The sequence below is a fragment of the Salarias fasciatus genome, chromosome 15 (genome assembly GCF_902148845.1).
Source record: "Salarias fasciatus chromosome 15, fSalaFa1.1, whole genome shotgun sequence".
In the NCBI taxonomy this organism is placed as follows: domain Eukaryota; kingdom Metazoa; phylum Chordata; class Actinopteri; order Blenniiformes; family Blenniidae; genus Salarias; species Salarias fasciatus.
The window spans coordinates 14,622,393-14,766,571 of record NC_043759.1 but is presented as its reverse complement, the minus strand read 5'-3'; the positions used below and the strand labels follow the sequence as shown (position 1 = coordinate 14,766,571).

Here is a 144,179-nt window from a genome sequence, read left to right as displayed (position 1 = left end):
CAACATGAGGGGGCTGCTATCTCTCTCTCTTCCTCTCTCTTTCCTCGTTCATTCAGCCATCTCTTCGTTGATTGACATGCTAGTTGTGTCGGTTATCCCGATGATACTTTTCTCTCCTTTGCCCATAATTTCATTTCATACCATAAAATGACAATAAAGCCAGCTAATTCTGTCTCTGAATTATCGTTCAGGGCCCAGTGGGTGGTTTTGCTGTATTTGATGGGATTATTTTTAATAGTGGCCCTAATCTTTTATCCGCACATTTGAAGGGAAATATTCTGAGCACTTTTAAATGCAGCACAGTCTGGAAAACCGCCTTCTAATGAACTGCTGCATGAATATACGATTAATGATGAATATTTGGAATATTTTTCTCATCCCTGAAGGTCCATGTTTACATATTTACTTGGTTATTTCAGCCCTGCATAAATAAATAAAATGATAAAATGCTGTCTCATTAAATGATTTATGCTATGAGCAGATTTAGGCTGCATGAGATATTACAACGACAAGAAGATCCAGTGACATGACGGAAGCTTGTTCAGTGTTTTCAGGTCTCGGTAAAAGCAGAATGATATAACTTGAAATGAACTTTTAAGGACTTTTCCCAGACATCAATGCTTTTATATTTTGCATTTTCATGTACAGATCCCTCACATCGATGTACACTGAGTCTGAGCACTGCTGCTTACGCCTGTTTTAGCAACACTGAATCAACACGTGCTTTTGTATAATCTGTTGAGGCTTGAACTGTTCAATGAAATGCACATTAGAGAATGTTTAAATGTGTTTGTGTGCTGCTTTCCACTCAGCGTCCTTGTTTAAACATTCGCTTCTTCACTTATTTATTTGCACTTTGCAACCCCCCTACTTTTTTTTTTTATTCGATATTTTTTGCTAAAAATCTCGGGCCTCATCTACGTTTCACTGGGCCTTGTAGTTTTTCACCTTAAGCAAACCAAGTCTTTGGCCTCAGGCAAATCTACCACCCTGACAATCTATCTAACGGCTCATTAATGCAACCAATCACATTATTCATCTCATCACACACAATCCACATCCCTCAGTCTCCCGCTACAGTATGTGCGCTTTACGTACTGTACATAATACTAGGAATTCATGCTGTGTTAAATCAATGAAAGTGACAGCTATATTTATTGACAGTATGCTGCAAAGGCTCATTTATCCTGCAGCCTCAATTGCTATGAAGCAGAGATTTAAAATGTTTTCAGCTGTATTGTAATGAAAGCAGATATTTGCACAATCTCAGGCAATCTCAGCCGCCCCAATAACTTTCATGAGATTGTCAGCATATTTCAAGGAAATATGAATGTGTCAGGAGACGAAGGAAACAACAAGTCAAACTAGCTATAGTCCATAAAAGGAAAACACTCGAAAATTTAGCTCTGTGAATTCAGGATAAGCAAATTGCTTTGACTTCCTGAAGCCTTAAAATGGAAATATATCTTGAAAGGGTGAATCTTCCTGCACCGCAGCAGCAGCCATTGTTCCATAAAATGCAAATTGTGAACATGAACGTGGCATTCTGGCTTTCTTTCTGCTACAGCCTACTTAAAACACTTTTTTATTAGTATTCATTTTCATATGAAAGAACTGCAAACTTCCCATATTGCTGTTTTAAAACTACAATTGAAGCAGCGCTGACAGCTCTGTAGCGCTCACTAATTTGCCTGCATGGCAGTTAGAGAGATAGTTCTGGTTTCACGTGACCATTTATTCAATAATTTCATAATCTACTTTCAAAATGTTTGTTCAGCTATCATCCATCTTAAAGAAGTTTGGTATAATGTTAGTGTTTTCTCAATCGATGGCTACATGTTGTATCATGTGTCACTTGAGGTAGAGGTCAAACCCTTTTGGTGTGTTGTGATCCTGGTGTGTGATTCTGGTTATTCCTGCATGTTGTATGTTATTTTAGTGACGACAGGTAATGCCTCGGGCCGCACGGCCGCTGCTCGCTGTTGGAGATTTAGAGCTGTGGTTCCACTGGGAGGTCACATGGTCCGAGTCATCTCCTACTATGAGACTGCTGAAATGATCTGCTCATGCTGAAGGAAAAATCTGAACCCATCTGGGAAACTGCCCATCTCTTTTATTTTGAAGGCTTTTCTTATGTATGTTGATGATTGTGGAAATACACACCAAACTCTGCCTTCACTGGAATATTTTAGAAAATCAGGGATCAAAGAGCAGGTCTGTGGCTTTCTACCAGACTCCAGGGATGAAAAAATATTTGGAGCCGCTGCTGAGGGGTAATTGGATGGCTTCTTCGTCTTCTTCTTTTTTTTTTTTTTTTTTTTTTTTTTGCTCTGTTGCAAATCAAAACCGTACAGCTGTATGGAGCATGACACATCTTTGAGTGTTTGGGTTCAGAGTTACAAAGATGCAAGGTTGGCCGCCCCCTCCAGACCAGCGTCCCTGTTTGTATCACGCCGGCTTGCTGTGCAGGAGCAGTCACGCTCCATTGCTCTGGTCTGAGCACTCAGCTTGCCTCGGGGTGTCTGGGTCCTGCAGCACAAAACAGTAAATCCTCCCATGTCTGATGGATATTGATTAGGTATTCACATCCTGCCTCCTGCTCAGAAGAAAACAGCCCGGGCCTCCGCTCTCTCTCACTCATCATCCCACTCTTCTTATTCATCGTTGCTCTTCTGCCAGCAGGCCCTCACATAGATATGACAGCATACAGTATATTATGCAGGATGCAGGCCCGGCTCCGCGCTTTCTTCTCAGCTTCTCTTCAGCTTACCAATCACCTCGCCTCCGCCGCTGTGCGTCTGGCGGTGTGACTCTCCTCCCTCCTCCCTCTTTCCCCTCGCTGACTCCGCGCCTCTTTCACTGTCCCTCGTCTTGTCGTTTCCTCTTTGTCACTGCCTCGTTTCATCCGTCTCCCCTCCTCTCAGCCGTTCTCCGCGGGACGCGGCGAGCGCCGTGGACGTAATGGCCGCCCGCTGCGGGAGTGTGGAAGCGTGTTCTGGCTGCGTGTCACAGCTGATGTTGTTAACGAATGCGGACGAGACCGCGCATATGAATCATCTCCTTGTTGGAAGGTCTAAACTTAGCTGACCAAGCTTTCACCTGGACTGCGCTGCAGCGCCGATCGCAAAATGCTGAGTGAGCGGTGTCGGTGAACCCAAATACGCACAAACAAACAAACAAACGGGAAACCCTCAGTGGAGTCACAGAGCAGAATGAAAAAAGACTTCAAACACACACTACAAAGGAAACACATTGACATAATTACTGCTTTTTCCAATATCAAAAAAGAAGCACAAACTTAATGGACTCTTTGCTCATTCTGCCCGGAAACTTCTTCACACAGGAACAGCGTGCAGGCATGGTGACGGCGAAGGAGGAAACCGTCGCGCCTAAACTATTTATAGCCTGAATGTGAATAAACAAGTTACAGTCAGGACTTGCATACATCATTTTTATTTGCTCAGTATATCTTCGTACTGCTGCTTACCGCGTGTATTTACAACCCATCCCCTATGTCGTATTTCAACGCGTCGTCTTCACCTTAAAATATGATTTGGATATTATTTCCAGCTGAAACCAGATTTGTCTTTTTCTGGCAGCAATGACTAAATCTCAGTAGTATTCAATGTTTGTGTGTGTGTGTGTGTGTAACACGAGTTTTTATGAGGTGATGCCAAAGTGGGCAGATTGAAGCATGTGATTATGTGCATGTTAGTGCATGCAGCGGAGATATAGTAGTAAGAGAGAGAGAGGGGAGAGATGGTTTTTTATGATTACGTGGGTGAGTCAGTGAAGCTATTTGTGTGTGTGTGTCTGCATTTGCATATGTTTGTGTGCCGCAGATAGAGAGATGTGCTTTCAGGGTTTTGTTTGGTGTTTGACACTGATGTTTCATGTGCATCTATAGAAAGACTGAATCTGTGCTTGTGTGTGTGTGTGCGTGCATGCATCTGTATGCACGCTTGTTGCAAGTAAGTGAGAGAAAAAGCAAACAGCCGAAGTTTGCGTTGTGTCTTTATGTGGCTGTGTCTTCAGAGATTTATGAGAATGTAATTTCACGTGTGTGTGTGTGTGTGTGTGTGTGTGCGTGCATGGAATGGAAACACGCAAAAATGTACATTCTTTTGTCATGTGGGTGTGTCTTCAGAGATGAATTAAGACTTATTTTGTGTGTGCATGAAAGCAAGAGGGAGTTCACAACTTTTTTTTTTCCCAAGTGGGTGAGTCCTCAGAGACATGGAGACAATGTTTTTGTGGTGGGGACTATAAAAAAAGACTGAAGATCATTCCTGAGATTAAGCCACACTTTTAAATAATTTCAAATTAAAGTTAAGGTTACAATTAAACGAGTTCTAATTGTAGCTGAACTTAGAGGAAGCAAGGAACTTTTGTAAATCAATGTCTGGGCCACAAAAAGGCATAAAAATAAACATGTGTGTGTTGCTGTGTGTGCGTACTGTATATATGTGTGGGTGCATGTGATGGAGGATCCATAAACTGCCAGTCCCCGAGCTGGAGCGCTGCCCGGGAGCCTCTGCTAACCCTCCCCTACGTGATTTAGGAAGCGATCGATTTCATAGTCCTGCTTTGTTTTTCCGCTTTCTCATAAATAGCAGATCAAACTCTCCATCGCCCCTGTTTGTTTTGTTCTCTTTCTCCTGCGGGCTATTTACTCTGACATTTCCACAGCTATCCTCGTTACATAGAGCTGGAAAATCATTTAATTTCTCTGTATCTCCGCAGACCATCAGAAACCACGGCAGAGATGACGAGGATGACAATGGATGAAGAACTCTGGATGACCTTATTATGTGGAAGTTAACAATTATTATAAATAACACCACTTTGTTAATACAGTACTGAGGGACCTAATGCCTTTTAATGAGTGCAGTTTATTTCACGTTGTTGTGAGACCCATAAAATGCCTCATTAAAGACAAAATGAAATTTCCCCATTTATTTCTCATGTTTATGTTTATGGGTGTTTTCATTAATCTCTTTATCGAAACCAAATGATAATCCATCTATATTGAGGAATCTTCATATATTGTTCTCTCTTTTAACATAAAAAGGTGGAAACTGTTTGATGCCACATCCAGGACTGGAGGATGCACACTAATGCGACATCAAATAGAAACATTTCTTTAAATTTAATCAAAGGTTCAAAAGTAGCTTGATTGTTACCTCAGGGAAATTCATTTGCATTCATCAAAGACATGGAAAACAGAGACATCCATAACATGCATATGTACATATATAGACACCATTACTCAGGGTGCAATTTGTGAAGAAATAATATTCCCAATGGGGGATGAAGGCGCTCGATTACCAGATGGTGTAATTTCTTGTCATTTTTATACAAGTAGTCATGAGACAAAATGAACGAATGGAGTCTAAAAACAAATACATACTCCACTAATTGACACATTTCTAAAACTGTATTCAGTGTAAATGTAGTCAAATCATAAACCAAGCTGTCTGTGATCAGAAGGGAGTGATGGATGTATCGGTGGAGGTAAATTGTTTCATTTGACTTTTTAATTCTATTTCATTCAAGTTAAGTTGTCAAAGATTGGTGACACAAGCACATAATTGTGAGCGACATGTATAATCTCTGTTCCTTTTTATTATTTTCAAAAATGAAGTTTGATTATGAAGTGCACTGATTGCAGTAGATCACAACTTACCGTCATGCACAATATTGGTTTTTGCTGCATTGAAAAATACATGTCAGGTGTCAGGTGTCTTCTTTGCACAGTTCAGCAAGACACACTTTAAGGTGTGCTATATAATGGAGACTATTACCCCAGAACACCAGAATCCACCCAATGGTTCTCATTGATCAAGATCAGATAGGAATATCCCCGAATTGACCAACTGCGTTGTATTCACAACTTTTTACTGGCTGGAGTGACGTGTACACAAGTGAGCAATGGTGCAGCTCAGTGAGCCCCAGTGTTTAACCTTAAATATAGAACTAAGATCTCACTGCCACAGCAACTTTCACTGCTCATGAAACTAACTTTCTGAGCTGTGGGAAAATCCCCAGGGGGATGTGGGCGAATGTGAGTGAATAGGTTTGTTTCAGACACTTTTGGAAAATTCCCACAATGGCGGGTTCACTCTTAGGGTTTCACTCTTTTTGAAATGTTTGCAGTCGTTAAATAGAAGAAATATTAAGCACCACTGTCTCACGGCGTTGGGTCGCTGCTGTTTGAAATGGACAGGGCATCAATCATTAAATCATACAAAAGTTATTTGATCTTTTGTCTGGTCCGCTGACGAAGTGGCTTCAATTAAAGTGAGATGGAGATAGACTTCATCCCTCCCTGAGGAAAGGGATGTGTCAATCTGAAGAGGGAGTATGGATCTTTACATCCGCTGGCCTCGAGCAGAAGTGTCCAAAATCGGTCAAAAATGAAAGATGACGACGATATAAATGTGGACTGATGTTAATAAACGGAACAAAGAGTCGGTCCGGGCAGAGCGCTCAAACAGTCTTTGCATTAGCTGATTGTTTCATTCACGCTTCGGAATCACTGTCTCATTCATCAGCTGTTTAAGCCTCCGGCCGGCTGCGCCTATCAAATCATATTCATGCAGGTGTGCACTGTGGGCTTTTTAATCTGACATTCATCAATATCACTCAGCGCTTGTGGGAAAGCGGTTTTCTCTGCAGCAGGGCCCTTTTATTTGAATTAATAATTTAATATTCATTTATGTGTTTAGCAAAAGAGGATTTGCCCTCAGATTGAATCAATTTTCTCTTCACATTTGCTCCTACAATGTCTTTTCTTTTTTTTTTAAACTAAAGGTAAAAGTCAATAGAAATAATGACTCATTTATACGGGAATCGACAGTGGCGATGACAAATAGTTCAATAATGATGATGGGAGAAAATATGCAATGCTGACGTTGTCGGAGAAGTAATGGCATGCATGATGGTAATAATGATGGTGATCATGAGGTTGATATCCCGTGTGCAATAATGATGACAGACGAGCCGCAGTCGGAGAAGGTAATAAGGTTTTTAATCATAACTTCCAGATAAGAGCTATTTTGAGAAGTCAAATACTTGTCTGGCTCACCCAGGTTTATTTGTCACCTTGGTATTTTGGGGATTTGACTGGAGCGTGACTTTTTGTGAAGTGAGGAAAGGCGGTATGTTTTTCCGCAGCACTATTTTTAAGCCTCACTTCCTTCAGCATTAGATTATCATATGAAACTTGGTGATGTGTGACACTTTGGAGGATGCGCTTTAAATGTTTTCATGGCCACATGACACCCAGCACAGCTTTTTTTTTCTCACCTTTGGAAGCTCTGACTGAGGGGAACAGTGTATATTTCTGGCTGTTCGTTAATCCGCACTCTTGGTTATACACTGGCTTCTCTTATGGCACCACTCATACTTACAAAGCTGAAATGAACTGCAACTACTGATTTCTGGTAACATCACTGGACAAGTTTTACATAATTATAACCATTTTTCTCCTAAATAACCTAATATGAAGTGTCCCCTACATAGCGATCGCCTAATTAAACTCCTAAAAGATGTACCAATGTTCCTTTTATTTGTCTTAGTGTCTAATGTCAAACTAAAAGTTGAAAACTGACCAAATAACAGCTATTTCCTGATTTATAGCTTGAAATGAAATTAAATATGATCATATTTCCCATGCATTTCTGTAAGCGGTTATCCTCCCTTGTTAAAACATCACATACACCATTGAGTCTATTGAGTGCAGATTTATTTCCAACGCCATCAACACGTCCCCAGTGTGTCTCCTGTTAAACTTGTTTTTAGCGCACTGTGGGAAGAATAGTCGTCAGTCAGCGGTGCCCTTGAATGCCACCAGGCATGAAGGAAAGTAAGTTGTACTAATAAGTTCTGGAAGCAAGCGAAAGCAGTGTTGCACATTTAATAGAGGTATTTTATCCAAAATATTGTGATTTTTGACTCTGTAACTATTATCCTTCCATAGTTTTGTTTTATGCTGAGAATAACGAGTTGGTTGTTGCTGATGAAGAGGAGGATGTTGGTGAGTGGATGTAAATGCGGTAATGGGGACGATGATAATGATCGTGCTAATGATTAAAGCGATGTGACAAATGAAAAAATGAAGGAGTAAAGGAACGAGCACTAATGAGGGGAAAATCAGAGGGAAAAGGAGCTAACACTAATGGAGGACATTTTGTGTCTAAATAATCCTGTGAGTAAGCAGTAACTTGTCTCCGTGTCAGGGAAACAGCACGAAAAGACTGTTCCCCCATCCTGAAACAAACAATATGGGGAGCTGAAAAGCAACCATAGCAACCATTTATCTCAGTGTAACATCACTGATGGCATAAGGGTCCCGATTAATTACAAAGCTCCAATTCATCCTTGCATTTAGCTAATTTCCCACTGAATTATCATCCAAATTTATCTTGCGAATGGCATCCCAATTTGTCTCCCTTTTTTGGGGAATTCATTGCGGTTTTGAAGCCGGGCCTATTCCTTGCGGATATGCATCTCCAAGAACACAGATGCTGTGTTGTGTTTGCCTCGCCGAGAGCCTCAAACCCCCCACAGATGTGCTCATTTCCCAAGGCAAGGGGAAATGACATGCCTCCGTGCAGAACTTGGACATATTCCCCGCTAATGATATAGAAATACATGGCTAAGCGATTCTGCTGGGGACAGATCCTGTCTCATTTGGCACATTTTTTGTTTATATGTATACCGCTCTGTGACTCCAGCCGTGCCCTCGTGTCACTTTCGAGCCGCGGTGGTAATTAGGTTGGAATCAGCCACAGAGAAAAAAGGCTCATATCGTGGAATCGATGAAATAAAGTCTCAAGGGTTTGGATAAACGTGCAAAAATGTGAGCGCGTACGATCATACGAGCACAGGAAATGAGTCCGATAGAAAGAATAACTGTGTCTAATGCACCTCGTCTGCCAGTGATTGTTGTTCCTCCAATTGTCTGCCGTAATTATTTTGTTGGAGCACCTCGGAGAGCTGTTGACCACAACCTTGCTCTGGGAACAAGCTGCCAGCAGCATAATAATAAAGCAAAGGAAGAAAATTGAGGCCACTCTCTTCAGTCTCAGGTCTTTCATTCGACATGAGTCAGGCAGCAGAATGTGTTTGTATCATTTTGTGAAACCTAAATTAAATCTAAGTAGATGAGAGCAGGCTCCCCGGTACCCAGAGGACTTTGATTCTGTGCGAGAGAAGGAAGGTGGAGAATTTAATATGGCTGAAACTGGCGTCTGTGTTGGCACTGTTGATTGTCTGCAAGAGATGGCTTTAGAGAAAGGCTAGACCAAACTGAGCCACTGGAATAAGCTCTGGGGATAAGTTGAAGGATTAAGGGGGTGGAGGAAGGAGAATGGGGCAACGGCAAAAAAAAAAAAAAACTTTTTCAAAAAAAAAAAACAGGCAGAGAAAGTGTCCACAGCACACAGAGGGAGATGAGTGAGGAATGAAGACGAAGTGAGGCGGAGAGAAAAAGGAAAACTGTCTCGAAATGTGTTGAGACAGAGGATGAATGTTTGAGGCTATAGCTTTTAAAAACTCCAATAAAGCCAGCTGGCTCCTGGCCGCATTGGAAAATGGAAAAAGGAGGCTTTGAGTGGCGAGTCCGGGGGCCAGTGGAGCGAGGCGGGGCCCGGCGAGGCCAAGCAGTGGGGCAGCCCGCCTTTGTGAGCGAGAACTCATTTACAATAGTTAAGGCAGGGTGAGCTGCACTTGGCCTCGGCCAAGAAAGGAAAAGGAGAGAGCCGCAGTGTTCAACAGGAACCCAATCTATCATATGTCTGTAATGAAACAGGAAGTATTCACAATACAGCATTATTCAACACGTTGCTGTGCCTCCAGTATGAGCACAGTTTGTGCTGTGCCTTTCTCCCCTGCTGCATGACTTATGACATATACCGTGCAAAGCTTTGCTTTGGAACAGCATGTGGTGGAGCTGTTGAAGAAATGAGCCTGCTGGGCAATGATATGACTAAAAAGATGCAGTGCTCACAGTAAACACCAATCCTATCTGGCCTGGCTGTAAAAACATGAGTGGAGATTCCTGCTGTGCGCTCCCTCGCCGCTCCTCTCCGCATTCAACGCGATCATCTTTTCTCAAACTTCGACAAAGGCAGGTTATGCGTTTGTTTGTAGCTGTTTGTGTGTTTCTTCTGCTGAAAACCAAGGTCAGATGCAGCTTTTGAAAGAGTGTTACTTCTCCTCTTTAGCATTCAAACTGTAAACGCAGGTAGACACGGTGCAATTTTGGGCCAGTACTAAAGAAAGATGGATTGCGGGGAGCAGCGGCGGAGCAGATCCCAGATGACATTCAGCGATGGCAGAACACACCCGCCACTCCATCACAGTGCAGAGAGAAACAGACAAACACAAACAATCCCATACACGTCTACATGCAATTTGGGGCCGCCATTTATCCACAAATGTAGGAGAATGTAGACTTTGATGGAGAAAGAAAGTTGGGATGATGTGTAAAATGTAAGTATAAGAAAAAGATTCAATGCTTTGCTTGCCTCAGAAACTCATGCTTAAGGAATACAATAACAAACCTTCTAAATCTCACCATTCAAAGTAGAAAATGAGTTAACATTTCTAAAAAAAAAAAAAGAAAAGAAAAAGAGAGAGAGAGCTTTTGAGGGTCATGGCAGCAAGACACTGAGTTGAGCAATTGCTGAAAAGCCACCAAATACATAAAATAGATGGACCACCAGATAAATCAGGCTTTTCAGCTGTCCAGTCCGACAAAACTGGCCAATAAAAGAGGATATAGATGATATAACAGTGGCCTCTTTTCAGATCGAAGAACATTTTATGCTTTATTTTGAAATCAAGGTTCCAGAGGCCCAAAAGATCTTATGTCACTTCATGCATTCGTCTGCTGAAAGGCCAAAAGGAGGTGCTGATTTCATTTTTCAGCAGAATTTAGCACCAGCCCACAGAGTCGAAACAGGTTAGATTTTTTTTGCTTACCTCGGTATTATCGTGCTTGAATGGCTCCCCAAGTCGAGCTGAACTCCGGAGTGCGTGAGTCACTGTGAAAAGGAAGATGAGAGCCGCTGGACCCTGAGGTGAAGGCCACCGTCAAAGCGCTGTGGGCCTCCAGAGCTCATCGGCAGCCCTGCAGGCTGCAGGAATTCATGTGTGACTCATGAATGATAAATATATAAAAAGGTTTGAACAATTCCCGCATATGTAATGCAATTCAAATATAAAAAAAATGTTCATTTGGATTTGAATGAGCGTATGAACCTTTTCATGATTTTCTGTTTCTTATGATTAATGGATATTCTGTCCCAGAGGTTGGTTTGATGCTGGAGTTCAGACACTTCAACTGACTTTTACTTACTTTCATAAGCATAAATTACAAGTTTTCATTTCTCAGCTTCAATGAACTGGACTTGCCTTTTGTATCTATAGAGTCTTTTTTTTTTTTTTTTTAGCTACAGTTAAACTAATACAGGCAAAATATGCATGAACATAGTTCAGTTATCTATTTGAGTTTTATTGTTGTCGTGTGAAGTCGGGAACCATCCAGTTAACTATCCAGCTCCCAACTGCACGGACTCGGCATTTGCAATAATATCTTTGCAATAAAACAGCTGCAATAAAAATCGTCAGAAAAACTACAGCGGATATATTTATGATGAGCTGACTGAGTTATCCAGCAGCGACAGCAGATTATAAAATGTTTCTCTGCATTAATATCTGTTTACTCAACAGTCTGGGAAATTTTGCAAGTTCTACATAAAATGTTCTTCTTAGACATTGCTACTATTAACACGTATTAACCCTTTATTGGACAAGCGTTTTAATTTGCTAACTTCCTCATAAGACAATTCTACCTACCACACTGCTGGATTTCTAAGAATTTATGAAACATATGACTAATGTGAACAGCTTGATGAGGAACACTGTTTATTTTTTTAATTTTCCTTTCTTCTTTCTTTTTTCCTGAGAGGAGGACTGTTCAAATACGAAATGTAACTGAACCAGGAAGTCTCAAGCCTCCAGTCTTCTGGGTGTGACAAGCTTACAGCGTGCTGAAACCACGTATCAGTTACCTGTCTTTAACTCACGGTGGACCGCTGAGGTTCTGTGTGCAGGCTGAAGACAGTGTGTTAAAGTCACCATGCCGAAAGCTCAGTTAATGTTTGACTGAAAAAACCTGTATTTTGACTTTAACACTGTGATACACTTTTAGGTCTGACAATGTAACTGAAGACATGAGGCTGCTTCCTCTGAAGAGTATAAAGTAGCAGACAGTGACCTTTTCACCCATATCTTAGTTGCCTTTTTGAGTAGCATTCTTGGATCTCTGCTTCTTGTGTAGAAAAATAAATAAAAGCTTTTCCCTGCATCCATACAAGATTGGCAGTAAAGAATCTAAATCTCGGATCTCCTGTGCTTCTCTCTATTTTGCAAGATGCTGGTGCTACAACAGCGAAGCTCACGATCTGGATGTAGGTAAGTCCTTTGAAAATCCCGCTGGTTCCTGTGAGATCGATCATTCAGCTTTCAATGCAGGATTTGGCAGATTGCTGACCAATTTTTTTTTTTTTCAAATGAAGCAAGGCTTAAATGTTAAAGAGTAACCAGGAGTTCGTCCTTCTCACCATTCCTAGAAATACATTCCGGACACAGTTTTGGTTAGTGGCCTCGAGGTAAACAGGTAACAGGATAACTAGTAAAGGTAGGGAGAAGAATTAAGGAAAAAAAAAATTAAAGCAGATTACATGATCCTTGATTTCTTTTCTGATTTTTCATGGGCCAGAAGAAGGCACTCCTGGTGGTTAATCAGCCGGGTTCTGCATAATTATAGACTTATCAACAGCAGCAAGTTGTGCAAAAAATACTGAAACATTTAAAAGTTGGAAAAGTTCAGACAGGGTCACATTCAGTTCACCTGGAAAGGTTAGAGTGCATTATAGGTTCCTCTTGAAATTTTACAAGGGCCCTGACTAACCCGAAGGTTTTGTGAGGAGTGTATCTGGCTGGAAATGGATCGCACCTTATATTTTGTTATAAATTTCAAAATATTTTGTTAAGGTCCATAAAGGGGGTGAAGGGTGTAAGTTATCTCTCCATAAAACCAGATGGCTGAAATTCTCATTCTCAAAACTATTTCACTCGTTGCCCAGTTAATGGTCAGGACTGTGGTTTTTCCCACAGAGCATATGGCGTGCTGCTCATTATTAGTAACCCAGAGGCAGCGCCTGCTGCTTTTTCTTTTCTTTCTTTAGCAGAAACAGATCAGACAATTCGAGCACTATTCTGTCTGCTTCCTGACTTTAACTCCGCAGGACAATACATGCATGTGCTTGTGTTTATTCCTCGCATTCATTTTATTTGAGATTGTTTATGAATAATACAAATATTATTGAGCTATTATAGAAATAATTGAACCATTTAAAGGCAAGAAGATATGTTTTCGTGTGAAGTCTTTCTAAAAGTGGAAGAAAAGCCTTGTGTCTGTTTGTTAGCAAACGAAAGTTTACATTTTGTGAAACATATGAGGGACATCAGGCGCTACAAGAGAGTAAATGGGTGTATCCAGACAACAACATTCTGCACAACAGAATTATTTACCGCTGGGAATATAAACATATTCACATAGTGGAATGTTTCAGCGATAAACATCATTTCAGTAAATGACAGGATGAAAGTAGGAGCATTTTCCTGTAAACGCGTTTGTTGTAACTCTTTGTTGTCACAGCGCTTCCTTGTGGCTCTAAGTCGAGCTCTGCTTTGTGTTCAGGATGTGGCAAACAGGCTGGACTCAGTCCTCTCTTTGGAGATTATCTTCTTTTATTTTCTGCCAATGCAACATACGTGCACAGCCCCCCCAATGAGAGAGGACGGTCACTGTTTTCAGCCAGATCAGTACAAAATATGTCTTTCTGGAACACAATGTGACATGAGCTAAGTGGCGGACTAATATCGGAATTTATAAGAAAGAAACAAAAAGCATAAAACACAACATCAGTCATCAGCAACCTGCAGTGGCATAAACAAAGCTCGGATAAATTCAGAGTCTCTAGATACAGCTCATATGAAAATTAATGGAGCACAGATTGATATCTCACCTCTCTGAACAGTGTTCCAGGAAAAGGCTCGAGTGGGACAAACCGAATGAGGGGAATAACTGCAACATGAATTATTACCGCATTCTGACTGGAGGGATAAGTGGCACGTTGTTTATTAACATTGATTTTGTGTAATTATAATAAATGAAGGAATGATACAAATGAGATGTCGCTTTGGTGATAAATCCTACACCGTCATTCAAACGTGGAATGTGCATTTGTGGAATGAGCAGCAGAGCAGAGCTCTAACCTTCTCTGGCGGTTTCTCTGTTACTCGGCTGGTGACTCTTCTTTCGCGTGGTTTGTTCGATGGACTTGAAGATTGGAAGAACATAAAGTATTGATGAAATAACTGTTTATTCCCATTTGTTCTCCAGTGTTTGCTTTCTGTCATCCAGTGTGGTTTTCTCGATCATGTCTCTACTGATACCAGAGGAGTCAAAATCACAAAACATGAATCAATAGCAACAGAAAAGAAAGTCTGTCTGACGCTGGCAGAGACGACTTGCCAAATTTTTCACGGACACCACCCAGATATTCTGTTACGCTGCTCATCCTACAAATGCATGTTGCTTACAAATGTGGCTCCAATTCAAAGGAAATACTCGTTTTTCCAACAACATAGGAGTTACTGATGAGCCGTCCTGCTACAGCAAAGAAATAATCCACCAAACTCAAACTCCTAACTTTTAGTGAGTTTGAATAATATGTCACTTTCTAGGCAATCATGCTCCAACAAATCCTTTTTAATTCCCGTATCCTTGGTAGTTCACTTTGTGTTTACAGAACTGATTCAGTTCTCCTGCAACTTGTCTCTTAGTGAAAAGGCAGTCGAGTATCATTTCTTTATGTTCCTCTATTTAAGCGACAGCAGTGACTGAAAGGATTGCAGTCGAAATGAGTTAGTTGGATGTGTGTTCCTGAAAAAAACATTGCACTTCGGAGAATCAATCCAACGTCTTTAATTCTGTTTTCACTCTGTGGAAACTCTGCTGGCACCAAAACACCAGAAACAGAACCTGTCACTGTTGAAGAAATGTCTATCTTTTGTTCTGATGTTTATTTTTATTGAAACGCTGTTCATTGGTTGAACATTTCCACAGCCTGTGTGACAGTTGTATCAATGCCATTTCTACATAATGAAAGGCATCTGTCAGAGAATGAAGGAAAACTCTTGAAGTAAGTATTTAAAATGAAGCAAATTTAGTTTTTGACTTAGCGTCCAGATGTGCATCGACTGCACATATGTGACATCTGGAAATTCAGCGTTATTGAAGCTAAAAGTATTTTCTTGGTGCAAAGTTCCAAAACACTAATCAGAAAATTTCAGAGGTAAAACTGCTTTTTCATTCTTTTCTGAAGTGAAAGTACACATACTGGTGGAAAAAAAAGGTAGGCTAAAGTAAAAGTGCTTTTTCAACTTTTGATGAGATTAAACATAACGATGTACAGTTTATGAAACATGCTCACGTAGTTCAAAAGGGTGGAAGATGAAAGCACACGCACTCATACAACTGTAACTATTGTTACACTGACGCTACAGCTCCAACAACACAGATCACGATTCGACTTGGATCCTAGTTGTCAATACAAACATGCAACAATATGTAATGTTGAAAAAATTAAAGTAATAAGGCATCCAGTCTAAAACTTTTATAATTGAAACAGAAACAAGAGCTGCATCTATATTCTGTCCACTTTCTTACTGTTATTATAACTTTAATAATTTACACATTTAAGATGCAGCAGGTGTCACATTTTGTATCCTGAAGTCTGATATCACTAAACATTGATTATTCACCTGCTGCTACTGAATGTAGATGATAGATCAACAATTTTAGTGCTTCCTTCAGCGTATCACCTCCAGCTGCTTTGATCCTTTCACTGCATCGTCCTCTTAGAGAACAGGAAAAAAAACCAGCTTGAAGAATGTCAGGAGGAGAACGCTCAGATATTTGGGTTCAAACATGCAGTGCAAATACTCGTACTTCGTTTCAAAGTAATAACACTGTGTTACTTGCTAGATTTCAGAAGGGTAAATGTGTAAACTCCCTCTTTTCAGAGTCCTGTGAAGTGTGAAGTAAGTTAGCAGGTGAAGACCGAGGAGAGTAATTTCTCTGCCACAGACGTCCAAACATTTCTTCCACGCTCTTGTCTTCTTGGCATCAGGTCTTGGTCTGCAGATAGAGAGCAGGATGGGTTTTATTGGTGAAACTGCCTTCGCCGGCAGCGCGGCGCAGACAGGAGAGAGGAGACGCTACGTCCTCAGAGATGGCGTGAGTCAGTGGATCGGGCTGGGATTAAGATCCCGTCCTGAGAGATGAGGCTCACCTCACTGGTGCCCATAAATTCCAAGTGCTCTCATTATTAAGCAAATTCATCTTCTCAGAAGCCAAGATGAGGCTCAATTTAGCCTCGAAATTGCCATCTAACTTTATCTGTGGTGGGGCCCCCCCCCCCCCCCCACCACAGATAAAGTTAGATGGCAATTTCCTTGCCAAACAGGACTGGCACAATGCAGTCCTCCATCGACATTTTTACAACTTCATCCGTCACTGATTTCGCGTATGCTTTCAGCACAGACCCTCACATTGTGCTGAGCTTTGCACCACAGATTTGTTTTGTTCTGGGATGCGCTCTGCTGGAGTTTCCTGTAACGGTAGTCTTACAACTTAGAAACTTTGTTGCGTTGATACATTGAAATGCTGCCATGCAATATACACTCAGATGTAGACTACATAAAATAGATACGCGAGTTTACTGAATGCAATTTAATTTTCATGATTTGATCATTTATTTTAATGAAATTTGTTGTGAATCGATTCAGTTTGTTTTGGCAGCCCAGTCCGAGGAAGCATGATGGGTAGGAGTAAATAACAGGATGCCTTTGCTTTTGCCAGTAGCCTCTTTTCAAAATATCCAGCTATTTGAAACCAGATTACATGATCTCTAATTTGTCGCATCATTTACTTGCCCTTAAGATTATTACAAGTACAATTATGCAGGTATTACGGCTCACAGATGGTTGGAGGGTAATTACGCTACATGTGGCCTGCATTATTTAGACTCTGTAAAAAGGAAAGGCAATTAATTAGAAACAACTCCCATCAAATGGGGGTGTAGTGTTTAGCGCTTTCATGTCACAGCGGGATTATTCCAGGTTAGGAGAGAAGAGGGAAAACACATTTGGCCCAGAGGTCATTATTTGCGTCCTGCCTAGCTGCAGAATAATCTCACTCTTCACTTGAAGGTGAAGTGTAACACAAAACGCTGACACTGTGAATCAAAGATGGTTATTCTGCATGTCCGTTCACTTCATTTTGGTCTGGCTGCTTTTTCCCATTTGGGGTTTCATTAGCGGATCATCTCCTTCCAGTCGGTCTCCTTCGTCCTCCCTCCTCACATCGATCTCGTGCATGTTCTCCCTCACCGCATCCGTGAACCTCCTCCCTCCTTTCCTCTCCTTTACAATCATCCCTCCTGCATACGTGGCCAAGTGTTCTCATCCCCATCTCTCTGAGCCGTCTCTGTGATGTGCTCATTCTGATTCTGTCACTCACAGTGCACACCTCCACACGCTGGGCTCTGTCATTTCCACTCCAGCCTCTTCTCTCACTGTCTCACCCTTCGACTGCACCGGGGTCCGTATATCACAAGTCCCTCCGTCGTCCGGACGAGCCGGCCCCTGCTCTCTTCACATCCCTTCTTTCACGTCTCACTACACCCTCACTCTTTAACTGCTGTCTCTCCCATTCACTCACACTCTTACCCTGCTCTCCTCTCTAAAGCAAACCTCATTTGTCTCAACCTGTTTCTTTCCCTTACGACTGAATAGAAGTGCTGTAAAGCTGCTGCATCGCTAATATTCTCTGAAAGCGCCGAAGTCTATACCTGTCTTGGTACATTTCTGTGAGTGGCTCGTCGTCATGTTTGCTTTTCCGTCCTCCTTAACGTGGTTTATCAGCGGGAGAGAGGAGCCCCCGTCTTCAACCCCGCTGCTTAACAGACTGAAGCCAGCATGGCCGCCGTTCCATCCACGCTCGCCACTCTGGGCGTGTTGTCATTAACGGGAGGCAGATAGCGGAGCGAAGCAAAACACGCGGCCACTTTGCAATCGATCCGCCAGGCTGTCTCCCCCCTCTCTCCCTGCCTCTCTATCTGAAACTTGTAGGTGCGATTGTCTCTAGTCCTGTGTTTCAAGGTGGCAGTCAGGCCTGCGTGATAAACTGGAGCTACGCTTTCTTGGAGAGCGGGTTAATCCGGCGCCCGTGTACGCGACAGGACGAAAATCAATTGCAGTTTTACCTAATTTTCAGTTTGTTCGGGCACAGCTGGCTGTTTGGTTAACTTGTAGGACGGGAGCGGGAGGTTTTCCATCACGATAAACACAGCGGTCAGGTTTAAAGGAGGAGTTTCTGTCTGTCTAGTCTGGACTACAGAATGATGCAAAATCATGGGGTTTTAATTACATCTTTCACACTGTGGGAGCAGATATTTCAAAGTATCCCGTGGATTTTTTTTTTTCTTCTGGGCAAACACTGCCAGTGCATTTTGTGTTTCTCATCATAATGCATTGTGCAGTCTGTGTATCTTTTATGTTGGCAGCTGATTGCTGTGTTTTTTGGCACGTTACCGCCACCAGCTGCTGATCAGTCGACCAGTGGGAAAACAAGAAAGTCTATCATGAAACGTCTATTTGTTTTTAAAATTCCGAGCACATGATAGTTATGCTGTTGGAGACACTGGGCGCCCACTTGGTGCCAGCCTTACTTATCGCTAGTGTATTTATTCATATTTATTTTTGTGCTGTAACTTTTTTGTGTGTGTGTGCTTCCCAGAGTTTGGACGTTGTGTTTACTTGTCATATTTGTGGCTGGTTTTCAGAAACTCAGGAACATTTCCTGCATTTTGAACAGGAATTGGCATCTAAATTTAGATTCCCACCTGTGCTGTAGAAATAATAAAGGCATGGGAGTGTCCCTGTTTGACAATGTAATTAGACATACTGCATTTTACAGTACAATGAAAATACAGATGTTTGTCCACTGGATAAAGTCAGTGTAGGCTGTGTTAACATTTTGCATGTTTCATTTGATAAAAACTGGTGTAAAAGATAATTTCAGTTAAAAAAAAAAAACTATGTTTAAACAACACAAATAAAGATAGCAATGACATTCGAAATGGAAAAATCACTGCTGTTCTTCTGTCTCATTTCAATGTTGTATAGGTTATTGTGAGCTCTAATAGAAAAAGAAAAAAACCAAAACAAAGACAATAATATAATAGTTTTCCCATGGTATTGTCGTAAACTGTAAATTTTCTGTTCCATTTGCTTAATTTCACTTCATATCGTTTAATTTAAAGGGAATTGCACAATGGATCTGACCACAAACTATAAACTAGCATCAACAGAACATGTGTGTACAACAAATGATAAAAATGCATCAAATCATCCCAAAAATGAGAAATTGCTCATATACTGTGCTACGTAGCAAGACACTAATGTAATAACTTGCCAGTAATGTAATAAAATACTATACTTTTGCAACAGTGATTGAAAGAGAGTACTACAGATTGTATATTCTCTGACTGCTATCCCATCCACTGGGACTCTTTTTGATGAGCAAAATGAAAAAAAGAAAACAATTCTGAGAATTAGATTCAATTAGATTATTATTATATTACTGGCTGCAATTATTACAATTACAAATGCTTTTTTTTAATTCTGCTACAACCATGTAATAACTTATTAATTTTTTTGACAAAATATTATTAAGATAATGAGTTGAATGACTTGAAAAAGGACAAAACTATGGCATTATTGGCATCTATTATGTTGTCGTCCATCACTGCATTATGTTACATAGTATTAGCTGTTATTCGCACATCAACATTCACACTGAAAGCAGTTGGACAGGTGGAAATTCTTTGCTTTTGCCAGTACTTCCTCTTTCCTAGGAATATAGCGCTCTGTTAAAAAATCCAATTTTATGATCTACGATTTCTTTTGCCATTTACTCGAACTTGAGTTAATTACCTTTTATGCATCCTTGGTGTCAGCAGTGATTTTGTACTCTTAAAATTAAGCAGTAAGCCACAGTTACTATCTTAAGGCGATTACTGCGGCTCTTTGTTCAAGTATGCAGATGTTGCATTGAGAAAGAACAGCAAATGAACTATTGTGAATATTATGCTTCCATAGACACTAATTAAATTTCCTTTATATTTGGTAGTGTTGAGATTATCATCATTAAGCTGTAGCTTTGAGTACAAAGATTCCTTTCTCATGTGCTCGAGGTCATATTACTTTGATTCTTTTAAATTTAGAGGAAGCCATAGCTTTTGAAGCCAACACGTTTATTATTTGAACAGATGTAACTCCATCTGTTTACAAAAAAAAAAAAAAAATCATACTTTAATTTTATATTGTTTCTCTGATAAATGAAGCTTGAATCTAAATGTTTCATACAGGTGAACTGAAGAGCTCAACAGTCTCTGTTCAGGCTTTCTGCAAACATCTGCGGATCCAAACTTTGAGTTTACAGTTCTAAATGGCGAGAGATCCTGAATGTACAGAGAGGAGAGAGCACTCTCTGGGATGAAAGGATAACATGTGAATGTATGGAGCCGAGTCCCATATCTCCCCAGAAAAACACTTTGGTCCCACAGTGCCGTCGACTGAAGGCTCCCAGGTTTTCTTAAAGCAGATTGGGAGGCAGCGCTTCCAGCTGTCAGGCTCCTGTCCTGTGGAATCAGCTCCCAGTTTCTACTTTGAAGGTTAGATGTAAGACTTTTCTGTTTAGTAAAGCTTACAGTTATGGTTCACGCCACTCTGGACCATTTTTCTAGCTAAGCTGCTGTAGGTTTAGGCTGTTGGGAGACCTTCACTGCACTGACCTTCTATTTTCTACACATTTTGTCATCACACACAATATATTCTCCCTCTTTCTTCTGTGGTCTGTTGCTCTCTGTCCTTTTCTCTCTTTCTGTCCCATAACCCCAATCAGAACAGCGGAGAGCTGCCTTCTCTGAGTCGGGTTCTTCAAAAGTTTCATTCTGTCAAAGAGGAGTTTTACCTTTCCACTGTCGGCTGTGCTTGCTCAAGTGGAATAGTTGGATTTTTCTCTGTCAAAGTGTCTTGCTGTAAAAGTGACTATTTTTTAATTGGCGTTATATAAATACAAGGAATTTGAATTAAACTGAAGGAATTCACCCTCAAAGTAAATGCTACTTCAATGCTACTTTCGAATAATAAGACAGCTAGCCCTTTGAAAAACTGCTAGGGCATTTCTTTTTTTAAAAACAGTGTCAGCCCCAGTAAATATACCAGAAAGAGATGAAAAACTGGAACTGAATGCTTCTATTGAACTTTCTTTCCTTCTTTCTTACAAGGTCACTCCATGGAACACAATGAAATTTATGAATATGATCTTTGTCTCTATGAATATCATTTTATTCTGTCAAAATTCTGTTCTTATATTTTTGTATTGATATTTGTATTTTATAGATTTACCTACATTATGTGTCATTGGAACAGATTAAGGTTGGTGTATCTGGATTGACAGGCATAGCCTTACTGTAAAGGTGAAAAAAATAATAAGAGAATATCTTACTTGTAATTAAGAACCAGTCAAGCAACGCAGTCGGACATATTTTCACATCTCTTTCCATCTCTGGTTTCTTTATGCTGAACCCTTTTCTCACTATTGATTGAACAGCTTTGTTGTCAATCAATACATTTACCTCTATCCAGATAGTTCATCTGATAAAGTTAAAGTTAAACGGTCCAAACTCTTTATCTTGTCACTCTTAACACATTCCCATTTCTATTCCAGAAGCAGCTAAAAGGGAGCCACTCATCCACTTTTCTACCTATATGCTGAGGGATTTGTTCACTCAGACTGCACGGGCGTATAGTCAATGCAGATATCTGCCACGTGCACGGTGCATGCAGTATAAACGATATCTCTCCAACCATTCACCGCCGCCGCATCTCCCATTTACGGCGAGAGATCTCCCAGATAACCCACTATCTCGCAAATTAGAATAGTCACTCAGCCAGCTCCTCTTCAGCACATTCTTTAATGGCAGCAGATTTGTGACAGTTTCAACCACCAGGATTCAATTTAAATCTCCACTTGACATGCTGAGTAGGAGACGGTGGTTTAGAACAATCTTTCTTGCGGAGGTGACATGGATTTCCTCCCGACGCGAGTCTCACTGCTGAGCTCACCACACGATATGGAAATGATCCGATGATGTACAGACTGTGACCTTGCGCGCTTGTTTTACAATGTAGTCAAACGGGTGGCATTTTCAGAGAGAGTGTAGGTGCTGATGACTTTCGTAGTTGCTCGGCTTCACACTCCCTCGTTAGGTGTAAATGTCAGGCGCTGCCGCAGATGAAAGAGCCGGAGTCGTTTAAACATGGCCTGTGACAGTAAACACAGGTACAGCCATTAACTATGAGAAGGTACAGGTACAGCCATTTGGGAGCAGGTGTCGGCTTCACCGCCAACACACAGCGCATGGAATCACATGTCATAACCCAGTGGCGGGCCGCAGGGATGTAGTGTCTTGGATTGTGGGGCCTCGTGTTTTTCCCTGTGTCTGCAGATTAAGAAAACTGCCCTTGTGTGTTTATGAAAGTGCTTGTGTTCACAAATGTTTTTTCTTCACTGTGATGTTCTGACAAATCACAGCTTGGCCAGGAGCCTGCAAGACTTCACAGACAAATCAGGGAGGCAACGGGGGGGGGAAAAAAAAAAGTTTCAACCGCCGTCAGATCACATCAAGTCTTTCAACGCAGTTGGAAATATGAAAAGATCTCAACCTTAATGTATTGTGGAACGTTTGTTTGTGCTGCAAGTACAAAAACTACTAAGGTGACTCAGCCGCTTTTATAAGAAAGCAGAGGTATGAATCAGGGCAGAGACGGAATGGGAAATGCTTGAAAGGGTGCACAGAAAATGAAGAAATGCTGGGAACTCACCAAAAGTCAGAGGAATTAATGAGCCCCAGAAATCAGTGGTAAAATGCCTGATAGATAACACAGCAAATGTGTTTTCCTTTTCTCTTGGTGCAGTGAGAGATTTTTGATTGCTTCTATGTAAGGCTACAGCTACCATCAATTATTTTTACATTGTTCAGTCAGGAAATTGCCACAGAATCTTCCGAAGTGCTTGTTAGAACCTCCTCCGGAGTCAGGTATCCTCTAATTGCTTGCTTTTTTTTTTTTCTTTCTTCTTCCTCTTTTTCAACCAACAGACACTTGACCACCCAAAACACATGATCATTTAAACCAAGAAAATCATTAAATATGAGAACGTATGAAGGTAGAAGTCAGTCCTGCTTTCTTTTTTCATACAGCCAGAGTTTCTCTGTGGTGAATTCCTGCATGATTTGTAACAGAATGATTGTAATGGTGATTGTGATGGCAGTGGCGCCGGTGCCGAGCAGCCAGAGTGGGCACGCACAGCCAGCAAGAGTGTGATGGAAACTGCAGTGGGAGCTGCTGTGAGGAGGCTGCTCTCTCTTTCTTTCCTCTGCTGTGAGGAGGAACCTCCGGTGACACCTGCTGGTGCACTGACAAGCATGAGAAGACCTCCTGCAATCACGGTGTTTATCTAAATTGTGACCAGCAGGATGCTGTCACATCTATTCTTTAGTTTGCGCAATCAGCCAGCGTATTTACATGCCACGAGAGGGGGGCGGGGGTGTGCGTGACATTAAACAGAAAAGAAAAGAAGTATAGCAAACTAGCACCCAGAGCTGTGTGTGCGTGTGCATGCATGTGTGTGTGTGCGTGTGTGAACTGTTGTGCATGGCTCATTAAACGGCCTAGGTTTACGATTAAACTGATGCAGTGGAGACGTGAGCTTTTGCTGCCATCTAGGGTTCAAACAGGAGAAATGATCCAAATGGGGTAGTGGCAAAAGGCATCCAATTCTGGATCATTTCCAATCCAGAAATCAAACACATCAGACATTTCTCCCCCATATATTGCAATTTGCGTTGGATCTCTCGGGTCCTGCAAGGTTTAGAAAGTCCAACATTCGCCAAGAGCTCTTCACCATGACAGAGATTTCAAATATCTCTGATGCCCGAAGCTGAAGTGCTTGTTTTATTGCGCCATACTAGTGTGGAGAAGATCTGTGGGGTTTGGTGTGCAGGTATACAATTTTAAAGCTCATTACAATTTAATGGCTTGGTTTCACTCACAGCATCAACACATCAACATCTGCTTCATTACATCTTTTCCACAGAAGAAGAAGCATTTTGAGAGTGACATAATGAATTTATAGCGCAGTCTAACCTGACTCGCGAAAACACATACATCAAGGAGACAAAACAACTCTTTAATAAAGCCATTAAACCCCTGAGAGGCACCTCTTCATGCTGATATTCGTCTGTTTCCCATTATCAATAGAGACGAGTGGCTCAGTGAAGGAGAGAAGGCGGCCATCTTTGATCATCGATAACAGCCTTCTCTCAAGAGGACAACAATTCACACTTCAATAAATACTCAAATGGCACATAATGATACTCAAGTGACAGAATAAAAAAAGACACCAATTCTGAAGAAAAGAGAAACATTTTACCTCGTTAACTGTTTCATTCAATTTTTCACCTCTTTACGTGCTTAATGTTCATATGTATTATTGATTAACTTCAGAGTTTTTTCTTGATTCTAGATGCTTTACAATCCATCATCAAGAATAAATTGAAAGCAACATGTCGTTTATTTCCAGTTGAGTGGAGACAATCAGAAAATCTGCTCGACTGGATGAATAAAACAAAAGCCGGATATTGAAATTACATCAACAACGCTGAATAATGACAGAATGTTTTGCTGAAATTATGTCTTACTGATAACTTGCTTTGTTTTTGTTTTTTTTTTTGGTGTTTTTTTTTCGGTTGTTGACTGGGTTTTGAAAAGTAGTTAATCTACTTACATGCTTTGGTGAACAAGGCGTTCCACATGAATTTGGGCCCCCAAGGAACACATGGTGCATTCAAAAGCATAATTACCATGCAATGTGGCATGAAATGTTTGACATGCTCCAAATGCACCCCGGGGGTCCGAAGCGCCTCGGGATGCAGGGAGCGAATACAAAAATTTCATGCTGTCACAGTATCAGACCTTTTGTTAATGCACTGAGGAAAATAAACCACTGGACAGTGAAAGGATGAGTTCTGTTTGCAGTGAAATATATTCCGTGGGGGGAAACGTGTTGCTTGTCGTTTTAGAATTTTACAATTTCCAACTTTTACAATTTCAATAGAGTGACATTTTGATAACAGGACTGACATTCTTTTCTTAAAAGTACAGATAGTTGTGTTTTTATTTATTTGTTTTTTTATCTTACTCTGTACAGCAACCTTGAGAGTTTTGAGAGGCGCTTTGAAATAGAATGTATTATTATTAAAACAGATTTTTATGAAAGCAGATTTCTACAGAGATTACCGAACCACTGAGCTTTTCTTGAAAATACAAGACCTCTCTTTTGAGACATTTCCAGTTTAGAAAAGTCTTGTGAGAAAGTTTGTTTGCCAGCTTTGTTTGGACACAAGCGTGATATTTTGAGGGGAAACAGCTCGCCAATGTATTCTACTGTTTTGGAGAGATAAACAATAATTTGACATTTTTCACCAAGTCATTCGAAGGGTTGGAAAAAGGAAGGAATTGGCTGTGATGACAATTATACATTATATTGAACGCTTACTTTAAGTATTTTTTTAACACAAATGATGGTTATCAACTAATGACAAGACTTTCTTTCCTCATTTAAATGAAGCTTTGAGCAATTAGTTCAACAAATAAGTTCTGTTCTAGCAGTCTTTCAGAAGGCCATGTCTAAAAAGCTCCTCTAGAAGTCACTTCTACTTGTCAAAAATCAACAGATTATCCATTTCTGGTGTCCCCAGAGCCGATCAGCTCTGATCAGAGTCCTTTAAAGTTCTACTGCAGACACGCTGACACGCTGACACACACACTCACACCTGCGAGCAATTAAGCATCACCAGTTCACCCCACACAGGTTTTATGGAAATCATAAAATCAGCACATCACAGGGACAACCGTCATGCAGGACTGTTCTCCTCAAATGCCTCCTTCATAAGCACTGCTCAATACAGGAGCAGAGAATAAGCCCAGAAACTCATACAGTGAATCACTCATCTGTTTGTGATTATTTCTATTTATTCAAGAAAAAAAAAAAGTATTTTTTCTATCCAGTGCAATCAATTTCCCAATCTCTGAGAACAAACTATAGCACAGCTCAGTCAACCAGCATTAAATATTAATGCAGGGGATAGAAGAAGGTTTTACTGTGAGACAGACGTTTTGTCATTTGTTTCTCTTCAGAGTTCAGAGTAATGAGCAGATCTGTCACAGTGTTAACTCATTTCAGCTTTGTTTCTCCGGGCCAGAAGTCTTAACATAAGAACAATTAGCTCTCCCGAGCGAGTGCCAGTCTCAGTCACTGACTAAGCAAATGATCTTAGTCCATTTCCGAGAGCCGCCGTCTCTACCAGCCATCGACATCAGTGACACAACTGCTGTCACTGCTTAACTTCACGCTGGATTCACTCACTTCATGTGTGGGCAAAATGGTCTTTTAATGATGTTCAGCAGTTTCCTGGTTCTTCATTCGTTTCTTCTATAATGGCTGCTTGTAAGCTAAGGTTGTAAATGCTGGAGTTGATCCCAGTGGACACCGTGGAAGAGAACAGACATAGAAATACATCGGAGGCACAGAAAGAGAGCAGTATCTTTCCTGCCTGTGCAGTTTCAGTCATGATAAGCCATCTGATGTGACTTTTACACACAAAAACCCAACAGCTCTTCATAAACAAGTAGAGTGAAAAAAAAAAACATGGAAGAATCACAGGCGGCCGTTTTCTGCTACTGTAGCTGGGGTTATGGGGATGTTAAGAGGACAGAAACAAAAAGCAACGCACAAGTTCATTTCAGACAGTAAGACTATCCACACACCGTAGACTTGATGGAGCAGGAGCCACAGATCATGAACTTAATGTTCCACTCAGTGATCAGAGGGACAGAGAGCACAACAAGAGACAGACAGATAATAGTGATATGCAGTGGTGACGTATGAATAGACAGAGAGAAAAAGGAGAAGAACTCAGTGCAATGAGGAAGTTCTCCCAGCAGACTGGACCTAAAGCAGCTTTACCAGAAAAATACGTAGTCCAGGGTAACCTCAGCTGTAGTTAAATGAATTTTTTGTCATATGTTAGAAGTGCGTGGAAAATATGGACAGATTGGGATATGGAGTCTTTTAGAATTAATTTGGTTGTGCGTTAAAGTGCTGGAGGATATAGGAGACGTCTTGTGACCAACTGTTTGTCTAGCCAGTCTACTGCAGAAATGAAATGATAAGTCAGATGGAAAATGTATGTATGTTTTTTCAGGTTTTTTTGTTTGTTTGTTTGTTTGTTTCTTTTCCATTATTGCAACTTACTTACATCCTGCTGCTATTGTTCAGTAAATAATGTAGACAGGTAATTGCAGGCCTCACTATTTACAGCTATAGCAACAGAGCTAGTTGCCATGTGTCCATAAATCTCTGTGTTGAATGCAGCAACAAGTCCGATAAGATATCAGGACTTTTAAAGGGATACTTCAACATTTTGGCAAATTGGCCCATTTAGCGCAATTCCTTAGTCATTTCGAACAGCATACTTACTTTTTTTGTGAGGGAGAGCTATTGTTTATTCAGAGGTGAGTCGGGGAAGGTTTTCAGGATGGACACAATGGAAGCGAATGGTATTTTTGTTTCCCCTCGTCAAACTCATCAAATACACAATCCAACAACCCCAAAACACTTTGGTGGACACGTTATAATCCGCACATTCACTACGCTGTGAAATATTAATGCAAAATTACCAGATTGAGTTGTTTATGTGAAGATTGCTAAGACGGAACTACTTACTAAATATGGCGTCTGGGCGTAGTGATTTCAAAAGAAAAAGTAGTTCCCAGTATTTGCTTCAGTGTTGTAACGCTACAATATTATTTGTTGGTGTTCCACAGCGTAGTGAATGTGCGGATTATAACGTGTCCACCAAAGTGTTTTGGCATTGTTGGATTGTGTATTTGATGAGTTTGAAAAGGGGGAACAAAAATACCATTCACTTCCATTGTGTCCATCCCGAAAACCTTCCCCGACTCACCTCTGAATAAACAATAGCTCGCCCTCACAAAAAAAGTAAGTATGCTGTTCGAAATGACTAAGGAATTGCGCTAAATGTGCCAATTTGCTAAAATGTTGAAGTATCCCTTTAAACTTCCTGATGTGATATGTCATAAACCACTTTACCACCGTTTTTCACAGAACTGCAATATTTTCTGCACTGGATGAAATTTTCTTTGCAAACTTGTTGCTGGGTATTCAATCTCCAATCCCCAAGTACATAAATTGTTTTGTACGAAGAGTTCAAGGCTATAATTCCATCCTGACATATCTCTTCCCTACTATAAAACTGTCTTCAGGCACAAATCACTAGGGACAGAATGGTAGGAGGGAAGCTGGAATTACATGTGATGAATATGAGATCTGTGACTCCTTGTCGTCAGGCCATCGTTAGATATGTGTCACCATTAAAATGCTGTAAATGTCACGCATTCATGAAAGGTTTTGTTGAATGGAAGGCATTTCTGAAGTGTCACTATGGTGTTTTTCTCCCTGAGTGTCGCATATTAATGTGGTAATGAGGATCTAATGATACTCTAATGATTTTTTAATTGGTTTGTTTCATTCTGTTTCTGTTTAGTTGCTTGAGATGTTTTTCGTGGCATGAAGAGTGACTGAAGCTCTTTACTGGTCTGCCTACTTCAAATTGTTTCTGATTTTGTTGCGAGACCGCAATCACGATTTAGTTTGCGCCGAAGAAATGCAGCCTCTGATTGGCATCTGTGCTTTTATCTTCCCTTTCCTCAGACTTCGGCTTAACCTGCAGCAAAATAGAGTTCACATGTTCTCCTTTAGAAACACTGTGTGTCTCAATCTAGAAAGGTCAGCGCAGACAAAACGAAAGGTCGGGAGGGATCGACGTGCCTGTGTTCCCGCTGAGAGCAACACTGATGATGATATCAGCTGACTACTGCTGAGTGTCTCCTCTGTGTGTGTGCGTGCACGCGTGTGCACATGCGTGCATGAATGAGTGTGTGTTTTGTTTTTTTGTGAGGACATTTTTTGAGGGGACACAGTGATGATGCAAATCACTGCATTTAAGTGTGAAGGATTGTTTTAAAGGTCAGGGTGGTGCTAAGGTCGGGTGGAAATTAATGTAAATCAGTGTAGTGCCAGCAAAGTGATGTCAGTACAACTGTGTGTGTGTGTGTGTGTGTGTGTGTGTGTGTGTGTGTGTGTGTTGCTGAACTGGAGCGTGGCTGATGAAACAAGTAAGAAAGGTCATCTGAGTCATGCCTCTATTGAAGCAAAATTCCAAAGAAACACGTGAGGTGTAGTTTCTTCTTGTCTGCATCGAGGTGTCGCGGTGAAACCCCTCCCCACAACCTGACCTCACAGTGAGAATATCTGGGGATTTTTTTCTTTTTTCTTTTTTTTTTCCCCCTGACTGTCTCTTTCTGTTTATGTTGTCGCACTTAGATTGACTCAAGCTCCCCATGAACCTAACCTGTATAAAGTGTGTGTTTGCTCACACACACACACACACATCTCTGCTCCTTCCTCACACCTGCAGGTTACAAAGCAGATGATAACCTTGGTCTTCTAACCTCCATGCTGCCCTGGACATGTGTTGAAATGCCCCCAAGCAGAACCCTGAACTGCTCTCAGTGGGGTTCTGTGTGTATGTGTGTGTGTGCAGTGAAAAAGTGAAAAAATTCCTTTTTCCTCTGCACTGTTGCATCTGCAGCACATGATGGCGCTGCTGCACCTGCTTTGGAACTCACCCCCAGTAAGATGGAAAATATGTGTGCAACAAATTGTAGGTGGGGGCTGTTATTGTGATTCCGCTCTTTGCCACGGGAGAGGGAGCTCTCAGAGGCGCACTGGATATTTTTCAAAGCTGCACTGAAAAGCAGCAACAAATGAAAAGCCCTCGATTGTTATGAATTTGATTTAGTGGCTTAATTATCGAGAGAGAGCAGAAGAAAAAAGGGGGGCAGTGAAAACAAGCATCTGCATACAGTTCACACAGAGTGGCTGGGTAAATTACATGTTTAAGGGTAACAAATTGCTACCTTAAAGTCAGTTTATTATTTAGTTACACCTTTCACACACCTGCAGGTTCTATTCACTTTCATGAGAGAACCTTAAAGGGGTGAATTCATGAGGCTAAAGATTGATGTTTATTATATACAATGCACATCAGATTCTTATTAATGTATGAAAGGAATACTTAAAAAAAAGACTAAGACTGCACATTTTTGGTGAATCATCTGCCCGTTTGTGAATTACCTGCGTTCAAGCTTGACTGGCTGACGTAAAATAGAATATTGTGTAATCTGAAGTTGAACTATAGCTGTGAGTTACTGAATAAGCAGGTCTTCACAGACTGCTGAGTGGGATAATGTGCAACTTTTACAGCAGTGTTTTATAGCTGCGTGCCTGATGACTAGTACAGAAGTCTGGTCCTCTCAGGAATGCCATTAAAAAAAATGTATATGGATGAGCATTGCACTGGTACTGAGCAATTTCTTTTGACTGTGAAGAATTAAGTTTCCCAAAAGAGGACATATGCTGAGTTTTAAGTTGTATTATTGATGAAGACCCCCCCCCCCCAAAAAAAAAACAAAAACCTGTGTTCAGCACTCCCATTTACTGAGAACAATAACTTTTGATTCATTTTTACAAATTGAAAGTGAAAACATTTAGAATTGTTGGTGAGTTTAGTGGGTCAGGCCTCCCCTAAACCAGAGTCTGTAGGATGCATTAGAAAAACTGAGAAAAACCCTAATTTAGTCTGTTTTTTCCATTTTATGTTTTCTGTGCTAATATCACTGTAGCTTTGTTTTCACGGGAAAGTTGACATTTTTCTTAGTTCATCATTAAACATGCAAAAATACATACTTATACACTCACTTCTACATTCAACAAGTACCTCAATTGCAAAAAAAAAAACAAGACTAATATACTTCATAAAAGCACGTGAAACGGACACAAATGCAGCTTCAAAAACATACACACAACGTTTGGAAAATGTGTCTCAGCAGAGCCTCTGACAAATCACGCAGCCGAGGCCTGCCTTCTCTGCCCTGCTGGAAAAATTGAGTTGCATCATGTTTCGAGACGCATTTCCACTGCATTTCAAGCAATATGAAAAGAACAGACATCAAAGCGTTTGGGGGGCTTTTCTTATCACTCAGGTGAGAAGGAACTAAGCCCTGGCAGTTATGTATGAGGCAATAGAATACACACCAGTAATTTTACAGAGGCTGTAAGTATGAGAAGTGGAGCACATCGCTGCTCCTGGGGAGAGATGGGTAATGCCATCAGTGCTGATATGATCGAGGACTGCTCGCATAACACGGTAGATGGGGTTTCAGACGGGCTCTCAGCCAGTCAGTAGGTCGGGTGGGGGGGTGGTGGTGGTGGTGGTGGTGGGGGGTGGGGGTGGGGGTGTGTGTGTGTGGGGGGTCATGCCCTTAAATCGCCCGGTGGCTCTGTGTCTGTCAGTCTGCAGTACAGCGAGCAGACGCTGGTGTGCGCACTGCAGCTTCCACCGCTCCAGACTCCCACCAGTCTGCATCAGCCTGCGTCAAACCAGCGTGCAGGACGCGCGCACAGACCGGAAGCCGCGGCGCGCGTCCTTCAGAATAAAGCAACACGGGATCCAGCACGCGGCCACTGGATTCAGTGTTCCACATTAAGAGGGGCAGTGGTTTGCATGTTCTTCCTGTCCCCTCAGATAAAAACTAGAAGCTTTCGAAGGGAGATATCATGTGTTTTTTCATTTTAGTCCAGCGACCATGTTTCTTTTATTTTCATAAATGTTGTAATATTTATTTATGTATTTTTTTGTTGGGGGGGGGGGGGGGGGGGGGGGGGGGAGTGTATGTTTGGTTCAGCTTTGCGTTTTTGAAAACAGAATAATTGTTTTCATCAATACAATTCACAGTTTAATGTCTAAACCTTTGCTATGGTCATACTTGTGCTATGTTCTCATATCTTTCTTTGTGCTCATAACATTATATGTTTCTCTTTTAGTTTTTGCAATAATGTTGAACAGGACAAACAACATGTATCAAAGATGGATTGATGAATGGATGGTTCTTGTGGTGGTTTATACATTTCTTGCACTTAAATCACTTTGGAACATTGGATTTGATTAGTACTTCCTATATTGTATCAACCTTATGAGTTGTTAACATTATTATATCTAACTGTCCATCCTCTGTTCATTCTTTGTCAATTTAAAGTCAAAGTGACCGGGCCTTGATTATATAAAACACTAAGATATTAAACCTGTCTCATGAGTGTGTGGAAAAGCTAATAAAAGTCCTATTTACTGTTCACCAGACATCAAAACAAAACATTGTGTCTCAAGTTGCTCATAATTGCAAACTGATTACTCAAGTAAGAAAAGTCAGATTTTCTGCACAACAGTGCACAGCATGTGTCTGTCCTTTTTTAATAACAGGTATAATTAACTATTAATAATGATGCACTCGTATGTGTGTGTGTGTGTGTGTGTGTGTGTGTGTGTGTGTGTGTGTGTGTCAGAGACTTTTTTTCAAACACTGAAATTTTCTTCCCTAATTGGATAGAGGCCTCCTGTGTTTTCTATGTCTCTGCCTGTACTGTGAATTATTTGTTATTATTGACAACTTCACAAAAAAATGAATGTGTACACTTTCCCTGAGGGGTCTTGCAGCAGTTGCTATACATTTATGGTAGATATCACCTGCAATAAAAATGAAGTTTCGGGGTAAATGGGATGAATGAACTTAGGTGTCGCTGACACACATGAACATGAATATATCCATGTTTTCTGAATTATACAAACTAGATCACCCCATGTTTATTTAAAATTCTATTTATTCGTGCTTTATTCTGTTTTGGAGTTACGATGGAATTACGATGCTAAGGGGAAAATATCCACCAATGGCACAAATTTTATATGTGCACATGTACGAGTTTATTTCCATCCGACACCTTTATTCTTATTTGATTTACAAATTATTTTATTTTGTTTTTTTGTACCATGGACATTTCTTGCTTGGGCGGTGTATTATTGTGAAGTGACGCACGCGGATGTTGTGCTCCCCCCCCTCTCCGGTGCGTGTTGACACCGGATCATCCAGCAGATCCCCACAGAGCAGCCTCCACTGCCGTATTCAGACTTACAGCTCCCCTCGGTTCCTGTTTCCGCCGCAGCCTTGCACTCAGTTTTGTGGAGCCACACGCCGGGCTGCCGCCGCTGCGTCAGAGCCAGCCTCCCGCAGCCCCGCGCGGACGCACGCACGCCTCGGGGAAAGCACCGGCGCTGCCGCCTCAAGGTGGGTGATGATCAGGAGCTCGCTTGCGTTTTCGCATGGCGGAAATGTGGAAGCGGGGTTGAGAGCGGCTGCCAGCCCACCGCTACATCCCCGGCCTGTTGACTGCGTCGCTGCTGGCGAGAGCCCGCTGAGCACGTAGCGGTCACGGTCGGTGGGAATATAGGGTCCCGTTATACGAGCGGCTCCTCTCAGGGATGCTCCGGCTGCTTCCTCGCTGCGTTGCAATTCATTTCCCCCTCCCGAGTCCCTCCTTTTGTTGCTGTATGCGGGCTGAGCGGAGAGAGAGAGAAGGCAAGTCTTCCGAAGACGCGGCTTTGAGTAGTTTGGCTCGGAAGCCGTGTTCGTGGGCTGCCGAGTGTGAATGAACGGGCTGTTTAATTGAAATGCATCAGCGGAGCTAGGAGCGTGTAGCCGCCGATATGCTAGCTGTCTGCCTGTTGTTGTGCGTCTGCCGTTTCCGTGCGCGAGTTCACGCGCCGGCAGGGGAGATGCGTTTGACCTCCAGCCGCGTGAAATGAAGACACATGATGACATTGTGGAGGCTTTTGACAAGTGCGTTTCGTGTGCGACGGGCAGACAAAAGCAGCTGTGTGTGTGTGTGTGTGTGTGTGTGTGTGTGTGTGTGTGTGTGTGTGTGTGTGTGTGTGTGTGTGTGTCTGTGCCTCTGCTGCTGATGCTCCCCAGTAATAACCGCCACAGCCAGAGTGAGTTTGTTGTTAGCATGTGGAGGTGTGGTTATCGTGGTAATAAGGCCTGTAATGTGTGCCTCATCATGTCAGAGGCAGCCAGAGGGGTGACTTGTGTTTCCTAGTCCCCTCCTGTCTGCCTCTTGTCTCCTCTCCTCCCACACACACACACACACACACACACACACACACACATACACATACACACACACACACACACTTTGTTGAGCTGATGGTAATATCGATGACGATACAGGCCAGCTGTGGTTGGCGGTTTAATCCCCCCTATCACCCTGCTTTGTCAATGGGTCAGTGTCCTTGGGCAAGACACTGAACCCCAGATTGCTCCCGCTGGAGGTTGTGCACCTTGCTGTTACTGTCTTTGTGAGTGTGTGCGTGAATAGGAATGGGCCTAAAGTGTAGGTAGCGGCACTCCCAAGTTAACGTGAGATTCTTCCTGGTTCGATCAGAGTTGGGCTTTCTCTTGGTACTGTGGGCTCTTTCACCAGTCCAACGTGTGTTGAAGGGTACTTGGTTACTCTGAATTGCTTGAGTGAGAGTGTGACTGTCTCTCTGTTTGCTCTGTGATGGAATGATGACCTGACTGTGTTCTACCCTGCCTTTGCCCACAGTCTGCTGGGATCAGATCGAACACCCTGCTACCCTTAAATGTATTGAATGGTGTACCCCCGTATTGGGTGACTCACTGTTTCAGTTAACTCTGCATCTTGGCTACTTATGCTCAGTCAGAAGGTTGTCGGAAAGTTGCAGGTTCAAACCAATCCATATGTCAATATGTTAATTGCTACCAACGGATTGAGCAACTTGCATAAGAACTGCCTCCATTGAGGAATGCAATGTATGATTGAAATCTATCAACTACATTTCCAGCAGTTTTTTTCCCCCCAAAATGAATCTTGTGCTTAAGATCCAGATTGGAGGCGATGCTTGTTTATTTTGTCCTCTTGCTCTGGCAAAGCATCTTCTCCTTCCCATCAGTTCACCCAGTTGATGCATTTAACTTGACAATTTAATAAAGCACGAGAAACGATGATCAAGCAAAATAATGTATACGTAAAACTTGTGTTTGTGTTTGTAGTTAGTGCATCAGTTTTTTGCGCTGACATTAAATTATTGAAATAGCCTTCGATAGTGAATGCCTTTATAGGGCTAAAGACAAAGCGGGTAAAGCATTGCAGCAGTTATTGCTTTGTAATAGTCACAACAGCCACAGCCAGTTTGTTTTAAGCGTGTAGGGACATGGTTAACATGTAAATAAGGCCTCGGATGTGTGCTTCATCATATCCCAGACAGTCAGGGGGAGCCAGAGGGGTGACTTGTGCCTCCTCGTCCCCTCCTGCCTGCCTCTGTCTGCTCTCCTCTCCTCTCTCACATGGATACTTTACAAAGCTGATGGCAATATAGATGAGATGGCAGCACATGCACAGAGTATGTGCTTTTGTGTTCAGTGTAGCTCAGCTGATTGAGTCTAGCTTCAGCGCTGGTAAAAAAAAAAAAAAAAAAAAAAAGCCCGAGGTTCAGCCCCCAGCAGGGGCACCCATTAGAAGATATCTGCCCTCACAGGGACGTGAAAGCACCACCGCTAACCAAATGGCTCTGAGATGAATGTACGACTCAGACTGTCAGTATATGGGTGGGTGTAACATTTCTATGATCTCTGAAGTGAAGCTAAAAATCATAGCTAGTGGAGAAACTTTATGTGATAAGACAGTTTTTAATATTATTTAGTATAACAAGTTCAGAGGAAAATAAATGCAATATCAAATTGAGCTTCTATGAAATCGATGAGTGATATGGGTGAAGTATGGCTTTTTTTTTTGGCTTAACTTTATTATGTCGCTTAATGTCTGGGGCTGATATTAGAAGATGTAATTCAACTCAGTGAGGCACACTGTCATTTCTCTTCTTTGACAGCTTATTGTCTGCCTATAAATTATTAGCTTATAGTGTTGTCTTATGCCACTATTATCCCCGAGTTTCGATCCATTTGCAGCCAATATCCATTGTGCTCTCATTTGAATTGTAGGTGCTGACAAGGGAGAAACTCAACACCTATGGACAACTAATGCATCATTAATGTTATCTAATAAAGTCAGCCTTGGTAACTGGGAGCAGATTGATTGAGTTAGTAGCCCTAATCCATTCATGAATAAGTAAACATCCGTGTGTGTGTGTATATATATTGCGGTGGCAGCAGTCTATGCCGTGGCAGGGGGGCTCTGTCTTGGATTCCAGTGGAAGTGACTGTGCTCCTTCAGATAGACGGCTGGTTAAATTTGAACTGCTTCAAGCTGTCAGGGGCCAATTATTTTACATAAAGCAAAGTGACTCATGCCTTGGCAACAATTTGCTTTGATCTGGGCTTTGCCATTTTTGGGCTGAATAGGCATAGCCATGGGTGGATCCATTTATATTTGCCAACAGCAAATAATTGTATTTGAGTATATCATTCAAGGCTGTGTAATTTTTATGAAGCATTTAAATCAAACCGTGTTGGGGACACTCAAAGTAACCCTTCGTATTTGCTTGGCAGGTGAAATTTGCGGAATGCAGAATGCATTCTCTGATTGTGTTGTAGGGGTCGTTGAGTTGATTGGATTGGACAAATGTTGCAGTTACTACTGTGTAGCTACTGAAACACATGATACTGCATCTATAATAGAGGAGAGCATGCTTTCTAGATAAGTAGCACTCCCTCCCTCTCTCCCTGTGTCCCTCCCATCCTTCTTCAGCTGATCTATTTTCCCTCTACCCCATTCTCTCTCTCTCTCTCTCTCTCTCTCTCTCTCTCTCTCTCTCTCTCTCTCTCTCTCTCTCTCTCTCTCTCGCTCTCTCTCTCTGCCCTTTGTGCCTCCACCTTCTCATGCCTCATGCCACTGTCTGTCTTCATTTTTGACTAATGAGTTCATTAAACATATTAGTGTTGCTCTGCCACAGAGGTTAAATGTGGCGCAGTGAGCAAAAAAATGGGCGGTGACTCACTTAAGAGTTTTATCTGTATTTAACATTTATGCATTTGTCACATGGAACAGCATGGTTACTCTTTCTGGTTTACTGCAGGAAGCAGCTTGGCTACTGCCAAGTGGAGTTTTATTTAAAGTAGCATTCGGATTTGTTTTCCATTTCAATTCTGTCTGCAATACCAGCCTGTCACCTGCACAGCAAGCGCCTCTGTTTGCATGAAAAGCCATTCTAATTTCAAGCATCACAGTGTTTTGGCACAGTGTACAGTGTGTGTATAATGCTTGATATTGGCTTCAGTGTACTCTGTATACATCCCCTTTCCCCTTGCTGTCCCAGATATATCCTTTTTTTTCCCCCCAAAAATACGTCAGACGGATGAGGAAGGCGGCTGAATAGAGCCATGGAGGAAACAAGCACAGTTTGAAGACATGTTCCCAGTTTTGAGACCTGATTCTACAAAAAAAAAGAAAGGATAAACAAAGAACGGTGAAGTGAAAAGGCAATGCAAGACATGGCAATGCTTGTAGCGAGTTGCAGCAACAATGTTAGGCTCATCTGGAAGCATTGTTTTGTTGGTACTGTTAATCTCCGTGCGGGGTATCCCAGGGTTCTTGACAATGTACTGTAAATAGAGCAGAAGCCATGGAGCCATTGAAAAGAACATTTTTAGCTTTGTACTTTGAGGAAGGGGAAAACTGAAACGATTATGTAAAGATACGCAGGCACACACCCTATTTTCAGTCTTATTAGAGACTCGGGCTGTCGACACTAGAAAGGGTGAAGAAGAGCTGGTCGGTGAATATGGTTCACCGAGCAATCACTGTATGACCAGTGCTGGCATTTGGCTGGCATTTTTCATGTGAGACTGGTGGTGTTTGGTGTTTGTTTTCTGTCTCCTCTATGCTCAGGGCTCGAGAAAGCACCCATGAAGACATGTGAAAATAATCATTAACCGATTAGCATGGTAATGAGGCTGTGTAGAACATCGCGTCTACGTAATGTCTCGCACAGAAGTGTGGGAACTGCCGAGCGAACCGACTGCATCTCAAGCCAGGGGCAGACATGTAGTATGTACTTTTTGTGTGCACCTGCAGAATGCAGCCTTTCTAAAGGGCAAAATCTGTAGGAAGAGACCTTTCTGCATCACTCCTCTCCTGCTGTCATCCTGCTGGAGGGCCATTATTATCTGTATTGTAAGACAGAGTGTCTGTCTAGTGATTGGACGAGCCAATCACAGGGCGAGAGAGGGGCAGGTTTCCATGGAGAAAAGCGGACCAGCCCGCGAGGCTGCCGAAGCTCAGTTTGAGCAGGCTAGCCTGATCCAGGCTGATAGCGTTCTCCGGCAGCAGAGAAAGAAACAGGCTCCATAAGGCCTGCCCGGCTGTCTGCCTGTTGAAATGTCTCGCCGTTTGTCCACCTGTCTTCCTCAGTCGAATGTCTAAAGACAGGGAGGAATCAGGGGCGTTCTCAATAGGAATTCAGTCAGACAGGCACAATAGGCGCCCGGCCCGATAGCCATGTGACATCAGATTGGATTTGTGGAGGAGCTGGATCATACAAAGCCTCCGCCACCACCGTCCTCAGTGGGTTTGGGGGTTGTTTTAACGTGTATTGTCGGTGGGTCGAGGGGTAGCCCTGAGCGGTACCCCCTTCCAGATCCTGTTGTTGTGACCAGTCAAAGATCCTGACCTGGACTCCCCCTCAAAGAGCGTGCTGCTCCAGCTCCGTTCGGTCCTGCAGGGAGCCTGGTGTACACTCACATCAGACAGGATGTGTGTACGTATGGGCAGACTCGGCCATGTGAGCTTGCTTTTGCTGTATCTTGGGGAGTTATTGCTGCTGCAGTCTGCGCTGGGAAGTGAATCTTATGACATTTCTTCTCGGCTCATTGGAGCTGTCCAGAAATAGGCATGTACCCCTCCACGTGCAGCACTTAAATTCCCTCCTTCCTGTTTTTTTTTCTTCTTTTTAGTATAGCAGCACTAAACTCCCTCTTGTACAATCACCCATGTGCCTCTGCATTAATTTGTGGGTCTTTCTCTATGTCTATGTATTTATTCTAGTTGTGTATCTCTAAAGCTTAACACGACAACCACAAGAATGCTAGATTGCAGCGTCTTTTCTGCAAGAGGAACTGAATTGTTATGACACACAGTGAGAATTTTTAGCTCCTCGGAAGTTGCTCAGGGATTCACTATTGGACCCAAACCGCCCCTCAAAACCACCCACCTTCCCAAAATCCCCTGATGCTCAGTGCCCATGGCCCATCAAACAGCCTTGTTAGCCCCTCTGAGTCTGCAGCTCAGACCTGGATCAGAGCAGGCACGGAGGGCTGGAGGGATTCGGGGATGCTGCTAAAAATTCTCAGTTGCCTGACAAGATACTGTGCTATGTGGATCTAATGCACCCTACAGCGTCCGACTTAAAACAGGATCTAAACCTACTTTGGTCTCTGAGGGCTCTCTTTCTAGTATGGGAGCCTCCTGAAAGCATATCCACAGATAGATGGGACAGAGATATTGGAGTGTAGAAGAAGCAGATGGATGTGGAGGGAAAATTAGAAGAAAAGAGAGAGGTAGTAATTGGGACAGCTGCGCAGCTTGAGGCACAGGCACTCAGATCACCCACACCACTCCTACCCTTCCCTCTAAACCCCCTCGATTCTCCCCAACCCGAAAAGATGAAAAAGCGAGCCAAAGAGCCAGATGCTGGACATTAGGATCACAGTGACAATGGCCCAAATTCATTCTGCAGCCAGAATGCAGAACGCACAGGCCCAGAAAGACGCGCGCACAGATACAGAACACAGCGAGACTATGAGCTCTTCTGACAGAATGGGTGCATTTCCCACACTCGGGTAAAAAGGTTGTGTGACAGGCTTGCCTCTGCATTGGGATTTGTGAGTATTATTCTGTTTTCAACTGCAAACCAAAATTCCCAGCAGCAATTCCACCTCCACACACTCACACAGGCGCGCACACACAGGAGGGCTGCTGAATGTCCTCCATTTAGCCTGTGGTATCTAATCCAGTACAGACCAGAGCTGGGTGGCCCGCCTGTGACCCCCACACAGGTCCGGAGAGGGTTCAACCCCAGACCCCTGGAAAGTGCTACCTGGCCCGTGATTAAAGCCCTGCATTATCTCTCTTACTGGGAGGTGAAGAGGGAGGGGAGGTATTAGTGTCACTGGTGCCAGTTCTGCTTCCTGGAGGGATTGTTTGGCTTGGTGGGGGCAGTGTTAGCTCAACTATTGATCCTCAAGGGGTAAATTTATCTCAGTGACCTCCATTGAGAGGCCAGATTGAGGGGTCAACTGCTCTGCTTTGACATGTAGCTTGAGGGGATTCAATGTTTCGCTTAGCACTAAGCCCCTTCTCTGTCAGTGCCAGGTTCAGGAGAGGTGAGGTGGTTAACGTGCATATGGCCATCTCCATTTCTATCACAGAGTGCACTGGAAGCGTCTGTGGCATTTGCAGTGTGGGTTACAATGGTTGTTGGTGTAGGGCGGCGGGTGAGGGGATTGCGAGGGATCACGGAGGCTTGGCCTGATTGGATTTGTGTGAAAGGAGCCCTGTCACCTGGCGCAGCATGGCGCTCTGGAAGACAGCAGGGTAGCAATCAGACAGCAGTCATACTGTGAATATTCTGCAAAATCTGCATCAAGGCACTAGAGATAGAAGCATTCACCGTAAAGAAAAATGTCTCAATAAACATCGTGATGCCAGGTACCCAACTCAGTGTGAAGCCGACTAAATGAAGACGCCGCCGTATCAGATGTTTCTCTTTTTGACAAGCTCCAGTTGTAAATTTCAGGTGTGAAACCTTGTGCATCAAACAAAAACACTAAACGATGGCTTACAGAAATCCTTTGATGAGTAACCTCTGAAGACCGGAGTACAATGCAGCTGAAATACATTTTGTTTTCTGACTGAAGTCCAACAAACTCTGGGATGCCTGCTGTCTTTTTCCACCCACATATGGACCGATTAACCCAGCTGAATAAAACAAGTCGTTCCATCGAGCTTGTCAGGGCTTTTCTCTCGGGGCTGTTGAAAAGCACTCTGGGAAATATAGGAAATCACTTGCTGGAGTCGAACTAGATGAGGAACGCTGAAAGAAAGTGGTTACAACAAACTAGTAATTATAAAAATCACAGAATAACTCCTTGAATGTATTGTTCATCACATATTGATGATTTTCTACCGTGCGAGAGGATCCGAGGGTGGATTATTTTTCAGTTCCTATCTCACAGCTCCAATTTATGTGGATTTAATTGAGGACATCAGCAAATGATCACGGCAGCATTTTACAGGGACCGACTTGAATATTAACTCGGTAGCTGTGAAGCATGTTGTTCATTTGTGGCTATCAACATATATGATTGGCTTAAATTTCTTGACCTTTTTGAACAAACTGATCTCCCAAGTTAATTTTCTTCTGCAAGGCTCAGAATTAGTTTTGATTCAATTTATATACTGAACTTTCCTGTTTCCGTTGTTTTTAACAAAAAGAGCAACCCTGTTGCTACCTTGGGATGTAAAATTGTGTTAGTAGTCCTAATATTCTAAAGCATATAAACATTTCTGTGTCATGAAATTGCTTCCCAAGGATTTTCTTCCTAAGGCAAATGCAGAAAGAATTAAAAGTGACATCTTATTTATAATGGATGGACTAAATAAAGCAGAATCTCGACACTGTGGGAATTAGTCTGCAAGCTACCATACAAGAAACCGCAAAAAAAGTTCCAAAGTTGATGGTTTTTAGGAATGAGTATTTGTTTGGATGCCTGAAATAAGGTTGATGTTTTATTCATCAACATAAAATATGTCAGTAAATACCCCAGTCATGACTTCTCAAGCTTTTATGTCTCCAAAGGAAGTTGGTCACAAGTGGCTGAATTAGACTGCGGACGCTATCAGGGACATCACCAGGAATCTACTTGTCCTCCTTTACAGTCTTGTATTTATAGTTGCGCTCTGTCAAACTTCAATACTTTTCAGCCTGCAATGTTTTCAGGCTCACAGATAAGAAACATTTTGTGACAGAGATAAGCACGCCGACCCGTTTGAAGCGTAATAGTGGTGCCGCTCCACTCACTGCTGCTCTTCAAATTAATTCTACAGTCATTTGTTCAGGACTAGGAATTTCTAACTCATATTGACATAACTTTCTCCGAAATGACATCCTATTGGATTTCAGTTGATATGAACATTGCAAGACAGGGTGATTTTGCACATCTATCTATGAATCAAGAATGTAAATTCGATCTTTTTTTTTTTTTTTTTTTTTTTGGCAGGACAGTCCACTTTCATGCCCAGTTTTTTCCCCATTCTAATGCAAACGTGCCACCAATTGATGGAGCATTATGTTCCCATGGCTACTGATCAAGATGACATGGGCAGCCTCATGTTTCTATGACGACTGCCATGTTTCCATGACTATTGGAGCACCATGTTTATGTGACTGCAAGCCAAAGCAAAGAGAAATATCAATGAGACGGCAGATCTCGGTTTGTTGCCGTTTTCTGATAATATGTGACGTGCTCTCAGAATAATCCAAGGCGCATCGGGTTGTGGGTGCACTTTAACTTGAACTTGTGGAGGTTGTGCGGTGGTTGGTGTGCACTCTGGTACGCACCAACTACTCCAAGTTTTTCTTTAGCAACCTATATGTTGTGCATTTTAGCGTAAATAAAACTGGGATGTATTGTGCAACCCCGTTGCACTCGATCGGAAACTTGAATGTGGTCAACATCAAACACGCACACTCTGCAAACAGAACAACGTAGATGGGAAACCGGTTATGTACTTCCTCTCTCTGAGCATGTGAAACTACATCAATCTCATACACAATAGTGCACTCCGTGACTTCATACCAGGAGGCAAAACTATGGCTGGGATGCATGTATAAGTCACTAAAATAGTTTTATAAAAATGTTTTCAGTGCTATGAAAACAGCCTATCAACACTGAGTGAAGCCTTACTGAAATCTCAAATCTGTTTCCTCAGTGTTGGAAGCCTGGCATTTGAGATCACGGGGTGTTTTTTGCAGCATCTGCTTGTCAACTCTTAAACCACAACCAGAGCATTTGTACCTTCTCTTTGAGCAAAAGAGTAAATATTCAAGCGTTTGCTTGCCATTAACCTCTTTTGTTTATGGAGCATTATTCATCTGGTTTTTTGTTGAATTAACCAGTATGACACTAACTTGAGGCACAATCCCTGCAGTATGACGTGCGCTCATCACAGCTCTGTCTGGTAGCTGTGAATGACAACACAATATTTTCAGTATCTGTCCATCATACCTGTGATCTCTAAATCAGCTAAAAAAACCCTGCCCAGCTAATGAATCACATGTCTGATGTTTTGGACACTTGTTATGTTTGATATCGCAATTTTTGTGATTCAGCCTAATGCTTTCAGCGCTTCATCTACATTATTTTAGCAAATATTGGCTGAGATTGACAGTTTTGTTGTGTCTTGTTTTTTGTTCACTGTACACTTTTGACAGAGAGAAATATTTCTGTGTTTATTATGCAAACTGAAAGATCAGAGAGGTGTGAAGCAGCAGATGACACTGTGATCCTCATAGTGAGTTGGCATTCATTTATACTGTGCAGTTTGCTTATCCGGAGACAAAAGAAAGTAACACCGAGCTCAATCGGCAAAATGAGAACAAAGCAGTACATCAGCATGTTTTGAAATGTCTTGCAGCGGCGGTACGTTTGCACAATTGTTTGAGGTTATTTTAATTTAATAGACGTACGGTAACTTGAAACATTTCCAGACACTTCCTCTTTAGAATATAGTGGGGAACATCTTCCGTCGGACTGCCCTGTCATGTCTGACGTCTGATTACTTAATGGTAGTCCTGTGCATTTAAGGGCTCTGAGTGCCAAAAAAGTCTCATTCCCAATGTTTAAGTTATTGATTGAGGTATAAAATGAATTTCTATTGCTCAGGCCGCAGGCACGGCATTAAAGCTATTGCATTGTTTGATACTGCAATATTGATATGAATTCCCTTGCCTTGCACAGTGCAGATAGCGGTTGCTTGCTCATTGCCAGTTCTGTTCATATAAATAATGAGCGTGTCTTGTGGAAAGTAGCATGTATTATTCTCAAAACAACACAGACATCATTGGCTGCGAGTGGTTTTCCATCAAAAGGGGGCAAATTGATTTTTCAGTTCCACATTCTGAAACAAAAAAATTGCAGAGGTGAAAATGCGTCTTGTGTAAACAAGTAACCACAATGGTGAAGGTAAATTGAGCAGTAAAACTGTGTTAAAGTTTAACTCTGTCTTTTTCAGATGTCATCCTTTCGTGATTTCCGTCTTTACCGTCATGTTACACATTACACAACAGTTGCCTCTAAAACAGCGTGAAAGAAATGAACTTCTTTCTGGGTTATCTGCTGAGTGCAGTGCACGAGTGCAAAACCTGAGCCTGGTTTCCCCATTAAATGTCTGCACAGCTTCATCCGTTCGCCACAGGATGTGTTCTCTTTCCGTGTTTTGCTACTGATGAGTGCAGCCTTGGGTTGAGTGTTGTCTATTGCACGTTAAGAACCAAGGGTGGAAGATGGGCTTGAAAAGGTGAAAGAGTATGGATGCTTAGTTCAGTCTATCAAGCACCCTAATACATGTTTATACAGCAGTGAAGTCTTTTTCATTGAATGACCTTTCACCAGTATTTTTCATCAAGCTATTAGGTCACATTAGTATGAGTTAAAGCTTTTGACAATGCCTGGAAATCAGGATTACTGTTGTTCATGTTAGTGTGAGAAGCACATGTGATTCGCTGGGAAAAACGAAAATGTCCTGCAATACTCAGTGTTTTCCTCCTCTCTCATCCTTTGGCTTGTCCTTTCTCAGGTTCCTACATGCTTAAATCTTTTATTTGTTCTTGGCTTTTGCTGGGGAGTAGGTCACGGGGTTAAAAAATAACATTGCCGCTCTAACATTTTGCTCTTTTACTTCAGCGGGGTAAGACTGTGAACCCTGCAGGACCTCTTGTCAAAATCCAACACCTGAGCTTAGTTTCCAGCCAGGCTGATGGGCCATCTTTGCCTCTCCACATCAGCACTTTCTGCTCGGCGTGTCTTGCTTGCCCCTCAGTCCTCCTTCAGCATCCGTGAGAGTGGCAGCTGTGGCATTCACCTATGGCCAAACCCTCGGCGAAGCAGCGTGAGACCATTTGCATCTGACATGCCTGTCATGTAGCCTCCGGAGTATTAAAGCACGCAGCGTTACCTCCCACTTGTTCGTTCTTTTCATGCTGTCACTGCACCGCCGCCGCCAGCCTCGCCACAACCCCACCGCTCCTCGCTGCCACTGCTACCAATGCAGAAATGGACGTTAAAGGGCTCGCTTGGCAGAACATACCTCAGTTTTAGCTGTGGTCTGGGAGAGCAATAACAACATGCCAGTCAGATATAAGAGCCCCTAATAGGACTGGATGAGATGACGCAGCAGCCCCAGACCCATTTTGCTGTTGGAACTTAAGGACAGATGGGCGTAGAGCAGGGACGGGAACAAATGACTAGGTGCAATCCTCCAAAAATAACAAAACGTGCCTTATGGAAACAGCAGGAAAATATGTCAGGGGACGGGAGAGACTGGGCGGAGGGAGTCTAAATCGGTGGGATGTGTTCTGTCTGTCTGCGTCGGTGGCCCACAGCTAGACTTGACAAGTACGGAGGAGAAGCTCGTGTGATGCCAGCCACACTACCAAGTTTTCAAATATGCATCCGTAAAATAGCTGTGTGACAAGCTGCTCCAGAAACCGAAAACAGCCTCCCCTCATCTGTTTTTCAGAAGACGAAAAAAAAAGAAAAACTTTTCTTTGATCCCGTGACAACTGAATTGAATTTGGCACTTCTGAAAAGCTTTAAACACCCGGCAAGGGCTTTGCCTCCTCACTTTGATTTGCGGAGTAAATGAAGGATTATTATAGATGTTATAGTGTTATGGTTGTCCTCCAACTCTTGATGTTTAAACAAAAAAAGTAAAATAGTGAAACCACCCAAACATCTGTGCTGTCATTTTGAAAAATGAGTGAGACTCAATCCCGTCTTCTACATTTAGTCATTGTTAGGCCATAAACGCACCATAAAGAACATGCTATAGGGGACCAGGGCAGCCACTTTAAAAACTACATCTGTGATGGAGGACCAAACTTAGTTCTGCTTAATAAAGTGCAGTCTGCCACATAGTTTCTTGTATTTCTCTGTTTGGAGTTATAAGAACAATTAAAATGAAATCATTAAAAATAGCAATATGTTATGTGCAAAGTGAGCCCACAACTTCACCTTGGACTTCGGTAGATAAGCACTAAGATGTCCGACCTTCCATTGTCTAAACCTCTTTTCCCAACTGAGGGCACTGGAGTCAATCCCAGCTAACAATGGACTAAGACAGGATGTAACCTGGACAGATCACCAGTACGTCACTGGGATAAAATAGAGAAATAAGCACGCTCACCAATGAAAATTTAGAATATGAAATTACCCAAAACATGTTTTTTTAAATCGCAGTAATAAACCAGAGCGAGCACAAGCACTCTCAAAGAGAATAACTGACGGATGTTTTTCTTATAAAGTCACATTTTTGCAAACTAAAATCACTTTTTTGTTTGCCAACACACTGCAGACAGGTGACGGTAACATATAAGAACCATTCTTAAAAAGAAAGCAAAGAAGTTGGTGTCGGCAACACAATTTTTCATTCGATTCATGATTTGTCATGAACCTGAGGGACGATCGCGGGGCCGAATGTGTCTGCGGGCCGTACGGCGCTCACACTGCAGTAGGTTGTGTCTCCATTTGCGAGGCGATTACTCAGGTGCTGCGTGACTAATTTCTCCGAACGGTCAAACCTTTGCAACACGGAGAGGGTCCGTCGTGACCAAGGTCAAGCCGTAAAGAGGACGCGTCGCATGTTGGCTTACCCCCTCTGTTTGAACGTTGACCCAGCTACTCGATTGAAATTAGAAAAAGCCCTCTGCGCCGTGTGTCTTCACCGCTCACAGCAGCGTCATCTGCCTCACTCGGTCTTCGCTCTCCTCTGGCAATTGGTGCCCTAATTGAGGCACTCTTGAGCCATGTTTATCACCGTGGCAACGTTGCCTTGCAGATAATCATTGTCTTGTGGATTAGCATAACAACAGAGAAGAGGCTTTGCTTTAATTCCACTAACACTGGACCAAGCTCCTTTGTGTCGGCTCGCCTGCCGGGCTTGTCTTAACTGGGATTAGAATCATGGGCCCGCACATTGCGCTCTCTGCCTTGCCTTCATACTTGTGTGAACTCTCTGCGTGCCCTTGGATGATTCTCACAGGCCAAAGGAGATACGATTTTCACCCGATCATTGTATTATGAGCCTAACCTGAGGCTTACATTTTTTTTCGCTTGCTGCTTTCTGACTTCACTTCACTCTTTGTAGAGCACTCACTAAAATACTTGGGAATGAAAATATTCTATTCTCGGGTGGTGTTGGGGAGTATTTCACAAAGTAAAATCATAAAAAAGATACATTTTATGGCTTTAAAATTATGCATATTGTATATATATATATATATTTTTTTTTTGTTGGGTACTTTCATCCTCTTCTGTGGTCAAACAACTCTAGTAAATACTGTATATTCTTTATGAGAATTATACATCTTTGTCATTTTTTTCGTGAAGTCATTGATGCCAAATGCCAATCACTTCTATTCACCTATGTATTCAGTAGTCAGCTTATTAATGTGGAGTGTCAGGAATGACAAGAAATATGGAAATCTCCACATTATTACTCACCAATAATGGGTTAAAAAATGCACCACCGTGCTCATGTCTAATGGCCGAGTCTGTCATTTTAATGCCTTGTCTTTTAAATGACTGATAGCAACAAGGCTACTGTGCAAACCGTGTAAAAAGTAGTTTTAATATTGGTCTGAACATTTATGGATTTTGCGGTATCAGTTAAAATAACATTTTATGCTTCCAAACTGGCCCATTGAACTGCAGTGGTGCGGCACGGAGGTGTAGTGGTTGACACTCGGCTTCTGGCTTGGGCTTGGAGGCCTTTCTATTCGGAGTTTGCAGATACTGAGGCTTTCCCTCAAAGCAGTGAGTTTTGAAGTGAGATTTTGGATGTATCCTGTGCCCTGTAATAAACTGGTGACCTGACTGTGGTGTCCTCCGGATTCGGTTCAAACCCCCACTGCAGTAATTTGGATCTGTAGAAGCAGAATCGAAGGTGGACGGCGGGATGAAATGCAGGGTTTCAGTATGCTTTGAAGAAACTGGTCAATATGATGTGTCATCCTGGAGTATTATCAAAGTGTTTACAGCTGTCAGAGGTGTGGAAATCGATTGCCGTCATCCGAAAATGAGCAAGAGAACATCCGTGTGGCACTGAGTTAAACAAAGAAGAAGAAAAAAAAAACCCTGAATGAAATGACTTGTGCTGAGAAATGGAATAGCTTGAGAGATGCGGAGAGAGAGGCTGAAACTCTGCGTAATGTTCCACCTCTAGACACCTGAGTAATAGCTGCATGCAGTGGGCGAGCTTTTCGGACAGCCAGTCAGTTTCGGAAAGTTACAAAATAAATAAATAAATAAATAAATAAACCGCTCAATCAATCATTGGATGCAGTTCTCAGAAGATAGGAGGCTTTTTATATATTCAGATGATCCAAAAGCACTCAGTTTAATGCACACTGATGCTTTAATCTTTATTGCAAATCATAAACTCAGAGGTGCCCAGGAGTGGCCTAAAACATGAAGAATATTCCACGCTACTTACTAAAATCATGAGCATGTAGCATTACCATAGCAGCGCTGGACGAGCGCGCAGAACTGCCTGGCTGGTTTTTATGAGAGGTGAGTCACAATCGGTAGCAAGTGGGCGGCCGGGTGGCGGGAGTAGGGAGAGGAGGCAGGCGTGTAGCGGGAGCGCGCCGCGCTGTCCTGTCCTGATCTGTCAGCGCAGTGCAGAAGGGGCTCCCATGGGAGACTGGGTGTAACCACTTGTCTGTTCCTGCAGGCGGAGGGGAACTGGCGAGCATGAAGGCGGAGGGGGGAGGGGAGGGGGGGCAGAGGGCGGCCGCTGACCCTGCAAGCACACAAGATTAAGAGGAATAATAAAAAGGGGGTCTTGGCGGTGCTTCTCTAATACGCGTGGTAATTTAAAGACACTCCGAAAAGAAATGTCAGTGATGTGTGGGTGGGTACATTAAAATTGTGTGTGTGTGTGTGTGTGTGTGAAGAGAGAGAGAGAGAGAGAGAGAGAGAGAGAGAGATGCAGAGAGTGATTCGCGTACACACACATACACACATCAACAATCTCCATGGAGGATTCCTGTGGTAAAGCGTTCTCGCCTTCTCAAGCAAACAAGTGGTGAGGCGTGCAAAAGGAATTTCAGGCCCTTTTAAAAAGATGACCGCACCATTGCGAGGGGGCTCCTTTGAACGATTAGAGGAGTCTATATGCTTCTGCCACACGCAGACAAGAACACACACACACACACACACACACACACGCCCGTGCGCTACTTTGTCCCATTTATTTTGTGGGATGGCGGTTTTTACACTTTTTCCTTTGGCTAACATTATCTAAGTATGTTATCCTTTGCCAGGCTTTTTTTCCACGCTGATTTGCTGCGTTGAAGGCGACCAACCCACCAGCCAGAAGTGTTTAATTCGCTTTAACTTGCCCTGTCACTACTTGGCAGCCTAACATAGCCAGCAGCTCTGGATAACATTTCTCGGATTTAATCTAAGGGGGCTTGTCGTGGACTCTTTGTCATCATTCTATGAACCTTGTGTGAATGTGATTTTTCAGTTTTATTTTATTTTTTTTTCCCCCCTCTTTCATCAAGCATAATAATATGATAGACTCCAAATACTCGACACTACAGGCTGCTTGTGCTCGCCTCGCATGCAGGGCTGTTTACAAGCTCGCTCGTGGTGTGAGGCAGGCTGCTGGAGCAGGTGACATCTGTGACCCGGCACAACAGTGGCGGACGCTGGACACATGCTCCTTCCTCAAAGGCTACTGGCACCCTTTCTGCCTCGTTGGGCTCATGCCCACATGCACACGCCCTCGAACAAACACACACTGTAAATACATCTGAACAAGCGGAGGGTGCATTTAGTTAAATTGAATGTCATTTTTTGCATACCTCTAGGATACAAAAGGGCTTTGCTACTGCGATCCTAAATTAAGCATGCTAAATTGCAAGGATGCACAAACAGATTGTTTTCAGTTTTGCGTGTTTTTTATGGATGGTCAGCTTAGAATAGTAGCACAGTTAACAATGTTCCCAAATGAGAGTATTTTCACAAAGGATAGTTTTGTGTGGGTTATTGCATCTGTCATAGGTCTACAACAAGTGTAGAATTAGATTTATCTTATCTTATGGTGTTGGAATTTTGGACACTTACTCAAATCAGGTGGTGATTTGCTGATGTTGTGGCCTATACATGCTGATATTGATGTTTTGTGTTGTTTTTTTTTTTTTTTTATCACGAATGGGGCCTTTCTGTGCATGTTTGCATGTTCAGAATTTGGGTTTCCATCTAAAATCACGATAACCCGAAATTGCTCCCTGTATGCACTGTTTCTGCTCATAGTCAGCATAGACATGCTGTCTGAACCAGTGTGGCAATGCCATCAGCTAAAATTCAGCCACCATCGTGGCATCTATGCATTCACGTCTGTGAGGAATGACGCCATAAATATGTTTAGTACTGCTCCGTGTGTGGCGTGTGATTCATTTGGAGCTGGTGAGGAAATGTCTCATCGGACTGTTGCGGCAAGTTTCCCTCCTGCGAAGGCTGAACCGATTCGAAGTGAGTTAAATACAGACGCAGTCATCAACATGAAACACGATGTATTAGCATCTACTGCTATAATTATCTTCACAGGCGGGTTGACACACCCTATATTTCATTTTCCAATGTCTTAATTTGCACATTTCAGTTAGTTCAGTGGCCACATGTGTTTTTACACACATTCAAACCTTAAGTAATTCAGGCGCATGGGCTGCTTTTCTTTTCGCCTATTACTGTCACTCTCGAGATTTTATTCTTGCCTCCATGTTCGACGGGTGACCTCTACTCTACAAGCCGCTAACAGTTACTCTGATCGTGACAGACTGCCAAACATCAGGATCATCAGCTTACAGTAAGTGACCCCTTGTTATGCACAGCTAAGCGGAGCTGAGACGAGCTCAGCGTTTTCCTCCTCGCACAAAACATCGAGCTAAACGCCTCCGTACAAAAACTCGGCAGTCGGCGGCTCCTTTGTGCTCCGTCTCTGATAATGCACACATATAGAAATACACTCTTACTCCATGTGCCTGCCCTAAATTGGAACTTTTCTGCAGTTGGAACAAAATGCCAGTCAGATGATTGATCGTGCTTCTTGTGTTCACGTTTTCTACATTCCCAGAATCAGCCATTGAAGGAGGTTACCAAAGCCCATAAAATACACACATCTTGGCCAAAATAACAAGCCTATTGCTGCTCGGTAATCAAATACAACCTCTCTTTGTGTTCAATAGCTTCCTACAGGTATTAACGGCTTCACTGGCGTTGGTTTGGAATAAACTATCAGAAGCCCCATCTCACAGACACATGCAGCTGATCGTTCAGTCAGTTATTCTGAGATAGATCTCGTTCATGTGTCACGCCCGTCAAAGCGGAATCAGCTGGAAACATGGAAATGGATATCTTGAGGGTTCACAATTAAACTGTCCGTCAGGCCGTGGCAGGGGGAGCGCAACCACACATTCACAAAACGGTTCAATAATTGTATATTTGGCATTTTTTGGGCGGATTATTGATCGCACTTTGTACAGAGGGCCAAATTATCCCACAAATGTGATGATTACACACCTACAGCTACAGCTAGCAGTGCAGCCCAGAAGAGACCACATGCAGGCTTTTGTCATTAGAGACGCTTCAGTCTTGCAAAAAGTCAAGAGGTATTACTTTTTAATTTTGTTTTTTATGCAGTGCTACCCCTACACGTCGCCTATTCCTTCTCCTCCCCCTCTCCCTGCAGGAAGTGTTTTTTTTTCTCCTCCTGGTTTCTCGTTTCTCTCTGATAAAGCTGACTCTCTCTCTGATGTCTCTTATCTCCTCTCATCTCCCGCAGTAAAGACCGTCTCTGTTTGTTTTAGGCTTCCTGCTCTTTTTTTTTTTCCTCTTTTCTCTTTCATTTTTTTTTCTCTTCCACATCCACTCTTGTCAGGTGACGCCCAGCGCCTCAGCCCAGTACATAATAGATCAGAATTGTCAGAATTACTAAACGCCGTGCCGGCCCGGCTCCTGACCCCTGCTGTTTTATCAAATCATATCTTATAATGCAGCCAGATTCACACCTTCTCTTTCCGTGAGAGGTATAGATTTGTTGCTCCGTATCTTTGGCAGTGCGCTGCAGTGCTCGGCTTGCTTACTGCCGCTGACAGTGTGTGTGTCCAGTGCAGGCTACGCTTGGCTGCATCAGGGTAATGCTGCTGGCTAGCGCAGATCTCGGCGAACAAACAACATATATTATATTGGAAGCCGGGAGAGTGGTTATATAGCCAAGGGCCCACAGTGTGTTTGTTTGTATGCGCACAAGCGTGATTTTATACATTATTGTGTTAGTGTGTGCATTGACCTACTATGCGGACTACAGTGCAAGGGGCAACAGACCCAGACTGTGTCGGACCTGCTGTAGCCGGGCTCCGGGCAGTGCTGTAATAGCATCACAGTCAAACTTGCCAGAAGTATGAAGCAGTCAAACAGCAGCAAGCGCTGAAACATTTGTGTCCACTTGCTGCACACATCATGGATTTGTTTGTTTGTTTGTTTTTTGTTTTGCCGTCTATAGGCCAGGGTCGGGCAATTAATTCTTCCGACTGGGCCGCATGGAAAAACAAGGACTATGGTGGAGGACTGAGGCACGAGTCGACTTCAGTTCTGCTCATAAGAAAATATCTTCTCTTTTTTTTTTCTTCTTCACACTGTTCCTGCTCTGCAGCAGTTTTGGATTTCTCTGCTTGTTTGTCTGGTGATTCAACTGTCAATCTTATTTTCCCATGGAAAAAAAAAAATGTGGCTTTAACTTCAGCTTTGAGTTCATTAAAAAGGACTTAGAAAAGGTACCTAAAATGTACTTAGATGTTAATTTCTCCCTACATTGACACTTTCTGCTTTAATCAGTTTAGTTACTAATAGTTAACAAGGTTGAGGCATAACGATGATTAGCTCTGCTGGGCAAGGTTCCTTCAAGTACAAACTGAAGTACACCGAAAGAAGTACAGGAAACTCTTTCTAAATGCGCCTGCTACGGGCCAGTCAAGCACAACCGCAATGTGGCTGGCTCAGAAACTAAAAAATGAAAGGTGAAACAATTAATTTGGAGTAGGAGCAGTCATTATGTTGATCGTGATCGACCAGTGGATCCCAGAGGTAGTGTGAGACAACAATGTGCTGTTCTGAAACAACTCAGCCAGTCTGAGATTTTCTAATCCTCGAACACACAAGACGCACATTAAAAGTGTTGATGACACTGTTGCTCATCATTTTGTTTGTTGGATTATTAAGGAACAAGCTGTGCGACGTCCCATGTAAACAGTAGAGCAGCGTTCTGCAGCAGACATCAGTGGTGGATGTACTTCTTGATTATATCCTGTTTGGAGCTTGTAAATCTTTTTTAATAAGTTAACATTGATGGTTTATTTATTCCATTTTATCAGCCTCTTGTATGTAGTTTGATTTGTCTGATCTGAATGATTTCAAGTACAGAACAGTGACCAAATATGATGCAATGCATATTTTATTTAAATATTAGAAAGCTTGTACGACAAAGTATCTGCATCCTTTTGTCCGGCCTCGTTTACACAATAGTTTTAAATGAAAAAAATCAAACTGTTCGGTCGTTATGGTGGTTTCTAGATATTATTTTGAAACCTGAAGCAAAATGGATGTTTTTCCATTTTGACTTGACAACATCCTGTAAACGAGGCCTTAAAGTGAAGCAGGAAACTGAACTCGTTTCAATTTGTTTTTACCGTCTTGAATGTGGAAGGGTTTATGTTTCCAGTAGATTTTATTTTTGTGAAATAATCATGATTTTCTCACTTTTCTGGCGTAATTGTGGAATAAGTATAAAGGCAGAGATCGAGGCTGTAGTCTGTGGCAGTCGGTAATGAATCAGCAGCTTTCCATTACATTTGTTTGAATTTTGCGCCGTTGGTCGGACAAAACATGAAATTAGAGGACATTACCTAAAGTCTTGCAAAATAAACTTGTTTTTTGTCTTTTCAGCACTACTGCCTAGCTTGATAAAGCTCAAATGCGGTTCCTTGTGTTTTTTTTGTTTGTTTTTTTTTTTGTTTTTTTTAGTGGCTCAGTTAAAGAAAATTGTGGGGAAAAGCAGAGCTGCTTGAACCGCTGTGTGAGGTGATGGTCGGCCGTGAAGGTGAAGATGCCCTTTTAACCAGCTAAGCAAATAATGCTTCCAAATAATTAGTGTAGAAAAAAAAAAAGCTGACTACAGGAGGTTTGGCAAAAAAAGATGAAAGAGCTGGACCTGTAAAGCTTTGCAAAGCAAAGCAACATTTTTAGATTATTAATAATGAGGGCATATAGACTGCATGCCCCGTCAGAGTAAGTTGACGTAGGACATAGGACGGTAAATTAAAAGGTTCCACATGACTTACTTTAAATGTGTGGCACATTTTATGTTGAAATGCTTAATCTTGTAATTTGCAAGAGAGCATCTCTTCCCCCTCATTTTCCTGCTTTTGTCCTTGACTGTGGATACAGGCGAAATGCTCAAATTCCTAATTTGCCGCTGAGTATCAGCACGGATGTAAACTGTACACCTCTGATGTTTCGTTCCAGTTTCGTGCGACCTTCAGTGGATAGTCAACGGTCTGAGATGTCCAGCCGGCCCTGCTTCTCTGTAAACGGCGTGCAGACTGAGGGCGCCAGCAGACCGAATCATTTTCAGTGTTATGACAGTAGCTCTGGCTGCACAGTGTCGCTCTCCGCCGAGAGGTGACAACCCCTGCAACATATTTCAATATTCACGAATAACTTTCTCCTGTTTGTCTTCGACGTGCTCCGCTGGTGCCTTCAGGAAATGAAGCTGGCACGGAATCCAGCAGTTGTAATAGCGTTCAGATACATGAAGAACTGGGACTACTGCGGAGAGCGGTGCCAAGTTTCACTCAGTTCTGCTCAATATGAATTAATCTTCTTTGTTTAGTACGTTTTTTTTAAGCTATGGTTTTTCCTCTGTATGAGTCAAGTTCTCATGATTCAAATTATTATCTTCTAGTACAGAAAAAGGTTGCTGCTCAAAGGCCTCTGAAAGGAAATTCAGCCAGGCTGTCTCTGTCTTTCAGGTCTGTCTGTCATAGACGGGTCTCTGGTCTTGTTGGCGATATCTGTTTTCGATCCAATTTCACTTCATGGCCCCGAGTTTAAAAGTATGTTTGGAAACTTCAGCTTCTGTTTTCTCAGTTCTGGATTTCCCCCATTTCCAGCGACGCTCTTATCTTCTACTGTAATCTTATTTGTCATTCATTCCTGGGTTTTCTGTGGCATGTGCACGTGGAAAGCTGAGGCCGTGTGATTAGTATCAAAGGAGCAGTAGTTGTGTTGAGAGATACCCTCGTCAATATGATCTGACACACTCACAATATCTAATTTTCTCTCCATCTGTCACCGTCCCTCATGCTTCCTTTATTTCTCACTCCACTTTCTTTCCAATAGGCTGTTATATAAACACAGCCGGCTCACAGATATGTAGAGTTTTATTAAATCTTTGTGCCCTCTCGATAACTGCAATACTCCTTGTTCTCAATCCATCTGTCTTTTTTTTTTTTTTTTTTTTTTTTTTGTTACCTCCATCCGAGCGTGCACAGGCAGACTTTGGCCTGAGCTCCGGTGTGTGCACGAGGCGGCGGTCTGCCATCGCCGTCAGGTCCCCGGCTCCCACCAGCCCTCCAGATGGCCGCGGCGTCGGCGCCGCACCTTTCGCACCGCTTCCATCCGTCCAGCTCCCCGCCCACACCCCCCTGCTCCCTTTGACCAAGAACGTCATTACCAATAAAATGAGATATGTCCCACACAGTATTTCTCATTAGCATCAATCTTGTAGCGATTACAATTTTCGGATCTCTGGCTGGCTTTTCCAAAGCGAATAGCAAAAGAGGAATCGGGGGAGAAAAAAAAAACACTCTGAAAAGGTCATGGCTTCAATAACACTTGTATTACCGAGAGCACATTTTGGTCCCAGGCCAACATGCCACAAGCCAGAAGATCCACAATAAATTGGCTCTTTGTGCCACAACCCATTAAATTTACTACAGATTTCACTTAACTGAGTGAACAGATGCCTTTTGTCGTCTTGAATTACATGAAAGTTGCAGCCTGTGTGAGTCTTTGTCAGATGACCTATAAGCAGATGTAACTTAATAGCCTTTCTCCTAAAAAGAGTTTTTTTAAAAAAAAAAAACCATGAGATATTCCTTTATTTTCTCTGTTTAATTTTTTCCATTACAGAGGGAATGTTTATTTTGATAGCTTTCTTAGCTAGTCTAAGACTAAGTCTCATGTAATATTAGATTATTTCATTTCTTTAATGATCAGATCCATTAAACATTCAAAGTGAACTATGGATTTTTGACTATTGAGCCCCCTGTGAGCTAAAACCTCTTGCCGTAGCTGTATCTCAACACTGTATAATGTTTATCAGGTATTTTAAGGCCATATAATCCCGAGATGTTGGCTCAAAGTGACTCTATGCTCGTTTTTCACTGGATTGAGACCTGGATTCTGACTGAGCCACTCCAAAAATAACATGTATTTATATATTTGATATTTTTAATATATGTAAATTTAGCATAATTGTCCCATATTAAAATTTCAGTTTTGGTATGGTTCTTCGTCCAGGCATATAGTAGTACTGCTGCCGTACTTTTTAAAGAAAGTATTGGAAAGTGTCAAAGTGCTTCTTGGCATACTTGATCAGTGCTGATTGATCATTTTAGAAAGCAGTCGCTTCCTCATATGGATACCGTAGCTGTTCGCTGTGTTGCTGATGGTGGGCTCATAAACATAGATCGGAACCTGTTACAATAATTAATTCTAGCCTTCAGGTCGTCTCTGGGCTTGTTTTCGCCCCGCTCAGCGTCCCGGATTCTGCCTTTTGGAGGCGACTCTTAACGGCTCACTTCTAGAAGGAGCAGCCATGTTACTGTGTCCCCTCCATTTGTGCACTGTGTTTAAAAATGTGAATGAGATGAGCAAAGTCAAAAAGTTTGAGCGTTATTTCATAGGTGAAATTAGATCTCCACCTGGCTCGAATCTCCTTCCACTGATTGAACCTCCCGACTCCAATTAGCTCTTTTTGCAGTTGTTAGCCAGAGGGTTCAGTTTGTGTTGTCCCATCAGCATGTTGAAGATTTAATGGCTGCGTAAGATAAATACATGAAATATTATGATTGTTTTTGCGAGGATCTGTGTTTCTGTAATTGGAACTTGAATGCTGATCAAACCCCCGAAGCCACACTTTATGATCAATTCATGCAAAACAGGACAAGATTCATACACTCTGCCATTAATAAAAATCTTTACTCTAATTATGATAGCCCTCTGATAGATGCAGGAATAAAAAAAACTATGTTTTTTTTTTTTGAACGGCTCACACAATGTTTTATTTACTGAAGCGTGTAGACAGAGTTAAATCTTACATTTATCTGCTTATATCAGGAGGAATATTCTTTTTTCTTTTTTTTTACGCTGATGTATCTTATAAGAGGAGGCATCCATAACTGCTTTATCAACAAAGTTTGTTTAGCTTCAAATCCCTTCCCAGATGCAAAAAAGAAAGTAGTGCTGAGCAGCCTCTGGGTGCAGGAGGTTTTGTTGTGGGAAAGACCCACCAGACACTTAGTGTATTTATGTGGTGAAAGGAAAAATGAAAGAACTTTCATACACTGTGTTTATAGATTGAATTGTGCTGGATGTGTCAGAAACGGAATAGAAGGGGAGGAAAAAAAAAAACCCCACTTGTATTTTTTAAAACAGATCATTAAATTATTCAGTGGAAGTCTGCAGAGGATGCGTGCTCTTGTTTTTGCAATGCCCTGTTTCACATTCATGCAGCAGCTCCAAATCGCTGGGGGAGCCCTGCAGGAGAACCGCGCGTTTGTTACCATCTGCGGTACAGAGCGGGTCGGACAGCCTTTTTTTTTTTTTTTTTTTTTTTTTTTGCTTTGCTCGTGGGTACAGGTGGGTGCTGTGGGAGCGGTTTGAAGGTTGCCCAGCCCCGGTCGGAGTCCCCCGGTCACACTGTCATCTCTTCGACTTGTTGCCGGATGTCATTTCTCAACAGGTCACTTGTTCAGCTTGTAATTCTGCTTCCGTCGTCGTGCCTTTCACTCATTACTGCGACGAGGCTCGGCTATTCAAAAGACGTATTCCTGTCGGCTCCCTGCGCTCAGCAGCACCCTTTTCCATTAACATGCTCCATTCACTGCGCCCTCCTCTGTGTTAATACATTCCTCCTTTCACCCCCCTGGTGAATTCCTCTGTGCTGTATATATAAACTCCCATTTGTTGTCCCTATCATGATCATCTCTCCCGCTGCCCTCTCCGCCTCCTCTTTTTCCTTCCTCCTCCCTTTCAATCTTTTTTTTTTTCCTCTCTCTGCCATGTGCTGTGCGTATCCCTCCCTCCCTCGCTCGCTCGCTCTCTGCTCCCCCTCCCAGCGTCTCTCCTCTCCTCTCCCTGCCTCCATCCTCACTGCAGGGTTGAATCATCCCCGTTTCTGCTTGCCTTGTCACGTTTGGCCCCCGTGCGCGTCCGTCCAGGCCTCATCACACGGCGATGGCGCGAGCCGGGCTGACATCTCGCCGCAGCGCTACGGGCTTCTGATGTCCGTGACGCCGGCGCTGACCTGTCCCTCACTCCAAAGCACTGACATCATCAAAACGGGACACATTTCTGGCCTCGGGGTTATTAGTCGCGGTGCATGGTACGAGCCATTTTCATCTCTGCCATTTCTAGATTAAAACAGGAAAAAGACGAGGCGGTTTTATGTCTTTACAATCAAAGACGTGCTCTGGCAGGCTGCAGATTTTTCGGCCTTTTCATGTAATTCCTATCCCGCCGCCGTCTCCTCGCTCGGTATTCTCCGGCTGTTGTCGAAGAGAGAGGGACCACATCAGCACTATTCTCTTCAGAGCGTTCCCTCACAAGGGAGTTACTACTTCCCCGCGCACTCCGCTTCAAACGACACACCTCGGATCATACCCGCGCATATGCTCGCATGCACACAAACACTCGGAGCAGCGGAACCGCCATCTCGGATGCAGAAGTGCACACAAATGAAAGGCCCAGCATCCTCCTTGGTGGAAAATTGAGTCACGGTCCTTCTGCTCACGTAAAGTGACAGACAAGCCAAGCGAAAAATGGAATCAAAATGTCCCTATATTGTAGGGGGGGGGGAGTGTGTGGGCAATAGCAGTGGCTCTGTGTGATTCTATAACAAGCACACGCAAATCAAGCCAAACCAACCCCGGGCTCATTAAAGGAAACGCTGGAGTGAGGACTAAAATGTGATTCCACTGGAACCTTGCATATTCATACAGAGTGCTCCTCCCTAATGTGGAGTGGAAAGACGCCATGCTGGCTGAAAACCATGCGACTCTGTGCTTCATGGCTACAGTACATGTTGTTGTTGTTGTGCAGGCTCCGAGCTCGGTGCCGCATGAGGTGATGGCCTATTCAGATTTCTAACATGACTGATGTCAGACTTGTTTCGACCCTGAGTGTGAACTTGAGCTGACTCGTCCCGGCCGAGACGTTACTGCGTCTTCATCTGTGATACACTCTCCGCTTACAGTTTGGGGGACAACATTTTCATGCCCACAAATGTGCTTTGGTGCGAAATAAAATGCATGAACAGTAACTCACTCACATTTTCCAGCACATCGGAAAAAAAAAAAAAAAGTAATATACTAAAAAGCAGTGAGCAGGAAGAAGAATATCATTTGACATTTTTAAAGGCCCTTAAAGTTCGGGTCATTGCATATTGCAGCATAAAACACACAAGGTGACTTTTAGTATTTGGTGTAATTTCTGCAAAGAGGTTAAATGCTGCTGCAGATGGTTTAAATTAGTCTTTTACTTCTGAAGAATTGCTGGCTAGAAAAACCATTTCAAGTTTTAGGTCTTATATTATTTCGGTATTACTGTAGGGAATCCACAATTTAGCTTAATGATACATTGTAGATACCACAACTGCCCATTAAATTATAACTAAAAGGAAGTGATTACAAGAGAGATTACTGGCACTGATTCTCACATCATAATTTGTCATAACTGAATGAAACCCCTAATTTTTATTAGCACAAAATGTTTATTGAAAATGTTCCACATGGCAGGGTCTCGTAACCAAATAAAACTGAGTTAGTGACCAAAACGTCGCGTGACAAATGTGCCGGATTAATTTCCAGCGTCACAAAACACTTGAGAAGATGTTCTTTATTGGCACATCGCTGCTTTACAGCGCACGTAACGGCCACCTGTGGATTTTTTGGAATAGTCTGAAACAGTTGGCATGGATGATTTGTTTAGATTTTTGTGTGTATTCTTATGACGTACAGACAATTGAACTAATTACAAAGCGCCTTGGAGATGCATCTGGCTGTTGCCCGAACTGAATCTGACAGTGCCAATATCCATCTGGAGGATCAGGTTGGCTGTGTGTGTCTTTGTCTTTATGGAGAATTGTCCAATATTTTAAAAACAAAAAATACCAGGTTGTGAAAATGTAGGAACCCCAGCCAGTGATGTAATAATACACACATCGGAATGCATTTTCTTGGGGAATAAAGATGGAGTCTATTCCAGACAAAGTCAGGCAATGTTTTAGTTCCCTGTTAATCTTCCGATCCTCAGTTTTGTAGTTAATATCAATGCTTACAAAAACATGCAAATTTTAGCCAGATGGGCCTCCAGCGAGCATGTTCGAATCCAGAACATTCTTGCTGTACGCAAACGATGCCGGATTAAAAAAATTGGAATCATCCAGGTCTAAAGGCAGAAGCACAATCAGCCCTAAAGAGATGCCAATGATTTTTTGCTTCAGGACAGCGCTGATGTGGCGTATTGTTTACACTGTCACTCTGTGTAGCTTTAGATTCTGCACTTTTACATTGTTTAGCCCCTTTACGCTTATCCTGTCACGGCTGACAGGACTGCTATGCAAGCTTCTCCTGGAGTTGGCGTTATCGTGGAAAAAGGAGAAAAGAGCACTCGCTCATTGCACATTTTTGTCGATTGTAAAGCCAGAAAATCTAAATAAATTCAGTAATTGTAGTGGTACTTATATTAGGCTTATGTTGATATGAGTTTGATATCATTAGTGCACAATGTGAAATAGTTTCTAAATGTAAAAACGGGTACTTTGGAGGTACACCAATGTGCTGCGCCTTGTTTACCTAATTGTCTTCAGTTTTCAGAACCTTTTGCGATGCTGTTTGGAACTTTCTTCTTTGGTAATCAATACCTGCGCTCCCATTGGCCCTGGTTTTGACCCGTAAACTCAGGATAACAAACACTCGAGAGCGGCTGGCAGCGAGACCAGTCGAAGCCGGGATTAGATGCCTCTGCCTATCTCGGCGATCCTGAGCCAGCCGAGCGGCTCGTCGGGAAGGAGTAGGTGAGAGGAGAGCTCATTTAGACTGAAGTGATGGGCTGGTGATCTCAAAACGGGACCGAGGCTGTGACAGACAGACAGACAGACGGTGTTTATTAATGCCAGAGCCCAATCAAGAGTCTCTATATAGAAGCACCCGCAAAGACTAACTCTCTCTCTCTCACTCTTTCAACCTCTTCTGCTTAATACACACACACACACACACACACATATATACACACACCTACTCATACAACCATCGAAGCAATGAGACAGGCGGGCTGAGCGTAGGCACTGATGGCTTCACTGCCTCAATTGATAGGCGCTTAGAGAGGAGTGAAAAAGGAGCGCTGGAGATACCGGGGCCAGCGAGAGTGATGGAGCGGCAGGTCGTCTCCGTCGATGGCTCTCTGATAGCCCGAGCTTAGCGCCACTTCTGCTCAACATGCAAAGCCATTACGTTAACCCACATGCTGCCCAGCTGTTTCCATTAGCGGCTCCAGCCCCGAAGAATCTCTTTAGCTGTCATCCTAATAAAGCTCTCTCACTTCCAGGTGCTGGATTACATCTGTAAAAAAGTGGCTTCATATTTTATAGACATTAGGCATTTCGCCAGCGCTCACATCCCGAGCGAGTCACTTGGAGGGCAACGATGAAATTAGCTTATAGCCATAAATTGCCAACATTAGAGGAAACCAATATTACATAAATATCCATCTCTACAAGGAACTGGCGAGGTTTTGTGGTGACAGAATGCGATTGTGGATCTACAGTTGCCGCCGTGTGACAGACTTGGCACGACACGGAGCGGCGTCTGTCACAGTCCTGTGTCTGTTTGTGCCGTCATTTAAATGTTTACCTCCCAAATACCCATCCGAAATGTAATCAGCAGTGTGTGCATTGATTGTAAGCCTGTTTGGTAGTGTGATTGGCTCAAACGTTGGACAAACAGGCGGAGTGCCTGCAAGCGCTTCCCTTAGATAAAAAAAAGGACAAACGCTGAATGGAGCCGTGTCTCCCGGATCTGTCCTTGACCTCACGAGACGGTGAGAAAACAGCGGCGTGCAGAGTAGAGATGGAGTGCTTTGTGAAAGAGGTGCTTGATAATGGCATTAAAAGCCAATAGAAACTCCGTTACAGCTACTTGAGTTAAATAGTTTTTTGATTACGTGCCTCATTCCTGCGACGTTGAAGTCATTTTCTAGCATTTGTCCTCTTTAATGAGGCATTAGGTGCTTGGTTAAGTTGTTTTTCACCGTCAGTGTGCACCATATCAAATGCATAAACACATTTCTGTGTGAATATGGCCTGACAGGAGAGGGAATCATTGTTAACCACAAAATCTGATACTTAAGAAAAAGATCAAATGTAAAACAAGCTTGAGGGCTGTGTTTTTAGTTGGTGGAGCATGTTGTCTTCTGATCCTTTGTGTTGAAGCGTTCTTGGCAAGAGACACTGAACCACAAATTGCTCCCAATGGAGGTCGAACACCTCACAACACAGCTGTAGCCTTTGGAGTGTGATAAACACTGGAAACCACTTTAAGACTTCTAAAGTGTTGATAATATGTTGCATGTTAGAGAAGCCCATCTACCATTTCTCGGTTTTTTTTTTTTTTTTTTTTTTAAATACAAGGTGACCTGAAGCAACGGGTTTCTTACTGGAAATTCAGGATTTTATCCTCTGAATCGGTTGCTTCAGGAAGTGCATCTGGCATAAACTTAGTCAAATTTTGTCCTTTGCGATTCACTATGACAGCCTCTGGAAGCATCAACCTGAAAACCATCACCTTGATCATTTGAAGCATTATTACAAAGTGATTTGCTTCAAACATGCCAAATGTCGTTATGTTGGGGGGGAAAAAAAATAAAGAAAAGCAAATGATGACTAATTGAAACTGATATTCTTTCATTGCAGTTTGTGTGTGGAAAAGAATTTTAAATGAATCGTGATGGAATATGTGACCAAAGCACTTAAATTAATCTGATGTTTTTTTTCTTTTCATGTGTGATATTCTTCAGAGACCGTTTAAAAATAGCTCCACGTTTAGTAACATTAAAATGTGGTGATATTAGAAACAGTTTTCACTTCATTTTAACTGTATAACTGGTGTTTTTGATCCCATATCAAGTTGTAGTTGTGCCTCTAAATTTTTGTTATTAGCTGTTTGTTTGTACTGTCAATCATCGACATTTCTTCAAAGCGCTACTCCAAAAACGGGCTTCAGATTTTCTTGCTCGGCCATCTTCTGATTCTACCCGGCTTGTTTTTCCTGTGGAGGGCCTGTGAGCGATCGCATGTGACCGATCAGTCTCATTAGATGAGCTGCTCCACCTGTAGCTACTGTATACGTGTGTGTGTGTGTGTGATTATGAAGTGGCTGCCGGACATGCGACGTCCAACAGAGCCCTTTGATTCGGAGCTGCCTTCAGAGCATGGCGCCGTGAGCAGTTAGGAATGAAAGCGGATCAGGTTTTGCTCCATCGGTGGTGCGTCGGCACGCGGGGTAATGAATTCCAGGAGGCTGAACATGCTAACGAGTTCATTATTCCAGCTTGGTTTGGAGGTAATTACCATTTTGCATCCAAAGCCGTTCAAGACAGGGCTGCCCTTGTCAAATTAAGGCACGTGTGAATTCAAATAAATATTTGCATGGGCATGAATGTACAGCGTGCGCCTTTGTGACAAACAGGAAGTGCTGTGGAATTTCCTTTTTTTTTTTTTTTTAAATTTGCTTCAGTCGGATTGCTGATATCCACATAGATGTTGCACCTGAGCTCCGGCCTGAAAGCCTCTGATGGGGTTAAAGATCTGCTGACATAAATGTCTCCAGAGGCCCGGACATGAACTTGTGATGCCCTCGCTGCTGCTTGCTTGCTTTAAATTTGCTTTCTCACAGGCTTTTGGTCTGTCATTTTCATATTATCACTGGAGATTGACTACAGCATGATCCTAATAAGCAGCCGTGCAAGAAGCCCACATCAGATAAGCAGGCTCATTTAGGTCTCAGAAGAACATTAATTATTAAAAAAGAAAGAGGGGGGGGAAAAAAAAAAAAGAAGAACAGGCCCCTTTCTGGTTGTCTGTGTTCCCAGGGCTCAGAGTCACGCTGGTGGAAGTGTGAATGCATCCACCATGAGTTTCAGAGGTCTCAGATGCTGCATTAAATCGTTTTGCGGAGGTTGTTCAATCAATTTTACAGAAAAGATGAATTCAGATACATCCCAACAGGCATGTGGAGAGACTGATTGATTCTCCAAAATGGCAGCATTTTCACTTTCTCTTGCGAGAAAAGGGAAGCCTCGATATTGATGGTTTATTGCTGAAACGGGTGTGTTTGAACCCTTATCATGATTTTCAAACTGCACTCTAACTTTCAGTCCCTCTGTGAGTCCCTCGTCACTCTGGGCGCCCATGAGATTCTGCAGAACTGTTTGATGGCTCGTTCTCTTCATATTTGTAATTTATAACGCTAAATTAATAATAATTCTTTCAACTTGTATTAAATTATTTCAAATAAATGAGTTTTAAGCTGAAATTGATCACATTATGGCGCCTCAAATTATTTTGAAAGTACATAATTATGTACGGTGCAAATCAGTACCGCACCTTAGAACTGTGATTGTGCTTGATTAATAATCACTTTAAGATCCTATCTACTGTATTAAAGCTGCTTCTTTCCTGCTTCTTTTTTTTTTTCTTTTTTTTTTTTTTTTTTAGATTTTTGGAACTTTTAACTTCGGCTGGACTGCATATAAAAGAAGCAAAAAAGAAAAGCATAGAAAACGCTCTGCGCATGTTTCTTTTCACATATGAAACCTTTTCTACAAAAAAACGAATGAAAACTATTGACATTCTGAAGTACACTGCCACCTTTATCTGCACACAACACAAATGGGATCCTTTAAATTAACACACTCTCTCATAAAGTGAGCTTCAAACCGTCTCTTCGAAGCCTTTCAAAGAGTTTACGAATAGCTTCTGACATGCCTCGCTCTTCTTTTCCCTTCAAAGCAAAAACTCCAAAATGTGCCCACACTTTTGATATAAAAAGTGATGGCGGGGGTTTTATCACGTTTTTTGCAAGTTGTCTGCCATTCTCCACTTTCGTTCCTTCTCTCAGATTTTTTTTTTTCTCCAAATACATAGCTTCTCCATTAGATAGTCAAGGAAAAACATTTTGCCCTCTGCTGGAGAGAAACAGGAAGGGGTCGATTTATGGACAAAAAAAAGTCAATTGACCTATTGCTAAGCCCCGCCCCCTTTCCTCGCTTATACCAACTCGGACAAGCCGCCACAGCCGACTGCATGTTTACATTGCAACTGTCAGTGTCTAAACCAAACCGCAACGGGCGCCAGACAGCCTACATGTAGGCTCTGCAGCCGTGGCTCCGCAAGTGAGACGAACACGTCAGTAGTCAAGCATCTGCCGAGGATTGCATTGCTCCACTTGACTGCATTTATTATCAGCGCTGATTGGATACTCCCATAAAAGTGGCAACAGTGCAATTCGTCAATTTACAGATGTATTTGCAACATCGCCGTCTGCAGCATGAGATGCATTCTGTGTGCAAATGTGGCCTGAAAATGATGCATCATCACAATGTTGTGGATGTGTGTGTTGTGAGTCCCCACCCAGTGGTATTTTTTCACAGAGACCCTTTGTTGTCTTGAATAAATAGACACATTACGAGGAGTCCAGAGCACAGCCCACGCTCCTGGCTAGCCACAGGCAAACGCTCCGTCTTCAAGGAAAAATATGCTCACTGCTGTGGCATTTAGACTGAAACTCCACAAGTCGGTTGAAAAATGACTCAATGTGTAAACCTTAAAGTGATTCTGGAAATCAAAATCACCGCGATGATAAACATGGATGTGATTGAAACAATAAAACTTGACCCAGTGTTTTACAACTACTGCTCAGAAACTAATACAAATTGATTTCAGTCGGAAGGGATTGAAGCAGTTGGCTTTGTGCATTTAGAAATATGTCAACAGTTATTGTTGAGGTCTATCAGTTAAGTAGTGTGCCTTTTTTTTTTCTTCTGAAGGATGCTCAGTGTAACAAACCAACTTAGAGATTGTTGATGAACTGTGGAGGTATAATACTGATTTTACATACATGACTTTTTAACATTTTTGGACAGAAATGTTAACTTCTCAACTGTTAATTTTTCGAGTTTCTAGCGCCGTGAAAGATGGAAAGATTACCAACTTAACCTGTCTCAAGACAGTCTAAACCCAGCTCACGTTCCCTATTAGTGGGAGAACAGTCCAGCGCTTGGTGAATTCTGCTTCACAATGATGGGAAGAGCCGACATCCAAGGATCAGAAGGCGACGTCACTGCTGTAACTTTTCTGACACTTTTTTTTGCTTAAAACCCCAAAAAGTCAGAAGGATCGAGAGGCCCCGCTTTCACGGTCTGTATTCGTAATGAAAATGAAGATCAAGCGAGCTTTTGCCCTTCTGCTCTTCGGGAGGTTTCTGTCCTCCCCGAGCTCGCCTTAGGACTCCAGCGCTACTGTTTGAGGGGTGTGCCGATTCCAGCTGCCACTGTCCCCAGTCTGTCTTTTTTATTATGTCCTGAAACATGTAAAGGTCATTTTAAAATGGCTATGGTCTTAATCACACACTTAGCAGATCATCTGTACTGTTCTGTTTACACCCAGCACATTAACTTTGGCTGCAGCGGTTATTAACACACTCCTAATTAATACATCTGCCCTGGAATGGCCCCGGTGTCTCTGCAGCTGTTGAGCAGTGTTGATGTGACGCAGGCTGCTGCTTTTTCATTTGAAGTGCATGCTGCTGCTTTTGCACAACTGGGATTTGTAAAACTTCACATCACAAAAATATCTTTTTTTCTTCCTCTCTTCCCGGCTATGTGAAACTTGGAAAGAAATAATAATCTAGTGGATTTCTGCAGGGTGAATATTTAGTTGCTTGGCAACAGTTTTTGGCATTCGACAGGAAATGTCAAGTAAAGGAGCTGGCGGAAAATAAAGCAGGTTGGGGTGCGTTTGTGTCAAAATACAACCATGAGTGAATCAAAATAGGTTGTATGAACAAAATGGCAATTTCCCCAGGCCTGAAGTGGCCATGTTGTTTGGACAAATTGGCCCACATGCAGGACACTTGTTGACAAAATCAAAGCCATTATAGTAGCTTGGCCCACTGTTATAGCTGTTTTTCACTGAAAGTATTCAAACCCTCGATGTCCTTTTCTTAAAGTTGTAGCTTTTCATTTATAGATGATTCTTTTTCAGTACATTTCACTGCTTTGATTGTTTTTTTTTACCTTCGCCTCATATACCACTAACTCAGCTGTCTTACCAAACTTCCCCAGCAGCCATGTTTACCATCTCCCACCACTGTTATTTTTCTTCCTCTCTCCCCCTTTGCCTTTCCTAGCCTGTTGTAGCCATTACCTCTCTGCAGCCCTCTGGCACCCATGAAGAAGTCCGTGACAGTGATGCAGAATTTTCTGAACGTGGTTTCCCATCCCAGCCCGTTTTCTTCATCACATTGGGACTTTGGATATTTATAATCTGGAGGCACCAGCTAATGGTATTTGCAGAACAAAATAAGATTAGCGCGTGTTTTCTATAATGGCTTTGACTGCGTGGCATTGCCAGCGGCCCTGTCTTGAATGGTGGAAGGATGGCTCTAATTTGGGCTAATGGGTGACTCAGCCGTCATCATCATGTGTCCCTCAGTCGGATGTGGATGGCTGGCGGAGCCATGGGTGCAGCGGCGGCACCTTTATACACACAGAACAACGCGATACATCAAGTCGGTGACACATGGCGCCGACGCTGACATTTGTAGAGTCAGATCCACTGAGGTGGGGTGGGGTGGGGGCGGGAAGGTGGGGGTAAAGCTTGCTCAGCTATAGGTGAACAAACACAGAGGAAGAGGTTAATCAGTGGCCGAGATAATCGAATCATTTGTCATCAGATTAGATTAAAGCTTTGAACCCTCCCTCGGGCAATCATCGGGGCAGATAGCTACAGCTCTGCAGGTATCAAATAGCCGTGAACGGATTATGCGCGGTAAGTGACTGCTTTAGTTCAAACTGAACTGTAAAATAGAGGCATCGGGAGAATCACCGTGGACAGCGCAATGCACGGTGGTTACAGGTTTAACAGGGGTAGTGGCCTTGTGTGCTAGATGCAGAGTGTGTAAAGGGGGGGTGGGGGGGGTGGGGGGGCGTCGGGGGGTGTAGGTGAGGGACGGCATCCAACAGCAAGCCTGTCCCTGGTGGGGCATCTGAGTGAGGCCAGGCATGAATACTGCAGCACCTAGTTTACATTCCACAGAGTTGGCTAAGCTTCACCAACCTATGCTCTGTGTAGACATGCACAGGCTCACCCCCCACACACACACTCAGACACACACACACACACAAAATACCAGCAGTATCTCTGTTACATTGATAATTTCTCCTCTATCTCCCCTCCAATCGCACAAAATTCTTCTCATTCTTGCATTCTTCCTATTTGCTCCACATTAACATTGTAGGCAGATAGAAAGCAAACTCTATCATGTGCACTACCTAACCCCCACCCCCTTCTATTTCAGAGTAGCCATGGCAACAGCGTCACTTTGCTCCATTGCGATGGAGTGTGGAGGAAGGGCAGGTGATGGGAGGTTGCGGCGTGGGGGGAGTCGGTCCCTGGAGACGAGCAAACCAGTTTACAACTGTACTGAGTAGTGAGGCCGGCCCCAAACCCGACCCCCCCCCCCCCCCCCCCCCCCCGAGACCCATTACCAAGGGTCTCGAACTCTGGTCTCAAGGCAGCTGCATCGTGCAGGGCTCTGTACGCAACCAGTCAAAAATGAGCCGCGTGACCTGAGTACACATCGGTCTTCAACGTATGAACCACCGAAAGAACAAGAAAGTTCGCTGCAGCTTCTGCATTTCGACATATATCGATTCAAACTGGGCAGCTGTTTCAGGAAAATTAATAGCGCCTCAAGTACATTTTGCCTATACATTAAATTTGGTGGTCGTGATACTCTGGAACAGTATTTATGGCTGGTGTTTCTTTAAGGATTTGTTTAGGCTTTCTTAAGCTTTCTCTTCATCAAGTAAAGTGCAGTAATCATGATAAACTGTACTGAAAATGAAAGATGCAGTGGGTGGGCATAATTACTTCAGCCCTTCTTACTATGATAAACTCAAATAAATACCCTGGCAATGAATACCACTGCAACTTTAGATCTGTTTTATTGTCCAAAAAATGTCACATCCGTTGGCATACTGTGCAGCAGTGTTTCAATGTAAACATTAGCAGCTTGCCAATGCAGTCCTGCACAAAAACAGTTAAGTGCAGCTTGTCCACTTACTGTAAAACACTGTTCTCACACTGCGAACAGAAAATACTCTGTAACCTTTACAAAGTAATATGTATGTAGGTTCAGAATGTCCCTTTTTTTTTTTTGGTCTGCTCTTCTGAACCCTGCAGTGTTCATGGAAAATGTTGAGATAACTGAAAATTTCAGTGCAGTTTATAGTTAAGTAGTTTAAACATCAGCCCGTCTTTAAGGGAGTCTTTGAAACTGTTAATCAGTCTTCAGCAACTGAATGCTGCTGAAGTATGAGGCACTTTGCACCTTTCCGTACTGTGGGAGTTATCCTGTTCTTTCCCAGCACTGTGTACTCAGGCTCAACTTATTGCATTAGCTTCCTGAAGCCCTTAGCCTTAACAGAGTTAAATGAAAGCGCATCTCCTGGGGTCATTATCATGGTGAGCAGCGTTACTGTCTCAAACTAGCCGGGACCACAGCATCCCCCGGGTGAGCAATATCAAATTGAGCTGATATGTGGCTAGCACCACTAGCAGCAGCAGCATCAGGTATCGTTCTGTGCTGGTTGATATCCAGACGCTCCAGTGGCTCCGGTGCCGTTATCGTACAGCTATTTGTTTGTTTGTTTTTCTGACGGCGCCCTCATGCTACCTTCTTTTCATTTTAGAGAGGAAAATAAGGTTTGGCCTACTCAGGTTCACGTCTATTCATTTTTTTCACCACATGGTTTGAAGACCGCCGTCTGCTGTGGAGAGAGCGCCTGCTGTCCAACTGCGCTGCAGCTCCAACTATTGGCAGGTGGCTGCATAGCAGTTAAGCTGTGCCATATACATAATCAGATGTGACTTTTTTTTCTTTTTTTTTGTATTCCCTACTTTTCAGTGAATATTTACCAGTTTGTTGAACTCAGCTTTTAGGTATTTAGTCAAACTTGAATTCCTCCAGGCTTGGTTTGTACTCAGCCCCAAGGGTCCACGGCTTGTTGTATTGACGTGGTGAGTGCTGATCTGCCAATATGGTTTCATAAATCGACTTCATTCAGGTCGTGGGTGCTGGAGTTTGAGCACAGTTTTAACATGCTGCTGACTCAAAGTTGTCTTAACATTTCCAAATCAATCAGGAGAGACATTTTTAACAGGGTGTCTCACCATGCAGATGCCAAGCAAAGTTGAAGATCTGTTACACAGCGTTATTTTAGAAATTTACAAATATCCCGGTGCTGGTTTCACCACCTGTGTGGAGACTGCTGCTGATTTGGCAATATTATCACTTCAGTGCCAGTTTGTTTGAATCACAGCCTCCACAAGATGCTGTGAAGTTCTCGACGGTGTGATATGTTTGTTTCACAAAGCTGGCAATGATGAGCTGGGAACAGTAAAGTAAATTTGCATGACCAAGTTACGTAATGCTAGTGTCATTAGTTTTTAATAGAGAGAGGGACTTTCATGCCTGAGCAAAGATGTTCTGACTCGATGAAATGTCAACAAAAGCCCTGCCAAAATACAGCCTCCTTCAGTAAAGGCACACAACAGGAAATTGATGAAAACAGGTGTCAGACAAGTGGTGGGCTGAGGATTTAAGAGTATTTTACAAGCCATTAATACACACAGCCCACGCCGCCATCCCCCTTCATTGAAAGCGACAGCCAACTATTGAGAAACGCTGCACACACCAGATGTTGGTATGCTTTTAAACGCAACCAAGTGTTTTCTGTGTTTGTATGATGTATATTTTCATGAGCATGCATGAGATGTACGAGTCCCTCTTTCGCGCTGCCTCGCCTCAGTCCCTGATGGAAGCACTGGAATCAAATCAAATCCAGTCGGACTCATTTATGCCCTCATCCTCAGAGGAGCTTCCATGATGTCCAAAACAAAAATACAAGATGGCATTATGGAAGTGTGTAAACATGAGCCTGTGAGAGCCTGACACACTTAGCATGCACGCACATCTCACGAAACGCTCAAGACACACTCTCTACATGAAGATAATTCAAAGCTGTGGCATGTGACAGGTCGTGTACATAATGTCCCCAGCGCTCTACCCCTGTAGTCCCACAGTGCCTAGTTGAAAGAACCTGTAACCCGGCGTGCACAACTTTTTCTTCCCCCCCAGGAGACAGCCCGTAATGAGAAAGCGCCATTATGGGTCCGGCAGGAGCCTGCGCCTCTGTGCTGCTGCTTCTACTACCACAGTTACCCATGAGGTCTTTCTCTTTGTTAGTTAAGGGGAAGAGCATCCGCAGACGTCCCTTGCTCTCTGCTTGTTAGCCAGCAGTAATGACTAGGCTGTAGGGAGCCAGGCAACCAGGCCAAGATGCTGGCAGCCCGTTCTCCTCTGCTGGCCCTCGGCTCACCGACAGGAAGGGGAACAGAAGCAGACACCGCAGAGGACACACTGGGAGGATCAGATCCGACAGACTGAGGGAGAAATAGGAGAGAGTATTGGGGAGGAGATTTTTTTTTTTTTTTTTCCACCTCCAGACAGACGGAGACCAAACCTGACCATTACCGACATGCACACAAGCACACAGATCCGGCCTGAACCCGTCCTCTTCACAGACATGGCTTTTCAGTGTCGTTACCCAAGCAGAACTAAATCAATCGGTACTATTTCTTTGTACAAAGTGAGTCTCATGTGTCTGTGATTATAGAGGAATCATGTGTTTAGAGGGACATGATGAGAATTTAGGAACGCTTAGCTAGCAATTTTTTAGAACAATCAAATAACGCACATGATAATCTCAAAATACCCACCCCAAAAAAAAAAAATAACACTCTGCCTGCAGTGTTTCTGAGCATGAAGGCAATTTGAAAGCACATTTCACAGTAAAGTTCTTTCTATGATCTCATGATCAGCGGTTTCCAGATGGTGTATGTTTACCCATGATAACCGATCTGCGCGCGGCCATATCCTGTTTGCTGTGAAACAGAGATCTTCTGTCATTTCATTGTTTGTGTTTCACGTGATCTGATCAATGATTATAAGGTTGGCGCACATTATATGGCAATGACAGTAAAGGACCGTCCGTCCCTGTGTCTGTTGAATGATCACTTGGAAAAGCAGTGCAGTTGGTTGCTTTTACGTACGTGTAGTACTTGAATGCAAAGTTGCAATGAATTTAAAGGCCTCGTAAACAATGATCAGTATAAGGAGCTGAATCTGGAGGTATAAAATGTATCTGACTGCCAGTATTTTGGTTTGCACTGTTGACGGCGGGGCTGTCAATGCAGCCTGAGGGGTGGATTAGCTGTTGCGGGAGGAGGGATCTCATTGCTTAGCTTGGCTAGTATCGATAGATTGCGGCAGGGAAGTAGTCAAGAGCCAGGGCAAGAGAGCTGGGAGGGATGTACAAAGACACTCTCAGGCAGGACTTATTTTAACAAATTTTACATGAAATAAAGCATCAAACTGTGAGTGTAGCAGCAAGGATGGCAGGGCTTTTATCTTTATTATGATCATTATTTCACTATCTTGTGCCTCACCTCAGGGCGATAGTCTCTATCTTCTTCTTATGGTGGATTGCAGATTGAATGCAACACTGTGTAAAGGCTCATAAACAACATCTGCAGCAGTGGCGACCGGACACTCCCTCAGTGCCTTGTTTTCCTGCCAAGTCCGCCTGTGCTCCGTCTCGTCTGCTCAGGCCATCATCTCTGCTTCCCCTTCTTCACCTTTTCTTCTGCCCGGCCCTTCGGGAAGACCGATCTTTCACGCGAACTGCTCACTTTGCGCAGCTTTGTCTCGTTCTCCACTGTGGATTTGCTTGAATGGAACTGAGCTGAGCCGACTGCAGAAACCAAAACACACTAGGCAGTGCATTATTGATCATGTTTGTGATCTAACCTTGGTGCTCAGAACCACCTTTCCCTCCACATCCCCGTACCCCGGCATAATTTCTGCAGCAAAAAAAAAAGGTGTTCTGTACCAGCTAATGGAAAGTTGGCGAACTGTAACAGATTCTCAATAACTCTTGATTCGGCATTCAAGTTCTGCTCCTTTTGTTTACCCAGTGGTGGATTCCTGCACTGTGCCTGTCAGGGGTCAGCAAAGCAGGCAGCGAGAAATTGAGAGAAAGTCTGTACCAGAGCGTAAAGGGAGCACTCCGTTATAAATAGATGCCATCAATCAAGGGAATGTCCTTCTCTTGGCATGCGTCAGTCCTAGAGGGAGAAATGCATATTCAATCTCAAACAATGAGTGTCAGTCACACCGCTTTCACCAGACACATGACAGCTGTGCACGGGGCCTTGTTACACACTCAAAGAATGGGAGCTGCAAGCAAGTACCGCGGGTGTGTGAAAGCCCAATCAGTGCACGAGGGATATGAATAAGCAACAGACATCGACCCTTCCCGGAGGAAGATTGATGGACTTCCCTGTGTTATGTAGACACGCATCGGCACTGATGTTTAAGACAAGTGACATGGTGCACATGTAACATTTATATGGCACTCTCATCATGTCTGATGTGCAACATGGCTGAACCGGAGCGTTCCAGAGCCGCCACCAAGAAGAGCGTCAGAGGTCCCCCCCCCGTCCCTGTGGGTTATCTCCCGTCTCCTCCCTGCGACTGTAAGAGAGGCACCGTGTTGTTGGTGTATTATTGAAAGAAGGATGCAGCTGCTCCCAGTTGGATCACAGTGTTCTGCCAGCAGTGGAAGAAGTGTTTAGTCTCTCTCTTCACTTTCAGCTCTTACAAAGTCACGTTGTGTAAACTCTTGCTCTGGCTTTACCGTGTACTAATAAGGCCTCAGCGGTGCCTGCACTGGATCGAGAAGAGTGGGGGGGAAAAAAAGTGGTTCTGTTTGCAGCGACGCGTGAATTTGTTTCAGCGTTTTCCTGCGGCAGGGACAGAGTAGTAAGAGGAAGGGGTTGCGTTTGGCGGTGTGATTTCATCTGCTCAACGTCGGCACAGTCTGCCATACGGTATATTGACTTTATTCATCCGCTGTTTGTTCATGTGATTTAAGTAGCAGGTGTTGCTTAGTGGAGAGCAGAGAGCAGAAGGTGGCATTTTCTAACCGTTTGTTAATAGGGGTCAGGGTAGACAGTAGTTTCTTTTAATCACTTATAGGAAATTTCATTGCCAAGAGGTCAAGAAGTTTTAATTGACTCCTGTGTCTTTTTTTTTTTTTTATTGCACTAAAGACAAATGCATAGTTGAGCTATTTAGGGTTGTGCACCAAAGAATACACTGAAAAGCTTGTGGTTATGAAAGCCACAGAGGGAATGTTTGCACTGTAGCCTGTAATTGTCAGTTCCATTACAGCAACAAACGATATGTCCAGTTCAAGTCCAGACTGACTGTAGTGAATGTGAAGAGCGTCTCCAGTGAAGAAGAAACTGTTTTTGTCTGATGACAGGATTGTTTTGTTGTAACACCAGAATAAACTCTTCTTGAACCAGTCGAAGAGGCACTGCATTTAGATAAAAAATAACCCTTCCGCATGAGGATCCACACACGGAGACTGTTACTTCATCTATACATTAACTACAAAAGACTTACAAACAGGTCACATCGAGTGGAAGAAGCATTGGAGCGGAAGCTGAAGGGCTGTGCAGACACACGCCAGACGCAGAGCCGGATTGGAAGAGACAGAGGAGAAGTCACACGAACGAGTGTGGACCCGAAGCAGAAAACACAACCTGACGGGGACGAGGACTTCTGTCAATACGGCTCGTGTGGTTGTGCGTGCAGGGTGCTACGATGGAAAGACGAGGGGAGGGAAAAAGGGAATGGCTCTGGCAAGCACATAATCTTGTTTTCACAAAAACTGGATAGAAACAGATATAAACTGAGGGAAAACATAGGTTTGGCTTTCCACAAATTGAATCTTCTCGCGGATATTGTGTTGCAGCTATCACACATTCTCCTCACTCCTCTGTAATCGACGGCCGTACACTGTTAGCTCTAAGCCTCCTGAATCTCAACATTGCTAAGTAATTTCTCATCATTAAGTGAGGCTAAGAGTATTTTAACATTTTCAAACAATCCTGACCCAAAGCAAAGCAATTAAATGGAAAATTCAGTGCAAGCTTACTCAAAGTCTGTTCGAGGCAGGTCTCTTTGGGTTTGGGTTTAAATGTCAAGCTTGGAAAAAAAATCTGTAAAGATGAGGAAGAGGAAATGCAGTGAAGAGGAAGTCTGCAACTAGAATAAAGCAGGAGGGAGGGAAGCCGAGTTGAAACGAGGACAGCAGCACACCCACAAAGATGCAGTCAGGCAGGGGCAAGGCTCAAAAACACCCATCTCAACTTGTCAATTATTAATTCAGTAGTCTGCATGAACACTTATTCATGCCGGTTGACAGTCCATTGCAGGGCCAATACGGAAAGACCAATGCATGCAGCTGTGAGCAATTTTGAGCTTTCATTTCATCTTACATGCATGTCTTCGGAGTGATGGAGGAAACCTGGTGGACATTTAAAGAGCGCGCTTGTCACAGAAAAGGCCAGAAAGGAAGGCTGCTTGGATGTCTTGCTCGGAGGTGACATCTGGACTCGCATACAACTCGATACTTTACCACAGTTCAGCTCAGGATGTCGCTCACAGCTGCCTTGTGTACGGAAGTTGCACACAAGTATCAATGCAGTATCCTTCAACTCTCAGGTCAATTGGGTAACAAGAAGTCTCTGTCTGCCGCTTGCCTAAGACACCGTGACGCTTGTGGAAGTTATGTCTTCTTCATTCATGACCATGAAAGGACCGTGATGTAACGTGGAAGTCTGAAACATCAATGTAATTTAGTCGGATTCATGCAAAAAGCTTCAGGAACACACAGACACACAAAGCAATTAATGCCCACAATAACAAACTAGATGAGGCAAGTGCTTCAAACTGCCAAGTAAAGCTGGAATTGTTCAAACTGCCCTGCGGTGAGGAGTCAGGATCCAGAGGGAGCGAGCAGTAGGCCAGCAGACAGCAACGCATTCAACAGACCCTCGTGAAATGCTGTGTGGTCTTCCAGAGCTGCCAACAATCCACTCTGTTATTCTGCAAATGTACATCGACTGGAAAGACCAGCCAGTGCATCTTCCAGTCTTTAATTTAACATTTCTGTACACTAAACCTTTAGAAAAGACTTGGTTAGATGTGAAATACTAAGTTTGGTCACATGGAATGTAAGTTCTCGCTTGGATACCTTCACTCTTAATGCTTCTTCAACTTTTATCACTCACTTAATAGACGCTCCTGAAGCTGGGTTTAGGAAGCCAGTGAAGCTAAGCGTTCCAAGTCAGTGATTGAAATCACTGCAGCGTTAGTTGGGATATACTACATCTGCCTAGTTCGGAACTGATGGAGCTTTTCGGATTAGAGGTGAAACGTCTTCAAAGGCGGTTGTCAGTTTTTGAGAGAAGAATCTGCAATAGTAGTATAAAATAAATTATTGCACCGACAGTTAAAAATGGACCTCGTGTAGCACGTTTCACTGCTTCAGCAGTCTCTAATCGGTCACATCCACCCCTCTGCCCACACAGTCCTACACACACTCACAAACCAGCTGCAGGGCCATGCAAAGTGTTCACACACTACTGGAGGCAAATTGGGGTTCAGCGTCTTGCCTTGAATCGGGCCGAGATGGGGGATCGAAATGCCAATATTTGGATGCAAGGTTTTCTTGGAAGTGTCTAAAATGGTGCTTTTGTTTTTAGAGTAAAGCATTTAAATGTCAAATAAGTTATCCCGCAATCGGCCTTCTTTTCCAGTTTTCAGATGTCGTAGCAGAACTTTACGGCAATAGAGACCATGGAAAAATATGCCAGTTGTCACTGTGTGTGTTTGTGATTTTGCGGCGTGGGGATTTAGGGTCACAGAGCAAAGCAGCTAAGAGTTGAAGACATGGGAATGGAGGTAATGTAGCAGAGCGCGATGAATCTGTGGGAGCTGTGTGTTGCTGCTGTTTATAGAACTCCCTCTCTGTATTAGTCGGGACTCGGACCCCTCGGGGAGCACTCTTCATCTCCCTCTCTGTCTTTGTGTCTGCAGTCGCCATCTTTCTTCTGATTACGACCTCCCTGGATCCCACTTTTCCTACCACACTCCCTTTTGTATATTCCCTCTCCATCTCTCTTTGTGGCGCGTTTTATTTTTTTGTCCTTGCTTGCTGGAGCTCTTTACTTCTCATTCCTACTTGCTCCATGTCTGTCATCCTTCCTCCATTTTTGTCCTCAGCACGCTCGTTCAATTTCTGGCCTTGAAGTAAACTCTTTGACTCGTGGGTGCGGGGCCGCTCTCGCCCCTGAGCCAGGGTTTAATGGGAGTTAACCGCTGACCGTAAATTCAGCTGCAGAAGATGAGCAGGCTACAAAACGTCCGGGGTTGGCGTGCACTGCTTATTGTGCTGGAAATGTAGCTTATTGCACAGGAGACCACCGAGCCCCCTCCTTTCCTTTTGTTCTCGTCAATCTTGACTTTTATTGGGAGATTGCAGGAGAAGATCAGAACAAATTTCCTCACTGTCCTCCTCTGTGACCGGCGTCCTCCTCACCGCTGGCTTTAAACTCAGACATATCCTCCTCTCTGGTGCTCGCCGTAGTGCCGTTACATATTTTCTCACTTCAGTTTCCCACCAGCGCTCTCACTCGAGCTGTGCTTGCACATGAGGCCATTTCAGTGTCACTTTTGACAGTTGATCACAAAGAGTGTCGCGTGTGCCATTTCTTCTTCTTCTTTTTCTTCCTCAATTCCACTCTGATTGTGAATGGCAAGAATTGTCGTGACAATGCGAGCTCATCCACCTGCAAGTATCGTTTCCAAAAGGTTTTATTGTAATCTGAGAAAAATCCACAGTCAGTGGATCCTTGCATATATCATATTGCACATCATTCAGATGATAAAAATCACAGTTTAGCAGAGTAACCGTACCCACACACACACACACACACACACACACACACATATACACACACATATACACTCCAGCCACTAATTTTCTGCTATTATCACTTCCCTTCACTCTCTTTTTCTCTTGTGTGTATTGTGTATTCAGCTTCTCATTAGACCACTTTATAGCGAGCGAATGAAGGCTGGCATTCTCTGCATGGGGTCACGACAGTCCCCTCCACCCCCCCCTCGCTGCCCCCAGCTTTTTAGCCCATTCCTGCCACCCCAGGCTGTGAAAGGTCAGCTGTCATTGGGACTCATTATGAGGGACTGGAAGGGAACGTGTGTGTGTGCGTGTGTGTTATGTGTGTACACCCCAGCAGCAACGTGCAGCTCAAGGTAAAAGGATAATAATGCAAACCTTGAACTTCACTATAATGTCGGTTGCAAATAATTATGGTTGCGGTTCAGCGTCCAGGTCTCTCTTTCAAAGAGGACTGTCTCAGTGACAAATTTGCAATTTCTCTGCAAATCAGCCGTCTCTCAATAAACACACCCGCAAACTCACACACTTAACACTAATGCTCGAAATCCCCTGGGCTCCAGGCGTGATGCATGCAGCTGCATGAGTGGCATTGACTCCTGCGCCTTTCCCTTCTCTCTGGAGCACACGCGCATCATTGCAGAGCCAGTTCATCACCCCTCCCCGACACGGTGGATTTACAGTCCTGTCCTTGACCAGGCGGGAGCCCTGAGATCCACCTTCACTCGTCGGGAGACAGATTGGCTTCGCGGGCGGGGCTCCCACCCAGGTCCAAGTTTTTTTCTTTGAACAGAAAAAGCACAATAAGCCAGTGGAATGATTGGCAGATTTTACTGCTAATCACATGTCCCCCCCCCCCATCCCAATTAAAATCTTGTTTGCATAAAAGCTAGCAAAAACAAGCCGCACCCCGCCAACCCCGCTTGGCCAATGAGGTGTGTGCGTGCAGGTGCCTATCTTTGTGTCACCGTGTGCGCGCGCGTGTCCTGTCAGCAAATTCTCCACAGAGATAACCTTGAAGAGAGCGGCTGGGTGCTCTGCTGTGATTCTGAACGCCAGGCTGCAGCGGGCCCGGCGGCTGCCTGGCTGCAACTTCCCCGAGACCTTCAGCCACCTCTGCAGGACTTAATCCTAAAGTTGAGACGCGGCGGGCTTCCTTCGGTGGTGCTCGTGGGGTGGGCTGCACGAGAAAACTGGAGTGTGTTCATAAAATCACATGCACACATCGGGACACAGAAATGTCATCGCTGAACTCGACCTGGGGTAATCTCTCTGAGAGGCGAGAGCACGACCCAACTGTCCACCTTGCTGAGAAACTCACTGATCTGAATAACAGAGGGAAACAGGTTACAGCAGCACGGCTGCTTCTTCAGGGATTTCTAAGATATGTCGGCATGCAAGCTTTCATACTGCGCTCGTCTAGCTTAACTTATTAGCTATTAGTTAATCTAGCGGCTTATTTAATCTGTAATTGTAAAAGATCCTCTAGTCATGCAGAGTTGCTGGATTTCCATTTGTTAGAAAAGCTAATACATATTTATCTCAGATCAAACATCTTTTTTTTAAACCTATTCCTCTCTTTTCGCATGTCTCTGTGTATCCTCACAAATTCAGTCAGTATTAGACTATCAGATCATTTTTGCCACATTTCAGTTTTTATCAATTTAACTCTGCAGCCACATTTTCCGAAATTAGTATCATTACATGATTGTCTAAATGCTGTTTTAAAAAACTCATTGCAAATATTATCATTTGATTAACACTATCCTTCCTTCCTTTTTTTTCCCCCTAGACTCAGTTTAACTTTGTCCATACAGTATATGCTCTTTAAATTTATCACTCTCGAGCTTTAAAAATCAGCCATATGTACTTTTTCTATGATGGCAGAATTTAAACACTCACTGAAGTGCATGACCTAGTCTAGTTTATGTCTGCGACAGGCCGTCCCATGTATATCTGTACATTTACATTTGGCGTCAGGCCATTCCGTCCTTCCTCCAGCTCTGTTCCTTCTCTTACCCCCGCTTCTGTCACCGTGCCAGACCCACTCTCTGCCTTTTAGCCTAAGTTAATGGACTCCTGCACATTCGGCTTGGAAATGTTGTGAAGTAAATAGCAGCTCATGAAATATTCACCACTCTCCTGTATATGTGTGAGTGTGTGTGTGTGTCTGCGCATGCAGTCAGCTGGGCGACTCCCACACACACACACACACACACACACACACACACGCACTCTCGGACGCACACATGCATATAAAACACCAGGGGCACCCCGAAATGCTAACAGTGTCTCCGCATCTCGGCGAGAAGCCAGCAGAGGAGCGAGGAGGAGCACAGGGGGTGGGAGTACTTCGCTGCTGAGTGAGTCAGACGTTTACAGTATTCATATTGATGGAAAAAGGAGAAAGAAAAAAAAAAGCATCACAGTCAAACTTGAGATTTAAGCATAATGTTTTTGTTCCAAATAGCAGTAAAAAAAAAAAAAAAAAAAAAAAGTGGAGCAAACATTTAAAGCTGCAATCCTCCCGTCGGTACATTTCCCCCGTCGGTGCATCTTTTTGGAATAAAAACATCATTATCTGTTTTCAAATGCCGTTTCCTCACCGAGTTTTTCCTTTTTGCTTTTTATACTTTCCTTGCTTTGTTTCATGCACAATTTAAAATTCATCACCCTGTACGCGCAAAGCACGAGTACAATCCATCCCGTGGGGACAGGAGATCCGGGGGATAGAAGGTCGCCAGATTGAACCTTCAGAGCAGCTGAGAAAATAACCAGAAAAGCTGCTTGTAGTGGCCATTTGTAGGAAACTGGAGAAAATGAAAGGCTGCAACAAAGGCTGTTTCTCCAGAACAGCTTGCTCAGCAACTCTCCACGGATAAATAATGGTTAAAAATTGCTGGCAGTGTTGGTGTTGATGTTTCCTTTGCTGCATTTCCAAAGTCCAAACACCTGCAAGATAAAGCCTGCATTGTGCCCGCGAGCTTTTAAGGAGAATTAGATGTCTCAAACCGGTGAAACGCCGGGATGAGAAATTCAAAATTGCATTGAATGCCTTGACAGTATCAGAACTCATGCAGTATATCTGGTGTTCAATCGTAGAACAGATTACACTTCATCTGTCAAGCAGATATTTCTGCATCTCGGCTATGAATGTAAAAGTGGTTTTTCCCTCCTCCGTTCTTCCTACTTAGCCTATGCATTTGTCCCTGATTCTTTTTCTAGCGTCTTGTTTTCTGGAAACATGTCACATGTTAAAATAGCCTGACTCACACTTCCTACCAACCCAGGCTAATACAGTCGGCGCCGACACAGATGAGAAGTGACAGTGTGGATATATAAAACATAGGTGACGCTCTCTTCCAGTTGTCCTCGAACTGCAGTGGCGGTCCCGCTGTAACAGAAGCCTTCCCTCGCTGATCCCCATGCATAATTCAGCGGTGGAGCTCATCGTGGCGCTTATTGTCTGGAGACCGGAAGCGGCTGATAGATGACCTCTGCCACGGCCTGAAGAATCACCAGCAACGACCGGAGCCGGATCGTCTCCGCTGCCCCCTCAGGCTCCTGCGTGGAGCTGCAGCACGGGGGCAGTTTGTGACGGGCGCCGGCAGTCCGCCCGGCGGTACCACATGTACCTCAGCGGCACTTACCGTGAAGGGCGCTGACGATGTTTTCACGCCTCCGATTTTATTTATTTATTTATTTTTTTAATCCATTCATAAAGTAGCACGACTGCACATTCAAAAGAAAAGAGTCGGATATTACATTTTGTCCAAGAGGCTAAGACCTGGCAATCGTGTTTCCATTTTACTTGGAGGATGAGGGGGGAGAGGCTGCAGGCGGGAGGCACTATATGGCCGACTTCTTACGAAACCCCACTCTCAGCATATCTGTCAAACTGTTCAACTTCGAAGTGATTTGGCCACTGCAGGGAACCTTTATTTATTCAAGTGACATTATTATAATTTCTATTATTTATGTAGCTGTCTGTTTGACCCAGGGGTAGATGTGAGAGGATTGAGAAATCCCTCCATTCTTCGGGGCTTGGCTCAGTTGAGCTATATTTCTGGTAAAATATCTCAGTGCAGATCCTCATCAGCAGGATAAATTCTAGTGAAGTATCATAACGTGTCACATTTTTCTCTTTAATCCAGCTCCGTTCTGCGGACAGAAGACTCAGCGGATGTCTCTTCACTCTTTTAATCTTATCCCCCGTTATCTCAGACTGTGTCCTTTGCCTCTTCGTCATAGCCGTGGCCATTTTTAAAGCTATTGGAACGGATTGATACTATTCATATCGGACAATTTAAACAATCATCCTGCACTGTTTTTTCTCCTCTGGTTATGATTTTGCTGTCAATATATCATTGAGACTTGTATTAAACCACACAGTGTGTGCCTCCAGTAATGTCACCTTATTATTTCACACTTCTCTACAAACCTGGATTCAAGCTCTCTCAAAAGGTTAATTTTCTTTGACTATTATTGGCGCGAGACTGTGTAACAGTTTTCGTCGAAGGTGCGAGGTCTGCAAATCCTGCTGGGCTTTCCCAAAATGAATTATACTTTTGGCCTTTAGTGCGGCTAATGTGTTCAGTGTGCTTTGTTTTCATGTAATATATGCAACGTGTCAGACATGCAGTAGCTCTCCTGCTCCTTTTGGGCTGCAGCCCTGCATGGTTTCCACCCGGCCCTGCTTTAATACATCTGATTGGAATAAGTAGCTAATTATCTGAGCTTTAATGTGGCATATTTGTTAGATTAAGGTGTATTTGAGCATGAAGACATTAGAAAAGTGCAGGACCGTGGCCCTCGAGGAACAGGAGTGCCGATCTCTGCGCTATAGAGCCAAACTCATTTTAGTTTATGGGCCGTGTGTAACTCAATCTGGCTTCAGGTGGGCTGAAATCGTAAAGTTATAACACGAAAACCTTTTAATAATGCCAACCTTAACTGCTTCTCTCTGCGCTATTGAAAAGAGGTTTGAAAATTTCAACATTTGATTGAATGCCTTTTTGCAAAAATCTGACCTCGTGAAAGAAAAATAGGCGCCGCATGATGTCACTTTTAACAATACGCCCTGCCGCAAAGTGCAATGAAATGTCAGTGGAAAACTTTTGTAGCATCCAATCATGCAACAAATGACTCAGCTTCCGGATTCGTTTGGTCAACTGCCTGAAAAATCTGAAATCCCCTTTGTGAATGTATTTCTCTTCAGACTAATGTTTGCAGTTGCTGCAGCCACAGCTTTGTTACAAACGCCGTACTCATCACTTCACTCATGATGTTCAACACCGAGGCATGGTGTCAAACCCACATTGTTAGCATGCAGATCGCACAAAGCCGCAATTTAGATTAATCAGACTTGTCTGCATCGTAGTGATTTTAGTATTCACTTTACAGTGACTCATCATTCATTTACATTTTTACTTAACATCACTTTCTTTCATTTTGTAGTATTAATAAAAGATCCAGTTTGTCTTTCGTCGACGCTGGAGCAGCGGTCGACTGACCTTTTGAGGCACCACATTTGTAAATGTTTATGAGGGGGACGGCGCAACTGTTGAGGGTGGAGATGTGGCCGTTACTTCGAGTTTGTTTAACAAAAGGACAAGAATGTGACAGCAAAGTGCAAACTGTGCAAACAGCTTCGTCTGTGTGCGGTTGCAACATTCAGAAGTCCTCTATAAAGGTTTTCTCCCCCAGATTTTCTTTTTTTTTAAAAATGGCTTTGTGTGTTCATAAAAGGAGATTTGAAAAATTCTGCGTCATATTCTCATCAGTTCCATTAGAATACAGTAAATATTAATCAACATGTGAAGTGAAGTAATGATACGTTTTTTTGAAGACCAACTCCTCCGCTATTACAGTTTTTCCATGCGTTTGTTTTCATCATCGCATGTAATCTCTCTTCACTTTTCATTTTCTCTGTGAAGCCAAAAACTTTTTCAGAGTTCTGTTAATATAGCAGCAGTAGATCCCTATGTTAGTTTAGCTTGATGCACAAGAAGAATGAGCTCCATATTTTCTCATATCCAATTTGGCACCAGTTGGCTGTCCCATCCAGCGGCTTTATATTTAGTGTTTTGGTCTACTGCACACAAACCTCATTATGGTTCCTCAAACACGGTGACAAGGGGGTATGCAGCCCGGCTTTTAGTAAAGTCCCAGTCGTGCATTAGCTGGTGAAGTGCTATCCTCTCGCACCCCTTATTTTTCATAATAAAACACAGCTCAGCACATCCTTGTGCCGCTGCATGCATAAATAGGCGCCACCCTGGTGTCAGCCTGGGTTTGTCACAACAGGAGCACCCGCTAGAAAGGAATGTCTGTACAGATTTCAGTAATCCCGCATCGTTCAGTAGGAAATGAAGGAGAATCATTTGCAGTTTCATTGTTTCGGGGATGTCAGCTGCTGCATTCTGGGCAGCCTGTGCCACTGAAGCATGAAGGGCCTCCGTGGTATTACAGCACGGCACCTTCTATGTCCCACATACCGGCTCGGCTGCTGTGGTAAACATGACGGGGTACTGCTAACCTACTTCTGCGCTGCCAGGCGAACTCCAGCAGGAGCGTTTCCCTCCATCTTGAACGCTTGCAGGAAAGAAACATCAGAGACTCTGCAACGTGTCAATCAAACCCATCCCACCAGAAACTCCGAGATGCCTGGCAACGTTCCAGCACGATGTGGTACACACTCGCAAGATTATAGCATACACACACATACATATCTGCCAGTCTTCATCCCATCACAGGACTAGTCTCAGTTGTGTGGCAGGCCTTTGTTGGGGAGTTGACAGCGAAGGTTGCTTCATAAACCCGGCACGCGTCCGTCACCATCTCCCCCGCTGCTCCAGGATGAAGGGAAGTGATGATCCAGGGATTTTTCCTTCCCTCTGCTCCATTAACTCACTGTATCACCTTGACAATGTTGCATCCTGTCACACAAGCTTCCGGGACGGTGGCGGCGGGTGCCGGGGAAGGAGGTGAATGCTTGGGGAGAACTTTGTGGGATTTTTGCTGGCTCTCAAAAAAAAAGTCCATTAACAGCCGGACTTAATCGAGCTGTAACTACCAGGGAGTTGGAAGTGGCTGGAAGTGGGCTGTAGGGGGCTGTGGATGGTGAAGCAGTGTCGAGTTTTTGGAGATAGAAGTCCCTGTGTGCTGGGTTCTGAAGGGCGTGTAAACAGGGGCTGGGGTGGGGGGGCTCGAGTGTCCATGACTAATTTATGTGTGTATGTGTGTGTGTGTGACGTGCTGCAGCAGGCCCAACACTGGAAGATGAACACCTCTGTCCCGCCTCAGCAGCAGCGCAGCGTAGCGAGCGCACATCACTAAATGCAAATAGCAGCGTCATGCTGATCAATCTTGTAGGTTTGCTGAGACAGGGTTGTGTCGGGGCCACTCAGCAGCGTCTGCCCCGCTCTGCGCTCTTTGTTCCTGCACCCTCCCTGTGTCTCTTGCTTTGCTCTCCTCTCCAGCAGTATTTCGACTGTCAAGATGACTTGCTTGGCTGACACTTCAAGTGTTTCTTTTCTTTTTTTCTTCTCTTGCTTCGTTTCTATTTGACCAGAATCATCACAGTATTTGCAAATCAAACTTGCAACAGGCTCAACTAACGCCCTCATCTTCATTTGTTCCTACAGGATGCACGTTGAATGAAAGTATCCTGTGGGACTGGGAAGCGCGCAAACAGCAGAGTTGGATTTACTCGCCAACGCACGGCTGCATGAAGGAGAGACGACTCCAGTCGGGCAGTGAAAACGCAGGCCGCGGAGTGTGCTAGCCATGCTTTAGCACACAGGGAAGCCTGGTTGATCCGCTGGAGAAACCCCCTCCCCCACCCCCCTGCCCGCCTCGCCTGAAGCGCACCTTCATCTGCCACGTCGACGCGCCCCTCCCTCATCTGTCATTCAACCGTCCCTGCAGAGATGCCGATGCCGAGGCTGGCGCTGTGGCACTTGTGGTGACGGGGCACAGAGTGTGCGTGCGCGTCCGGCGGGGAGGTCGGTGGCTGTACGGGCACACCGGGAGCGCGCTTTCCGGGTGGGCGTGGTCTGAACCATGCGGCCCTGGGCTGGTTCATGGCGGTGGATTACCCTGGTGCTGTTGGCCTGGGGCACGCTTCTCTTCTACATCGGCGGCCACTTGGTGAGGGACAGCGAGCATCCGGAGCGGTCCAGCCGGGAACTCTCCAAGATCCTGGCCAAACTGGAACGGCTCAAGCAACAGAATGAAGACCTGCGACGCATGGCCGAATCGCTCAGGTGACAATCCGCCGGGTGTTTTACAAACTCGCTTGCCTTTGTGCTGCGGCGACAACAAACTCTCCGTTGTTTTAATGATTGCTTCTTCAACCACAATCTTTCTTTGTTATAGTCTGCTTTATTGCTCAGCATATTCTTATCTTGATTCTGGAGATACGACCACAAGACCTAAGGGGCTTTTCTAATCATCCTCTCGACTGAGAAAGCAAAAATAATTTACAGTTCTGACTTTTATTGGGAAATTTGAATCATCTGTCACTTTTATTGTACACCTTAGTGTCCATTTAGGTAAGATATTGTTTCTCCACACATCAGTGTTTATATCGTCAAGAGAAAGTAAACCTTCACAGTTAAAAGTCAGCTAAATCAGCCTGAAAGAAAATAAAGTAGAGGAACGGGATTTGGTTTTATCCGACACCCTCACAGTGCAAATGAATCTGTGAACTCTTATTTGCACACTTGTCTGTCTGCTTTTCCCCTCCGTGAGGAGGTCGTATTCCCATTGAGACAGAGCACAGCGAAATGCTACAAATCCAGCTGTCCCTCGTGACAACCCGAGTAATTTTCCATCGCGGCAAATAATCCATTTTGTTTCACAGTGACTGAAAGTTCCACCGTCAGGAGAAAGTTGGGAACAGCTTCCAGCCTGTCTGCAAAACATGCAACATCCGTCACTTTAGAGGCACAAACAGGTGTTCCTTACACATGTGAATTAGTTTTTGCGTTTTGACCGTCATCATACATCAGTCCCTTCGTGCTCACATGCCTCTCTGACACTGCTGTGGTTGGTTACATCCAGCAGATTCTTGGTTTTACGTGGGACGGCGTTTCTAATCCAAACATTTATGAAACAGGTTAAAAACTCCTAAAATAAATATTGATGCCCCCTGTGGTATTTCGTCTGTTGGAATAATTCATCGCCATACATTTTAAAGCCGTTCAGAAACTGTTCATCTTCTCTATTCTCATATCTAAGTGACATAATAGTGTAAATATGTTGGTATCCTTCCACTTGCTTTTTTTTTTGTTTTTTTTCTCCAAAAAAAATTGTTATTTCTGTTGTCTTCCAAGTTGTGTTGTCGTCTTTGTTCCTTTCACTCGTCACACACGAGCGACACTGCTCAAAACTGCCCCCGCTGGTCATCAGTGATATTACTCTGTTCGCTACACATCTGTAAACTCTGTGGAAATGTACCAAATTACACACACTAATGACCCCGGAGGCGGACAGGCGGCTCCGTAAGGATCCCTCTGTTGATTTAACTTTGAGCATATCTGGGCCTCAAGACGAGTGTTAGTAAAGTCTCCACCTCTGCAGCTGTAGGAGAGAGCTTTGATTCATCGCTACATGGCCATTTGTAAATATTTACTCATGAATGAACTCATTGAGGGTGCTGCTGCTTGATGTGCTTCAGTGTTTACAGGTCATCCTTTGGCGAGTTGTTCCACCCAAAATTGAGCGCGTCTGTAAAATATATAGTTTTTCCATTATTTGTTATGACATTTGTGCTAAAACACAGTTGAGAAACAACTCTCTTGCCTGGGGGACTGACCTTCTGCATTTAAAACTGTTGTTTGATGCGATGACTCTCTCTCAAGTCCAGGTTTCAGTGTAGCCTCCAGCATGCCGTACAGTCCAATCATCATCCGTCCCATTTTCCAGAATGTGGCAATAAGATAACTTATATTTTACGAAATGCTAATCAGCGTCTGATTAAATCACTATCTCGAGTGTGAGGCCTTTAGTTAAACAAATGTAAAGTTCCATCAGCTCTGTCGGTGTTCTGTTCCAGAAGTGCTGCGGCGGAGGCTGCGTGTGACACAGACGGATGGTCTGTCACACACCTCGCCAGATATTGTTGTGTTATTTCTGAAGACAACGGCGCTCTGTACGGGCCCATTAACCACACAGCGTCTTCCACACATTGGAGCCTCGTGTAATAGAGAGACAGATGGTTCTGCGCTTATCTCCGCATGCTGACCATGTTTCTCTTTACACATAAACACTGTCTGGAAGCGTGCGCGTGAGTGTGCGTGGATGTTGCGGGGGGTGGGGGTTGGGGGGGTGTCCCATATTAACAGGAAACTTCAGATGTTGCCATCCCTGCGCCGCTGTGATATTCCGATTCACTTTGATGCGTGGCCCGTCATCAGAGCACACAAACATAAAACGCGCAGGCACACATTGCTTCAGACATCTGGTCCCTGATTAAATCCCTTGCTTTTGTAATTATTCAAAATTGGCTCAGAAACAAAGGTGGAATTCATGGCATAAAAAACAAGTGCAGCTTTCAGTCAACCAGTGTCCAGATGGGTCCCCGACACACTGCATGCTTGTTGCTTGTTATTGAGTTTGGTTGCTGATGTGGGACTGAGGCCTGCACAGTTGTTTACTGGGGCAGTGCTACAGTGCCTCCTCAAGTCCTTCTAAGCTTCAGCTAAGTATCCGGCACAACAAGCCCAAAGCAGGCGACTGGCTCGCTGAGGCTAAGCTTTATGAGCTATCGACAGCGACGGGGGTTTGTCTGTCTCCTGTTCAATTCTGGATCTTTGTGCACACATCTGTGTGTGCCTACGCGCATCCGTGTGTGTCTCCTTTACTGCTGAGAACAGACACCGGATTGAAAACGGGCCAATGAGGTCTTTTAGTTCATATATAAACGCCCATATTAAATCAATAGCTTTTTAGACGAAGACGTGCTGCATGAAACATCTGCAGAAAATGAATGGAAGTCAGTGTATGCATGTGTGTGTGTGTGCGCGTGCGACATACGTGCTTGCAATGTATATGCATACTCGTGTACGTGTTTGTAATTCAGAGTTTCCATGGTATAGGTTAAAGAAACAGGCAAGGTTGGAATGGAATGCGTCAGAGATAGTGCCACAGACGTGTGTGAGTGTGTGTGTGTGTGTGTGTGTGTGTGTGTGTGTGTGTGTGCGCGCAACAGTCAGACACAGGTCCAGGGGAGACCTAAAACATCTCATCCCGTCACGTCTCTTATCCTTATATTAGAGCCCTAATGGACACAAACCGGCTGTTAGTGAGGTGCCCATCACTCCCGCTGCAGCCCCTTCCCTCTCCGGTCGTTCTCTCTCCTCCTGCTCCTTGTTTCACTCCTTCCTCGGCCCCTCGTCATCCTCCCTCCTCCACCTCCTCGCACTACCAAAGTGCTGACAGAGGCATGGCAGCGAGCCAGACTCCAGCCGGCAGGTTGTCACAGAATGACTGACTATGTAACAACTCACTAGCTCACTGATCGACTACCTCAACGCATGCCTAACTCAATTCACCAGCTTACATGTTGTGCAGTTTCAGACTGCGAACATGAATCTCTGAATGTTGTACAAGGAGCACAAGCAGTTTTTTTTTTTTTTTTTTTTTTTGCCGGCGACACGCTGAGATTGTACAAATGAAGAAGCACCTCAAACATTTCCGTGGTGCATTTATTTTTCATACCAGACACCTCATACAGATTCAAACCCATAAAACCGACAGCGCTGCGTTTTGTGTTGATTTCGTACAAACCCACTGCAGTGTGAATCAGTTTATAGTTCTCGGTAGATTTCAAAGGGCCGAGCGTCCCTGTCTCACATCTAGGAAATCCTCGGTTGAATTCCGTGCTTGATGGCGTTTCTGTGCAGAGTTTGCATGTACTCCCGGATGTGATCGTGTCTGCCTCTCTGTGTTTCCCGGGTGATGTATGTATTCACCATTGTTGCATTAAGTGGTGTATAGACCTGTATCGAGTGTATAGGATGAATGGACCTGCTTTGACCTGGTTAGTGTAGCTCTAGATCGATGTCCTGTGCATTGTGGGTCATTCATATCACACCTGAGGGGATCTGAATTTATTGTCTTCTCAGCTTCATAACAGAGGCTCATTGAAACGTGGAATCATAACGTATTGATCATCTATCAGTTAACACTTGGATTCAGGCCCGCCTGCAGATCCAGTCAAATGATTTGGTTTTGCAAGCTGATCTTAAGTGAATTGAGTGACAGGCGGCGTGCCAGCCTACCAATCACCCAGAAGCATTAATGAGAGGTGAGCGCGAGGTTGAGCTGCTCAGTCTGTCTGGCTCCGCCCTCTCTGCAGCTGCCACTCACCTCGGGCAGGAAGCCACTGCTCCTGTGGAGACCGTGACACGCGCCAGCCTGATGGTGTGACATCGGAGCGAGCGCGGGGCGAGAGTGACAGCTGGGCTGAGCGATGAGGACCTGATCGATCCCACGGGCACGCCAGCGGTGGGATCGGGGGGCGGGGGACGGGGGACGATGCAGAGCAGCCGAAGAGGATGGGAGCATAATGGATGGTGCGAGGCCCGCGCTAAGTAAAAAGCAGCAAGAAGGAAATGAAAAATGAGAACTGAGGGAATGAGAAGCATTACGGAGACCACAGTCATTGCCTTAATCTGGTTTATATGTTATATCAGGCCACCTCAGCGCCAACACGAGATGTTTTCCATTGTACGACGCCAGCAAAAACTAGGTGATAAAAAGCTCTTTGTTTAGATTTTTTTTTTTTTTTTTTTTTTGTAGCACTCTCTTCATGGATCCTGAATGTATCTTGCGACTTAAAGCAGCGGCAAACAGTCATTTGCATACACAGGACAATGTGGCCCAGATTGGAGGGCAGATAGAGAAGAGGGCAATATTGAGACAAATTGGTTTTCTATAAATCAGTGAAATTGCCTCGCAACGGTTCAGTCCAGCCACCGCATCTTCTATGTATCCTTGTTTCTTAGGTGCATTCATGTCTGTAGAATAAACACTGTTCAGGGTTGAGGGCAGCGGTTTAGAAGTCACACTTTTTGGCCTTGTTTGCTATTGATTTCTCTCTTTTTGCTGGTTTGTATTCACAATATCTACTGATTTTATCAGTCATGCAGTTTTCACATTGTGTCCTGTCTTCATTTGTCCGATATAGACATGAAACACAGCGCTGGTTAGTGTGTGAACTCAAAGTTTGAGCTATTACAGCGTAAGCCTTGTGAGCCAAATTGATACTTGAGGCATAATTAAAGCTCAGTTGTGGCTGAAACGGTTATTTCATATTTAGACATATAATTTGGGCCCAAAATTGTAATTTGGATACATATAATAACGGATTACAATCAGTCTATACCGATGACAAGCTAAAGCTTCAGTGCATCAAAGGATGAATTATAAATTCTTGCATTGTTTTAATTTAGGAGAATTCAGTACTTTTACTTTTATGAGTATTTTCAAAGAACATATTTTGACTCATACTTACTGTAGGTAAAATCTACACTTTAAATCATCAGTCACTGCATTTTAAATCAGTGTTCAAACAGTTTGGTCGGCATTTCATCAAATAATTACATTTTTTTACTGCTAAAACTTCTGCTTTTTATTTGCTTTTGTTTTCAAAATAATTTAAGCAATTTTTTTTTGTTTACTCTGTTCTCTGGGAAGATGGATCTGTCCCCAGGTGAACACAGTCACATCCCTTCTATTGTCAGGACAACTAATTGTGGTTATAAAATAACTAACTCTTTGTAGTAGAAATGCACTTTGTACTTTTACTGCTGAGGAGAAAGAGTGAATTTATCAGGATGCTGGAGAAGGAGTTTCCAGGTTGCAGAAGAAAAAAACGAACTCACAGAAGATTCCTGGATGTAGGAAGACGTGAAGATGAAGGCTGGCGCGACTTCAGAGAAGGCGATATGAAGCCAGATTACTCACAGCCTCTGCTTTTGCGACCATATTTTTAAAGGTGCTTTCAGTCGTCATTGAGTACAATTTAACCAGTTTAACAGTAGTTATAAAATGGATCCACCAAGCTGACACGCGCACTCTTTCAGGTAGTGCTCAGAGCCGAGCTCTGAAGGCCCCAAAGCGTTGTGGCATGCGAGGCAAACATGCAGCATTCACAATCAGTTTACTAAGAATCGTGGATTTAACTTGGACACATAGCAACAGTAAGGAGAACTGATTAGATCTAAGAAATAACGTACACTTTTGGAAAAACATACCCAGTTAACATATAAAAGATAGTTTTGTTCTCATCGGTTCGTTTAAATAAAAAAAAACCTTGTCGTTGTTAAACAGTGTGAACAGGATGGTTTTCATGGCTTCGCCACAAATTAGTGTTGTTCACCAGCGTTTTCGTTCTGCTGCGTTCCCGTGGTTTATTAGCTTGACTTATTTGAGTCAAGTGGCTGGATTCAGTGAGTTCCCAGTGAAGACGAGCGCGTCTCGTGTCTAGGTATTTAATGCGCCGTGCAGCAGTCTTGCATTCACTCATCATACATCCATCTGTTTTCTGTGCCGTGCTTTCCATTTCAGGATGATTGGATCCCAGCTGCGTGTGATTGGAGGCGTGACACACCCCGAGCAGGTCACCAGTCCGCCACAGGCCAAACATTCATTAACATTTACACGCAATTTGAAGTCAATTTTTAACCACAACTGCATGTCTCTGGACTGTGAGGGGGAAACCTGGTTTACCTGGAACAAATCCAGATATCCTCGCTTCAGGAATGAATCACAGCCCAGCCGTGCGTTTTTTTTTTTTACCCATACATGCTGAGGATTTTTGAGTGTTGGACAACCATTTGAAACCGAACCTCAAATTGAGCACACATTTAAAATATCAGCGCATTAACACGTTTTTATTGTTGCTGTTCTGGCTCACACCAGTTTATAGAAATGCTCCCACTAAACTGGCTCTTGGGTGTATGCTTTCGCTTTCTCTCCACCTCCCAGAATGCCTCACATCTCCCTCTATAGATATGGGTTTTACAGGTCAGCGCGTATAGGCTTTCTTTTGAAGTCAAGCTGAGTATATTAAATGTTGCCCTGGAATATCTGCGTGCCCTGCTGCGCCCCCCCCTTCATGCCCCCGCCGTTCAAACTTCTCCGCCCCGCTCTGATCATCCCGTGAACTCCATCCGTACCTCCTGCATGGGCGGCAGCCAGTGGCTGCGACAGCTGGGGCAGCTTTTCACAGGAAACTGGGTTGCTTGCTGAACCTCACCTGCTTTCCGGCTCAGCGCTCAGCGCCAACGGGGCTCAGCACCCCCCCGCTCCCTGCTCCCCACCCTCGATCCAGAGCTTTCCTCATCTGTTCCTTCTCCTGTATCGTTTGATTAAGACGCTGTTGAATCCAGCTGCCGTGCCTCGTCTCCGCTGCGGGTCCTCCAGAGATATCATTGGGGATCGTTTGTGTTTGTGCGCAGTGTTTGCCTCTTTCCCGTGTGTGTCTGTGGGTTTTTGATACCGCTGAGTGTTTGGATATATTTAATATCGGCATATCTTGGTGGGAAATGCTTGTATTTTTTTTTTCCCTTCACTAACAGCTGCAGCGGTGGTTTATGTCTTATTTGAGCGTACTCACTAACCTTTATATCACATCCTTGCTCATTAGTCTGTGTTTGCCTGCCCTATTTTTTTCCTTCTTCAAGGAGATTTTCTGTTATGTTTAGAGTTTAAACTACTTAAATCTTGCGGGAAATGAAATCACCTATAGTCCTACTTTCTGTACAATACTGTAACGAGCGAGTTGAGGTGTGACCTCCTGGGATGGCTTGTTGAATACAGTTTGAAGAGACTTCCCTGTGAGATAATAAAGTAGATAGCTGGAGAGGAAATTCACCGGGGTCTCGTTTCAAAAGATCCGTGTCTGGCAGCTGTAATAGGTTCATCACAGGTTTCACCAGAAAAGGAGTGAATATAAATATCTGAGATGTCTCAAAAGATGTACAGAAGTTTATCTTTGTCCGTCGCACAATTACATAATGTAGAAATTAGGAGTTCGTCCTTTTTTTTTCTCTCTCTCTCTCTCCTCGGTTTCCGAGGCTTTGAAGCGCATTGCTCAGTTAGTGCTCAGTGAAGTGGGAGGCCGGGGGTTTCTCAGGGACTAAGGTTTGAACACTGAAGGGGGAGTTGCGCAGCAAGACAAGCTGTTGCAACTTTAAAAGTCTCATCTTTATGCCTGCCAGCGACTGATGTTCCTTGCTCAGAGAGCAAATTGAGTTTGCATGCCTTGATGACTCATTAACATGGCCTGTGCAGCACTTCCCTAATGCCCCTGTGGATTCCAACATATTAAATTTTTGATACTTTAATGTGGAGGGATTGATTTGTATGAAGTGAGAGAAATTGTTTTTTTATTTCCTCGGCTGATTTGAACTCCGTGCTCTGAGTCTTCCACGGCGCTCATTTGTGTTTTGTTTTTGTTTTTTTATTGCATGCATGATGGTGCAGTTGTTCATAGTTCACAGACGTTGAGCTGTGAAAATGCAAATTTATTACTTTGCATTTATTAGTAGGAGATGATTAACCGAAACACTGAAGGCGTGCCGTTGCAACACGGATCGCTCTACATGTCTGCACTCTATTATATTGCATAAAAAGCGTGACGCTATTTTGCCGCAAATCTTCATGAATCCATTTAGAAAAAGTTCAAAATAGCTCCAGAAACCTTAAAGCAAAAGTTGTACTTTAAAAAACTGAATCATTTCTTAATTTTCAGTTTCTAGTGTGTTATCTCAGTGCAGATTTTGTTCATAAATTAACCTTTTTTGATGCAGTTTTTTACATCTAAATCCAAGCAGGACAGCCCCGAACCTCCAGCTGTAAACACAGCATACATTATGTGCAATAATCAGAGGGAATTTCCTCAATATCTTCTAATAAATGGTTAAAACACAGGAATAGTTTGTTTAATCAGTTCACTGCACTCGAATTGCATCGATATCGTTTGTTCAAATGGTGAGTTAATTTGATCACAGTATGTTACGAGGCCGGTGAAATCAAATTCGGTGTATTATAGAGTTAAAATGCTTTCCTAAGTAAGCATAACATTACAGCTTCAACAGTTAAGAATAATTTCTTTCATGCATTTATGTTTTACTCTACATCATTCATCCGTCTTCTATATTGCCTTAAATTGCCTCAGAGAGACAGTCACACTCACGAGTTGTGCTCCAAAGTGTGTTTGGACTGTGGGAGAAAAACCTAGAGAAACACTGCACGCATGCAGTGAACATGCAAATAGAGAAATCCGGGAGGGGGACTGGATTTTGGGATCTCCTCTCTGTTGTCTCTATACCACGATGTTGTTGATTCCCTTCTCTGTTTTTATCCGTTCTTTCATTCCAAATCACATAATTAGATTTCTCCACAGTCGGACCTCAAATTTCCCTCCAATTTACTGGCTGGTCAGGCTGCAATTTGTGGCTAGATTTTTAAGAACATAGGTTGGGCTAAACAAACACAGGAAGTGATTTCGTCCTGTGCACATAATCCCGAACCCAGAATAAATACGGCGGAACGGGGCTTCCAGGATGCTGCTCTGTGGTCTCTGAGCAGGATGGAGTCGAATTTTCAGCGGTAAACAGAACGAGCTGCCAGCCTTCACAGCTCGGCTGCTCCCGCCCCGCGCGAGCGGAGGAATGAAAATGGAGTTACACCGGCGAAGATGCAGTTCATATCGCGCTAACTAGTGGCTGTTAGATGATAAACATCCTCGCCGCTTCGTCGAGAACTCCCAAACATCATTAATGACGACTGACTCCGTGTGTTTTAGAGAGCTCCGTTCTGCAAGTGTGTGTGTGTGTGTGTGACCTGCAGCACTTCTGGACAAATTTATTCGATTCCAGTCAGTGGTGCAAAATTAGTTTCACAGTATTTGCAGAGCATCCATCATCTCTTTTCAGATTGAAAATAATGAGGAAACGGTGAAAACAGCCGAGTTTGTGGCGTGTGCAACCAAAAGAGATGTAGAGACAAAGTTTGTTTAACTTTGATGAATGGTAAATAGATTTTACTTATAGCCGACTTCAACACTGACTTTTGCAGGAAGCCGTCTGGTGATTAACAGGTTCATCAGAAATGATGACATTTCCTTTTCTACCAATTGGAGAGATTAAAAAGCTTAACTGCCGAGAAGCAAACATCCTTTCTCATATTCTATTCATTGTTTTATTCCTCTTTACTGTTGTTCTCTCTGTGTGTGTGTGTGTGTGTGTGTGTGTGTGTGTGTGTGTGTGTGTGTGTGTGTGTGTGTGCAATCTGTCTGCATTAGCTTTGTTTGTGAAAATGCTGAAGGAGCATCATATTTCTCTATACTCTTTACTGTCAGTTCTTTCATTGTGCACCTAAATAAAATTGAGTATCATCAAAAAGTTGATTGATTTGTCTCTCAGGGTCTGCCTTTATGATAGAAGATGAATGATTGCATCTCCCGGAAATTCTGTTGATCACTTTTATTCCTGTGAAGTATATTTCTGCTCTCTGTACTCATCGCCTTGTTGTCGTGTTTCTCAGGATACCGGAAGGTCAGGCGGACGCTGGGTCCCTGGCGGCGGGGAGGCTGCGCTCGCTGGAGGATCAGCTGACCAGAGCCAAACAGAAGATCCACAGCTTCCAAAAACTCACCGGAGATGGTAAGCAGGGCCGCGCCGCCCGAAAGGCCGCATTAAACAATTAGGCACAGAGCTTCGAAATATGAAAGAATCGATTTTAAAGGTGCTCGGTCCGACTGTGCGCGGAATAAAAGAGCCGCAGCCGCTCCTGTGAACTTTTTGCCTTCAGCGAAAATCGCAGGCTTGTCCGGCATTAAAGCCGCTGTGGATCGGCCGCCGTGATGGCGGCGCCCCGTCATCAGATGGGCAGGGTTACGTCCGCCTCTTGCCTCTCTGAGCGGCGGTCAGAGGGGCAGGGAAACTGCCAGGTGAGCAGGGGAACGTGTGAATGAAGTGGAAGCGGTGTGAACTCCCCGGTGGGACAATGGTCGATTGAGATGAGAGAAAGAAAAAAAGAGTGTTTGAGAGAATATAAAAAAAGGGCATGTGAGCGTGGAGGGCAGCAACGGGTCAGCCTTTCCATCTCGCCGCAGGGAGAGAAAAAGTTAAAAATACCCTCCAGCTTTTTTTCCATAAGGGAGGAAGTTAAGAGAGAAGAGAGAGTGTGGGATGGAAAGGTAAAAACGAGCGTTCCCTCTCCACCGCCAGCTTCTCCTCCTGCTCGAGGCTGTCCTTCCTACGTCGATTTTTTTTTTTCCTCCCCTTGGTTTCTCTCCACAGAAACCAGAGCGGCGGTATCCATGTGGGTTACTCCACATTGTTTGGTGCGCGTAGGGTGCAGTTCCTTCCTGTTTGCGAAAAACATGAGAGAGAGCGAGAGAGAGAGAGTGTATGTGTATGTGTGTGTGTGTGTGTGTAAGCTATAATGCAGAAAAACAGTGATCAAGTGTTCTTAATGAGGTCAAAGTAACACCCAGGGACAGAGCATGAAAGAAGAAAATTTTAATGGTTATATTCTGACTCCACGCTTTGTGCCAGGAGGGTGTTTACACTCACATAATCTGATGCTCAGACGGTCTCGAAGACCTCCAAACATTCCTGCTCACCTCGTTTCCTCTGGCTGTTTTCCCATGGAGAGGCTTTGAAGTCGGCGTCATTGATTCTTTGTTTTAGATCATACCTGTGCCTCAAATGTCACACCGGCTGAGTATCTGTTGTTAGGTTTTGTAAGCCGTTGGAAGTTTGCAGCTGTTCTTCTCTTAAACCCCCCCCCCCCCCCCCCCCCCCCCCCCCCTGCAGGCCCCGGGCCCACTCAGGAGGAGATGCGGAGGAGGGTGGAGAACGGCGTCAAGGAGTTCTGGTACTTCGTTCGCAGCGAGGTGAAGAAGCTGGCCAACGTCGAGGCCGGCGAGAGGCAGAAATACGCTGACACGCTCCTGCAGGACCTCGGACACCAGGAGAGGTGGGCATGCTCTAACATGACGGAACCTTTTTTACAGTCTGGAAAAAATGGGTTGGTTTGGTTCATGTTGCATGAATTTTGATGATGACTGTACGAAATCTTCAAAAATCTTTAAAAAAAAAAAAAAAAAAGCATCTGACTTCATGGATTGTAATATCTGGAAGAGTTTTAGCCAAATGCCATGTATAAATGATTCTGAACTGAACCCATTATTGAAATTCATCCAACATTAAGCCGGGTAAGTTCTTTGCTTGTGCTACATCTTCCAATCAAACTGGCTCATTTCACTCATGGTGGAGGTAAAGCCTCGAGTCTCCCCAAAAACTACAATAGAAATATCATGAAAACTTTAAAAGTAGTATCTGGATTTCATTAAAGGAATGCTGTAACTTCAAATCAAAAAAATAAAGCACATTCAAACATTCAAGTTATCTAAAAAATAGCTTTTCTCTGATTTTTAATATTCTTGTTTATGTAGATGATTTTTTTGTTTTGTTTTTTTCCAACATGCCCAGATGAATCTACATTTTTACAAGAATTCCTGAAAATCAGTGCTTAAAGCTAAAATGTATTTTATGTAAAAAGACACAATTCAGTAGTGAATGTAGGGTAAATGTCATACATTAAAAAAAAAAGGAAATAAAGTTGCGGTGACGCCAGAGGTTTTTGAACTGCAGGTTTATGTTGTACAGGATCCTCCCACCTCGCTTCTACCGTCAATGTTCGGTTCAGTTGTCAAGTGCTTTTTGAGCTTAACAGCTGTTTACAAGAAAGGGTTTGAACAGAGGTTCGGGAAGAGTTTCTGGGAAGCAAACAAACAAAGCACGGAAACCAAATGGATGGAAATGATTCCTGAAAGCAGAGGATGTCGTACGCAGTGTAACTGGACTTCCTGGACATGAATATTTCATATTTTATTTTCACACGCTTGATTCAGGTGATCTGATCAAAAAAAATGCACCCTTCTGTTATTGCAATGCCTCAGAAAATGTTCTTCAAGGAATCAGTGAACAAGTGGGGAAAAGTTATTGCTACATGAATCTGAATCTGTTGTCATTATGAGGCTTTTCTATGTCAGTCTGTGTAAATTGTTGGGGTTTATTTCAGTCAAGGACATGATGTTAATCGTGATTAGATCACTGGTGTGTGTGCTAAAATCTAAACGGTGATCGTTTAGTAGCCAATTCTCTTCAATAAACACATAATTTAAATGTATTTTATGCCAGAAATTAATAAACAGTGTATATAAAAGGCTCCTCTATGTTTGGCATTGGCAAAGAAGACTTTACAAATGCATGTTTGTTTGAAAATGGCCTAATTTGAAGGAAATAAACAGGATTTTATTGCCAAGATTTATTGCCAAGAAGCATTACAATACAGAAAAATCCTACAGAAGACAAACGTCCTTACTTTATTGTGTGGTTTATTCATACATTAATTCATCGATACTGGCAATAGAGCAGTATAATTACAGCTTAATGGAGCGCATTTCGTTTATAATTGGTAGCTGTGTCTTCTCTGCGTGTCATATTTGTGTGTGACACCGCTCACAATTCAGACGTGACTCGAAAGCAGCACTCAGTCAGAGGAACGAAGGGCAAAGTTCACAGGCACACCTTCTGTGTCGTCCGGATGGCAGGTTTCCAGACGGCTGAGCGAAAGCAGAGCCTGGTGTCACGCAGGCAAGTGACTCCATTGTAATCCTTCTGAAGTGCCTTTCAGGGCCCCATTGTCTTAGTCAACACTGCTTAACACGCTTCCCAAAGCCCGGATCCTCACCCCGTGCACGTTCGCCGTATAGTCACGAACGCATCCGGCTTCCCTCGAAACCCACCGGCGCAATTCTCAGTCTGAGCTGCAGGCAAAAAGGCCGCGGAAGTCGGCGCAAGACAGGAGCCGAGATGGTGAGAGCGGCGAAGTGTTTGACTTAAATAAATCACTCCTCCTTCATTCAAATTCCGCTCAGGCAGGGCGTGAGGTCCTTGTCTAGAAAATATTCAGATTAAAATAAAAATGTAGCACGCTAGGAGAAAAAAAAAAAAAATACAGAAATGAAATGAAAATGATCAATGCATTATGAAGAGCTTTCACAAAGTTTTATTAATAGCTGAGAGAAAGTTCTCTGGAAGTTCACAGTGATCTGCCAGAAGCCAACAGCTCAAAGTGCAGATGTCTGCGGCAGGAAATAAAGCAAATAAATTCCTGCGCATCTACAAAGCGATGTGTCACCGTCCTGGTAACGCTGTTTTAGTAATGATCTCCCATAAATATACAACATCCTGACCTATCTTGGCTCTTTGTCGCACTGTAAACTCCTGAAATAAAGAAATGCAGCACTATTTCAAAGTGAAAAATACCGAGCTTGCTTGGGAAAAGGTGAAAAATGTGAACATGCGAGCGTGCGGCATGGGCTGATAGAGATGGAACAGAAAGCAGCAGGGAGAGAAGAAGCTGCTTTCCTAACTCCGACACTGATCTGACGCTGATTTACTCCAAGCAGTTAAAAGAATGAAATATGAATTTTGGGGGCAGAGCACATCTGGCAGCTCGTATGACGACTGTTGACATAATTACTACATGCTTGACAGACTGATTTGGGAGTCGTACTCCAGAGCGCATGCCGCAAACATGTGCGACTCATAACCTGAACTATATATAAAACCGAGTTTCGAGAAATCCTGGAGCGAAACGTACGAGCTGAGCCGAGAGATTTGAAAAGGAGGAGGAAAATTAAAAACTGTCTGAATAGATCCGATAGTAAGTCTGGTGTATTGTGCCATTAATCCTCATTATGTCGCGTAGCACTACACTCTGAGTCTTTAGGACGGCGCCTTTTGTCTTTCCTCCCTTTCATCTTTCCTTTGTTTCACCTGACCTTGTAATCCAAGCCTGAATCCTTGTAATTGCTTTCCTTTTCGGTGCAGCATCAGCAGCGAGAGAGAAGTGTCGCAGCTGCCGGTTCGACGTCAGACGGGGTGGGGAAGCCCACACGCTTTCTAAAATGCAAAACGACGGCGCACATTCGTTCATTCATATACGCGCAGCGACTCTCTTAATGCATATGCAGGACTCCATGTCAGCGTGGCGTTCCGCCGCCTCGCTGCCAGATCCCTCAGGGCCCGTCTGTTGATTCTCCCCTTGTTAAGTATTGCGTCCAGCCAGGTTTTGCTTTTGCTTCCCACGGCGGGCCGGCGATGGCTCCCACGAGCGCCGCTGCCGACGAGAGGTTGACATCCATTCACACACTCCAGTTTCCGGCTTTAAAACAGGACAATGAGTAATGATACTGAGTTAGTTGGAGGGAAAAGGCTCTGTGCACCGTGTTACACTCTCGAAATTGGACGTTCCAAGCGTTTTGTCTGCGCGTTTTTTTTTGTGTGTGTGTGTGTCTTCGCCTGCGCTGCTGAATATATGTATAAGAACCTCTCAGTCACACAGGATGTGACTGATTTGGGTCAAAGAAGTGAGTAATAAATTAAGCTTGCGCAAGTGTGTGTGTGTGTGTGTGCTTGAGAGTGTGTGATGTGTTTGCATCTGCCCCTTGGCTGCGGATATCAGAGCCCTCAGGCATGTTTTCGAGTGGATGGTCACGATTTTAGGCAAGTGTGTGACACTTACACAGATTCGCTGTCAGTAGAATGCAGATGGCAGACTTAATCCAAAAAACGGCTCGGCAACCAGAAAGCCACTGTTGTTGTCAGTCGGCATCGCAGAAACAACTTTTCTTCCTCTATAGATCTTATGAAGGGATGTTGAGTCTCAGTAATGCTGAAAACAGCATGTCGTCCATGTGATTTGAGGGGATTGTCTTAGTCTGGTCCTCCACATTTGGCTGCTGTAAAGCTGCATTATCTCTCCACAACAATTGTTGGAAACTATTTTTTTTTTCCACTTAACTTAAGTTTATAGCAACATCGTGCCGTATTTTAAAGTATTTGATGCCTGTGTCACATAAAAAAGGAAGTAAACAAATTGATTATTAAATAATAGATAAAACATTATATATGAGGGAGTGTTTTTTCACAACGTCTTCATGCAGTTTTGAAAGCTTATCAGCCGCTGCACTGTGCAGGACGTCTTTAGTTGTGTAATAATTCAAAGTCGTGGACTTGCATATTTAAAAGTATGTGAATGTTCCTCAAACTTTCCAAATAATTAAAAACCAGAAAGCAGTCACAAATACGGCTGAAAAGCTGCCCACAGTTTGTTTTTTTTTTTCATTCTCCACACTTGGTTATCTTTGCAATAATGTCAATTTTTAGACGCAGCGTACGATCCATTAACACAACCTGTCATATATGTTCTGAAAACCTGCTGTGGGAGGAAAAGCGCTCTCACAGTGGAGCTTGAGTGAAGTGTTGATATGTTGTGGAAACGAACCGTCTGCTGTCAGATGTGCCTGCTGGGGACAGCCGAAGGCATTGTGTCTTCAGATTGTGGCTCCATATGCACCTACGTCTGTCCATCTGTCCTTCTTATTCTCATTAGTGTGATATATCCGGTTTGCCTCCAAGTCATTTCTTCAGACTGGCCACCCCTGTGCATGTGCCTGCAAAAACAAACCGCGGGGCTTTTTCAGGCCAGTGAGCTCCGTCACCATGACCTTCGGAGTGTCTGGTTTTTTAGGGACAGCGGTGTCTTGTTAAAAGCTTACTTTAATAGATATTGTGAGTTTAATCGGACGTTTATGCCAGTAATAGCTGCCAATTATACAGCGGAGTGGATTTATCAATCTTCTTCCAGCTGTTTGACTCTCGGGGTCGTTTGGGGTAATCCCACTTCAGAATGCTGCTGGTGCACCCTCAACAGACGATTTAACAGCCGATAGTACCAATAACAACAAAACAGCAAGGTTGTATTTCAGTTTTTATGCCAAAAGTACCTTGTAAATGTTATAAAGTGCTATCCACTCTGAGATGTATGTACTGTTTGTGTCTGAACTTCAGTGTTTGGCACAGAGAGCCGAGGCAGATTTAGAGAGGACTGTTTTTCCAGGGTACAGTAGAGCGAAACAGCCTCATGTGGAGACGCTGTGACTTTTTGCACAAGTGTAACAAATCATCACACACACGCGGTTTTATATCATTTGGTATAAATGGACTTCATGGCAAATTAATTTTTGCTTTTGTAGAGCATTTTTCTGCTTGAGCTGTATCAGCTTGTTTGTCTCTTTCACTTTTTCTGAACGGAAAATCATACACTGACTAAGGAATCTGACCATTTCTTGTTTGTTCTTATTTGGTAAAGGTCATTTATGTTTTAATTTCATTATTAGTTGATCATTAGATTACGGTTTTGGCATGACTACATACAGTTGTCCTAAGCTACTTCTTTAATTGTCTTTAGCGCCCACAAAAACTGGCCAGATCAACACATCTATATCCCTGCTGCACTTCACTGACTCCCTGAGAGTTTCACTATCGATTTCAGGATTTTACTGCTTGTTTAAATCTTTAAATGTTCAGGCTCTTTCTTATTTAAGTGTACTTTCAACTTGCTGCCTGCAATCCTCTGGTAGCTGTGCCAAGATCCCAACTCCTCACTGAGAACGGTCGTGACTCCTCTGTTGTGGAGCTTATTACCCGGAGAGCTCATGCAGGGAAAGCCAGTTTTATCTTTTAAAGTTCTTCTTAAATTTCACTATTATCATTTGTCTTACACTAATTCCACTGATATTTCCAATATTTTTTATATTATATTATAAAAAAAAAGAAGAAAGACATGAATGGGTGAAATGACAGCCGAAGGTGACGTTTTCAAACGTGTGTCTGCAGGTCTATCATGACAGACTTGTACTACCTCAGCCAGGCGGACGGAGTTGGCGAATGGAGAGTGAAGGAGGCTAAAGACCTGTCGGATCTGGTCCAGAACAGAATCACCTACCTACAGGTAACCACAGACACGCCTGCTGCTCTGCCAGCTGGCAAAGCGCACACAATCGTCCACGCACCCACCAGCTATACGAGCGTCCGTGCCAATGTTTTCCATCACGCCTATAAATGCACATATGCGTCTTGGAGGACATCTTTCACACTCGCTTGTCTCATTTGCAGCATCCATAACTGTCAGCATCGCTTGCGCGCTTAGCAGGTGAGGGGTGTGATAGCAGACGGCTCCAACAGTCAATTCTGACAAGCAGGAATCCTTGTTGTTTGTCAGCGGTTTAGTGTCGCGCACGCAGTCACACACATGCGGCGGCAGAGGCGAAAAATGACAGATCAGCAGACGCGCAAGTGCAGGAACGTAAAACTGTCTATGCAGTGGAAAGAGCCAGACACACTCCCACACACACAAACTCAATGAGGCTTAGATGGATGTTCGTATACTTACAGCCACACACACACACACACACACACGCAGTCTGAAAGTGGGGATGCATCCGCGCCGCGCCACTCCTCTCCGCCGGCTCCGGAGCTGCCGGGTTCTCGGGTGGGGCGGCGCGGTGCAGCACCGGGCGCCGCAGCATTAATGAGCCGGTGCGTTTGATGAAGAGGACCCAGTCAGTCTGGCTGGGCGGAGACAGCGCCACTAACAGCTGCTGTCACCACCGCTGAGGGATCACACCGCTCCACCAGCTGCCATCACTAATTCATCACACACACATGCACGCACGCACGCACACGCACACACAATCACACACGCGCACAGTCGTGCGCAGATGGTTTCACCTGCACCGACACAGGCAACCGGGATGCACTCACTCACACAAGTGCAAGATTGATGTTCATAAGCAGAGAGGTCTGTGTGTGTGTGTGTGTGTGTGTGTGTGTGTGTGTGTGTGTGTGTGTGTGTGTGTGTGTGTGTGTGTGTGTGTGTGTGTGTGTGTGTGTGTGTGTGTGTTGGTCTGTCACAGACGCTCGCGCATACATATATATAAATGTACATACATAGACGATTCCTCCGTCTTCCTGCTGTCTCTGCCACCCGCACCGGCCTCTCCTTCCCTTCCTGGTTTAGCTCACTCCATCTGTCCACTCTCAGCGTTCAGACGGAGCTGTTGGACAAACCTCTCGTCTCGTTCTTGCACTGTGAGCATTTGTGTAGAGTATTATTTGATAATGAGCAAGGTTTTGATTTTGATTCTGGATGTTTTTTGCTCTGCAGTTGTTCCCAGAGATCACCCGTCATTTGATTCATGCGCCAGCTGAGGGTTTTTAATAATACTTGTAGTTTTTATTGATGCTCAATCCATCCATCAATCTTCTAGACATACTTCATCCAAGTTAAGGTTTGTAAAAAATAAATATTGCATTTCATGGACTGCAAACAGCAGGGATGAAAATCTTCATTTGTTGGGCTTTTTTATATTTTTTTGTAATGAAGGTCTTGTTGCGCTTAGACAGTAATCAGAGTGATTCTTCTTCAGTTACCTTCACTTCAACGGGGTCACTTTTCATCTCCACTGTGACCTCTCTGCTCTGCTCTCTGAACTGTCTTTATCTCTCTCCAGCTCTCTGCTCTGCTCCATCCTTCCTTTGTCTGTGTGGCGCTCGTTTATTTATTTATGTTTTTTTTTTTTTTTTTAATCACCCAACAAATCTTCAATTCAAAAACGGATCTTATAAAGCAGCTCTGAGCGAAGCGGGTCGTCCTGTTAACGTCTGATTCACCGCATCTCTTTCACTTTGCTGTTTTTGCTTTGGCTAATACACAGCGGGTGGCTCCGTTCTGTAAAAACTGCTTCAATAAGTCCTTTTTTTAGACCCCCTGTGAGGTACCAGGAACCGGACCGCCGCTCAGCATCCACAGTAGCAGGTGATCATAGGAAAAGCATTTAACCGGCCAGTTATCACATCTCTAATATCTCAGTCTGAATTGATTCCGGCTGCCGTTACCATCAGGAACAGCAGGTCACTCATTTAGGTTTAACAACACGGGGCTCGGGGATCCATTCGGAATAATGCGTATTGACCTCTCGAAGTAACAGACGTGTCTTTAGCTGAAGCAAATCCCACAGAAGGAGAGGAAGCATTGAACGCAACTCGGCGAAACATGGAGCGGGAGCATTCATCATGCCACAGTCTGACTGTCAAGACATGAAAAAATAAACTAAAACTTGTCATTTAATAGCAAAAATATTCCACATTTTGTAAATTGTGCACATGGTTCTTTTCTCTCTCTCTCTTTTTTTTTTTTAATTTCCGACTGTTATTACACGTGTCATACAATTTGAATCCCACACAGAAAAAGCCGCCTCCTCTCGTCGCAGTGAAAACTACTCATTAGAAAAGCAATTACACAATAGAAAAACATTAACTTGTAATTGCAGAGAAAAAAAATTACTGGTTGTAAAAAAAAAAAAAAAAAAAAGTCCCGATAAATGAGGTTTGAAATTATAACAACGTCTGAACAGAATATTGAAAACAAATGTATCCCTGCTTGGATTGTCTGATAAGAATTTGGGAATACTTCAGTTTGTTTATGCGCGCACACACTTATCAAACAATTACTTGGTACGGCACCCTGTTGCACGTTCATGTGTTTTATAGGACATGTTTTCTGCGCTGCAACAGCCTTCCATGAGGAAGAGGCAATAACAATACGAAGCGCCGTATGCCGTTCAGCTGAAACAATATTAAGCATATTACTGTAAATCTGCCAACAGAGGAAACCAAGACGGGCAATAAAAATCTACTGGAGTCTTTAGACATCCAAAAAAAAAATAAATAAATAAATGAATGAATGTGGACTTTGCTGTGAATAATTTCCAAACTTTGTTTTCACATCCAGGGTTTTTTTCCCCCAACATTTTGTCCCTAAATAAACACTATTGGCGCGCTCTCTGCGAGCCGCATGGCTCTGTCGCTTCGCCCGTGTCTTACATTCACAGAGAACATCGCTTTAACAGGCACTTGACCTGCGGTACAGAGCGGCGCTCGGAGAGAGCCGCCTTTATACAAGCATCTGCCGCCGTTACCCTTGAACCGCGTCTCTCAGTCCTTCACTGCCGCTGCAGTTACACCATTACTGACCCTGTATCCGGGGGGGGGGGGGGGGCCTCCGTATCGCGCCGGAGCCGTAACTAAGGTGCCAACCTTCGCACGGAAAACAAGAATTATGTCGCCGGTGTTTGTCAGCACGCCGCCGTAGATTATTAGTACCGCGGGGTTGCTTACACCTGTGGGGCCGCCGGGGACGTGGCGGCCTGTAACTCGGAGGAAATACCTCTGTGTGGTTTGTTCCGTCAGCGTCTGTTGTTCACGTTATTAAACAGCGGCGGCAGTGATCAGATTTCAGCACCTAAAGAATCTCCACGCTCTTCTCCTCTCCATTGTTTTTAAATCCTCTCCCCATGCTTCCCTTTTTATTTTCCCCTCGTCCCTTCTTCTCCGTTTCATCTCCACAGTTTCTTTTTCCCCGCATCCTCTTGTCACTTTTCCTCTTCACTTCCCTCGCCTTACCTCCTCCTCCTCCTCCTCCTTCCTCTTCCTCTCCTGCTAGCGTGTGATAGGCAGCGTTAGCCGGTGGGTGCCGGGCGGCCTGATTACCGTGAACCATCCACAGCTGCAGCCGCCTAATGAGGAAAACACTCCCATCAGCCAGTAATTGCTGTTTAGGAAGCCGGTTGGCACGAGCGTTACACAGTCGCTCAAACCGTCTGCCGAGCGGATCGGAACCTGCCCGGCAACTCATTGGCAACGCAGCACGTGTCACTCTGTTGGTTCACACGTCTTTTTTTTGTCTTTCTTTCCCTCTTTTCACACAGAAAAGAGAATGTTTTTGTTTCTTCTCACAGTGTCTCATTTTGTGTTCCCACCCTCAAACTTTCTTGTTTTCCGGATGATGAATGTTAAAGAGAAATCAGGAAGAGAGAAGGGAAAAGCACACGAGAAAAGAAAGGAAGGAAGATTATCAAGAACAATCACAAAAAAAAAACAACAGGATAACAATGACAGTGAAAGTCATAAATTTGAAAAATCAGATTGAGTGGAAGAGACATTACCGGAGTAAGTTGGTGTATTTTAATTTTTGGGGAGAAAAATATGAAACAAGAAGGATTTTCTTCATCTCTCAGCTTTTTGTGGCCCACAGCAGCTTCCTAAACTGCGACACTATTTTAATTAAATGTGACTTTAATTAGTGAGCGTCAAATCTTTCATCTGGGAATGAAGCAGCAGGAGAAAAAAAAATGATCCATTTTTCCACAAACAACACTAGTCCATGCATCAGTCTATCTTTCATCTTCAGCTTTATCATAGTTAGTGTTGCAGCGAGCTAAATTCTATCTCATCTGACTCTGGAATGCCTCGGCGGCCGGATGCTTCTGCAGGTTGGAGGGGAGACGGAGGGTATCTGTGTAGCTTGTAGAACTTATTTACAATTTCCTTCCACAATATGAAAGATTAAAGTAATAAAACTTTCAATTCTTATAGAATCAGGCAGAAAGCTGTGCAAAAAAAAAAAGACAGTTGTGGAGATAAAAGCATCACGGTTAAAGAGTGAGCAGAAACCGAAAAAATTAAAGCGAAGGAGGCAACGGAAAACAAAGAAACAATATCAGCCATGTGTTATTACGAGTCAGAGAGCAGGTCTTTGAGAGATCCGAGGCGGGGGTCGAGCAATAAAAAACTGTTGAAACACTCCTCCTCTCTCTTCCCCAGAACCCCCCAGACTGCAGTAAGGCCAGAAAGCTGGTGTGTAACATCAACAAGGGCTGCGGTTACGGCTGCCAGCTCCACCATGTCGTCTACTGCTTCATGATCGCTTACGGCACCCAGCGCACGCTCATCCTGGAGTCCCACAACTGGCGCTACGCCCCCGGCGGATGGGAGACCGTCTTCCTGCCCGTCAGCAACACCTGCACGGACCGCGCCGGCGCCACCACTGGACACTGGTCAGGTGCGTGCGCGCTCACACTCGCACTCGGTTAATGCCGATGGCGAGGACTGGGATTGGTCGCCGGACAATTAGAAACCCCCGCGTGGTTTTTTTTTTTTTTTTTTTAAGGCTATCAGAAGGGAATCTGCCAGACGTCCCTCTTTTGTGCTGCTTGCAGCAGAAAATGAAGTGTGAACTCCCTCGCTAAGCAGGACTGTGCAGTTTGTGTTAAAGCTTTCTGGCAGCCGGTGCAGCAGCAGCAGGTTACCGTTCCTACATTTCCCAGCCAAAAAAAAAAAAAAAAAAACCCTGCAACTTCAAATCTGTAAACAACCGTCTCCTCTGACCTACAGCGAGTGTAAAACTACAGAGGGTGCAGTTTGATTCATCATTTTCTGTGAATTTGGCAACTTTCGTCACAGAATGTTGCACAAATTTCAGCAAATATTTAGACTTGAGACAAAAGGGGGTTTTCATGTTGCGCTACCAGACAGAAGCTTCCTATATCGTCCCATTAAAAGCTTCTCTCGTGCAAGGTAAAGTCTTTCCTGCCAAAAATCCATCTTGGCATCAATATTTAATCTACTGTTGAATGTGAAAGCTTTTCTAAACAAATGTGTTTGGGAAAAAAAAATAAACCTCCACTGTGTTGCTTTGCCAAGGTAGCAGTAAAAATTCTAAATGATCAGTCGGGAAAAAGTGTCTCGTATCGAGCCACAGATCTGTTTTCTTTCACAAGAAAAAGCTGTATGAGACTAGGTTTCAGAGGAGGAAACATCTGTGCAGGTTGTCTGTGGTGTAATTATCGCTGAGATTGAGCGTCCTTGTTCATATTGTCTCTGGTAGCTGCAGCAACACCTGCACAGCTTTGGTGGGATTTGCCAAAAAGGACAATTGTTAATTGAGTGGAGGGGGGGGGGGGGGGGGGAAGGGGGAAAAAAACTATGTAACTGAAAAAGAACAAATGTTGACTGGTCAATGTAACAGTTTTAAAGTTTCTGGATCTGTCTGACATATAGCAGCATCTGCTCAGTGGATCACTGAGTTATTAGCGGCTGCTGCAGTGCAGCATCCTTTCCGGGGTCGGTCTAATCTTTAATCACGTTTGAGGTTTTATTGACAACTATCGACCAGTTTATCCTTTGATTATGAGCAGACCATAATTCTTCTTTCAGCATAATAAGAGTGACATTTAAAAGCTTCAACAGAAAGCCGATGAGTAAATACCTTCAAGAAAAGCTAATTTCATCTTGTCTGCTGATGTTTTTAATGGGTGATGTTTGAATGTGATACTTGAGGTCTGTTCTATGAAGCAGCCTATTCGAACACAACGTCCAGGTTAAATGCAAGAAAGATTGTCCACACTATGCTGCTTACATTGCCATTTGTTCAAATTTAGCTAAATGACGGTGTGGCTTGTGTTAAATGATCCACAGTAATCTAATATGTCACTGACAGCCTTCATTTTTACCACTTTTGAGTGCCGCCCCTGAACTTAAAGGCCCTGATGCCCGCAGACCTTTCATCTCGCCTAATTTGGCGAATATGAACAATCAGAGATCTTAAGTACAGCTGAAAACAGCTGATATCAGGTCCGGGGACGCCACTGCCTGCCGTGTTTTGCATGTCGTCTGGCTTCAGCACGCCAAATCCCTCAACATAATCCATAGTTTCAAATGAGGCAGGGATCAGGTGTGTTGGAGCAGGCAGACATCTGAAACATGCAAAGCGGCGGTTCCCCAGCGCCGCGACAGGGAAATACAGGATTAGACTAAAGATTGATGTTCTTGTTAGAAGGTCATGAATCCTCCTTGTAATGCTGTGGTAATAAAGTCATGTATGAGTGGATGGAGTAGGGGGGCGATTGTGATTTCACCGTGATTAATAGACAGTTATAGATTATCCTTTTCGTTCGCAGGAAGCAGAGAAATCCAAAGAGTCCTTAAACAGGAATCAGCCACGAACTCCAGGTTTTGCGTGGCTTCTCCGTGGCTTTGCTTCTCATTGCTTCCTTGTTCTGCATCCTCTCAGCTCTCTATTTTCCTCCTATCGCTTCATTTGACTCGTGCTCTCCTGGGCTCTCCCCTCTTATCTCCTGCTCTCTCACTGCCTTCCCTCTCTTATTCTCCTGCCTTTCATGTGTCCTTTTCCTCTATCTAGTGTATTTTCTCTGGCGTCCGCCTTGCGAGCCGCCTCCTATAGATCCTTATATACCATCTGGCTGCCCACACCCCACAGCCAGCTCTCTACGAGTGACACTCCCCGTCCTCAGGCCTTCCCCGCGTTCAGGACGGTCGTCCTCGCGCAGTCCTGCAAATTGCAAAGGCAGTCGCCTCTGATGGTGGCGCCAGCTAACTAGCTGAGCGTAGCTAAGCCTGTTGGGTACTCGGCAATGCCTGTGGTCATGCCTGTGTTGTTAAAATGTGCAAAAAAAAAAAAAAAAAAACGAACAGTCCTTGGGGCGGTGGACCACAAATGGGACGTTAAATCCTTGGATTAATAAGTGCATTTACATTGACTATCTCGCTAATTAGGAGAAAGTCTGCCAATGTCTGTGCGATTATGGTGTTTTAATGTAATGAACACCAATCCCGCCAAACAGCACTCCTGAATTCCTGAAGTGTATGAAGGTCAGAGCATTTAGCACCCTGTCGATGCTTTTACTTTTTTAATTCTCTGACTGTTAAGCTTTTGAAATACATGTTCTGTCGTCGTGTGGTAAATGCCTCCAATTCCTCGTGGATATCTGCTGTGAATATCTGCTTTGGGTGAGAAATTGTGTCATTTGTGCATATTTGGAAAATTCACATTTCTTTCATTTTACGTAACAGTCCCCTCAAAATCCAATTTCTCTGCGCGTCTTTACATGGTTAGCCCACTTTCTGTTAAGCGCGTCCCTTAAGACCCGAGACATTCATAGACCGGGAGGAGATGCATGGCGTGCGCTCTGGTGACGGCGTGTTTCTGTCAGGAAAACATATTGCTTTGGGGGAACATCAAAGATAGAGATGGAGTCATTATAGGACCTGCTGATTCTCTTCCCTCCAACGGGAAATGGGAAAAACAAAACATTACAAGAGGATCCACACGGAAATAATCATAACACGTACAGCATAGCCCTCTTTTATTTGCCCTCCAGCTGAGGTTGAACTGTAACGTTGAAGACAAAATACACTAAAAACGGTTGAGGAGCCGAAGCCCGTTATGAGAAACGTAAAACGGCCGAGTTATGTATCCTTAACCTTTTTACGTATCTCATTTATCCACTGGCAGGATTGCAGTGTGTATTTCTCTTAAGTGTAACACGCTCACCTCCACAATATTAGATATGCCTCGATATTTTTTTTATCACGCTGTTGCATGCGTCTTCGTCTGGTTTCCTCCCGCAGTCCAAAAACATACATTTTGAGTATTATTTCTGTATTCGGTTTTTCTGAATGATCATGTTTTCTGGACTTGAAATCGCACCAGTCCATATGGCCTGTCTGGCAAAAAAAAAAAAAAATGCATTATAGAGAGCTGGGGAAAAGCAAAAGGTCACACGGGTGTATTTATTTTTCCGTGTGTCGCTCAGACACCGCTGTTCCAGAACCTTCTGTGAATCTGCTCCTCAGATCTGACTGTTGAGGTTTTTGATGGTGCCGTGGAAGCCAGGTTCAGATAATGCAGATATTGTACATCCATTTTTTACAACAAAAAGTTCTTGCTTTTATATTTTCTTAATGCAAATTGGAAAGACGGACCTCTTCACCTGCTGGGCCACAACAAGCAGCTGTTGAACAACCTTAGCTTGGATAAAGTAGGTTTGAATGAATTCATTACAGAAAACACTTGGTTCGGAGAGTATCTTCCACCTTTTAAGTCCAGGCGTCCATGTGAACTCTGACATTGTTTTTGTGTTCGGTGGACGGCGTTAGAGAGCCGAGCACCATCACACACCTGGCACAGAAAACTAACTTCCGAATACTCAAAGGGAAACCAGCCGTCTCGTGGAACAATGGTTTGTTGATCAAAGAGCTAATTTGCCAGAGACGGTGTATTCCTGCGAGGTTCTCTCTGTTGTGGAGAAATTCCTGCCTCTGAGACATAATGTTCCCTCCCCGTGTGAGGACTGGAACACCGGATCTCCGAGTTCACAAACTCTGCTTCCATCGCGTTATGAATCCGGGGGCTCTGCGTTTTTGTGTCTGGTCGGCGTTGCTCAGTCTTCTTCAGTCTCATGGCTCTGTTAATCTCATGCAATATTTATCAGGCTCAGTATACATCACAGGCTTTAAAAAACAGTATAGGAATCCTGCGTCAGAATCGACCCATTTGCTTTAAGTGGTGGTGCATGCGCAGGAAATGCATTCAGAGGCTTTGGAGTTGCGATGAAATTTGGAAGAGCTTTGTGATCTAATTAAGTAGCTGTGGGAGGAAGACATACAGCGTGTCTGTGCGCCCGTGCCAAGAAGTGCAGACCTCGAAATATGCCCGCTCCCCTTATGTGAATCATGCCAATGCAGTTATATAAGCAAAGACGGGCCTGGGAATATTTTTTCTGTTCAATATTTAATGCCGTCACAAATTTATATTCAGTTCATGCTCCAGCATACACACACACACACACACACACACACACAAGTTCCAGCTTCTGTCCTTGTTTTTAACCTGTTTTTTTTTTCTTTTTTTTTTACGTAGCCTCTGTGTAAAAGGCCACCTCTAATGACTCATTATGGAAGTGTGTTACGGGGGGTAGGGGGGGAGGTTTGCAGCCGTTACAAGACCTGTCTGTAAGAGTTACAAAAGCCACTTTATCTTGACAGAAACACAGGCCTCAAACTTGTTTTTACGTAAATGACACGCACACACATTTAAAAAAGAAAGAGAAACTCAGCTCAGGGTTTAAGACCGAGCGAGAGTGAAGGTTGTGTCTGCCAGGCAGATCCCTTCTGGTGAGATGAGATTAGCCGGGGCTCTTTGTGTGTGCCTGAATACATATTTTCTTTTATTGTTATTTTATTTGAATCCTCTTTGGTTATCATTGTCGAGCCGCCATTTCTCCCCTCTGTTTCGAAGATCACAAACCGCGAACATGCTCGCACGGATGTAGGTGTGTAAAAAGCGTGTTTGTTAATGTTCGCACACGTTGCGGTTCGTGCGTGCGCGCGCGATCTCTGCTCGCACGCGGCCGGCCTCGAAATGACGTGAGGGTTCTGGCGGCGCCCAAAGAGGTGACCTTCTCTATCAGCCCGGCTCAACCTCCTGCCCAGGGCTGCTTCCACAATCCTCAGCCTCCCGAACCTTCCGGTCCAGGTGCTGGCCTCGGCCCCCCCGGCCCTCCGCAGCCTTGATAGAGAGGAGCTTACCTTGGCCGTCCAGCAAGGACAAGCAAAGGGCTGCCGTCAGTCACAGGAGCCGGACTCGCTGGGGTTTGGGCGAACGCCGCAAACGATGCAGGAATTCACGTAGTAGGCGTGAGAATGGTGTTGTGAGAATGGTGATGTTAGAGTGGCGGAGGTGTGCAGAGGACTCTGGGAAGATGCGATCGTTTGCTGCGAGTTTAAGATGGAGAATCTTTTGAAGAAAGCTGAACATGCTTCATGTTTTAGCTTTTAATCCATTTTGAAACATTGGCTCGGAGAAAGGTGCATAAAATCTGAGTGTTCGTTCTAAATCTGAAGCCACATCTTTTTTTTTTCCCTTGCAAACAGAACATCGCGCGGCTTTGGCAGCTGCTGTTTATTGCTGTCCAGACTGGCAGAATGAGGCACTTTCTCGGTATTTAGCTGTGAAAATGTGGCCGTTTGGGTAAAACTTCAGCTTGTTCGTTCAGGCAAACCACTTCTTATTGCTCATTTCTCTCAGGTCTTCCGGTTCCTAACTAACTTCTCAGAATTTATGTTGCTTGAACTAAATTATTTCCTTGAATATTGTAAAATTCTCAGTGAAAAGAATTTGTAAGCTACAAAACATATAGATTGTTTTTTTGTTACATGGATTAACAATTAAAACCAAAGATAAGTTATATGAAAAGATATGCCATTACAAAATAACTGAAAAAAGATAAATGAGATAGATAAGGACTAAATAGACGGCTTGACTGGTGAACACAGTGTCCAGACTCCATATCGTGTTTTACTGTACCTTCACAGCTTAGCAAACATGGACATTTTCAAGCCAGGTCACTGAAGACAAGTGAGTGTCGTCTCTGTTTGCATGGTGGAAAATCCCACATTTGCCTCAGAGCACTTCACAATTTGCACAGACCAAACCGTCTGTCCTTCATCTCCCCTGAATACACACTAATAAAACTTTCAGACGGGAAGCACGGGCTCACCTACAGAACGGCGGAGAGTTTCTGTCAGTTCACATGAATAAGTGATTTGTAACCGAGTGTACAGCTGCCGAGCACGCCATTCTGTTCTGGTTCCGTCTTCTTAACCACTGTTGTTTCTGCTCCTGTTCAGGGGAGGCACACGATAAGGACGTCCAAGTGGTGGAGTTGCCCATCGTGGACAGTCTGCACCCTCGGCCCCCCTACCTGCCCCTGGCCATCCCGGAGGACCTGGCCCCTCGCCTGCACCGCCTGCACGGCGACCCCTCCGTCTGGTGGGTGTCCCAGTTTGTCAAGTACCTGGTTCGCCCTCAGGCGTGGCTGGAGAAGGAGATCCAGCAGAGCACCGCCAAGCTGGGCTTCAAGCATCCCATCATCGGGTGAGGAAGCGTCCCTCTTTCTCTGCAAACCGTAAACACTTCCGTGGCGAATCCTGCGATAAAAGTTTACACAGTGCCTCACAATCAAAGCGAGGAGACGGAAAACACAGACATAGCCATAAGGGATGCGGTGGAATACAAACAGCCTGGGATGAGGTTAATACGAGGTTAATACAATGGTATTAAAAGTAACTTAATTTGATAGTAGTGTTTTGTTTTGTGTTTATTTTTCTACCTTCATCTATCCTTGGAAGGCTTTTTCCATTTTCATTATGGCTCCGCTCACGCTCACACTGCTCATATTCATGCAAATCAACTGGTTTAAAGAAATTTCATCACTCTGGACTCAGAGGTTCGTTTTTCTAATAGTGCCGGTATTGTATGTCTGATTCGGTCTTCTCTTTGTTGTCCCTATTAGCATCTCCACAACAAATATTCATCCAATGTTACGGTCTTTTTCAGAGAGCCGTTATATAACTAAATGCATCACTATGGGGAATTCGGAATTAGTCCGTGCCGCCCAGACAAGGGAAGGGAAGCTACTACACTACCTTTGTCATGGTGTAAAAACTGAATGGTTCCACAGCGCTTCTTTCATCCTCGGCTGCCTATTTTAAATAAAGGATGAGGCTGGCTGTAGTGTTTATACTGGTGTCAACAAATCTAATAAAACAAAAAAAAAAAAACAAAAAAACAAAAAAGGCCAGAAACAACAACTGGTTCATTCCTTTGCGCTCACATGCATCTCTGTATAATCAAAGTGAGACGTATCCTTTTCCTCCAAGTCACTGATTTCCACTGTCATCCTGCCACCATAAAACATAAAAACACGTCAAGCAGCCGCACCTCGGTATCAGCTGACGTCTCCTTTTATTGGAGACAACATCGGCTCGGCTGGATTTTTTTATTTATTTATTTATTTTTTATTGCTGGCCCTACTTACACCGTATGGGTGCAATAAAACCTCAATCTTGTTAAGCATTTATCAATCAGGCAGCCGTATTTCTTAGCATTTATGGAATTTCCAAACTAAACTATTCCTGTATTCTGATTGGCCTGCGTGTGTGAGCCTCGAGTTACCTTGCATTTCAGTCACTGATTAAAGACACAACTTCTCATGGTATCGTAAAGAGAGAATAAAACTGAAAGTGCTGGACCCGAATATCCGGCCGTTTTGGTGGTTTACAGGTATTCATGTTGTGATTCAAATACTCCCAAAACCAGGAGTTCATTTTTGCCCAAATGTAGATCAAATGCACTCAACATGTATTGAATAAAAAAAAAAAAAAAAATTCAAAACAAAAATGTAGATAAAATCTTCCTGGCACATATCATGAAGAGAGTACACCCCCTAAGGTCGACTACTCGCATGTCCATAGTTAAAACTATGTGCAGCTGTTTTAAATATACTGCTCTTTTTTATTGAACTACTACTCTTGTTTACACTTGTTTTAAGAGAAATCACCATTTTTGTAGATATATACCACTGTTTTAATTGCAGCACCTCTATTATTTAAGGTTCAGTAGGTAACTCTGACATTATCTTAATTTTTGTTTGATTTGTTTAAATATCCCTCAGTGTGTTAATTAATTTAGAATATCGATGTAAATCAATTCTAGGTCATTAATTTCTTTTTTTATACTTACGCAGCTGCATGAGCTGTACGTTTGAGTATTCGTCATTAATTGGTATTTGAACCATCCCTAAAAAATAATACGAACAGGAAATTATTCTGTAATCCTGGTAACAGATGATACTAAAGAACTGTCATGTCTGTCCATAGATTCTACATTCATGAGTAAATTCTGTTTTTATGCTGTGATTCAGGTCTATAAAAAAAAACAAAAAAAAAATCCCAAAATCTTTCCATATAACTCCAGTCTGAGTAACACAATCCAACAGTACCTGAATGTTTTGTGAAGTCGTGTCGCCTTTTTTTTTCTAACTAACAATAAAACTGTGACCTATTTTTAAACATGCGCTTCTACCGGAGAGACAAACAGGCTCCAGTGTCACAGACGGTTTATATTGGAGCTGACAATAGAAACACTATAAAACAATTACAGCCTTTTCTTTCAAAGAAAATATACTTTTTAAGTGCTTTTGTAGATTAAAGAAAAAGTGAGTACCTCTCTATCCAAATAAAACTTTTCATGAAACGTGGCATAAACGTCGCGGATGAGACGAGAGCGACTCCCAGAGTGTCGTTACGGCGGCTGATTTCAGACTTTGAAACCATGTCAGCTTTCATTCCGGCTACTCAGTGTTGTGTCATCTCCAGAGACGCCTCTCTCTCTCTCCCTCTCTCTCTCTCTCTCTCTCTCTCTCTCTCTCTCCCTGTACGGCGCCGACCTGGGACTTGAAATTGTAGATCGCAGAATAAATGAAAGCTATTCAGCAGTGTGAAATGATCAGTTCTCAAGAGGACCTGCTGCCGCCGACCCCCCACCGCCCCACCCCCACCCCCACCCCTCCTCCTCACGTTGGCAAAACAGCGTGATGGACTTGTGATGGCAGCTCTCTAAGAAACGACTTGGACACGTCGAGCTGTTTGTTTACTTGTCTGCTTCAGTCAAGCAGCCGTCACGTGCCGTCTGCCAGCCTCGCTCCACTCATAAATAATTCCCCCCGGATCGAATATGACTTTGCAAATCATGTTTCGGCAGCTGTTTTAACCTACTGGGCTTGACGGAGGGGGAGGGGAGGAGGGGTATTCAGCGCGTGAAGACAGTATAGATGATGCGCGGTGAAGCCGTCAGTGACGACAAAAGTGACTTTCAGCCGCTCCTGCTGAGATGTTCCGGGGTTTCTGCGTGGTCCCGTGAGGCCGACTCCACCCGCCTGCCGAAGGAAGCAGTTTAAAACAAATGCTGGGAGTTATTTTGTAATAGGATTTGAAGGCAGCCTGGTTTCGTTCTGTCATCTCCCTCAGAAGTCACATCCATATATCGGCGGCGTCTGCGCCGGCTTCTTGCCCTTCACAGCTTCTCTTTTTTTCTCTCTGCATTTGGCTGCGAGTGATCGTCGCTGGTCTCCGTCAGTCCCCCCCCCCCCCCCCCCCCCCCCCCCCCCGTCCTGCTTCGCTCGCTCCTCGCTCCCTCTTGTTCGGCTCGCTCTCTGTCGCTCGCTCCTGTTTGGTTCTTACCTCTCTGCCTTTCATCGCCCCAGCCGCCGCCGCCGTCTCGCTCTCCCAGCCCTCCCTTTTCAGGGGTTTCTTTTTTTTTGTGACTCACCCAACTTATTCATCCTCCCCATCTTACACCCCCCGCCCCCACCCCTTCATTTGTTACTGTTCCTCTGTCTTCATTTGTTCATTCGCCTCCAAGATTTTTTTAAATTTTTTTTTTTTCTCAAATTCTATATATTTCACACTCCTTCCCCGGGCTTGCTCGCAAATCTGCGGCTCTCATGGTATTCCACACGTCTCCGTCGTCGCACTTTGTTCTACCTCGCGCTTCATTTCAGTAACCCTTTCCCCAGTGATCCGGGGGGGGAGCGCAAAGTTTTCATCCCCCTTTTCGCCTTCCTTCCCAGCGCTTGATTCAGCCACTCCACTCCGCTACTGATGTTGCAACAAAGTGCCTCTGTGCTTCAGTCAGCACTGTGGTGGTTGGGGGGGGGGGGGGGGGCAGCGGGAGAGGAAGGGGCGAATGCGAGACGTAAAAAGCAGAGTTGAAAGAGATCCATAGTGTTGGTGCAAGGGGAAGGCAATAGGGCGACGGCGGCGGCGTGGAGAGAGGAACCGAGCAGCGGTGGGGAGAAAGGCAGCTTGTCCCCAGAGCGCCCAACAACTGCCAGCCGACCCCCACACGCTTCAGCCGCCGCCGCCGCCGCCGCCCTCCTCTGCTCCCTGTGGACACGAGTCACGAGAAGGCTGGGAGCCAGCGACTAAAAGCAGCTATCAGCGCCGGCCCATCGCGACACAGTTTAATGCTGCCTAATGGCGGGAAGGATTGTCAGAGCGGAGGAGATAGCAGGGCCAGTGCTTCCGTTACCGTCGCAGTCGCCATGGCGATATGGTTACCAAGAAGCGTGTTTGCTTTGTACATGTGTTAGGATTTCATGTGTCAGGTGGATTCGACGTGATTGGAGCCCACGACTGTGCTTTGGGTGTTAAAGCAATCACAGACTTTTGCACATTTTCCCCTGAAAACACTTCCCTACTTTGAGTTACATAATCAACGCATAATCAGCCGGGGGGTTTTTTCTTGGTATTTTCCATTTTGCTTCTTTAAAAAAGTGTTTTAATCAAAATCTGTTGCCAGATGACGGGCGTTATTCATGAATCTTGCTGATAAAAGCTCGCTACTATGGTATTGTTCTAAAAATGGAATCTTGCTCCGGCTGAAGCGAATTATTGACCTCTTCGGAGACGCGGCTCTAAATACAGAAATGACACACAATTATGAAATAAGGGAGTCTAATTTACCCGTAGTCTCTTGATTAAATACGATGCAGATTCAAAGTGACAATGGGACTGAGTTCTGCAGCCTTGGAACCAAAACAATAAGCTGAAAGCGTCTGGAAAGCCCAATCGAGCGCCGAGTCGCTGCATTTTTCTTTGGCGGACGCATTTAATCACAGGATTCCTGGGTAATTTTAGCAGTATATATGGATGATAATAGGGAAAGAGTGTGATGTATTCCACAGAAATCATGTGCTCTAGGACTGTTGCCCACATTTATCTAAACAGAAACACCGTGGCGTGTTGGTTTTCAGATTGCACTTTATTTTGCTAGTGACATTAGGTTGTATATAATGGATTTCAGAAAAAAAAAAAAACCATGGAGCAGTACGGCAATCACCTGGAGAAAAGTGGCTCAACAGTAGGTCAGGTTAATCAGCCGCGCAGCAGGAGTTCTGAGCCTCGTTTAAATCTGGTGATCAATGCGGCTGAGAGTTGCAATAACTGCCAAACTGATAAAATGTTCTGAGTCACTGAGGGCAACATGAGAAGATGGAGAGCAGAAAAACAAAGTTAGCCGAGATCGTAGCGCAGTCCTCAAAGTGGTTTAGAGACAGATCGGAGTAAATCAAAGATTCTAGTTGAGTTATGATCCATAGAGACACTTTATATTATATTATATTTATATATATTTATATAATTTTAGTGATTATACCTGTAATATGGTGAACGGTGTGGCGTCTCACACAGGAGTTAAAACATCCATTTGTAAAGGAATAAGAGAAAGAAATCGACTTCCTTGTTTGTTTTGATGAGAAAGCCAAAATCTCTGGATTCACATCTCTCCCTCCCACATGATTTCTTCTCAAACAGCGTCAGATGTGGCAGCATATGGTCGGATGTGCCAGTCGGTCGTGATGAAGTGCATCACAGACGACAGACAACACAATTTTTTTCCAAGAATCGAATCCGAAAATGTATTTATTTTTTTTTATTATTATGCAATTTTAACTTGTGACTTTAGGAAGTTCACTTGTAACCTTGATCCTCCACCGCCGTCAAAACACCTAATGAGAGAGCATGCTTGTTGTAGAAGGACCCACAGCGTCTATTCTGGGCTCATGAAAGCTCCTCTGGAAGCTCATTGTTGCTCCGACGGCTGAGTTGAGATATTTCCAATCTTCACTGTGTCATCATAGATTATTAAAGTGTGGAAAATAAATCCACATACCAAGTTTGGCGAGTTTGGCGTCCAGAGTGCACGTTCCGTAAGCCGTGATTTGATGTAATTTCCAAAGACTCGCAGGGCCGGCTGCAGTCGTCCGGATCACTGAGGTCGTCCGCAAACCCGTAATGTGTTCGGCACGTATGTCATTGTCACAGCCTGCTGGAATCAGCACTTGCCGCATCTCGTGTAGGTGTGTTTGATGTCTTTAATGTATGCTTTTACGCCCACCATGAGAATTTCGCTGCCTTGCCAATACTGTATGAAAGGCGAGGAATGAATTGAATCACTGTGGTGGTGGTGGTGTTGGAGAGTGCTGGTGGGATCGCAGGAGGAAGGAGGAGATGTCTAAAAGCAAGGCAATAGCTCACTGTGGCCTCTGATTCTCTGACAGAGAGAGAAAAGGGCCAGACAAAAAGAGGGCTTGCGCGAACAAAAAGGCGGCAGACATGAAAGCAAGCGAGCAGGAGAGAGAAACTCCGAACAAAGGCTGGAAAAGCCCGATGTCGAGACCTCTGTCCAATCAGACGCGCAGGCGGCCAATGAGCTACCCCGACGCCTGTCAGCCGCTCCTCCCGCCTCTTCTCGCTTCCATTCTCCGGCTTTAATTTTCCTCGTAAATAAAGACGAGCGTCCTCAATAGTCCCAGATTGATCTCCGGCTGTGAGCCGCCTGTTTTCCTCTGAGCCTCAAACTCTTTTCTGTTTCCACTCTTTCCCACTTGGTTCTTACAAAAGGAGGTGGCGGAAACCTTGAGGTGAGAGAGGCTGCTTTCCTCTCCAAAGTGACGGAGAGATCCCGAATAAAGAGAAAAACAGTGATACTCTTTATCCAGGTACATTGAAATTTAAAAAATAAAAAAAAAAATTTCCTGAAGCTAATGTGTCTCGGAGGAGACGCTCCTGGGCCAGATGTCGTGCGTTGGAGGCAGAACTGGCCACCGAGATGGAAATGTTTGAATCTGAACAAAGAAGAGGGAAAAAAAATGAATAAACTCACCTTTTTCCCTCTAAAAGTCAAAGCTGGTCAGGTTTGTAAGGTTTGTTTGGGCTTTTTTTTTCTCCCTCTCAGATGTGGAAATTTCATTTGCTCCCCGAGGCCAGAAGTCAGAAGGCAGATGTGAGCGGCCGGCTTTGTAATTGAATAGTTGTGAATGGAATAAAATTGGAGTTGGGCGTCCATCGGTTTGAGGGAAGCTCGTGTGTCGGAGGAGTTCCCGTTCTCCCTCGTCACTTTGTTCCTGTTTTCAAGCTGCGCTCTTTTTCTCACGTGTGCAGCCGGTGACAGAACGTTCTCTTTGTCCCTTCTTCTTGTTTTTTTTTTTTTTTATTTATTGGAAGCAATGACAAGGACACTGAAGGAAAAAAACAACCTGACTGTTGACTTGGTTATTTCTTTCTTCCTCGCTGCGTTTCGTAAACTTCCTCTTTTTATATGTGGCAGTGGTTGACTCTCTTTTTCTTTTTTACCTTCTGTCCCATCATTTTTTTTTTTTTTTTTTTGTGCGCGTGTTTACACCAACAATGGGGAAAACTACCCCAAATATGCCATTAAAGTTAAAGTGCTGCTTCTTTTTGTACTTTGGCAGCAGAAGAAAAATACAGCTGTGAGCAACAGATGACTTTATCCCGAACAGCATGCAGTTAAAACCAGCCTCTGCCGGTGTGAATACAAAGAAATCAATTTCATTTATTTCATCCTCGCCGTGAATTCTTGTATTTCTCGCCGCTGCCGTTGACTCGTCAACAGTCGCTCGTCACGTTTGTCTTATTTATGAGCAATTTATAAATCGTTCATCGTTACTATACAACAGCTAGTGAGGTTAGAAAACTTTTTTTTTAAAATAAATATGTAAAAAAGAAAAGAAGTACATGGATTTTTTTCTCCACTTAATGTGTTTGTCAGCGATCGTCGTCGATGCGAGCGTGTAACTCTGGCTGTTCCTGCCGTCTTTGCAGAGTCCATGTGAGGCGGACGGACAAGGTGGGCACAGAGGCGGCTTTCCACCCCATAGAGGAGTACATGGTGCACGTGGAGGAGCAGTTCCAACATCTGGCGAGACGCGTCCACGTCGACAAGAAGCGGGTGTACCTGGCCACCGACGACCCGTCGCTGCTGCAAGAGGCTAAGACGAAGTCGGTGTTACAGCCGCGCGTTTACCGTCGAGACACCAGATTCCTGTATTTTCCTGCAGTGTGTGAGCTTCTTGTGCTCGTGCCCGGTGCAGGTATCCGGACTACGAGTTCATCAGCGACAACTCCATCTCGTGGTCGGCGGGCCTCCACAACCGCTACACCGAGAACTCGCTGCGAGGAGTCATCCTGGACATCCACTTCCTGTCGCAGACCGACTTCCTCGTCTGCACCTTCTCCTCGCAGGTCAGCTCAAACCCCGCGCCGCTCACATTCACAGAGAGCGTGGAATTTTATTTTGATGTTTTGTGTTTTTTTTTTTTGTTTTTTTTTTCGCTTGGAAACTGAAGGCTGGCATCGATTTGACGTTGGGATGAAAGCAGCTCAAACCGACACGCGGCGCTCAGAGCTGACTGGAATTTAGATTCCTGCTCTCTTGTAGAAGAATAAAGAAAGAAAACGGTGATTGAAAACAATAAAGGAATCCGTTCGGATGTGTCACCAACTAAAGTCCCCACACTGTCAAATGCACTTTCACTCCCATATTGTCTTTTGATTGGATATTTATTTATTTATTTGGGGTGGAACGATTTGAGGATTTAGAAAGTCTTTTGTCTTCAAACCTCGGTCTGAACCGCTCCACGTCCTGCTCTCGCACGATCACACACTTTTATGACTGAAACATTTCATTTTCACGGTTGAGGCGAAGGAGGATGGGAACGATCCAAACCGTGGTGTTTATGTGGAGATGTGTGAGACGGCGAAACACACATTCACGTCGGAGATACGCTCCTCACAATGCTTTTCTCACAATGTGCATTTTGAAAGAGTACATATGACATTGTAACTCTACTTAATTCTTTAATATTTGTGATTTCTTGGACTGAAATGTGAGCCTAGGATCCTGGTTTGGCTCCGTTAGAAATCGATCCGTTGTGTCACTAACTGAAGTCCTGACATTGTGAACTTCTGTGTTGATTTAATTTACATTGGTTTATAGATAGTTGATTTAATTACGATAAGAAATTCCAGCTGAACATTCATCCAGAACGTTATGCTTAAAATAAATCAGTCACAGTTTGATACAAAGTCCTTCAATAAAGGTTTTCAGGACCTTTGGCCTCCTCATCCACCGTGAGATCATGTGTTCACCGTGAGTCTCTGAAGGACCAACAGAAAGACGACAATGAGATCAACAAAAAAAAAAGACGAACACATTGATTACATGTGACAAATGAGATTATTGAAAACAAAATGTTCTCACGCTGCAGCCGCAGAAGTGACGCTATTTAGCCGATATTTCCACTTTTGTCACGAGTCAGATCAAAAACTTGGAAAGAAATCAGAGTCATGTGATTGTCACCCGCCGCATTGTCTCCACTTTCTCACATGTTTCGAGGCATAGCAGCCGTTTCCCCGTGCGCTGCAGGACCCTCGCTACGGTGGCATTAGTCATCCGCTGTACTGCTGTTTTACAGCATAGAAAGAATCGGCTTCCTGCCAGCGCTGCTGAAATCGTGCGAGCTCTGTAATTTCCTCTCACATTTTGGCCTTATTAGCCTACTTCAAGGATCTGACTGGAAGGGGTCGATTAGAGTGTTTTATCCCTGTTTTATCAGGACTCGAAGGAAATGTGCATTGCTGACAGTGAGAAGTCCTTTTGTCCTTGTTTGGGGCCTCTGCAGAGTTATGATCAGGACATTTATAGATCCTACCATGAAAATTAATCCCCGGCTGCGGTTCTCTCGTCTCAGGTCTGCCGCGTGGCCTACGAGATCATGCAGACGCTGCATCCGGACGCGTCCTCCTTCTTCTACTCCCTGGACGACATCTACTACTTCGGGGGCCAGAACGCCCACAACCAGATCGCCATCTACCCCCACCAGCCGCGCAACAGCGAGGACATCCCGCTGGAGCCCGGCGACGTGATCGGCGTGGCGGGGAACCACTGGGACGGCTACTCCAAAGGCATCAACCGCAAACTGGGCCGCACCGGCCTTTACCCCTCCTACAAGGTGAAGGAGAAAATAGAGACGGTGAAGTACCCGATGTACCCCGAGGCAGACAAACTGCTCAACTCTCAAAAGAAGTAAAAAGAAGAAAGGAAAAAAAAAATGTAAAAAATAAAAAAAAAAAATAATAAAAAAGAGGAGAGAAGGAGTGAGGAGAAACACGTAGGCTCCGATTCCAGGGAAGGAGGCTGCTTTTGTACAGAAGAGCGAGGCGCGCTCGACGCGCTAAGCTGAGAAGAAAAGAAGACGCCTGCACCCAGGGGTTGATGGGAATGAGAATGCACTCTGTTTGTCTGAGCGTGCGTGTGCGTGTGTGTGTGTGTGTGCGAACATATGGGCGTGCGTGTGTTGTAAAATGCCTGTGCATATGTCGGGTCATGGAAGAATTGCACCCTCCCACTACTCCCCCGCCCGACGTCGTGTCGGGTCTGTAGAGACGTAGACGTGAACACTGATTTTAAATAAGAGAAGAAGAAAAAAACAAAACAAACAAAAAAACGATTGAAATCAACACAACTGACCGAGCTCTCTCTCTCGCTTTTCTCTCTCTCCGTCTCCTGAGACGACACTGGGACTACTGGAAGACTGGCACAGCCCAGAGTGAGCTTTGGAATCAATGACTGGGAAAAAAAAAAAAAAACATGACAAACTGAAAAAAGGAAAAAAAACGTGTTTTGATTTTTATTTAATTCCTTTTGGTGGTTTTAATTCTAATCTTGCCTTTTTATTTCCTTTTCCTCCTCTTTTTGTTTACTGAATGTACTGTACCCTCCTCTTGCCATGCTCACCCCCCCCCCCCCCCCGCCGCCCCCCCGCCCCGCTCCTCTCACTGTGCTTCCTCCACCTCGTCTCTTCATGTGCAATTAATTTTACAAAACCATATTGTGCTTTTATCAAGTGTTTTTTAATGCTCTTAATTTTGTATGTATGGGGTTAGTGCATTGTATACTGTACAGTGTCCGCGAGAGGATGGATGGATGGATGGATGGGTGGGTGCGTGAGTGTGTGAGTGTGTGTGCGCGTGGTGTTAAAGTCTACGGGGGCCATGTCACGACCAGGTGCCTGGTTTCTGGTGAGCGGTGTGTTTAATTTTTCTAGCTTTCCTCCTGAATGAATCGTGTTTTTGTGTGGCCGGCGGGAGACTGGCGGCGACGGCTGTCCTCAGCCTATCAGCACTTGGAACAATGGTAAACTCCGGTCACCTCGCCGGTGACCTCTAGTGAACAATGGTAAGATTATGTGGAGTCTGGTGAACTCATGGTGCACACACATACGCATACACACGCATACGCACACACACACACACACACACACACACACACACTCACATACAGACACTCGAGCCGTCCCGAGGTTCACCTGAAGAAGCACTCCACTGAGATAATGTCCATTTCGGCATCTTTGCTGTCTCTGTCCATCAGTTTGTTCGGTTCCTTATATTTTTATTTGACTTTTTTAACATTGCTGTTTTAAAACAAATGAGGAAAATATGCCTATGTTTAAAAACGATGATGCTACGTCATATCAAACTCAGAGTTTCCCCCCCCCTCCCCTCCCCTCGACATGAAGGCTTTTTTTTTTTGTTTCTCCATAACTTATGTTCTTGGGCATTGTCTTTGATAACCACAGATCGAATAAACTTGAGAAACCAACACAGCATTTTTCTCCTTCAGCCTGATTCTGTTCGCCATCTGCTCCTCTCCGCCTCTCTTAACAGGCGACACCTGCTCATCCAATCAAGCTAAAGATGCTTGAAATACATTACACACGCTCCAAAACTGAGAATCAAGACTTTTCATCTCTCGAGAGTTCATTTCCTGAAGGGTATCCATCTATTTTTGAAGAGTAAAAGTCATTACCTGAAGTTCATCTTTTGATATCTTCAGAAAGGCGCGGGACCCTGCCTCCCTAAACTGATATTATTTTGGCATTTCGGGATCAGAGCTGCCTCTGCAGCTTCAAAAAAGCAGTAGCGGTAGTTTGTTTTATAAATCATTCAGCGTCGAGGAAAGTGAATTTCATTTTGGAGCCGTTTCAAAGTGAAACGCCCAAAATCCGTCTTTGATTTGCATTTCAAACCGAGAGCCACGATCCGCCTCTCTGACAGAGACGTTACCGTCCTTCATTTGGATATGGTTTGTGACAGCGACATGACATTTCTGCTCCAAATACCAAACGCCGCCTCTCCCGGCGGAGCCGCCGTGGTAGGTGCATCGGCAGACTTCCCGCTCCTGTCCCGCCGTCCCACTTCCGACTTCCTGCACGTCTGAATCGTTTATGATCTTGTTCTGTGTGTCTTATTTATGGGCTGACTTGTTACTGTCTTACTCTGGGGGCTCTGGGAGTTTCATTACAGATCCCCTCTTTAATTTCAATGCTGATGTGCACGCTTCATTGGACACCCATAAGGAAAACCACAGCACTGGTGGAGGAGATGAGCTTTTTGGTGTGAGCAAGGGAAAATAATAGTTTTATTGCTTCTCTCTCTCTCTCTTGCTCTCCCCCCCCCCCATGCTTAACAACAACCCGCAACCAATTTAGCCCACGTCGACAAAGCGCTCACAATGCACATGCAGCGTGCAGCAGTTCATTGAACATCTCTTTTCACTGGAAAAGAGTCCCTCGTGGGCTTTATAAATGCACACGTTAACTGGAGGGCACTTTAATTAAAATACACTGGTTGCTGTCACAGTGGCCTGTAACAGTCGTTTAAGAGAGACATTAGTTCAGTTAATTATTCTGTTAATTGGCCCCCGCTCCTGATAGAGAGCATTCAGGGGTTTTTTTTTTTTCTTTTTCTTTCTTTCTTTCTTTCTTCGCGGGCGGGTGTCTTTCTCCTCCTCTGTGCCATAACTGTTGCTGAACAGCCAGGCCGTTTGTGGGCCTCTCACATAACTCTGGGTGTTAAAAGGAAAGCTGTCCCGCCTGAGGGTGTCATCTGTTTTCAAATCCGAGTGTCAACCCACTGAATTCTCCCACAAACCCGCTTTAATCGACGGGCCAGCGTTTCGTCTGGATCTGTCTTTGAAACCAGACTCATGTAAACACTGACGCAAAAAAAGACAGATCTGGGGAGCGGGGCGGTGACGGTGACAATTTGTAATTAGCATTAAGCACAAAGCGCGGCGGAGACGGGGATTTGGTGGAGCGCTCGATGAGGAATGTGGAGATCAGCGGAGTCGGAAAGTCGCTGGAGGAAGTCGGGCGGACTTCAGGTCACCTGCAGGACGGAGATAAGGAGGGAGGGGCTGCTCTAGCTGGAGTCAGACAGATGCTAATTACTCCAGATGCTTGGTGCTGGCTGGTTCTTCTCCAGACAATGGAAAACTTTATTAGTACTTCAAACGACGCCAAAGGGGGGAAAAAGTAACTTTTGAGGGTCGTTATCTGCGTTTTTTGCTTGGATGAAGTCATAGTTCAGATTTAGTAGTAATCAGGAGAACAATTATCTGAATCTCTTTCACATCAGATCCCTTCTTGTCACCATCTGTGGCAAATAGAAAGTCATTGTGATAGGATACTGGGAACAGCAATCAAACGGGCTACTTTGAAGAGTTATCAGTGAAATCCACTTAACTCTCTGACACTATTTCACAAGACTGTTGATTCAACAAGCCTTTAATGAAGATACGCATCTGTATTGGACAGTCTATTAAGCATCCGGACTCTTGACTGATAAACAGTAAAAACAATCATTTTTAACCTACGTCCCAATTACCATATCATGAATGTTGAAACATGACAGTCACACACCGGGTGCTGTGGACTGGTGTTGTTTGTTTCTGTCCCTTCTCGGGTGGGCGGCGCCGGGCTGCTGATTACCTGCAACGTCAGGTGGAACTCATTCCCCTGATGAGCCGCAGCTCTGTTTAACTGGGCCTCTGGTTTTTTGTTGTTTTTTTTGAGTCGTCACATCAGTCAGAGATCTGCAATCCAATCTCAATGCGTGCCATACGATCGCCTTTAATGTCGAAACAAGCCATGTTGTCATGATTGTTTAGCTCTTATCTGTTCCTGGCTGACGTTACATGAATACCCGCCTCAGAATGGAAGTAGGAGTGGCTGCTGGTTTGTCTTTGGAGGCCTGGCAACTGCTCCCGGTTTTCATAACACGCTGGGATTCTGGCCAGCGCTGCTGCAACTCTACCCTGGATCGAGCAGGTGTAAAAGACGAAAGGATGGATAGATGAAGCATGCCTTTGATCTGAGAGGGAGCGAGACGGGAAAGAGAGAGTGACCTGTGAAAAATGCCAGCAGCCTATTACTGAATAATGAAAGCTTTCTGCTGCCCTGGTACATGGAGACGCGCTCGCCGTGTGAGCAGCACGCATGTTTGATTGGGGCTCGGCTTTTGTTTAGAAGGGATTTTCAGAATATGCAGCAGTAACATGCTGAGAAGTGACTGATGCACTCCCCTGAAGACACAGGATGAGGAAGACAGGCTCCATTATTGATTTATTGTTTATAACATGGGCTCGCAGGCTGGGTGACAGTGAGCATTTTTCCTTCGGGTTTATTTGAAAAGAGCGTGTCAGGTCCAGATTAGAAATCTTTTCTGCCGAGCAGAAGTAGAAGCCATGCTGGTAGAGCTACAGTCCTGAAACACCATCCACTAGGGACTTTAAATAGCTAATTAAATCTCATACCAATAGTTAGTCAGGATGTTTCCCTTTGAACCGCAGATGTCAGCGCTAATGGAAGGAAAGTGAATCGGGAATTTTTATGTCTGCACAAAATTCCACAGCAATCCATGCAATAGTAGTCGAGATATTTCTGTACCAAAAGGACTGATGTCTGGACGACCTTGCTGCTCCTCAGTGTGATGAGCTCAGACAGTTGTAGCCTCGTATTACCTTCAGCGAAGCAGATCTTGAAGACTTTCCTTCCGTTTCTGTCACCGCAATCACATCAACAGGGTGTCACTTCACAGGATGACGATGTGACCAATCACCGATCAATGGGAATATGGAAATAAGTCTTTTTATATGTCTTTCTATATTTAAACAAAAAAACTGAGCTTTTCCTTTAATACTGTGAGAACACAGACCGAGATTTTACCGCCGCCATGTAACTCTGATGGAATTCACATCATAAAGAGATAAGTGGGTACCCCATCGCCTCATGTGCATTTCCAATCTTGTAAAGGGCAGCTGAATTAATTCTGACTGACTCATGAAAAAAGGGAAGAGGAAATGGAAATGATTATTGTAGTCCAGGCCAGCTCCAATCAGCACGGTGTTGGCACAGCACTAACAAGTGAAGACTGCCCTACGGTACCTGGCCCACATCAAAGCTGAGGGGAGGAACTCAAACAAGAAGCTGTTAGGCTTTCGCTAGGCAAAGAAGATTGTGCGAGTCAATCTCGCTCCCCGTCACCTTAAATCAACTCCGGGATCGGAAGCGTTCTGGATTTTATTAGCTCAGTAGTTTTAATCCCGTCGGCTATCTGGACTCACTGTAAGCCTCATTCTATAAAGCTGGTTCTTGGCACAGAGCAGGGGCCAAGTTAAGCAGGCGAGAAACACATCATCACTCAGAGGAACAAAGACATTTTGTTTGGCACACATACTCTTCTTAACTCTGATCCCTGCTGCAAATCCAGAAAATCGGCCGTTCTGAAAGAGTGCTGACGCACTGGAGCTTACGGTCCTATTTGGTACGCAGACACCTCTGCAAACTGCTTTTTTTTTTTTTTTTTTTTACTGGATCTTATAAACAAAATACAAATTGGAGGTGTTAGAGTGATGGCAGATCCATACATGGACCAGAGTTAAAAACATATTTGAGATATATTTCAGGAGACAAAGTATTTCAAATATCAACCCTCAACGGTAGGATCCGAACAGAAGCTGCAGAAGAGATTTAATGCCTGAAAAATAATGCATGGATCACTGTTGGAAATCACCATGAAGTACACTGAACTAATTGGATGGATCAACAACTGCACATGGAGATACTGAGACTAAAGGAGGCAATGCACTGTATTTCTGAGACGAAAAATGAGCAGCTGTGACAATGTTTTTTGTCAATTACCCACCCTGACTACTAAACCAAACATAGACTTATAGAAAAGCGGTATAAAATACAAGAACTATAAAAGAGACAGTGACTCTGCACCAAACCGTAGTGTAGTTGACAAATTCTTCCCTCGCTCTTTGTCAGCAAAATACTTCTTGAATAACGGCTCGATTTTTGCATTTATTTTTTAAACTATGCGTTTACTTCGGACTCAGTGGAGGGTGACGTTACGCAGTCACATTTACTTTTGTACCAAGTTTAGAGGCAGTTTCCTAAAGCCAGACTTTAGCAAACACAAAACAAGCTACCAGAGGAAAAACACAACGCATTTTGCAGTGACCTGCTGCGGCCACCTCAGTCGAACGGAGCAGCTGTGCGCGCAGTCCTATTAATTTATGTTTTTTGGAGAGCTTTAATTGTTGAGAGACATTTAAATCAACGGAGACACAAATGAGGAAACAGCCATTAGGCGTAATTGAGTGAGCTTAAATGTTACAGTGTTCGCAATGAGGAAAAGCTGATAAGTTGAAGAAATATGCGACTCCATCGCGACATCGTCGTTTAGAGTGAGTGATTACGCCATTAGATCTACCAGAGTATCCTCCAGAGACATCCAGACTCCGGTGGGTTCGTGACGGAGCGATGCGGCAGCGGGGAGAGATTTTCTGACGAGATCCCTGGATGCTTTTTCTGATGAAACATGGAGGTGAATGGGTTTGAGGTGATCCAACACTGAAATGACAGCTGACGGCAGCAGAGAACCACAGTGTTTTCTCTCTCCCTCTCTCTCTTTTCTCAGGCAGTATTGATTAGTTTTAATGCTCTTCTCAGGGCTCCGGGCTCCAGACTGTATTTCAGAGTTGATCTCGGCCTCTACCAACCTGCGCAGTGCCTTGAGGTCCTCAGCCCAAAACCCGAGGCCTGTTTTCGTGTCGATACTTGAGGCCAGAGGCGAAAGCAGAGCACTACACTGAACACATATTTGTTTTTCTAAATTAGTCCTGAAAACAATTTAATCTGTCAGTTTTCATGTGTCTGTTTTTAACTTTGTTTTTTTTTTTTTTTGTATTAAATTACTGTAGATACTTTTCATCATTATTTAAACTCAACAGCAGCAAAATAATTGGCTCAGAGACAAACTTCAAGGCGATATTTGATAGTTTCATGTTGAGAGCGACAAATACTTTGAAATAAACAAGATAGCAAATTAACCTATGAATAACAACAACTTCAAACGTTGGTTTATTTTGGTGCAAAGCGGTCCAGTGTGAATATGGTCTCTGATTTTTACGAAGCCGAATAGAAACGAACTGAAATTTGTAAAGAAAAAGAGCCTGACTTTACCTTAAAGTTTCTTTCTGTCTCCTCTTTGACCGCACGGTTTCTGCAGCCCTGAGCATTTTGTTTGCGCGAACTCACCTTGAATGGCTTTCATCCACCTATCCATCCATGTATCCATCCGTCTTCGCATTCCAGTTCAGGGTCGCGGGGGGCCTGGAGCTGATCCCAGCTGACGATGCACAAAGGCAGGATGCGCGAGGGACAGACCGCCAGTCCATCACAGAGCAAACACAGAGAGACTTCACGTCAACAGCCACTTCAGAGTCATCAGCTGTTTTAAAATTGTGGAAACTCGAGTTTAGTTAACCCACTTATGCAAAGGGAGAATATGAAACGTTAAAAACTCTGAACAGAAACCCCGCCCCTACTCACCTCCATTGTTCGGTTCAGGTTTCACTTTGGACAAGGTTGCTACATTCAGCGTTACATCTGCTGATCAGTTGTGGATCTCAGTACAGTGAGAACAGCAGGTTTTTTTTTTACTGAGATCTTGTCATTGTTTTCATTGTAATGTTTACACTTTGGCAGGTTGTCCCCCAGGCCAGAGTTGACCCTCTGGAGGGCTTGAATTGGCCCTCAGACCTTATGTTTGACTCCACTCCATCATGTAAAAGCAATAGCTGTAAACTCTGCTATGCATTGCTTTTTTTTTTTTTTTTTTGCTTTTATTAGAAGATGAGAACTTGATCTATCTATGCATTTGATATATTACTTTTTCATACCCCCAGTGCCTGCAGTCTATAAAAGTTTGTTGTCACCCTGCAAGCCTGGCAGTGGGTGGCGGAGGATTTAAAGCACCTACTGTTCCCATTCAGCTGTTGTTGAGCGGTGCACTGATTTTTTTTTTTTTTTTTTTTTTTCTGAAAAACAGCAGCAAAGAAAAAAAAAACCCTCTTAACGACGAGTTGTTGACAGTTTGGTGGAGAACACAGCTGGTCCGAGAGCCGGCTGATGTCACACATAATTGAGCCGCAGTCGCTCAGCTCTGTGTAGCTTCCTTTGTTGTGCATCAGACAAAGCTCATTGTGCTCGCAGCCCGATGAAGACCCAGTGTGGAATCAGGAGTCGTGTCGTAATGAGGGTATATTAATGCAGGATAATAGTGTCAGTGAATGTATTATTACCGCTGTGTGTAATTGTGCTTTTGAGAGTAATTGTGGTTTATTACAGCTTCAGTCTGACAGTGTTTTCATAGATTCGGTCTTCAGTCATTTCTGTAATAACAACACTGCAGTGATCAAGTTACAGTGCACGTGTGCGACTGGCTGCTGAACTGCAGAAAACACGCTCTTAAAGACATCGGGAAGACAAACAAAGTCAGTGATCTCACAGCGAGTTGCAGACAGGGACGGACTTAATTCATGTGCAGCAGGCCAGTTGTGCAGTGTGTTAGTTCCGTAATGAGCAATTATAGAGGTATGCAGGGGGAACTCCAAAAATAGGTTGGCTTTTTTTTCTACTCTCAGAATCCCGTGAGAGAAACAGGAGTGACTCAAAGTGGAGTCGTGTTCTTCTTTAGATCTGGACTCAAGTAAATAAAAAAGTGGACAGTCCAGTAGTGGTTAGCACACAGAGAGAGAGTGTCCCTGGTTTGAACCCCGGCTGGACTGGCCCTTCCTGCATGCCCTCCCTCAGTGTTCTCTGTGTGTTCTGGTTTCCCAGCGCTGCCCCAAAAACATTTATTAGACCTGATTTGCGAATCTAAATTGCCCGTTGGTATGAATGTGTGTTTCTCTTTGTGTTTGCTCTTTGATCAGCAGATGACCGGCTCTCGTGAGGGTTAATAAAAAGGTATAGAAAATATATGGTTGTGCACAACTTGGCCACTCTTATTGTTAGTTAGTAATTACAGAATCCCAGCGGAAGAAGTTGTAAAATCTAATCATAGGTTGGCGTTATGCAGTGGGTTCCAAAGAAGGAAACATAGTAATGTTGAAGTAACGCCTGAAGGCGGAGTGCTGGTTTGGCCTCTTGACATGAAACTGATCATAAATGTTAGTGTGTGTGTCGACGACTGTTTCCGTGTCTCCCACATGAAAGGCTGTCACGGTGTGTCGTGCCTTCGCCCTTTGATGAATATTAGATAACAGCTTGATTCAGATGCCCTTTTCAGTGCTTTGTATGTGCGTGTGTGTATATATGTGTGTGTGTGCGCGCGCTGAAGCATTGAAGTATTAAATGGAAAGCTCACAGACATCATCTTTAACCGTCTGTGATCCTAACTTGTATAAAGACAACAAAGAAGATTGACAGATGGATTATTCCCTCGCCTTACTGTCCATATATAGTTTTTTTTCCAATGTTTTTATCACACTTACTCTCGAGTTTTAAACCTTTAAAAGTCTGGATGCTTATAAGGAGAACATTACATTGACATGATACAATCTGGGCATTTCAAGCTTAAACTTCCCCACTTGAACGTTCCACCTCTTCCGGTTTATTCAAGGTCGAGTCTGAAGCTTGCTGAGAGTGACAAAGAACTTCAAACTTTGATGAAGTTTGTTTTTAGCCAAAAATTGGATTTTTCTCCCTTGGCGATTGTCCATTCGTCATTTATCTTCCATACACGCTTCGTCCAAGTCGGGGTCGCGGGGGCTGGAGACGGCTTGGCAGTTGTAATCAGCCTCAACAATATTGGGTTCAGTGCAAAGTGGCGTCGCTTCCTGATGTCGGAGCATAACCAATCAGTGGCCAGACCGCTTTATTCCCGCTTTGTTCGGTGGCGGCGGCGTGATGTCAAGCGGTTGAAGGACTCTTCCTTCAGACTCGGCTCAACTTGGGGAGTGTGTGACGCTCCGTGCTCCAATGTGAACCGCTGAGCTCAGTTAGCTTGGACAGAACTCACTTTCAGTACTATTTTTCAAACACTGTGGCTTTGCGTCAAAGAAAGCAGGGTCATACCTTTCATTCTGCAATAATGATAATAAAAAAAGAATATTCCTCGTGGCTCTATATTCATTAACCTTTGGTTTTTCCAATCATGGTTCAGATCAGAAGTGCATCCCTCAAGGCCACTGATCCTTGATAGCACAGAGCAGAGGCTACAAGGCCACTGGTAAACGCCTTGGCTAGGAAAGCTGCATGCTAATTAAATAACTCTGCATTACTATTAAGGGTACTACTTAAAGGTAATTAACTTGACATTAATGGAGTCTGTCTGCGCTGCACTTTCCCTCATCACTCTTTGTTACGCCCCGAACAACAATATATTTCTAACTGCGCGGTCGTCAAGGTAAATTGTCACTGCCACCCTTCAGCCTGCGGCCGTTCTGTAAAATGTGTGCTGGATGACCTGCAGGTTTTTTTGTAATGAATCTCTGCGAAATATTCCACGCAGGATGAATAGAAAGCAGTCAAGCCCGAACTGTAATGCATGCAACATAAACCTTTAAACAAACTAACGAGAGACCTCTCCTAACTTTATCTTTAAGGGATAACACTCGGTAATTCTGTAATTAAGCGCCTTTGCCTCTGAGCTGAGATAGCCTGGTCAAAGTCTTGGCTTCCTTGCAGCGTGTCTGAATATTTATTGTTTCCCACTGCTTTGAATGACTGCTGCAAACGTTTTCAGGTTCAGCAATTAAATAAAAATATACAGAAACTGTATTCATGAGACATTATATTTCTGCAAAGAGAAGTGTTTTGTGGTGCAGCTGTGCCTGGATAGTGATGTCATGTCTTCAGTAAACTAATGGGCAGCGCGTCAGAAGGACGTCTGCTCTACTACACAGCGCAGAGAATAATGTTTCCCCTGAAACATCAGGTATTCCTCGGTGTGTTCGTGCGAAACCCGCTGCAGCAGCAGCGGTGGCGAGAAAGGAGAGTCCACAGTCTCCGCCCTGCCTCCCCCCGCTGCTGCCGCCTGCAGGGTTCAGCCCGCTGTGATGACCATTAGCGTCTGGCTGAGGCTGCAGGAGATAACAGGTGATTTAAGGCCCTGTACCCCGACACAGCCAGAGAGAAATGGACGGCTGCTGCTTATCTCTCCCTCCGCCATACTCCACACACTTTTACATTAGGCTCGCCTATTCAAAGCCATCTGTCTTCCCAGTCAGGGTTTGATAAAACCTCCTGCGTGCTTCGCGGAGGGGGGAGGAGCGGGAGACCGAGGAGACGCACGCCGCCACTCTGCCTGCATACTTATACACACAGCAAGTCAGAGAGCGCGGAGGAAGTCGACAACACCACACCGGCTGAATACTTTATCCTCGCTGACTTCAGAGCCCGGGGCGACACAGTGGGACTCGACAACAATAGCTCAGCACGGCACACAAAAGATACTGTACCTGGTTGTAAAAGAAAGACCTGAGTGTGTAACATTACCCCTGGACTAATTGCAAATCAATGGTCTCTGTGAGATGAATGTGGCGGAGATAATAATCGCCTTGGGCTGCGGTACATCAGCTATTCATGGACGGCAGCCGTACACTGATCACAGCTGGAGCCCCGGCGAGGACGGCTGAGATGGTATCATGCCTCAAATGAAAGAAAGCATTACATGTCAATAAAAGCTTTCCATCTCAGACAATGACAGAAATATCACTCCTGCTGATTGCTCGGAAGGCTTTGGCATGTCTATAGACTGGTGATTAAATCTTAATGCCATAACATATTGGGCAGCCCCCAGCAGGAAAGGGGGATTACTCCATCCTTCTTGGATGTGCATATGTGAGAATATATCTGCTTTCTTTAGGGCACGGGAGAAAAATGCCTGTTATCTTAGGGAAAACACACTGAAGATCGGCAGGAGATTGGCTGTGAAGACAGTCGAATTCAGATGTGGAGCGGGAGTTGTATAATTGCCTCGTGTTTGCCGATGTTCCTGCTGTGGAGGCTAAGTGGGCAGTGGCTGTCTTCCTTTGGTCCCCGCTCTGTAATTATGGTGTCATTGTGTGACAGCAGAATAGCCCTGGCAACAACTTAAGGACAGAAAGTTCCCTTGTATCTGGACAAACTAAGACAAGGGTGGATTCTCTTTCAGGTTGGACCACAAGAAGGAGTCAAACTCCATAAATGCAAATGTCTGCCACTGACCGAGCTCACACCAATGATGCTGCAGAATTCACATCCTTTTTTTTTTTTTCAAAAGATGAGGCTAAAATACCAGGGCGTGTTCACACTTTGAAGACTAATTTAGATTAAAACATGCTGTGACTGTTGTGTTGTTTTAAGTGTCTGCAGTACCAACCAAATCCGGAAAGAGATCTGCACCTCAAGTGGTCTCGGTTTGCTCCCAAAGTAGCTCTGAAGTCATGTGACAGAAATATGAATACAGCCAGTAAAAAAACTGGAAAAGCTGTCTCTGAACGGGTGTGCCGTCTCCCAGCAGCATATCTCTATTTTTCTGAGCAACAGAGGAATTCCTGCAGTTCTGCCGCGCGCTTTCAAAAAGCATGCTTTAATCATCACAATAATCCAAAAGCAGTTAGTGCAGCAGACAGTGTGTTGGCATAAGGCTGAACAGTTCTGTAGCATTATATAGATAAAATGAAAATCAGCCTATTGACCACCTGTCAGGCAAAATATAATCTTTTGAAAGTTCTTGCTCAGGCTGAGATCATAAAAATCCACTGACAGATTGCAGCCAGTTCAATACCAAACGACGACGACAAAATCCAATCATAATAATTCTGAGAAATTAATATTTTATACCACATTTTCAATCCAGGGTGATTGGGTGCTTTAGTCGATCCCAGAGCAATAAAGGAAGGTAGTGTTCAGTAGAACCTGGACATGTGACCAGACCATCAGGGCGAAAAAAGACAGTCAGTCACACATGGCCACTCACATCTGGCAGCAATTTATAGCTTAGAATTAAACTGGAGTATAGAAAACCCATGCATGTACAGGGAGAACATGCAAACTCCACACAGATTGGCCCAGTCCAACACAACAAATTGGTGTCAACGGATTAATTCTTACTATAATTTTGTGTATCAAATCGCATGTTCAAATACCCAACAACAAGCTTACTGTGTGTCATAGTTGTTGTCAGCTGTCACACTTTGAGGTTGAGACATCATTCCAAGAGGGCCTTGTGTCGTGGCATGAAATCAGTTGTCTTTTGCTCCAAATAGGTTGAAAAATTGAAAAGAAAAACAAAACTTGACTACCAAGAAGCCGCCTGGTTTCCCATGTTGACCAGTTTCCTTTGACGTGTTAACGAGACTGGAGTGGACCGTCATTATTCAGAATGAGGACAAAATATGCAGCCATGCTTGGCTTTCAGCGAGGATGTTGTGAGGTGTTGTGAGACACTGCACTAAATACAATAATTAGTTATCATGTCTGACTCTTAACCTGGCATTAATCACGGCGGTGCTTCAAGCCAAATGCTAAAATCAGCATGTTAAAATGCTCACATTAAGAAAGGTCGCATGCTGAATTTTACCATTAGCATAATTTTGGTTTAGCGCATCAGCACTCTAACATTTGTAGGAAGCACCAAATGCACAGTAATATACAACGGAACACTGAGGAGAGGAATCAGTGTGTGTGTGATGGGGATGTTATTAGTTTTGCTTGCGTGCGGCCATAAATCACAGCGTTCAACACATCAAATTTTCATGACGATGCAAAGGAAAGTGAGGAAGCCAGTGTTGCCACAATTCAATCTGATGGAGATGTAAATATGTATATCAAAAGTCTCTGCAATCAATCCTGCTGTTGCTGAAACATTTTAGCGTGAGCGTAATTGGGCGATCGACCGTCTGACACTGCCTGGACGCTGCAAGCACGGGCAGAAAACTTCAGACAGCAGCGCCTGCAGAGCCTGAATGCATCTATTTCACTTCAGGTCTCTGTGTCAAAAAAAAAAAGTAATGCAAAAAGCCAAATCCCACATGTACTCCATGATGCATGATAATTGAAGTGGTCCTCTAAAAAATGGTTAAAAAAGGAATCCATTAACACCAGGAAAGAGATGCGCCTCTCCGCTTGTGGCAGTTCGGTGGAAAATGTCATGACTTTAGCCAGTTGGCTCAAAACCAGTGACAGACACGAGTAAATCCTTCCTGCTACGGTGGTGCAGTGTTTAGCGTTCTCACCTCACATCGTGAGCCAGAGTTTGAACTCATTCGGGAGCCTTTCTGTGTGAAGTTTGCATGTTCTCCCTCCGTTTGTGTTGATGTGTTAAAATTAGAAAAAAAATCCCATAAGCATCAGAGTTTGGAGAGTATCACAAACAGGAAGTCCACAATCTGTTCAGTATTCACCAAAAGTGGTCCAAAGTAGGAAAATGAATGAAATGGTGACAGGGTCGTAGGCAGTGCCAGTGGGGAGTGATGATCGGCCTGTGCAGTTTCTCTAAGGAACTGAATCAGGTCAACTGAACTTGTTCATCTGTCTTTGAAGACGTTTAGCCCCTTTTCCAAATGGTTTCATCTGCTCATGGCTGCTCATGCTGTTGCTTGAATAGGCTGCCCAGTCTGTGTGTGGCGTGATCAAACAGAGGACAGCGAGTCGCACAAGTTAATGCCGGCTCTGACATGAGGCGAGGAGTCAGAATACGCAGCTCATAGGTGCAGACCACACTGACTCCTGTTCACCACTGAAATCCACAAGAATTACTTCGGCACATCGCCCCACCTACTTAGAAACAGAGTTCGCTGAATGCCGTGGCCTCTTTGGACAGGATAAGCAGCCTTGCACCAAAGCAAAAATGATTCATTAACAGTTCAAGGAGCTTCAAAAACATTTTTGACTTGCCTTCCAAATTTCCCAAGAAATCAGTCCAATTGAGCATCTGTTGGATTCATAGGGGTCCACCTCAAATTCAAGGACTTTGAAAGATCTGCTGCTGCCAGCCTGGTGCCAGATACCACAGCACAGAGGTCCACATGTCTCAAACTCAGACAGTCACCACTGTGTTGGCAGCAAAATGAGGATTTACTAAAGGTTGTAATGTTACGGCTGATCGGTGTAAAGTATGTATTTCCCATTTGGACTCTCCCCCTAAAAACTGTACTGGCCAAATTCCTGAGCGTCACCTTGACTGTGCACATTTTAATCGTATGTTAATTCAGCCACATGTGTCTGACGCCGTCCTGCCATCATCCAGTTAATATTGGAGGAAGCAGGTGTTAAAAGAGCCTTGGATGAAAGGTATTACCTGTAAGCCTTATTATGAATAAGCTCTAATATTCCCATCCATGTTAGTCATCAGAGTAATTCTGCAGGGGATATTTTCTCCATCACTTGCTTTTGTTTCTCTTTTAGGGGGATTAAAGCAGAATGCTTTTAGGTTTTTGTTTTTCCAGACTGTAACTCTTTGATTTGCCAGATAACTAAAAACCAGATACAGAAACAGGTTTATTTTTTTATCTTTCAAAGCACAGTATTTTTGTCTTGTCTACAGCCTCTGTATCCCTATAAAATGGGTTTGTGAGGAGTGTTTTGAAGCTTGGCTCGGTGAAGGTTTTATGATTCCAAGTGCAGTTTTTCTTCTTTTTTTTTCTTCTTCTTCTTCTTTTCAATATTTTTCCTCATGCATGTGGTCGAAGCCATGGAGTCCGTAGCTGCGACCAGACGTGCTGTTAGATTATTGCTTGGAGCTGCCGTCCCCCTGCGATAAAGATGGCGTTGCCCTTGACCCGACTCTTTGCTTGGATCGCAGTGGCTGGCATCTCGGGTGAAGCAGAAGCCGCGGGATTTACCCAGTCTGTGTTTGTGTTTACATATTGTGACGATAAACTTGCCTTTTGGGAAGACTGCAGGTGCACATTAATGCTCGGATGAGCTCTGGCACACATTTGCAGCTTTTTCCCTCTTTGTGAGCTGGAAAAATTTCATATCGCCCCTCTTTATCGTTGCCTTTCATCCCGGCCGCGTGATCCCCCCCCGAGTTGTCTATTGTTAGCTCTGCACATTGTGCAGTGGATCATATTTCAATGTGGCCTTGGTGACAGTATTTCCAAGATCGATGGGCACTTTTGATGCCTTTGTGGACACCTCTGAAAGGACATAGAACATATATCATCCTGTTTTGTTCCCACTGTGGTGAAATTTAACTCTTGACACGCTTTACAGTGAGTGTCAAATCTCTGCTCGCCTCCTCGATCAAAACCTTTTCAAGAAGATTCTTCACACATATTTCCTGCTGCAGCCGCCCAGCACTCCGAGAACCGCTGCATTTAACCAATAAGAGGAAATTGAATGCAGTTTCAGTTTGCATGTTGATTTAAGCGCGCAGACAATGAAGAAGCGGCGGTATTCTCACTCCCGTGCCCCGCGTTCAAAGCAATGAGCCCTTGCCTGTCGCCCCCTCTCAGCATGAGGGAGGGTTGAAATTACGAGCAAGTATTTATTAGGATGCCTGAGCACGCCGTTCATCAGCCGCACAGTGGGGGTTATTTCATTCCCAAGTTTAGCGGAAAATTCAGGTTATTCATATCATCCCAGATGTTTGCCAATTTGCTTAACATCCATAACATATCCGCAATACCCCGAAGCAAACAAGCTCCCCGGCTAATCAGAGGTTACTCACTGAGAGGCGGCTTTGAATGCCGTCACTTTCCGTGCAATATGACATAATTCTAATGTAACCCAGCCGAAGGGGAGCGGCGATGCTTCCGAGAGGAGCAGACTCCACGTAGCAGGCACCTCTCACACTCGCAGCTCTTCAAAGGGGTGTTTCGCCCAAATTACAACAGCGTATTCTCTCACCTTCAGCAGCATTGCATATCTGAGCGTGGAGCTCAGGAGTTTCTTTTTACTATTTAATTCAAACAATAGGAGAGTGTAAGAACGAGCCCCACAGTCTGACAAGTCACCATTCTTTAATGGATGTGGTACCAAGGTGCGGCGTGACAGGCAGGCACACTGTTTGCACATGATTGAACACTTTCGAACATATTTGCTTCTCGTCAGTTACGGCTAAAGAGAACCAAGCATAATGCCACGAGAGGAAGTCCAGCCAGTGAGGATAATTCAAGATCAAGATTTTGGGTCAGCTGGTGCCATGGTAGTTAAATAGAACAGAAATTAAACCAACTTCTGGCACGAAGCAGAACAAATGTCATGTAAACAGATGATTAGGTATGCAGCTGTAACTCTGATGAGCTCATTTACAACATCAAATTCATGATTTAGAGCCTGTTTACACACTTATGGCTGAAAACGGTGAGCTTTCATCGTGTTTTGGCTCTTCATTTTCACATCAAAAACTTTAAGATGCACTTAAAAAAAACAATCTCTATTCAAAGTTTTTCTGATGGCAACATTTCGAAACTTTTCACTCTTTGTATTCATTTAAATAGTGACAACACGATTTTTCTATAAAGTGAAATCAGTAACATGCGGACTGTGTCGGAAGTAGATCTCCTGCACATGTTCAAGTAGATCAGCAACAATAACAACGATCCAGAGACTCTGCGGAGCTCAGTATTTCAAATGT

General features: G+C 43.9%; 1 protein-coding gene across 1 annotated transcript; it reads left to right on the top strand.

Annotated features, from left to right (window-relative positions):
• Positions 1-33,374: 33,374 nt before the first annotated feature.
• fut8b (fucosyltransferase 8b (alpha (1,6) fucosyltransferase)) lies at positions 33,375-128,084 on the top strand. Its single transcript, XM_030110533.1, has 10 exons — positions 33,375-33,591; positions 86,784-87,404; positions 97,699-97,817; positions 98,976-99,138; positions 104,913-105,027; positions 109,740-109,977; positions 116,406-116,652; positions 124,242-124,418; positions 124,511-124,661; positions 126,170-128,084. Exons 2-10 carry the CDS (start codon positions 87,202-87,204, stop codon positions 126,506-126,508), a joined length of 1,752 nt encoding a protein of 583 aa, XP_029966393.1. The 5' UTR covers positions 33,375-33,591; positions 86,784-87,201; the 3' UTR covers positions 126,509-128,084.
• The last annotated feature ends 16,095 nt before the right edge of the window (positions 128,085-144,179 follow it).

Excerpts from the sequence above, each read along its gene's own strand:
- fut8b (XM_030110533.1), top strand. The coding sequence starts at position 87,202 with ATGCGGCCCTGGGCTGGTTCATGGCGGTGGATTACCCTGGTGCTGTTG. Across the intron at positions 105,028-109,739 it reads ACAGAATCACCTACCTACAG|AACCCCCCAGACTGCAGTAA; the intron begins GTAACCACAGAC and ends TCTCTTCCCCAG. Across the intron at positions 124,662-126,169 it reads TCTGCACCTTCTCCTCGCAG|GTCTGCCGCGTGGCCTACGA; the intron begins GTCAGCTCAAAC and ends CTCTCGTCTCAG.